The sequence below is a fragment of the Hemitrygon akajei genome, chromosome 1, assembly GCF_048418815.1.
Source record: "Hemitrygon akajei chromosome 1, sHemAka1.3, whole genome shotgun sequence".
Taxonomy (NCBI): domain Eukaryota; kingdom Metazoa; phylum Chordata; class Chondrichthyes; order Myliobatiformes; family Dasyatidae; genus Hemitrygon; species Hemitrygon akajei.
Window position 1 is genome coordinate 658,427 of NC_133124.1, and position 144,179 is coordinate 802,605.

The following is a 144,179-nucleotide window of genomic DNA, read 5'->3' on the forward strand; positions in this document are numbered from 1 at the left end:
TTTATATCAATAATCTGAAATTATAATGTGGTTAACTGGATCATCAAATTTGTAAATGATACAATGATTGGGTGTGGAGGACTATGGTCCAGGTTCAGGCTGATGGGAGTATGCAGTTTAGATGGTTCAGCACAGACTATATGGGCTGAAGGGCTTGTTTCTGTGATGTACTTTTATATGACTATAACTTTACAGGGAGGGGTTACGAGGTGTGCAAGACAAGGCAGGTCCAACGAAAAGTTACACAAGATCCAATAATCAGAAATGACGGGGCAATTGAAAAAAATGGATGAAAGAAAAAAATGTGGCGGCTGAAAATCCAAAATAAAAATTTTAAATTGTTTCTAACGACTCTCAGTTTGACCTAATCACAGTTGCTTCCGTTGGCAAGAAGCAGTTCTCGGTAGTAAAGGCATAAAGTTTCCACACCTTGCATTAGAACAATTACACCACCGTCACGTTTATCTAGAGGTAACGCCAGAAAATTGTGGAATAAGCCGTAGCCATAACTGTTGCATAAAATCGGCGTGGTCAGCATAAAGCGCAGGGAGTGGAGCGTCAGTGTCAGTGAAATTAAGGGATTCACCTGACTGGCTGCTTGTCGGCCGCTAATTGATAAATGCACGGTTCTTGGAGAACCAAGGTAGGGAAGGTTGTTCTGTGTAAGGGTCAGGCTGATGGGGGTTTCTAAAACGAATGATATTTGTTTTCTCTCTAGTCTTTGGTTTAAATAAGGAGTTTGAAGTACGTGGTGTGTTTGCTGTTTCAAAACCACGACCAGAATTGCTCCTAGGTGTTTATATTTAAAATAAACCTATTTCTTATTGTGTGGAAGTGTGTTTAGTAATGGGTTTGGAAGTTCTCTGTTTTGAAGTTCTTTTTTTTTTCAGTTGGAGCTCCGATGAATCTGCCACTGATCCCAGATAGTTGGATTTTAACTTTAATTGTCTGCTTGTCACGAGTCGCTATGAATTCTTCACCAAACTACCAAAGGACGGAAGATGGCCACCCGCCCAATCAGAACCGCTCTTTCTTCTTCCAGCCACTGCCGCCACCACAGATGTTTGTACCTCCCGTGTCTCATTTCATGCACCCTCCCGCCTTCCATCCGTACTTCTACCCGACTGTAGGTGAGTAGATTTGCCGTCGCATACATTTTTGAGAGGAGAAATGTGTATTCGGATATAACTGTGAGATGGCAGATGTGTGGTTGGTTATGATGCACCATCAATAACTCACTCTGAGACGTAAGAAGTGAGATATCGGCTTTTATTGATTGGAAGAATGAACACAACATCCTGGAGAATGAGGGCCGGCCTCAGGCCTCATTCGCCTTTATACAGGGGTTTGTGGGAGGAGCCACAGGAGCAGTCAGCAGGGGTCTGTTGGGAGCAACCCACTCTGGTATATGTAGTTCACCACAGGTTAAAACACCAGTGACACGAGAAGCTACAGGCGCTGGTGTCTTGAGTACAAAACAACACTCAGTGGGTCGACCAGCGTCTGTGGAGGCAAGGGGGGTGGTCAACTGCATTGAGACTCGGTCCCGATACGGTTGAACATCCCTCTGCCATCACAGATGCTGTTCGGCCCGCTGAGTTCCTACAGCGGTTAATTTCATTTGTCACTTTAGTCGCTTGATTTACGCGTTTATTTTAATTGTTGCAGTGGATTCGTAATCAACGGGTTAATTGTATAAACCCCGCTTTGTCTGGGTTCTGTTCAACCTTTAACCTGCGTTCAGTCACTGGTAGTTGAGGGAGGGTGCAGCAGGTGAAGGGCTCTGAGCTCAGTGTCTGGAACCGACCCTCTTACTCATGAGGACCAGTGTGCTGTCATGTAAACAGTCGAAAGGGAGTGGTCGTAGCTTTGTCATTTGTTTAACTGGAAGGCAATCTGGTATTTATTGGGTCATGCCCAGTGACACATTGTGCTGTCTATCTTTTAAATGTTGATGTAGGCTGGCTGCCTCTGCATCAGGGTCCCTCATTGTCATATGCACTGACAGGGGTGGCAGTAGAGCAGATAGAATATGGCACAGGAATGGGTCCTTCTGCCCACAAGGTTGTGCTGATCCAATTAAATAATAATCAAATGGCTAACTAAACCCCTTTGTCTCACAACATTCATATTGTTCCATTTTCCTCACATCCATGTGCTTATCTAAATGTCTCTTAAAAGCCCTAATGTATCTAACTTTACCACTAACCCTGGCAGCACATTCCAGGCACTCAGTTTAAAAAATATATATAATTGCCCCTCACAACTGTTTTGAACTTGCATCTCTGACCTTAAATAAATGCCCTCTAGCATTGGCCATTTCAACCCTGGGAAGAAGGTATTGTCTGTCTTGTCTATCTATGCCTCAATCTTATAAACCTCTATTACATTAGGGTCATTTTGGAAACTCCTAGATAGGCCCATGGATGAGGGTTGTGTGGGAGGGAGGGGTTAGATTGATCTTGGAATAGGTTTAAGATTGACACAACATTGTGCAGAGAGCCTGTATTGTGCTGTTAGGTTTGATGTTCTAAGTTCAAATAGTTTTTCTGAGCCCATTTGCACCACTTACCTGTAGATCTTATCAAGATACATTTGTGGGATGGCTGGATCTTTCTGAAACATCAGCAGATTCCATTCAGAGTCTAGTACCATCTGGATTTGGAAATGTGCTGCCTGCACAGAAATAAGCCCTTCAACCCATCTAGTCTGGACAATGTTGGGGTGGATGGTGAGAATATTTACTGAAACATTTAAAACCTGAGATGAGTTTGAGGGAGTAACAGGGTGAACAGTTAAGATTCTGTTCTCACCAAGAACATGGTAGTGATGTTAAATGTGTGGAGGCATGTACTTGGACAACATCTAAATCTGGGACACTACTTGAATTATCAAAGCAGGTGAGACAATGGGACCCAGTGTAATGAATAAAATTAAGCACAGTTAGCATAATTATGGTGTCTTCTACAAGGTTGTTTTTTGTGCTTATGACACTATTACTTGACCAACATCTAGTGATGGGTAATAAACGCTAATTTTGGTGACATCCACATCCCAAAATTAATCAAGTAGTGGCCAGACTAGTTCTTCATTAAGGGGATGCAATACTGATTTACATTTTTCCATTGTCGCATCTGTTTGACATTGGAACTTGCCTCCTTTTGTTACCATTTTGTTTGACTTTCTGATTTGTTTGAGTTTAATGTTTGTCAGGTGCTGGCCATAAACATTACCCTTATGTGAAGGAATGACTCCTTTAAAATTGTCATTTTCAGTTCCCAAAATGCTAGGTAGAATTGTTGTGTGTGGATTAAGAACCTTGCAATTTGTTTGTAGGGATCAATTGTTGGTTATATGAAAGTAATTTTTGTCTCTTTTTCCTGTTAGAAATTGGTGGTAGTTTGTATTACCCTGTGTGTCCCATGCCATTCCCAAGAAGCTATGGCCCACAGTCACCAATGACTCACACGAATTTAAGGAGACCCTATTTTAATTCTTTTGTCGCTCGACCGGCGTTTTATCACTCTGCCCGATTCCGGCACTATCCCTTCCGAAGAAATGTGACTAATTCAGAAGTCCAAACAGACACAAGTGAAACCAATCCAATCCAACCCAAAAGGACTGATGTGGTTACTGAAACTATGGCATGTAGCAGTCAAGCAGCTGTAATAAGGCACCAGCAGCCCCCTGGTACTGAATTGGCCTCCAACCCTGTTGAGATCCTCCAAGAAAGAGGCCTGCACCAAGGATTACAAGGAGAGTCTAATGAGACAGAAGAAACAGCTGTTACAACCAAGAGTACCAAAACAGGTGGCTATGCTTTACAAAAGGAAAAGATAAGGATAGAGTGCAGTGAAGGAGCACCTTCAATCAATGTGTGGAGGTCATTTGAAGCTACTGTTCCCTTGTATAACACACCTAATAAAAAGGTAGAAGATGGTATTCAATGTGAAGTTTGGTCTGTTAGTGCCTGTGATAGTGGGGTGCCTTTTTATGGCCCATTTGAAGCTGACAAAATAATCAAGAAAACTGAAGTTCCAGAAGAATGTACTCTTCCAAGCAAGTCACAAAGAATTTTGCAGGATTCAAACAAATTTCCAGAAACAGGGTTTGAAACTAGAACAAATGAGGCTTTGTGCTGCCCAGGCAGGCTTGACAAAGTGGACAGCCTGCTCAGCAAAAACAATAAAAGCTGCAAGTTTCCAGCAAATGAGTTTGTGCCTGAGGTGTCTGAAAAGTCTCCATTGCATAGGAGCCCAAGTGGACTTGTTCATCAACATGGAATGGAAGAGAAGAATGCAACTAATAAAGAAAATGAGCATATTAGTTCAATAGAGCCATTAAATGAAGAAAAGGTGTGTGAGCTATTGAAAAGTGATGTTTCCCTTGAGTCAGCTGAAGAATATATACCTTCTGCAAGTGTCCTGGCATGGCTACAAGACCAAGCAAGAAGCCGTTACTGGAAAAGTGGTCTTCCTCAAACATTACAACATCAGCCAGGAGATCCCAGTGGATCTTTTGAAGAGATCTCCTCAAAGGATGAGGAATCGTCACTTGATTTCTTCGATGTCATGCACGGAAAAAGGCAGGTGTCATACTCTCACTTGATGTGCAATCCCTATTCTTCATCCTTCTGCCCAGCATCCTCTGCCTACAGTGAAGACATTGGCAATAAAGGGAATCAATGCCTTTCTGAGAGAAAGCAATTTTGCAGTGGTTGCAGAAAAGAACTTCTAAAAGGAAAAGGCGCAAAGCATGTTTGCAGAAATAACTCTGCTACTTGGAATTTGAGTAGTGATGCCTTGTCTGAGAAAGAGGATTTGAAAAAGGACCATTTAACTCATGGGACTTCAGTATCCAATGTATGGCGACGGTGTCGCAGGATTTCCAAAGAATCACTCAGAACAAGCAGAAACAAAAAATCTCGTTACTCTTCAGATTCCATAGAGGTAATGATATTTTAGCAATTAGTGAAACACTGTGGGGCAGCAAATAGCTTTAATTTTAGTTGATTACTTCAACTGTTTCTAGATGGGAAAGTTCAGCAATAATTTGGGTAAATTATTGGAATACATTCAGAGGGATCAGAGAGAATGTTAATTTAAGTTTCTAAATGGTTATGGATAAGAAAACTAAGGATTGGGGAAAAGTTAATGCTGATAGCATTGGGCAGGAACTGGAGCAGTAGTTTGGAGGCAGCTTTTACCAGGTAAATTGAACATGCGAACCATTTAAAAACCAGTGGGCCAATGCAGGAACAATGTCTTCCTGTGAGGACAATGAGATGGCAAAGTTCTAGCATCTTTTATGTTAAAAATGTAGTCAAGAAAAGCAAAGCTAGTTTTGGTGATCTAGAATCGGGAGAGAAGTGAAGCAAGGTATTGGGAAGGCTAAAAGGAGACAATTCTTACTTGGAAAGTAAGAATTACAGGCATTTTATACTTGAAAAGGCAAAGGGTAGGTCTACCAGAGGACAGAATGTACCTACCAAAAATAGAAGGCCTAGATAGAATGGACATGGCGAAGCTATTTCCTGTGGGGGGTGGGGGAAAAAGTCTAGAATTAGAGGCCATAGCCTCAGAATATAGGAATGTCCATTTAGAACAGAAATGAGGAAGAATTTCTTTACTCAGAGGTGGTGAATCTGGAATTCATTGCCACTGACAGCTGTGGCGGCCAAGGTATTAGGTATATTTAAAGTAGAGGTTGATGGTTTCTTGATTAGTAAGGATGTCAAAATTGATGGGGGTTAAGTCTTGTAACTCCAAAACATTAAAAAAAACTAATTGAAAGAAAAGCCTGGAGTTAGGAATGACATGTACTTCATTTTACTTCAGTGAGGCACGTGTATGACGTGCAGGTGTGAAGTATACCATTCACATATCTTTACAGACAACCTATTATGAATTATGTAAACAACAAATGTTTATATTTACAATATTACTCTAATATTACTGAAATATTAAATACACAATGGTGAAAGCTGGAGAATTTGGTTGAGACTAGTTTTGAGGGTGCAGGTGCTTTCATAGCTTCAGTTCTGAATATTGCTTGCTTTATTTGCATGATTTGTTTTTTAACATTGGGTGTTTGAGCATTTTTTTAAATGGGTTTCTTTGTTTTGACTGCCTGTATAAATACTTGGATAATAAATGTCCTTGAACTTTTGAACTTTGAGCAGGGGAAAAATTAGGCATGATCAAATGGTTGAGCAGACTCAATTGGCTGAATGGCCTAATTCTGCTTATGTACATTATCATGTGCCTGGAGCCAGACAGCAAGATGTTAATGAGCACTTTGCATTAGCATTTATCAAGGAGAAGGATATTGAGGATACTGAGGTCAGGAAAGGGATGCTCGTGCTCCATAGAATGATGATAGCAAAACGAGATGGTATTGTTTAGTTGTCTCCAAGGCCAGTGAGCTTTGCATCAGTGGTAGGAAAATGAAGAATCGGAGTGAAGGATGTATTTGGATGTCAAAGTATGGGTTTGAGGGATAGCCTAAATGTCTTCCAAACTTGTGTTTTTGAGGAAATGACAAAAGAAAGAAAGGCAGCACTTGAGACAAACATCGAAAACATAGAAAACCTACAGCACAATCAATACAGGCCCTTCAGCTCACACTGAACATGTATATACTTCAGAAATTACCCAGGGTTACCCATAGCCCTCTATTTTTCTAAGCTCCATGTACCTCTCCAAGAGTCTCTTAAAAGATCAGATCCTATCCTATCCACCTCCATCATCATCTCTGGCAGCCCATTCCACACACTCACCACTCAATGCATTTAAAAAAAAACTTACTCTTGACATCTCCGCTGTTCCTACCAAGCACCTTAAAACTGCCCTCTCGTGTTAGCCATTTCAGCCCTAGGGAAAAAGCCTGTGACTATCCACATGATCAATACCTCTCATCTTGTACACCTCTATCAGGTTACCTTTCATCCTCTGTTGTTCCAAGAAAAAAGGCTGAGTTCAATCAACCTATTCTCATAAGGCATGCTTCCCAATCCAGGAAACATCCTTGTAAACCTCCTCTGCATCCTTTCTATGGCTTCCACATCCTTCCTGTAGTGAGGTGACCAGAACTGAGCACAGTACTCCAAATGGGGTCTGACCAGGGTCCTATATAGCTGCAACATTACCTCTCATGATTGAAGGCCAATGCACCATATCCCTTCTTAACCACAGAGTCAACCTGCACAGCAGCTTTGAGTGTCCTATGGACTTGGATCCCAAGATCCCTCTGATCCTCCATACTGCCAAGAGTCTTATCATTAATACTATATTCTGCCATCATATTTGATCTACCAAAATGCACCACTTCACACTTATCTGGGTTGAACTCCATCTGCCACTTCTCCGCCCAGTTTTGCATCCTACCAATGTCCTGCTGTAACTTCTGACAGACCTCTACACTATCCACAACATCCAATCTTTGTCATCAGAAAATTTATGAACCCATCCCTCTACTTCCTCATCCAGGTCATTTATAAAAATCATGAACATTGATTGGCCTGCTGAATACTTCCAGCAGAAGGATGGATAAGTCCCCGGGGCCTGACGGAATATTCTCCAGGCTGCTCCACGAGGCAAGGGAAGAGATTGCTGAATGTCTGGCTAGGATCTTTATGTCCTTGTTGTCCACAGGAATGGTACCAGAGGATTGGAGGGAGGCGAATGTTGTCCCCTAGTTCAAAAAAGGTAGTAGGGATAGTCCAGGTGATTACAGACCAGTGAGCCTTGCGTCTGTGGTGGGAAAGCTGTTGGAAAAGATTCTTAGAGATAGGATCTATGGGCATTTAGAGAATCATGGTCTGATCTGGGACAGTCAGCATGGCTTTGTGAAGGGCAGATCATGCCTAACAAGCCTGATAGAGTTCTTTGAGGAGGTGACCAGGCATATAGATGAGGGTAGTGCAGTGGATGTGATCTACATGGATTTTAGTAAGGATGAACAGCAAAAAAAAATTATCTTCAAAAAAAATCTTTTTTTGATATTAACACTTATGGGACAAAAAAAAATATTAAGCATGTATGCGGATAAAAAAATTTATAAAAAAATTGACAAAAAAATTACCTTCTTCCAGAGGGCTAGAATTAGGAATGGAAAGGCGATTTCTTTTGTTAGGGGGCTAAGGATAGGGATAATTCGTATTATTCCGTATCCCCGCCCTCGTACCTTTTGCATCATGATTTAGCAAGAACAATTAGACAAAAAGCTTTTTAGTCTAACTTCCCGAAACCAAACGAGCTACTTCGGAGCAGCATACCAGAGCCTTGACAAGGTTCCACATAGTAGGCTTATTCAGAAAGTCAGAAGGCATGGGATCCAGGGAAGTTTGGCCAGGTGGATTCAGAATTGGCTTGCCTGCAGAAGGCAGAGGGTCATGGTGGAGGGAGTTCATTCAGATTGGAGGGTTGTGACTAGTGGCATCCCACATGGATCTGTTCTGGGACCTCTACTTTTTGTGATTTTTATTAATGACCTGGATGTGGGGGTAGAAGGGTGGGTTGGCAAGTTTGCAGATGACACAAAGGTTGGTGGTGTTGTAGATAGTGTAGAGGATTGTCGAAGATTGCAGAGAGACATTGATAGGATGCAGAAGTGGGCTGAGAAGTGGCAGATGGAGTTCAACCCGGAGAAGTGTGAGGTGGTACACTTTGGAAGGACAAACTCCAAGGCAGAGTACAAAGTAAATGGCAGGATACTTGGTAGTGTGGAGGAGCAGAGGGATCTGGGGGTACATGTCCACAGATCCCTGAAAGTTGCCTCACAGGTAGATAGGGTAGTTAAGAAAGCTTATGGGGTGTTAGCTTTCATAAGTCGAGGGATAGAGTTTAAGAGACGCAATGTAATGATGCAGTTGTATAAAACTCTATTTAGGCCACACTTGGAGTACTGTGTCCAGTTCTGGTTGCCTCAGTATAGGAAGGATGTGGAAGCATTGGAAAGGGTACAGAGGAGATTTACCAGGATGCTGCCTGGTTTAGAGAGTATGGATTATGATCAGAGATTAAGGGAGCTAGGGCTTTACTCTTTGGAGAAGAGGAGGATGAGAGGAGACATGATAGAGGTGTACAAGATATTAAGAGGAATAGATGGAGTGGACAGCCAGCGCCTCTTCCCCAGGGCACCACTGCTCAGTACAAGAGGACATGGCTTTAAGGTAAGGGGAGGGAAGTTCAAGGGGGATATTAGAGGAAGGTTTTTCACTCTGAGTGGTTGGTGCGTGGAATGCACTGCCTGAGTCAGTGGTGGAGGCACCTCAAAAAATTCCAGTAGGTTGGTGAGGCAGGATCTTCCCTTCATGAAACCATGCTGGCTTGGGCTTGTCTTGCAATGCACCTGGAGGTATTTCTTAACTTCGTCCTTGAGGATCGACTCCAATAACTTTCCAACTACCGATGTCAGACTTATAGGTCTGTAATTTTCTTCTTTGCTGCCTCCCTCCTTTCTTAAACAGCGGAACTACATCTGCAACCTTCCAGTCCTCTGGAACCATGCCAGAGTCTATTGATTCCTTTGAAGATCATTTCCAATACCTCCACAATCTCCAAAGCCAGCTCCTTCAGAACCCATGGGTGCATCTCATCCAGTCCGGGAGACTTATCTATCCTGAGTCCATTTAGCTTCCCAATCTAGCAATCTTGACTGTACCTAATTCTATTCCCTAAGACCTCTGGCTATCAGGTATGTTGCTAATGTCTTCCACTGTGAAGACTGATGCAAAATACTCATTTAGTTCTTCTGCCATCTCTTTGTTATCCATTATAATTTCTCCAGCATCATTTTCAATTGGTTCTATATCTACCTGTGTCACTCTTTTACTCTTCATATTTAAAAAAAAACAACTCTTGGTATCCATTATGTTAATTGCCAACTTCCTTTCATAATTCATCTTTTCTTTCCTAATGACTTTCTTAGTTTCCTTTTTAAGTTTTTAAAAGTCGTTCAGTCCTCAATTTTCCCACTAATTTTTGCTTCCTTGTACATCGTTTCTTTTGCTTTTATTTTAGCCTTAACCTCTCTCGTTAGGCACATTTGTGCTGTTTTTCCATTCATGATTTTTTTTTCTTGGAGTATATTTTTCCTGCATTTATTTCTTGTAGGAATTTCATCCAATTCTGCTCTACCATCCCTCCATCTAGCTTACTTTTCCAATCAACTTGGGCCAGTTCCTCTCTCATACCACTAATTTCCTTTGTTCCACTGAAATATCGATACACCTGATACCAGCATCTCCTTTTCAAATTTGAAACTGAACTCAATCATATTATGATCACTACTTTTAAGGGGTTCCATTACCTCTAGCTCCCTAATCACCTCAGGTTCATTACACAGCACTCAATCCAAAACAGCTGATCCCCGGTGGGCTTATGGACTAGCTGCTCCAAATAGCCATCCCGTAAGCATTCTACAAACTCCCTCTCCTGAGATCCAGTACCTTCCTGACTTCCCCAATCCACTTTCACATTAAAATCTCCCATAATTATCTTGACATTATCCTTTTTGACACGCTTTTTCTATTTCCAGCCGTAACTTGTAGTCCACATCCTGGCTGCTGTTTGGAGGCCTGTATATAACTGCTATTAGTGTCTTTTTACCCTTCCATTTCTTAACTTGACCAATAAGATTTCTACCTCTTCTGATCCCATGTCCCTTCTTTCTAGTGATTTGATATCATTGCTTACCATCATGGCCACGCCACTCCCTTTACCTACTTTCCTATCTTTCCTATACACTGTGTATCCTTGGACGTTCAGCTCCCAATCACATCCATTATTTAGCCATGACTCTGTGATGGCCACAATGTCATATCTTTTAACCTGTAGCTGTACAACAAGGTCATCCACTTTATTTTTAATGTTGCGTGCATTTAAGTACAGTACATTTAGATCAGTATCTGTTATCAATTTTGCTATATTTCTATCGCACAGCAAATTACCCTGTCTATTCACCTGCCTGTCCTTGCTATCTTTGCTGCACAGTATCTTTGACTTATTTCTATTTTCCTCTTCCTTGACCTTAACAACCTGGTTGCCTTCCTCTTACCAACTTAGTTTAAACCCTCCCTAACAGCTATATTTAAACAATCCCGCCAAGATATTAGTACCTTTTGAGTCATGGCTGCAGAAAAGGAGGAAGTCATGAAGTGATTATCTACTGAGTCATTATGGGTGGAAGTCAGAAATGGGAAGGGGACAATAACTCTATTGGGTATTTTTTTTTATATAGACCCCCTCGCCACTATTAACAGGGACTTTGAGGAGCCAACTGGGGAGGCAGATTCTGGAACTGTTCAATAATACTAGGGTTGTTATGATGGAAAATTTTAACTTTCTTAATATTGACTGGCACCTCTGTGGAGCAATGGGTTTAGATAGGGTGGAGTTTATTAGGTGTGTTCAGTAAGGCTTCCCAATGCAATATGTAGATAGGCCGACTGCACTTGATCTGGTATTGGGAAATAAACCTGATTCAGATGTCATTCTCTCAGTGGAAGAGCATTTTGGAGGTGGTGATCACAACTCTGTCTCTTTTACCATAGAGAGGGATAGGAGCAGACAATTTGGGAAAACATTTAACTGGGGTAGGGGTAAATATGATGCTATCAGGCAGGAACTTGGGAGCAGATATTCTAGGGAAATACATGGCATAAATGTGGCAAATGTTCAGGGAACACTTGCATGGCATTCTGTATAGGTATATTTAATTGAGGCACGGAAAGAATGGTAGGGTAAAATAAAACCATGGTGTACAAAGAATGTAGAACATCTAGTTAAGAAAAGAAAAGCTTATGAAAGGTTCAAGAAATTAGGTACTGTTGGAGCTCTAGAAAATTACAAGGTTGCCAGGAAGGAGCTGATGAATGAAATTAGAGTCAGAAGGAGCCATGAAGGCCTTGGTGAGCTGGATTAAGGAAACCCCCAAGGCATTCTGCAAGTATGTGAAGGGTAAGAGGATGAGCAGTGTGAGAATAGGACCAATCAGGTGTGACAGTGGAAATGTGTGCATGTAGCAGAGGTACTTAATACTTCAGTGTTCACCAGGGAAAAAGACCTTGGCAATTGTGGGGATGACTTGCAGTGGACTGAAATGCTTGAGCATATAAACATTTAAGGGGATGTGCTGGAGCTTTTGAAAAACATTGTTGAATAAGTCACCAGGACTGGAGGAGATATACCCCAGGCTACAGTAGGAAGTGAGGGAGGAGATTGTTGAGCCTTTAGTGATAAACTTTGCATCAATAGGGATGGGAGGAGTACCAGAGGATTGGAAGGTTGCAAATGTTGTTTCCTTGTTCAAGAAAGGGTGTAGGGATACCCAGGAAATTGTAGACCAGTGAGTCCTGTTTCAGTGGTGGGAAAGTTGTTGAAAATCCTGAGAGGCAGAATTTGAGCATTTGGTGAGACATAATCTGAATAGGGATAGTCAGGATGGCTTTGTCCAAGGGTAGGTTGTTCCTTACGAGCTTGATTGAATTATTTGAGACACCAGACACTAGACTCTAGAATACTACAGCACAGACAGGCCTTTCAGCCCTCGATGTTGTGCTGACCCATATAATCCTTATTTTAAAAAGTACTAAACCCACACTACCCCATAACCCTCCATTTTTCTTTCATCCATATGCCTGTCCAAGAGGCTCTTAAATACCCCTAATGTTTTAACTTCCACCACCATCCCTGGCAAGTCATTCCAGGCACTCACAACCTTGTGTAAAAACAAACAAACAAACTTACCCCTGACGTCTCCCCTAAACTTCCCTCCCTTAATGCCCTCGGGTGTTTGTTATTGGTGCCCTGGGAAATGGGTACTGACTATCCACCCTATCTATTCCTCTCATAATCTTGTAGACCTCTATCAAGTCCCCTCTCATTCTTCTATGCTCCAAAGAGAAAAGTCCCAGCTCTGCTAACCTTGCTTCATATGACTTGTTCTCCAAACCAGGCAACATCCTGGTAAATCTCCTCTGCATCCTCTCCATAGCTTCCACATCCTTCCTATAATGAGGTGACCAGAATTGAACACAATACTCTAAGTGTGGTCTCACCAGAGATTTGTAGAGTTGAAACATGACCTCTCTACTCTTGAACTCAATACCCCTATTAATGAAGCCTAGCATCCCACAGGCCTTCTTAACTACCCTATCAACCTGTGCAGCGACCTGAGGGATGTATGGATTTGAAACCCAAGGTCCCTTTGTTCATCCACACACTTAGGTAACTGACCATTAATCTTGTACTCAGTCTTCTGGTTTGTCCTTCCAAAATGCATGACCTCACACTTATCTGGATTGAACTCCATCTGCCATTTTTCTGCCCAACTCTGCAGCCTGTCTATATCCTCTTGTAACCTTCAACAACCTGCAGCTCCATCCACAACTCCTCCAATCTTTGTGTCATCGCAAATTTACTCACCCATCCTTCCATCTCTACATCCAGGTAATTTATAAAAATCACAAATAGCAGGGGTTCCAGGACAGATCCTTGCACACTCCACTAGTCACCGACCTCCAGGCAGAATACTTTCCTTCCACAACTACCTTCTGCTTTCTTCTTTTAAGCCAATTTTTTATCCAAACAGCCAAGGTTCCACTTATCCCATGCCTCATGACTTTCTGGATGAGTCTCTCATGAGGGACCTTGTCAAATGCTTTACTAAAGTCCATGTAGACCACATCCACTGCCCTACCCTCATCAATTTCTTTTGTTACCTCTTCAAAAAACTCAATCAGGCTCGTGAGGCATGATCTTCCCTTCACAAAGCCATGTTGACTATCCATGAGTAGACTGTACTTCTCCAAATGCTCGTAGATCCTATCCTTAAGAATCCTTTCCAGTAGTTTGCTTACCACTGACGTAAGACTCACCGGTCTATAGTTCCTAGGTTTCTCCCTATTACCTTTTTTAAACAAGGGAACTACATTTGCCATTCTCCAGTCCTCCGGCACTTCCCCTGCAGCCAAAGAGGATTCAAAGATCATAGCTTATGCTCCAGCAATCTCTCCTCTGAATTACCACAACAACCTGGGGTGTGTCATATCTGGCCCTAGGGATTTATCAATCTTGATGTTTTTAAGAAGATCCAGCACTACTACTTCCCTAATCTCCACATTGTCCAGCACACAGGCCTGCTCTATTTCGACCTCACCCTGATCAAGATCCTTTTCACTGGTGAATACTGAAGCAAAGTATTCATTTAGGACCTCCCCAACCTCCTTCGCTTCCAGGCACATGTTGCCCTCTTTATCCTTTAGCCGTCCCACCTTCGATCTCGTCATCCTCCTGTTCTTCACAGATGCGTAGAACGCCTTGGGGTTCTTCTTAATCCTACATGCCAAGGCCTTCTCATGCCCCCTTCGAGCTCTCCTAAGTCCTTTCTTTAGCTCCTTCCTGGCTACCCTATATTTCTCATAAGCCCCTCCTACTTCCTGCTTCTTATATCTAACATACGCTTCCTTTTTCCTCTTGATGAGTTGACTCACATGTTTCGTCAGCCACGGTTCACTTTTCCTACCTTTTTTTCCCTTGTCTCAGTGGAACAAACCTATCCTGAACCCAGCATGTGGTCCCTAAACTTCCTCCACATTACTTCTGTGCTTTCCCCTTTGAACATCTGTTTCCAATTTACTCTCGCTAGTTCCTGCCTCATCCTTTCATAGTTTGCCCTTCTCCAGTTAAGCACTTTCCCATTTTGTCTGCTTTTATCCTTTTCCATAGCTATGCTGAAGCTAAGGGAGTTGTGGTCACTCTGACCAAAATGCTCCCCCAACAAGAGGTCTGCCACCTGACCAGGTACATTAACAGAACTAGATCCAGTATAGCCTCTCCTCTTGTTGGCCGGTCCACGTACTGTGTTAGGAATCCTTCTTGAACACACCTGACAAACCCAGGCCCATCTATTCCCCTTGCACTCAGAAGGTGCCAGTCGATATGAGTGAAGTTGAAATCGCCCATAACTACAACCCCGTATTTCCTGCACCATTCTAAAATCTGCCTACTTATCTGCTCCTCGGTGTCCCAAGGGCTATTTGGGGGCATATAGACTACTCCCAGCGCAGTGATCAATCCCTTCCTATTTCTGCCTTCCACCCACACAGACTCAGTGAGCACTCACTCTGCAGTGTCCTCCCTTTCTATAGCCGTGATACTATCCCCAACCAGTAATGCTGTTTCCATCCCCCACCTCCCATCCTATTCCTTTTAAAACACCTAAACCCCGGTACCTGCATCAGCCAATCCTGCCCTTCCTCCAGATAAGTTTCAGTAACATCATAGTTCCAAGTACTGAGCCATGCTGAGTTCATCCCCTTTATTCCTCATACTCCTAGCATTGAAATAGACACATTTCAACCCCTCTAACTGGCTACATTTATGTTTTGTCCCCTGCCTGTCCTTCCTCACCAACTCAGAACACATAGCATCATGCCCTTGTCCTTCTACCCTAATCTCTGCACTCGCATTCTGATTCCAACCCCCCTGCCAAACTAGTTTAAGCCCTGCACAACAGTTCTAGCAAACCTGCCTGGCAGGATATTGGTCCCTTTCCAGTTCAGGTGCAGCCTGTCCTTTTTGTACAGGTCAGACCTTCCCCATAAGAGATCTCAATGATCCAGAAATCTGAACCCCTGCATCAACTCTTCAGCCACGCATTCATCTGCCATAACTTCCTGCTCATGCCGTCTCTGTTTCGTGGCACAGGCAGTAATCCCGAGGTTACCACCCTTGAGGTCCTGCTTTTTAACTTCCCTAACTCCCTATATTCCTCCTTCAGGACCTCATCCCTACTCCTATCTATTGGTCCCCACATGGATCACGACATCTGGCTGCTCACCCTCTCTCCTGAGAATACCAAGAACTCAATCAGAGGTATTGTGAACCCTGGCACCATGGGGGCAACAGACCATCCAGGATTGACGGCCCTGTAGCTCAGAAGGGTAGGGATAGAAGAAAGAGGACCATAGTAATAGGGGACTCGATAGTCAGGGGTTCAGACAGGCGGTTCTGTGGAGGTGATCGGGAGTCCCGGATGGTAGTTTGCCTCCCTGGTGCCAGGGTCCGGGACGTTTCTGATCGCGTCCAAGATATCCTGAAGTGGGAGGGTGAGGAGCCAGAGGTCGTGGTACATGTAGGTACCAATGACATAGGTAGGAAAGGGGAAGAGGTCCTGAAACGAGAGTATAGGGAGTTAGGAAGGCAGTTAAGAAGAAGGACCGCAAAGGTAGTAATCTCGGGATTACTGCCTGTACCACGCGACAGTGAGAGTAGGAATGGAATTAGGTGGAGGATGAATGCGTGGTTGAGGGATTGGAGCAGGGGGCAGGGATTCAAGTTTCTGGATCATTGGGACCTCTTCTGGGGCAGGCGTGACCTGTTCAAGAAGGACGGGTTACACTTGAATCCTGGGGGGACCAATATCCTAGCGGGGAGGTTTGCTAGGGCTACGGGGCAGACTTTAAACTAGTAAGATGGGGGGGCGGAAATCAATTTGAGGAAACTATGGGAGAGGAGGTTAGTTCACCAGTAGAGCAAGTAAGTAGACCGTGTGTGAGGGAGGACAGGCAGGTGATGGAGGAGGGATGCGCTCAGCCCGAAGTTGTAGGGGAGAAGAAAGAAAAGGATAATAAATTTGAATGCATTGCTAGGGATGAAAAGAGAGGAGGAGGTGGAGAGTATCTTAAATGTATCTATTTTAATGCTAGGAGCATTGTAAGAAAGGTGGATGAGCTTAAAGTGTGGATTGATACATGGAATTATGATGTTGTAGCTATTAGTGAAACATGGTTGCAGGAAGGGTGTGATTGGCAACTAAATATTCCTGGATTTAGTTGCTTCAGGTGTGATAGAGTAGGAGGGGCCAGAGGAGGAGGTGTTGCATTGCTTGTCCGAGAAAATCTTATGGCGGTGCTTTGGAAGGATAGATTACAGAGCTCCTCTAGGGAGGCTATTTGGGTGGAATTGAGGAATGGGAAAGGTGTAGTAACACTGATAGGAGTGTATTATAGGCCACCTAATGGGGAGCGTGAGTTGGAAGAGCAAATGTGTAAGGAGATAGCAGATATTTGTAGTAAACACAAGGTGGTGATTGTGGGAGATTTTAATTTTCCACACATAGATTGGGAAGCTCATTCTGTAAAAGGGCTGGATGGTTTAGAGTTTGTGAAATGTGTGCAGGATAGCTTTTTGCAACAATACATAGAAGTACCGACTAGAGATGGGGCAGTGTTGGATCTCCTGTTAGGGAATGCGATAGGTCAGCTGACAGATGTATGTGTTGGGGAGCACTTCGGGTCCAGTGATCACAATAGCATTACCTTCAATATAATTATGGAGAAGGACAGGACTGGACCTAGAGTTGAGATTTTTGATTGGAGAAAGGCTAACTTTGAGGAGATGCGCAGGGATTTAGAGAGAGTGGAATGGGTCAAGTTGTTTTATGGGAAGGATGTAATAGAGAAATGGAGGTCATTTAAGGGTGAAATTATGAGGGTACAGAATCTTTATGTTCCTGTTCGGTTGAAAGGAAAGATTAAAGGTTTGAAAGCGCCATGGTTTTCAAGGGATATTAGAAACTTGGTTCGAAAAAAGAGGGATGTCTACAATAGATATAGGCAGCATGGAGTAAAGGAATTGCTCGAGGAATATAAAGAATGTAAAAGGAAACTTAAGAAAGAGATTAGAAAAGCTAAAAGAAGTTACGAGTTTGGTTTGGCAAATAAGGTGGAAGTAAATCCGAAAGGCTTCTACAGTTATATTAAAAGCAAGAGGATAGTGAGGGATAAAATTGGTCCCTTAGAGAATCAGGGTGGTCAGCTATGTGTGGAGCCGAGGGAGATGGGAGAGATTTTGAACGATTTCTTCTCTTCGGTATTCACTAAGGAGAAGGATATCGAATGGTGTAAGGTGTGGGAAACAAGTAAGGAAGTTATGGAACCTATGACAATTAAAGAGGTGGAAGTACTGGCGCTTTTAAGAAATTTAAAAGTGGATAAATCTCCGGGTCCTGACCGGATATTCCCCAGGACCTTGAGGGAAGTTTGTGTAGAGATAGCAGGAGCTCTGACGGAGATCTTTCAGATGTCATTAGAAACAGGGATTGTGCCGGAGGATTGGCGTATTGCTCATGTGGTTCCATTGTTTAAAAAGGGTTCTAGAAGTAAGCCTGGCAATTATAGACCTGTCAGTTTGACATCAGTGGTGGGTAAATTAATGGAAAGTATTCTTAGAGATAGTATTTATAATTATCTGGATAGACAGGATCTGATTAGGAGTAGCCAGCATGGATTTGTGCGTGGAAGGTCATGTTTGACAAACCTTATTGAATTTTTTGAAGTAGTTACGAGGAATGTTGACGAGGGTAAGGCAGTGGATGTAGTCTATATGGACTTCAGCAAGGCCTTTGACAAAGTTCCACATGGAAGGTTAGTTAAGAAGGTTCAGTCGTTAGGTATTAGTGCTGGAGTAATAAAATGGATTCAACAGTGGCTAGATGGGAGATGCCAGAGAGTAGTGGTGGATAATTGTTTATCGGGATGGAGGCCGGTGACTAGCGGGGTGCCTCAGGGATCTGTTTTGGGCCCAATGTTGTTTGTAATATACATAAATGATCTGGATGATGGGGTGGTAAATTGGATTAGTAAGTATGCTGATGATACTAAGGTAGGAGGTGTTGTGGATAATGAGGTGGGTTTTCAAAGCTTGCAGGGAGATTTATGCCGGTTAGAAGAATGGGCTGAACGTTGGCAGATGGAGTTTAATGCTGAGAAGTGTGAGGTTCTACATTTTGGCAGGAATAATCCAAATAGAACATACAGGGTAAATGGTAGGGCATTGAGGAATGCAGTGGAACAGAGAGATCTAGGAATAACAGTGCATAGTTCCCTGAAGGTGGAGTCTCATGTAGATAGGGTGGTGAAGAAGGCTTTTGGAACGCTGGCCTTTATAAATCAGAGCATTGAGTACAGAAGTTGGGATGTAATGTTAAAATTGTACAAGGCATTGGTAAGGCCAAATTTGGAATATTGTGTACAGTTCTGGTCACCGAATTATAGGAAAGATATCAATAAATTAGAGAGAGTGCAGAGACGATTTACTAGGATGTTACCAGGGTTTCAGCACTTAAGTTACAGAGAAAGGTTGAACAAGTTAGGTCTCTATTCATTGGAGCGTAGAAGGTTGAGGGGGGATTTGATCGAGGTATTTAAAATGTTGAGAGGGATAGATAGAGTTGACGTGAATAGGCTGTTTCCATTGAGAGTAGGGGAGATTCAAACGAGAGGACATGATTTGAGAGTTAGGGGGCAAAAGTTTAAGGGAAACACGAGGGGGTATTTCTTTACTCAGAGAGTGATAGCTGTGTGGAATGAGCTTCCTGTAGAAGTAGTAGAGGCCAGATCAGTTGTGTCATTTAAGGTAAAATTGGATAGGTATATGGATAGGAAAGGAGTGGAGGGTTATGGGCTGAGTGCGGGTAGGTGGGACTAGGTGAGATTAAGAGTTCGGCACGGACTAGGAGGGCCGGAATGGCCTGTTTCCGTGCTGTGATTGTTATATGGTTATATGGTTGTTATAGGATTCTCGAGCTCTCCCACAGAACCTCTTATCTGTCCCCCTAACTATTGAATCCCCCATCACTACTGCACTCCTCTTTTCCCTCCTTCCTTTCTGAACTGAGGGTCCAGTCTCGGTGCCAGAAATGCGACCACCACAACTTGTCCCTGGTAGGTCGTCCCCACCAACTGTATCCAAAACGGTATACTTATTGTTGATGGGAACAGCCACAGGGGTGCTCTGCTCTTTCTGTCTACTCCCCTGCCTCTCCTGACAGTCACCGTTACCTGTCTCCTGACTTTTAGGGGTGACTGTCTCCCTGAAACTCTGATCTATTACTGCCTCTGCCTCCAGAATTATCTGCAGTTCATCCAGCTCCAGTTCCCTAACTTGGTTTGACAGAAGCTGCAGCTGGATGCACCTTTTGCAGGTGTAGTCATCGGGGACAATTGTGCTCACCCTGAATTCCCACTTCCTACAATTGAGGATGTAACAAAACACATTGAAGTGGATGTGTGTATGAATTTCAGTAAGGCATTTGATAAGGTTCTCCATGCAAGGCTCATTCGGAAAGTAAGGAGGCATGTGATCCAAGGAGACCTTGCTTTGTGGATCCAGAATTGGCTTGACCACAGAAGGCAAAGGGTGGTTGTGGATTGTTCATATTGTGCATAGAGGTTGGTGACCAGTGGTGTTCTGCAGGGATCTATTCTTTGTTTTTTTTTAATATAAATGACCTGAGTGAAGAAGTAGAGGCTGGGTGAGTAAGTTTGCTGATGACAAAAGTGGGGGGTGTTGTGGATAGTCTGGAGGGTTGTCTGAGGTTACAGCGGGTCAACAATATGATGCAGAACTGGGCTGATGAGTGGCAGATGGAGTTCAAACCAAATAAGTGTGAAGTGGCTCATTTTGGTAGGTATAATTTGAAGACAGACTATAATAATGGTAAGACTCTTGACAGTGACCACACTGGACATATCAGGAAGATCTTGGGGTCCATGTCCATAGGACACTCAAAGATTCTGCGCAGGTTGACAGTGTTGTTAAGTAGGCGTATGGTGTGTTGGCATTCATCAACTGTGGGATTGAGTTGAAGAACCATGAGGTAATGTTACAGATGTATAAGACCTCATTTGGAGTACTACTCAGTTCTGGTCATCTCACTAGAGGAAGGATGTGGATACTATGGAAAGTGTGCAGAGGAGATTTACAAGGATGTTGTCTGGATTGGAGAGCAAGCCAAATGTGAATGGTTTGATTGAACTTAGCCTTTTCTCCTTGGAGCAACAGAGGATGAAGGGTGACCTGATAGAGGTGTATACATAGAAACCTACAGCACAATACAGGCCCTTCGGCCCAAAGTTGTGCCGAGCATGTCCCTACCTTAGAAATTACTAAGCTTACCCAAGTCCTCTATTTTACTAAGCTCCATGTACCTATCCAAAAGCCTCTTAAAAGACCCTATCGTATCCACCTGCACTACAGTTGACGGCAGCCCATTCCACACACTCACCATTCTCGGAGTTTAAAAAAAAAACTTACCCCTGACATCTCCTCTGTACCTACTCCCCAGCACTTTAAACTTGTGTCCTCCAGTGGCAACCATTTCAGCCCTGGGAGAAAGCCTCTGACTATCCACACGATCAACACCTCTCATCATCTTGTACACCTCTATCAGGTCCTTCGCTCCAAGGAGAAAAGGCTGAGTTCATTCAACCTATCTTCATAAGGCATGTTCCCCAATCCAGGCAACATCGTTGTAAATTTCCTGTGCACCCTTTCTATGGCTTCCACATACTTCCTGTAGTGAGGCGACCAGAACTGAGCACAGTACTCCAAATGGGGTCTGGCCAGGGTCTTGTATAGCTGCAACATTACCTCTCGGCTCCTAAATTCAATTCCATGATTGATGAAGGCCAATACACCATACACCTTCTTAACCACAGAGTCAACTTATGCAGCTGCTTTGAGCATCCTATGGACTTGGACCCCAAGATCCCTCTGATCCTCCACACTTCCAAGAGTCTTACCATTAATGCTATATTCTGCCATCATATTTGACCTACCAAAATGAACCACTTCACACTTAACTGGGTTGAACTCCATCTGCCACTTCTCAGCCCAGTTTTGCATCCTATCAATGTCCCAATGTAACCTCTGACAGCCCTCCACACTATCCACAACACCCCCAACCTTTGTATCATCAGCAAACTTTCTAACCCATCTGTCCACTTCCTCATCCAGGTCATTTATAAAAATTACGAAGAGTAAGGGTCCCAGAACAGATCCCTGAGGCACTTCCACTGGTGACTGACCTTCATGCAGAATATGATAGGCTTTTTTCCAGGCCTGAAATGGTTAACATGAGGGGGTGTAGTTTTAAGATGCTTTGAAGCAGCTGCAGAGGGTTTTGCAGGGTCAAGTTTGTGCAGAGTGGTGGGTGCATGGAATGTACTGCTGGCGATGGAGATGGATACAATAGGAAGAGCCTCTTTAGAGGGCTATGTGGTAGGGCAATTCTAGGCATTTTATTGTGTAGGTTACATGGTTGGTGAAATATTGTAGGCTGAAGGGCCTGTTCTGTGCTGTAGATTTCTATGTTCTTCATTCGAGCTTTTCACTTTTCATCCTTAACCACTGAATTTTAGTTCTAGTCCCACCCAACCTCTGGGAGGCAGGGGAGGGAAGCCTGCTTGTATCTACTCCCATCTGTACTCATCATAATTTTGTATACTTCTATCAAATCTCCTCTCAGTACTCTGCATTCCAAAGAATAAATCTGAACCTATTCAATCTTTCGTAATGACTCTTGTCCTTCAGATCTGGCAACATCTTTCTGAAAATTTTGTGCTTTTTCAATGTCACTTACATCTTTCCTGTAGGTAGATGCTGCATACAATACTCCAAATCAGGCCTCACTAATGTCTATGCAACTTCAACATAACATCCAATCTTCCGCACTCAATACTTGGTTTATAAGGCCAATGTGCCGAAAGATTTCTTTATGACCCTATCTGTCTGTGACACCACTTCCAATGAATCATGGGCCTCTATTCCCCGATCCCTTTGTTTTACCACATACCTCAGTGCCCTACCATTTAAATTCTACCCTGTTTGGTTCTAATGAAGTGCAAGACCTTACGCTTGTCTGCATTAAATATTCCAACTGCCATTTTTCAGCCCATTATATCTTGCTGGTCCAGATCCTGCTGAAGTATCAGAAGTCTGGCTAGGGAAATACTTTGTATCCAGTGACCACAATGCTAATAGTTTCAAAGTAACTATGCAAAGAGATAGGTCTGGTGTGCAGGTTAAAATTCTAAATTAGTGGAACACTAATTTTGATGGTATCAGAAATGATCTGACAAGTGTAGATTAGGACAGGCTGTTTTCTGGCAAAGATGTACTTAGAAAATGGGAGGCCTTCAAAAGTGAAACATTGAGAGTACAAAGCTTGTACATGTGTGCCTGTTAGAATAAATGGTAAAGATAACAAGTGTAGGAAACATTATTTTTCAAGAGATATTGAGGCCCTCGTTAAGAGAAAAAAAGAGGTGCATTGTCAGTATAGGCATTTAGGAGCAAATGAGGTGCATGTGGAGTACAAGATGTACAAGAGAACACTCAAAAGAAATCTGGAAGGCTAAAAGAAAGCATGAGGTAGCTTTACGCAGACAAGGTGAAGGAGAATCCTAAGGGATTCTTCAGGTAACAGACACAAAATGCTGGAGGAACTCAGCTGGCTTGGCAGCATCTATGGAAAAGAGTAAACCGGACATTTCAGGTGGAGTCACTTCTTCAGGACTGGTGTAGGCCTGGCCTCTGCCTGAAACATTGACAGTTTACTCTATACCAGTGATTCTCGAATTTTTGGCCACGGCCCCCTTAGAAGCTCTTCTAAGGTTCCAGGGCCCCCCTTTCAAACAGGGGTACAACACGAACAGATAGGCAGAAATTCATTTATTATCGAACACCAAGAAAACTTGAACATTCTGACACACTTGTCAAGACTTAAGAAAAAGACTATGAAATTAAACATCTATCAGGCCTAATGCGATCCTTGAGCTTGGTGCTTTTCTGTAAGTTTCATGATATCGGGCTCCAAATTAGATGATGACAGAGGTCACCTCTTGTTGTGATAGCAATTCTGTTCCTGAATTTTGTCAAGGAAACTAACTTGCAGAATCCGCTGTCAACCAAATATGTTGAGGAAAGGCAATAAAAAAAAAAGTGAGGCTGTGTGGGAGGAGCTTAAGCAATGAATTTACTAGGTGCACCAAATTCAAACAGTGTTGGAAAGATATTATAAATAGGAGGGAAACTATTGACTCCAATGAAGGTTGCTGCTTGGGTATTTCATTGGATCAGTTACCAGGGCCCCCATTAACACTTGAGGCTCCCCTTCTCACTTTTCAGTCGGTGTCCCCCTTCAAATTGGCCAGCGCCCCCACTGAGAATGGCTGCCCTATGCCATTGCTGTCTGGCCTGCTGAGTTCCTTGAGCATTTTGTGTGTTGCTTGGATTTCCAGTATCTGCAGATTTTCACATCTTGATTCTACAGGTACGTTGAAAGCGAAATGATTGCTAGGGACAAAATGGTCCTCTGGAACACCAGAATTATAATCCATTTGTGGAGCCAAAACAAATGGTGGAGATCTTAAATGCATTCTTTGCAGCTGTATTTGCGTGGGTGACCCACAATTTATAGAAGTGAGGCAAAGTGGCATCAACTTCAGATTGGAGGAGGACGAGGTGTTTGCTATCCTGAGGCAAATCAAGGTGGATAAATTCCCAGGGCTTAACAAGGTGTTCCCCAAGACCCTATGAGAAGAAAGTGCAGAAATTATTGGGCCTTAGCAGAGATATTTAAAACATCTTTGACAATAGAGATGCCAGAGAATTGGAGGATTGCCAATGTTGTTCTGCTGTTTAAGAAAGGCTCTAAACATAAACTAGGAAATTATTGGCTCGTGAGTCTGATATTAGTTATGGGAAAGTTATTGAAAATATTCTAAGGGACCAGATATACAGTACCCCCAACTATTTGTTCACAAAGCATTCTTCCACTCTTCAAGAATGGAGGAAGGCAACAAAAAAGAAATTATAAACCTGTTAGTCTGACCTCAATGGTTGGAAAAATGTTAGTCAATTGTTGAGGATGAGGCTATGGAGTATTTGGTGACACAGGACAAGGTAGGACAAAGTCAGCATGGCTTCCTTCAAGGAAAATCCTGCCTGATGAACTTGTTGGAATTCTGAGGAGACTGCAAGTAGGATAGATAAAGGGGATGCAGTTAGTGGATGGTGTATATTTGGACTTTCAGAAGGCCTTTGACAAGGTGCCACAAACACGAGGAATAAAAGGATCCTTTTCTGGTTCTGCAGCAGTTGGTGGAGGGGCAGGTCATGTTGAGGAAACAGGTAGGCTGCAGAAAGACTTGGTCAGATTTGGTGAATGGGCAAGAAAGTGGAAAATGAAATACAATGTTGGAAAATGCATGGTCATATGATTTGGTAGTAGAAATAAATGTGCAGACTCTCTTCTAAATGGAAGAGGGGGGATATCCAAAAGTCTGAGATGCAAATAGACTTGGGGGTCCTTGTGAAGAACACCCTAAAGGTTAACTTGCAGGTAGAGTTGGTGGTGAAGAAGGGAACTGTAATATCAGCATTCATTTTAAGAGGTCTAGTATACAAGAGCAAGGATGTGTTGCTGAAGCTTTATAAGCCACTGTTGAGCTCTTATCTTGAGTATTGTGAACAGTTTTGAACTCCTTAAAGAAAAGATGTATTGGCATTGGAGAGGGTCCACAGGTGGTTCACAAAGATGATTCCAGGAATGAAAAGGTTGTCATGAGGCTCTGGGTCTATACTCACTGGAATTTAGAAGGATAAAGGGGGGAGGGATCTCATTGAAACCTTTCAAATGTTGAAAACCCTAGACAGATGTGGGAAGGATTGCTTCCCATGGTGGGGGAGTCTAGGACAAGAGGGCACAGCCACAGGACAGAGGGGCACCCACTTAAAACAGGGATGTGGAAACATTTCTTAGCCAGGGGGTGTTGAATTTGTGGAATTTATTCCCACAGACAGTTGTGGAGGCCAGGTCGTTGGGTGTATTTAAGGCAGAGATTGATAGGTTTTTGATTAGACATGGCATCAGACGAAGAAGGACGGGGAATGGGGTTGAGGAGCGGGGGAAAAGGATCATGCATGTTTGAATGGTGGAGCAAACTTGTTGGGTCAAGTGGCCTAATTCTGCCCCTATGTCTTGTGGTCTTGTAGTCCAACTGAGAATTTTTATTTGTGAATCATGTGTTCCTTTTCATAATGGAGCCCAAATTGTTAAGCATGACAAACTAAATTCAAAACTGAAATGCAGCAGTTTAAAAAATATTCATCTCTTTGCTCAGTACTTAGTTGAACAACCTCCTGTAGCTATTGTAGCCAGTAGTGTTTTTGGATAAGTGTCTGTTAACTTTGCACAATATGATGGACAAGATTTGCTCATTTCTCCTTGTGAAATTGTTGAAAATGTACCAGGTTAGTTGAGGAGCAGTGGTGGACAGCAATATTGAGATCTTGCAGAGATGTTCAATTGGGTTGAGGTCAAAACTCTGACTGGGCCACTAAAGGACATCAGTCTTTCTTCATTTGAAGCCATTCCATGGTTGCTGTGGTAGTGTGCTTTGTCCATTGTCCTGCTGAAAGACAAACTTCCTCCCCATTTAAGCTTTCTTGCAGAGGCTGGCAGGTTTTTATCCAGGATGTCTGTATTTAGTAGCATTGTATTTCCTATCACTCCTGACCAGATTTCTAGTCGCTGCTGCTCTGGGAATTCCCATAGCATGATGATATCTCCGCCATACTTGACAGTAGGGCTGGTGTTACTTGGCTGATCAGTTTTAGATTTATGAACATATGCCACTAGTTTTGGGGCCAAAATGTTCCAATTTCATCTCATCTGACCACAAGTCCTTCTTCCACAACTTTACAGTACAATCTAAGTAACACTGAAGTTTTTATGGGCAAGGATGTCTTTTTTTTAAAAAAAGCTGGGGGCTTCTTCCTTGCTACTCTTCCATAAATGCCTTTTTGTGTAAGGCCTTTGAGCCTGTGGAGCCATGAAATTCATCTCAAGTTGCAGCCACTGACTTCTGCAGCTCACCACAGTAGCCTCCCTTACAAGTGCCATTCTTTGGCGACTAAATTTAGAGGAGTGGCCTGACCTAGGCAGCGTAGCTCTGTTTCATATTTTTTTCCACATTTTCACAATGGATTGCACTCTGGGGTATATTCAGTGGCTTTGAGATGGTCTTGTACCCATCCCCAGATTTGTGTTTCTTTATGATCATTTCCTTAACTTGCCTTGAATGCCTTTTTTGTCTTAATTTTGTTGAAAATCTATCATGCTGTTGGACCATGTAGAGAGGGGAGGTATTTATTTAGGTGATCCTCCAATTTTCTATGTCAACGTATTGGGTGAGTTCTAAGCTAACTACAGTAATGCACCATAAGCAAGTTAGCATAGTAATTACAAAAGGGATGAATACTTCCTCAGGTTCACAAATTTATTTTTAAATTTTTATTAAATTGACAGATTTTGGAATTTTTCTTTTGATTTGAGTGCATTATATTTGACATTTGTCAATTGGCTCCACACCTCCTTCAATATATTTTAAATTTAGTAAATTGGAGAAAGAAATGTGAAAACTAGTTGTGGGGGCTGAATACTTTTTCAAAGCATGATAAGTATTGGGATATACAAGGACTGTAAGGATAGTCAGCATGACTTTAATTGAAATCTGACCGACAAATCTCTATAACTCTGGCTCAGGTTGGTGACATGTTATAACAGCCCTCAGTTTGTCTAGTTGAAAAACAGTCTGCAACTTTGCTATTTCTGGAACTGCATGATGGGTCTTCAGATTAGTTTCTCCATCCAAACTTGCTGCAGTGACATAACGTGTCCCATTTGCTCGTTCAGATGACAGCAACACTAAATCTGTTGGAAAAGTTTGATCTTTTTCTATTTTGACAATATCACCAACCCTTATGTTTTGTGATCTTGTCTGGACAAGTCTACCACTCTGAATTACATACACAGGGATGTTATTTACTTTATTGTCTGCTTTATGCTGTAACCAATCTTCATAACCCTGTTTAATTGCAGTTGCTGTAATTACAAAGAACAATGGCAGCCCACTGGTGAAGGGACTTGGAGTATCTATCATTAATTATACAAGAAAGTAGAAATTGGCTATTCTTCTGAATTGTTCAAATAAACTTTTAGTGATAAAATTCCAAACTGTACTTGGATGATATTATCCTGTTGTCTGGAAACTTCTGGTGGACAAAATGAACGTGCTGAGTGAAGTGATTGGAAACATATATTGTCCTTGTGGGACTCTGATGTGGTGGGTCATATCCTAGCTACTGCTGTATCCCGCAAATCATGGCTCCACATAAAGCCGGTGGGAGACACCATCCTGCCGACCAACTCCACCAGTTTTACTTTCCTCGATGACGAGGTGGGTAGTGCACTTTAACCCATGAATACAGCTTGTAGGATACTTGGAAGTATGGAGGAGCAGAGGGATCTGGGGGTGCACGTCCACAGATCCCTGAAAGTTGCCTCACAGGTAGATAGGGTAGTTAAGAAAGTTTATAGGATGTTAGCTTTCATAAGTCAAGGGATGGAATTTAAGAGACGCGATGTAATGATGCAGCTCTATAAAACTCTGGTTAGGCCACACTTGGAGTACTGTGTTCAGTTCTGGTTGCCTCACTTTTGGAAGGATGTGGAAACATTGGAAAGGGTACAGAGGAGATTTACCAGGATACTGCCTGGTTTAGAGAGTATGGATTATGATCAGAGATTAAGGGAGCTAGGGCTTTACTCTTTGGAGAGGAGGAGGATGAGAGGAGACATGATAGAAGTGTATAAGATATTAAGAGGAATAGACAGAGTGGACAGTCAGCGCCTCTTCCCCAGGGCACCACCACTCAGTGCAAGAGAACATGGCTTTGAGGTAAGGGGAGGGAAGTTCAAGGGGGATATTAGAGGAAGGTTTTTCACTCCGAGAGTGGTTGGTGCGTGGAATGCACTGCCTGAGTCAGTGGTGGAGGCAGATACACTAGTGAAATTTAAGAGACTACTAGACAGGTACTTAAGGTGGGGTGGGGGGGGGGTTATATGGGAGGCAGAGTTTAAGGTTTGGCACAACATTATGGGCTGAAGGGCCTGTACTGTGCTGTATTGTTCTATGACTTAGTGCGTGGTAGGTCATGCCCAATCAATTTTGTAGAGTTTGTTCTTTAAGTTTTTTGGGAAGTTACCAGGAAAGTGGTTGAAGGAAAGGCAGTGCTATTGTCTACATTGACTTTAGTGAGGCTTTGGACAAGTCCACATGGGAGGTTGGTCAAGAAGTTTCAGTTGCTCAGTGTTCAAAATGAGGTAGTAAGTTGGATTAGACTTTGGCTTTGTGGGAGAAGCCAGAGAGTGGTGGTAGAGGTATTTGTCTCTGATTGGCAGCCTGTGACGAGTGATGTGCCACAGGGATTGGTGCTGGGTCCTTTGTTTGTGATCTATGTCAATGATCTGGATGATAATATGGTTAACTGGATCAGCAAATTTGAGGATGACGACAAGATTGGGGGTGTAGTGTACAGTGAGGAAGGCTATACGGACTTGCAGAGGGATCTGCATGAGCTGGAAAAATAGCAGATGAAATTTAATGCAATCAAGTGTGAAGTTCTGCACTATAGTATGTCTGGCACAGTGAATAGTAGGGATTGAGTGGTAGAACAACGAAATTTGTGAATGCAGGTGAATAATTGGTCACGGGTAGATGTTGTTGTAAAGAAAGCTTTTGGAAAATTGGCCTTCATAAATCAATATTGAGTACAGAAAATGGGATGCTATTTTGAGGTTGTATAAGATGTTGTTGAGACCTAATTTGGAGTATTGTGTGCAGTTTTGGCCACTTACCCACAGGAAAGTTGTAAACATGGTTGAAAGAGTACAGAGAAAATTTACAAGGATGTTGCCAGGTCTGGAGGACTCGAGTTATAAGGAAAGATTGAATAGGTTCGGACTGTATTCTTTAGAACTTGGAAAGAGAGGAGATTTGATAGGTGTACAAAATTGAGGGGGATATATTGAGTAAATGCAAGCAACCTTTTTCCACTGAGGTTGGGTGGGACTACCGCTAGACGTCATGAGCTAGCGGTGAAAGGAGAACATTTTAAGGGGAACATGTGGCTCAGAAAGGTAGGGAAGAGGAAGGCAGTAGTGATAGAGGACTCTATAGTTAGGGGGTCTGTGGATGCAGGAAGGAAACTCGGATGGTAGATGGCCTCCGAGGTGCCAGGGTCTGGGATGTTTCAGATCGTGTCCAAGGTGGGAAAGCTGTTGGAAAAGATTCTTAGAGATAGAATCTATGGGCATTTAGAGAATCATGGTCTGATCAGGGACAGTCAGCATGGCTTTGTGAAGGGCAGATCATGCCTAACAAGCCTGATAGAGTTCTTTGAGGAGGTGACCAGGCATATAGATGAGGGTAGTGCAGTGGATGTGATCTACATGGATTTTAGTAAGGCATTTGACAAGGTACCACATGGTAGGCTTATTCAGAAAGTCAGAAGGCATGGGATCCATGGAGGTTTGGCCAGGTGGATTCAGAATTGGCTTGCCTGCAGAAAGCAGAGTGTCGTGGTGGAGGGAGTACATTCGGATTGTAGGGTTGTAACCAGTGGTGTCCCACAAGGATCTGTACTGGGACTGTTACTTTTTGTGATTTTTTTTTTTTTTTAACGACCTGGATGTGGGGGTAGAAAGGTGGGGTGGCAAGTTTGCAGACGACACAAAGGTTGGTGGTGTTGTGGATAGTGTTGAGGATTGTTGAAGATTGCAGAGAGACATTGATAGAAGTGGCAGATGGAGTTCAACCCAGAGAAGTGTGAAGTGGTACACTTTGGAAGGACTAACTCCAAGGCAGAGTACAAAGTAAATGGCAGGATACTTGGGAGTGTGGAGGAGCAGAGGGATCTGGGGGTACATGTCTACAGATCCCTGAAAGTTGCCTCACAGGTAGATATGGTAGTTAAGAAAGCTTATGGGGTGTTAGCTTTCATAAGTTGAGGGATAGTTTAAGAGTCAAGGGTAATGATGCAGCTCTACAAAACTCTAGTTAGGCCACACTTGGAGTACTGTGTCCAGTTCTGGTCACCTCACTATAGGAAGGATGTGGAAGCATTGGAAACGTTACAGAGGAGATTTACCAGGATGCTGCCTGGTTTAGAGAGTATGCATTATGATCAGAGATTCAGGGAGCTAGGGCTTTACTCTCTGGAGAGAAGGAGGATGAGAGGAGACATGATAGAGGTATACAAGATATTAAGAGGAATAGATAGTGGACAGCTAGTGCCTCTTCCTCAATACAAGAGGACATGGCTTTAAGGTAAGGGCAGGGAAGTTCAAGGGGGATATTAGAGGAAGGTTTTTCACTCAGAGTGGTTGGTGCGTGGAATGCACTGCCTGAGTCAGTGGTGGAGGCAGACACACTAGTGAAGTTTAAGAGACTACTAGACAGGTACATGGAGGAATTTAAGATGGGGGGGGGGGGGTTATATGGGAGGCAGGGTTTAAAGTTTCGCACAACAATGTGGGCCAAAGGGCCTGTACTGTGCTGTATTGTTCTATGTTATATCCTGCAGTGGGAGGGAGAACAGCTAGAGGTCGTGGTGCATATTGGCACCAATGACATAGGTAGGATAAGGGAAGAGGTCTTGAAAAAAGACTACAGGGAGTTAGGAAGGAAGTTGAGAAGCAGGACCGCAAAGGTAATAATCTCAGGATTACTGCCTGTGTCACCTGACAGTGAGAATAGGAATAGAATGAGGTGGAGGATAAATGTGTGGCTGAGGGATTGGAGCAGGGGGCAGGGATTCAAGTTTCTGGATCATTGGGACCTCTTTATCGATATAGGTAGAGCTGCATAACACTAAGGGGCAGAAAACGCTGGTGGAAGTTGTGTACAGGTCACCTAACAGTAGTAGTGAGGTTGGGGATGGCATTAAACAGGAAATTAGAAATGTGTGCAATAAAGGAACAGTAGTTATAATGGGTGACTTCAATCTACATATAGATTGGGTGAACCAAATTGGTAAGGGTGTTGAGGAAGAGGATTTCTTGGAATGTATGCGGGATGGTTTTCTGAACCAACATGTCGAGGAACCAACTAGAGAGCCCGCCATTCTAGATTGGGTATTGAGCAATGAGGAAGGGTTAGTTAGCAATCTTGTCATGCAAGGCCCCTTGGGTAAGAGTGACCATAATATGGTGGAATTCTTCATTAAGATGGAGAGTGACATAGTTAATTCAGAAACAAAGGTTCTGAACTTAAAGAAGGGTAACTTTGAAGGTATGAAAAGTGAATTAGCTAAGATAGACTGGCAAATGATACTTAAAGGGTTGACGGTGGATATGCAATGGCAAGCATTTAAAGATCACATAGATGAACTACACCAATTGTTCATCCCATTTTGGCAAAAGAATAAACCAGGGAAGGTAGTGCACCCGTGGCTGACAAGGGAAATGAGGGATAGTATCAAGTCCAAAGAAGAAACATATAAATTTGCAAAAAAAAAGCGGCACAGCTGAGGACTGGGAGAAATTCAGAGACCAGCAGAGGAGGACAAAGGGCTTAATTAGGAAAGGGAAAAAAGATTATGAGAGAAAGCTGGCAGGGAACATAAAAACTGACTGTAAAAGCTTTTATAGATACGTGAAAAGAAAAAGATTGGTCAAGACAAATGTAGGTCCTTTACAGTCAGAAACAGGTGAATTGATCATAGGGAACAAGGACATGGCAGACCAATTGAATAACTACTTTGGTTCTGTCTTCACTAAAGAGGACATAAGTAATCTCCCGGAAATAGTAAGGGACCAATGGACTAGTGAGATGGAGGAACTGAGGGAAATACATGTTAGTAGGGAAGTGGTGTTAGGTAAATTGAAGGGATTAAAGGCAGATAAATCCCCAGGGCCAGATGGTCTGCATCCCAGAGTGCTTAAGGAAGTAGCCCAAGAAATAGTGGATGCATTAGTGATAATTTTTCAAAACCCCTTAGATTCTGGATTAGTTCCTGAGGATTGGAGGGTGGCTAATGTAACCCCACCTTTTAAAAAAGGAGGGGGAGAGAAACTGGGGAATTATAGACCGGATAGTCTGACATCGGTGGTGGGGAAAATGCTATCAAAGATGTGATAACAGCACATTTGGAAAGAGGTGAAATCATCGGACAAAGTCAGCATGGATTTGTGAAAGGAAAATCATGTCTGACGAATCTTATAGAATTTTTTGAAGATGTAACTAGTAGAGTGGATAGGGGAGAGCCAGTGGATGTGGTATATTTAGATTTTCAAAAGGCTTTTGACAAGGTCCCACACAGGAGATTAGTGTGCAAACTTAAAGCACACGGTATTGGGGGTATGGTATTGATGTGGATAGAGAATTGGTTGGCAGACAGGAAGCAAAGAGTGGGAGTAAACGGGACCTTTTCAGAACGGCAGGCAGTGACTAGTGGGGTACCGCAAGGCTCAGTGCTGGCACCCCAGTTGTTTACAATATATGTTAATAATTTAGACGAGGGAATTAAATGCAGCATCTCCAAGTCTGCGGATGACACGAAGCTGGGCGGCGGTGTTAGCTGTGAGGAGGATGCAGGGTGACTTGGATAGGTTAGGTGAGTGGGCAAATTCATGGCAGATGCAATTTAATGTGGATAAATGTGAGGTTATCCACTTTGGTTGCAAGAACAGGAAAACAGATTATTATCTGAATGATGGCCGATTAGGAAAAGGGGAGATGCATTGAGGCCTGGGTGTCATTGTACACCAGTCATTGAAGGTGGGCATGCAGGTACAGCAGGCGGTGAAAAAGGCAAATGGTATGTTGGCATTCATAGCAAAAGGATTTGAGTACAGGAGCAGGGAGGTTCTACTGCAGTTGTACAAGGCCTTGGTGAGACCACACCTGGAATATTGTGTGCAGTTTTGGTCCCCTAATCTGGGGAAAGATATTCTTGCCATAGAGGGAGTACAGAGAAGGTTCACCAGATTGATTCCTGGGATGGCAGAACTTTCATATGAAGAAAGACTGGATCGACTAGGCTTACACTCACTGGAATTTAGAAGATTGAGGGGGCATCTTATTGAAACATATAAAATTCTAACGGGATTGGACAGGCTGGATGTAGGAAGATTGTTTCCGATGTTGGGGAAGTCCAGAACGAGGGGTCACAGTTTAAGGATAAAGGGGGAAGCCTTTTAGGACCGAGATGAGGAAAAACTTCTTCACACAGAGAGTGGTGAATCTGTGGAATTCTCTGCCACAGGAAACAGTTGAGGCCGGTTCATTGGCTATATTTAAGAGGAAGTTAGATATGGCCCTTGTGGCTAAAGGGATCAGGGGGTATGGAAAGAAAGCATGTACATGGTTCTGAGTTGGATGATCAGCCATGATCATACTGAATGGCAGTGCAAGCTCGAAGGGCCAAATGGCCTACTCCTGCACCTATTTTCTATGTTTCTGTTTCTATGTTTCGGGGCAGGTGTGACCTGTACTAAAAGGACAGGTTGCACTTAAATCCCAGGGTGACCAATATCCTGGTGGGGAGGTTTGCTAAGTCAACTGGGGAGAGGTTAAACTAGAATTATTGGGGAATGGGTACCAAACTGAAGAGACTGGGAAAGAGGACGTTGGCTCACAAATAGAGAAAGCTGTAGACAGTGCGAGAGGGAGGATTGGCAGGTGATAGAGAAGGGACGTGCTCAGACTAAAGGTTTGAGATGTGTTTATTTTAATGTAAGGAGTGTTGTGAACAAAGTGGGTGAGCTTAGAGCATGGATCAGTTCTTGGAACTATGATGTGGTGGCCATTACAGAGACTTGAATGGCTCAGGAACAGGACTGGTTACTTCAAGTGCCGGGTTTTAGATGTTTCAGAAAAGACAGGCAGTGAGGCAAAAGAGGTGGGGGTGTGACATTGTTGATCAGAGATAGTGTCACGGATGCAGAAAAGGTTGACACTATGGAGAGATTGTCTACTGAGTCTCTGTGGGTGGAGGTTAGGAACAAGAAGGGGTCAATAACTTTACTGGGTGTTATTTATAGACTGCCCAATAGTAACAGGGATATTGAGGAGCAGATAGGGAAACAGATCCTGGAAAGGTGTAGTAATAAGAGTTGTAGTGATGGGAGATTTTAATTTCCCAAATATCGATTGGCATCTCCCTAGAGCAAGGGGTTTAGATGGGGTGGAGTTTCTTAGGTGTGTTCAGGAAGGTTTCTTGACACAATATGTAGATAAGCCTACAAGAGGAGAGGCTGTACTTGATTTGGTATTGGGAAATGAACCTAGTCAGGTGTCAGATCTCTCAGTGGAAGAGCAATTTGGAGATGGTGATCATAATTCTATCTCCTTTACAATAGCATTGAATAGAGATAGGAACAGACAAGTTAGAAAAGCATTTAATTGGAGTAAGGGGAATTATGAGGCTACCAGGCAGGAAATTGGAGGCTTAAATTGGAAACAGATGTTCTCAGGGGCAAGTATGGAAGAAATGTGGCAAATATTCAGGGGATATTTATGTAGAGTTCTGTATAGGTACATTCCAATAAGACAGGGAAGATATGGTAAGGTACAGGAACCGTGGTGTACAAAGGCTGTGATAAATCTAGTCAAGAAGAAAAAAACTTACGAAAGGTTCAGGGAGCTAGGTAATGTTAGAGATCTAGAACATTATAAGGCTAATAGGAAGGAGCTTAAGAAGGAAATTAGGAGAGCCAGAAGGGGCCATGAGAAGGCCTTGGTGGGCAGGATTAAGGAAAACCCCAAGGCATTCTTCAAGTATGTGAAGAGCAAGAGGATAAGACGTGAAAGAATATGGGACCTATCAAGTGTGACAGTGGGAATGTGTGTATGGAACCGGAGGAAATAGCAGAGGTACTTAATGAATACTTCAGTATTCACTATGGAAAAGGATCTTAGTGATTGTAGTGATGACTTACAGTAGACTGAAAAGCTTGAGCATGTAGATATTAAGAAAGAGGATGTGCTGGAGGTTTTGGAAAGCATCAAATTGGATAAGTTGCCTGGACCCGATGAGATGTACCCCAGGCTACTGTGGAAGGCAAGGGAGGAGATTGCTGAGCCTCTGGTGATGATCTTTGCATCATCAATGGAGACGGGAGAGGTTCCCGAGGATTGGTGGGTTGCTGATGTTGTTCCTTTATTGAAGACTGAGTAGAGATAGCCCAGGAAATTATAGACCAGTGAGTCTTATGTCAGTGGTTGGGAAGTTGATGGAGAAGATCCTGAGATGCAGGATTTATGAACATTTGGAGAGGTATAATATGATTAGGAGTAGTCAGCATGGCTTTCTCAAAGGCAGGTCGTGTCTTATGAACCTGATTGATTTTTTTTTGAGGATGTGACTAAACACACTGAAGGAAGAGCAGTAGATGTTGTGTATATAGATTTTAGCAAGGCATTTGATAAGGTACCCCATGCAAGGCTTATTGAGAATGTAAGGAGGCATGGGATCCAAGGGGACATTGCTTTGTGGATCCAGAACTGGCTTGCCCACAGAAGACAGAGTGGGTGTAGATGGGTCAAATTCTGCATGGCGGTCAGTCATCAGTGGAGTGCCTCAGATCTGTTTTGGGACCTTTACTCTTCATGATTGTTATAAATGACCTGGATGAGGAAGTGGAGGGATGTGTTAGTAAGTTTGCTGATGACACAAACGTTGGAGGTGTTTTGGATAGTGTTGGAGGGCTGTCAGAGGTTATATCAGGACATTGATAGGATGCAATACTGGGCTGGGAAGTGGCAGATGGAGTTCAGCCCAGATAAGTGTGAGGTGGTTTGTTTTGGTAGGTCAAATATGGTAGAATATAGTATTAACATAAGACTCTTGGCAGTGTGGAGGATTAGAGGGATCTTGGGGTCTGATTCCACAGGACACTCTAAGCAGCTGTGCAGGTTGACTCTGTGGTTAAGAAGGTCTACAGCATATTGGCCTTCATCAATCATGGAGTTGAATGTAGGAGCTGAGAGGTAATGTTGCAGCTATCTCGGATCGTGGTCAGACCACGCTTGGAGTACTGTGCTCAGTTCTGGTCGCCTCAGTACAGGAAGGATGTGAAGGCCATATAAAGAGTGCAGAGGAGATTTACAAGGATGTTGCCTGGATTGGGGAGCATGCCGTATGAGAACAGGTTGAGTGAACTCGGCCTTTTCTCCTTGGAGCGAAGGAGGATGAGAGGTGACCTGATGGAGGTATATGATGAGAGGCATTGATCATGTGGATAGTCAGAGGCTTTTTTGCAGAGCTGAAATGGCTGCCACAAGAGGACACAGGTTTAGGGTGCAGGGGAGTAGGTACAGAGGAGATGTCAAGGATAAGTGTGTACAGTTCTGGTCACTGAATTATAGGAAAGATGTCAACAAAATAGAGTACAGAGAAGATTTACTAGAATGTTACCTGGGTTTCAGCACTTAAGTTACAGGGAAAGATTGAACAAGTTAGGTCTTTATTCTTTAGAGCGTAGAAGGTTGAGGGGGGATTTGATAGAGGTATTTAAAATTGAGGGGGATAGATATGATGTGGATAGGCTTTTTCCATTGAGAGTAGGGGAGATTCAAACAAGAGGACATGAGTTGAGATTTAGGCGGCAAAAGTTTAAGGGTAACGTGAAGGGGAATTTCTTTACTCAGTGGTAGCTGTGTGGAATGAGCTTCCAGTAGAAGTGGTAGAGGCAGGTTCGGTATTGTCATTTAAAGCAAAATTGGATAGGTATATGGACAGGAAAGGAATGGAGGGTTATGGGCTGAGTGTGGGTCAGTGGGATTAGGTTGAGAGTAAGTGTTTGGCACGGACTAGAAGGGCCGAGGTGGCCTGTTTCCATGCTGTAATTGTTATATGGTTGTATGGTAAGTTTTTTTTACTTGGATTGGTGAGTGCGTGGAATGGGCTGTTGGCAACAGTGTTGGAGGCCGATACGATAGGGTCTTTTAAGAGGCTTTTAGATAGGTACATGGAGCTTAGTAAAATGGAGGGCTCTCGTAGGCCTAGTATTTTCTGAGGTAGAGAAATGTTCGGTACAACTTTGTGGGCCGAAGGGCCTGTATTGTGCTGTGGATTTTCTGTTTCTGTGTAATATGAGGGGAGAACTTCAGAGGGCTGAGTGCAGAATGAGCTGCCAACACTGGTGAACCATGTGAGATCAATTTCAACATTTTAACACAAGTTTAGATAGGTACATGGATCGTGGAGATATGGAGGGCTGTAATTCAGGTGTAGGTTGTTCAGTAGGCAGCTTAAATGATTTTGGCTTGTGCTAGTTGTGCGAAAGGGACTGTTTCTGTGCTGTTTTTCTGACACTTGACTTTGTCTCATCTACCTTTCCTACCATACTACTTGCATTCTTGCAGCTCAGGATGTTAATTACACCATGCTCAACGTTATTAATCCTTTGGGTTCCTGACTTTGACGTCTTAACAACTGTTTCCAACTTTTCCACTATCTGCTCTGGCACTCTGGTTCTCATCCCACTGCAACTCTAGTTTACCACTCCTCACCACCCCTAACATCTTGCAAACTTCCATTTTATTTTAGCATATACTAAGTATGAACTCTTTCCTTACAGTCATAGAACACTACAGCACAGAAATAGGCCCTTCAGGCTGTGTAATCTGTACCAAACAGTTATTCTGTGTAGTCCTGTTGATCTGCACCTGGCCCATAGCCCTCATACCCCTCCCATCCATGTACTTATCCAAATTTCTTGAATATTGCAATTGAACCTGCATCTATCATTTCTCATGCAGCTCATTCCACTCACCACCCTTGGTGAAGAAGTCCTCATGCAGGTTTCACTTAAACATTTCACCTTTTGCCCTTAACTCTAATGGTTCCAGGATTGAATGGCTTGTCATATGAAGACTGTTTGATGGCTCTGGGCCTGTATTCACTAGAATTCAGAAGAATGAGGGGTAACCTTATTGAAACATCAAATGGTGAAAGGCCTTGATAGAGTGGATGTAGAGAGGATGTTTCCTGTGGTGGGAGAGTCTAAGACCAGAGGACACAGCCTCAGAATAGAGGCATCCTTTTAGAATAAAATGAGAGTTTTTCTTTAGCCAGCGAGTGGCAAATTTTGAATTATTTGTCACAGGTAGCTGTGGAAGCCATGTCTTTACTTATATTTAAGGCAGAGGTTGATGGATTCTTTATTGGTCAGGGCATGAAGGGATATGGGGACAAGGCAGAAGATTGGGACTGCGGAAAATTGGATTAGCCATGATGAAATATCAGAGCAGACTCAATGGGCCAAATGGCCTAATTCTGATCCTTTATGTTATGGTCTTAATCTATGATCTTTTGTACTACACTCATTCAACCTCAATGGAGGGAAAAGCCTGCTTTCATTTACCCTATCTCCGCCCCTCATAATTTTGTATACCTCTACCCAATCTGCTTTCTGGCCTGTGCTCTACAGACTGAAGTCCTAACCTATTCAACCTTTTTCTATTACTGAGGTCCTCAAGTCCTGGCAGCATTCATGTAGCTTTTCTCTGCATTCTTTCAATCTTGTTTACATCCTCCTGTACATAAGTGATAAGAACTGTGCACAATTCTCCAAATTTGACCTGACTGATATCTTGTACAACTTCGAATAACATCCCAGCTCCTGTGCTATATACTCCTTTAGGAAGGGCAACATGTCAAAAGCTCTCTTTATGACCCTATTTGCCTGTGATGGCCAGTTTCAAGGAATTGTAGACCTTTATTTGCAGATTCCTCTGTCCTATACATTCTTAATGCCTGTCTTCCCTTTGCTCTACCACACTCCCCAGTGCCCTACTTCTCACTGTCAGTCCTGCCTCACACTTGAACTCCATCTGTCATTCTTTGGCCCGTTTTTCCAGCTGGCTCTGATTCCGCTACAAGTTTTGAAGCTTTGACAGTCTTTGTCACTGTCCACTACACCCCCAATCTTGGTGTCATCTGCAAATTTGCTGATCCAAATTTACCATATCATCATCCAAATAACATTGATCCCCCTCTTCACACCTCTCCACTCAGAGAGGCAGCATCTACTGCCACTCTCTGGCTTCTCCCACAAAGCCAATATTGAAATCATTTACTACCGGAATGCCAATCCACCAAACCTTCTTGACTAATGTCCCATGCATAATTTTGTCAAAGGCTTTGCCACAGTTCATTTAGAAAATATTCACTACCTTTTCATCACCTTTGCTTAAAAAAAAATCAAAGAAAATAAAGGTCTACAAGATTATGAGAGGCATAGATAGGATGGACAGTCTGTTTCCCAGGGCACCAATAGCATACACCAGAGGGCATATGTACAAATTAAGGGAGGGAAGTTTAGGGGAGATGTCAGGGGTAAGTGTTTTTTACACAGAGGGTTGTGAGTGCCTGGAATGACTTGCCAGGGACGGTGGTGGAGGCTAAAACATTAGGGGTATTTAAGAGCCTTTTGGAGAGGCACATGGATGAAAGAAGAATAGAGGGTTATGGGGTAGTGTGGGTTTAGTACTCTTTTTAAGGATTATATAGGTCGGCACAACATGGAGGGCTGAAGGGCCTGTACTGTGCTGTAGTGTTCTATGGTTCTAATAAAATCCTTGAACAATTTTAAGACTAGTTAGATATGACATAGCATGCACAAAGCCAAGTTTACTATCCTTAATAACACAAAATGCTGGAGGAAATAGCAGGCCAGGCAGCATCTATGGAAAAAAGTACAGTTGATGCTTCAGGCCGAGATCCTTCAGTGGGACTGGAGGAAAAAAGATGAGTCAGTTAGAGTGAGGCCTATCTCTAATCTGGCTCTGTTCTATCCAAATGCTTGTGATCCCTTGGAATACCTACCAATAACTTATCCACTATTGGGATTGAGTTCACTGGCTGATAGTTTTCCAGTTTATTCTTAGAGCTTTTCTTGAACAACAGAACAATTATCAGCTAACCTACAATCCTCTGGCACCTCACCCGTGGCTAAAGGTGTTTCAGATATGTCTGCTAGGGCCCCTTCTATTTCTGCACTTGCCTCCCACAAGGTCTGAGGGATCACCTTGTCAGGCCCTGGGGATATCTCCACCCTAATATGACTCAAGAAAGCAAGCACCTCTTGCTTTGTAATCCTTGACTAGTGTGGTAGCCCTGGCAACATCCCCAGTACACTTGCCATTATAATGGTAGAATTCACCAAAGTTAGCTGAATAAAGACTGTTCAAAGTTCCTTTCATTAAAACAGGAAGCAAGGATGTTGAGAGGCCGCAATAAAGGAAAGGACAGGAATGAAAAATGTTTGACACTGAGAGATAGCCCAAATTCCAAACTCACTCTCTGAAAGAGTGGAGGAGTTAGAAAGCCTTGTCTCTCATGGGCTTGTATGCATTCTTGAAGAGCCTTGAAACCAAGTGTTACAATAGACAGTAGGTGCAGGAGTAGGCCATTCAGCCCTCCTAGCCAGCACTGCCATTCAATGTGATCATGGCTGATCATACACAATCAGTACCCCGTTCCTGCCCTCTCCCCATATCCCTTGACCCTGCTATCTATAAGAGCTCTATCTAATTCTCTCTTGAATGCATCCAGAGACTTGGCCTCCACTGCCTTCTGGGGCAGAGCATTGTTATAACAAACAATGTTATCAGATGGGCTAGCTTCACCGAATCGTTGTTGTATATTTCATAGTCACAGGCTATTTTGGCCAGATTCCATGATGGTAATATCTATCTATGCTCATCATATTTGCTTGTATCCCTCTACCTTCCCTCTTCTTTCATGTTTGTACTACCTGTCCAAATGACTTTTAAACATTGCATTTGACTGCATTACCTCATGGCTTATTCCAGATATTCCTAGCCCATTGTGGGACTACTTGCCCCTTAATCTCCTTTACATTTCTCCCTCGTGTCCTCCAGTTCTTGCCTGTCCCTGGGAGTAGAGTGGGGTGGGGGAAGAGATTCTATCCATTGTTTCAATGCCACTGAATTTTATACAATTGTATAACCTACATTCTAGTGAGAATAAATGTGAGCTGTTGAATCTCTCCTTGTAACTAATTCTCCCAATTCCCGGCAACATTGTGATGTATCTCTTCCACACTTTCTTGCTCCCCTTCCTGTATTGTGGAACTAGAACTGATGTGTATACTAACCTTTAAAGGGGCATGATATCCCAATTCTATACTCAATGCCTCAGCTGATGAAGGCAGTCATGTAAGCTGCCTTTTTCACTACCCCACCCACCTGTGTTGTCACTTTCCGGGAACTCTGGACTAGTACCTCAAAGTTTCCTTTTACATCTGTGTTCCTAAGGTCTGCTATTTATTCTGACCCAATGGAGTTTGAATTCTCAGTGCTTTATGCTACTTGTCTGGATTAAACAAAATTTGTCACTGCTCTGCCAATATTTTTCCAGCTGATCTTTATCCCAGTATTTTTAAAGAACCAACTTTTCTGTTTATAACTTCAATAATTTTTGCCATCTTCAGACTTGCTAAACTTGACCTCTGCATTCTTAACCATGTCTTTCTATAAAAGGTCCCATCACAGATCCCTGCAATACCATAGTTGGGAAAAGATACTCCTACGCTCTGCCTCCTATCCCTCGGATAATCTTGGATCCAGTTTGCTGACGCATCTTGGATAGTTGGGTTATGCCTTCTGGCACAACTTGTGATATTTTTTCAATTCCAACCAGGTTTCAGAGGAGCATGATGATTCCAGGACAAGAATTCCAGGAAAAGTAAAGGCTAGACTTTTGCATAAGAAAATTCGGGGATCATCAAAGATCTCTGCACTTCAGATCTCAAATCGGTTGCAGCAAGAAAAACTAAGGGCAAAGAGAAGACAAGAGATGTCTAAATATCTCATTCACCAACGAGAGCAAGCTAAAGAGGGAGCTGAACACCAGGAGTGCCAAAAATCTGGACAAATCTCAAGACTAGAAAGAAAACACAAAGTAGGAAAAAGATACAAATGTGCAAGAGAAACAATGAATGGTAAGGATTCATTGTACTATTGAACTGGATGGTTTTAAAAAAAAAGTTTACTGGATCTATTTGTCTCAACTAAACATGATGTCCCTTGTGTCCAAGAATCTGTTCAACTTGTCATGCTTGATCTAACAAAGAGCTTTGACTCAGTTTAGAACTCCAGCCCTGCTATTTTCCCCACCCGTGTTTCTGTTGTTCCTATTTTTTTTAAAAAAACTACTGAAGTTGCACCTGTTACATTTGCCTATGATGCTGGTTCTTTAGCCAAATGGTTCAAATCTGCATTTACTGACTTTTCATACCTTTTGCCATTGGGGCCTGATTCTTTACACCTGAAATCCTCCTTGAACATCTGTAAAGATTTCTATTACTCTTGCAGTAGATAGAGAGGAACAGATGGACGTTATTTACTTGGATTTCCAGAAGGTGTTTGATAAGGTGCCGCATTAGAGACTTGTCCATAAGATAAGCATGCATGGAGTTGGGGGTTATGTATTGGCATGAATAGAGGATTAGTTAATTAATAGAAAGCAGAGTTGGGATACACGAGTGTTACTGTAATTTGCAATTAGTGGTGGGAAGTATGTCGCAGGGGTCGGTGCTGGGCCCAAACTGTTCACGATATACATTAACGATCTGGAAGAAGGGACCGAGTGTAGTGCATCTAAATTTGCTGATACTAAATTAAGTGGAAAAGCAAATTGTGCAGAAGATAGTCTGCAGAGAGATATAGATAGGTTAAGTGAGTGGGCAACAGTCTGGCAGATGAATGTTGGTAAATGTGAGGTCATCCACTTTGAAAGGAAAATTGAAAGAGCAGATTATTGTTTAAATGCTATATAAAAAAAATGCAGCATGCTGCTGTGCAGAGGAACTTGGAAGTGCTTGTGCATGAATCACAAATGGTTTGTAGGTACAGCAAATTATCAAGGAGGCAAACAAAATGTTGGCCTTCATTGCTAGTGGGATTGAATTTAAGAGCAGGGAAGTTATGCTGCTACTGTAGGGTACTGGTGAGGCTGAACCTGGAGTACTGTATGCAGTTCTGGACTCATTACTTGAAGGATATACTAGCTTTGGAGGTGCTGTGGAGGAGGTTCACCAAGTTGATTCCAGAGATGAGGGGGTTAGATGAGAGATTGAGTTGCCTGGGAATGTACTCACTGGAGTTCAGAAGTATGAAGGGAGATCTTATAGAAACATATAAACATTATGAAAAGGATAGATAAGATAGAGGCAGGAAAGCTGTTTCCACTGGTAGGTGAGACTAGAACCAGGGGACATATTCTCAAGATTCGGGAGAGTAGATTTAGGACGGAGATGAAGAGGAACTACTTTTCCCAGAGGGTAGTGAATCTGTGGAATTCACAGCCCAATGAAGCAGTGGAGGCTATCTCAATAAATGTATTTAAGATGAGGCTGGATAGACTTTTTGCATGGTTGGGAAATTGAGGGTTGTGGGGAAAAAGGCCAGTAGGTGGAGATGAGTCCATGGCCAGATCAGTTGTGATCTTACTGAATGGCAGAGCAGTCTGAAGGGGCCAGATGACCTATTCCTATTTCTATTTCTTGTGTTCTTGTATCTCTGCTTTCACATCACCAACTTTGTCTCCGTATCTGAAGATTCCCAAAGTTGTTCCATTTTAATTCAAAGTATTTGGTATCTTTAAATGTTAACTATTGCAATAATTGTCCTAAAGCAAGTTTTGTATTGTCCTATTACCTTCAGATTTGTGTACATATTCTAGTCCTTTTCATGTATTCACTTTCATTTTTGTAAGAATGAGAAATTGCAGTAACTTCATACTGATGCTCCACACTGTCGTTGATGGCACTGTACTACTGGCACAACATGGTTTCAGTGTAAATCACTTAATGTGAGGCAACCATCTACCACCATTCTTGGGCTTCTCCCACAAAGCAAATGTTTAATCTAATTTACTACCTCATCTTGAATGCCGAGCGACTGAACCTCAATCAACCCCATGCGGGACCTTGTCAAATGCTTTGCTAAATTCCATGTAGACAACATCCACTGCCCTGCCTTCATCAACTTTCCTGGTAACTTCCTTAGAATGCTCTAAGATTGGTTAGACATGACCTACCATGCACGAAGCCATGTTGACTATCCTTAATCAGCCCATGTCTATCCAAATACTCGTATCCAATCCCTTAATACCTTCCAATAGCTTTCCCACTACTGATGTCAGATTTGCAGCCTATAATTTTCTGGTTTGTTTAGAGCCTTTCTTAAACAGTGAAACAATGATGGCTATCCAATGCTCTGGTACCTCTCCTGTGCTAAGGATGATTTAAATATCCCTGCTAGAGTCCAGGCAGTTTTGTTACTTACCTCGTGTAAGGTCCAAGGGACCACCTTGTCAGGACCTGGGGATTTATTGACCTTGATTTCCCTCAGGACAGCAAACACCTCTTCCTCGATAATCTGTGCAGGGTCCATAAAGTTGATGCCACTTTGCTTCACTTTTATGGACTGTCCATCTTCTGAGTAAATACAGATACAAAAATTTTTTTTAAAGATCTCTTCCCATTTCTTTTGGCATCACACATGGATTACCAATCTGATCTTCAAAAAGCCCAGTTTTGTCCCTTCCTAACATTTCTCTTTTTGCAGAGTATGACCACTTGTTATCTTTACTACTTATTCTGACAGGCACATGCAATTTTTGTACTCTCAAAAATTTCACTTTTGAAGGCCACCCATTTCCCAAGTACACCTTAGCCAACAAACAGCCTGTCCCAGTCCACCCTTGCCAGATCATTTCTTAGAGCATCAAAATTGACCTTCCTCCAATTTGAAATTTCAACCTGCAGATTAGTCCTTTCTTTTCCAGTTTTACTTTTAAACAAATGGTACTGTGGTCACTTGATGCAAAGTGTTCCCCTACACAAACTTCTGTCCCCTGCCCTGTCTCATTCCCTGATAGCAGTTCAAGTATCACACTTCCTTTGAGACTTCTATGTACTAAGGAGCAATCTTTCCTGAACACATTTGACACAAACTATCCCAACTAGTCCTTTTACAGTATAGGAGTCTGTCAATATGTGAAAGGTTAAAATCACCTACTATAATAACCTTGTGTTTCTTGCAATAGTCTGCAATCTCTCTACTAATTTGTTCCTCTAAATCCCTTTGGCTGTTGGATGGTCTGTAATATAGCCTATTTAACGTGGTCGTACATTTACGCGCATAACACTTCACTAGACGAGTTCTCCAGTCTGTCCAGACGGTACTGCTGTGACATTTTCCCTGACTAATAATTCCATTCCTCTCATGTAATCCCTTCAGTTCTGTCATGTCTAACATAACAGAACCCCTGGATAATGAGCTGCCAGTCCTGTCCCTTCTGCAACAAAGTCTCACAGACAGCTACAGCATCATAATTCCAGGTGTTCATCCATGCCCTGAGCTCATCAGCTTTCCTATGATATTTGTATTGAAATATATACAGCTCAGGACGTGATTTGCATCATACTCAACCTTTTGATTCCTGACTGAGGTCTTATCTACATCTGTCTCCAGCCTCTTCACTAACTGTTCTGGCATTCTGGTTCCCATCCCCCTGTAACTCCAGTTTAAACCCCATTGTGCAGCATGAGTAAACCTTCCCACTAGGATATTAGTCCCCTTCCAGTTTAGGTGCAAACTGTCTCTTCTGTACAAGTCCCACCTTCCCTGGAATATCAGAAATAACCCAAATAGCCCAATAACCCAAAAATCTCCTCCCTCCTACACCAATCCCTTAGCCATGTGTTAAACTATATAATCTTCCTATTTTTGGCCTCACTGGCTGTTCACTCTCCACTTAATGCTGAGGACTCAATCTGAGATTTTGGTGCCAGAGACCTGACCCCTGTGACTTTCCCCAACAGTATCCAAAGTGATGTACCTGTTGTTGAGGGGGATGGCCATAGGGGTACTCTGCACTGGCTGTTTAATACCTTTCTCCTTCCTGACTGTCACCCAGTTTCCTGGGTTCTGCACCTTGGGTGCAACTACCTCTCTGTATGTCCTATCTGTCACCCTTCAACATCCTGAAAGATCTGGTGTTCATCCAACTCAACAGTGTTGGAAACTGCAGCTTGATGCAGGTGATGTTGTCAGGGACACAGGAGGTCAGCCTGCTTTCCCACATCCTGCAAGCTATTCAGCTATCCTGTCTGGCATCTCTACTGTTCTAACTGAGCCAAATGTAAGGGGGGGGGAAGGGGGGGGGGGGTGGAGGGAGGCCTGTGACTAGTGTACTGCTGCAGAGATTGGTGCTGGGCCTGTTTGTCATCTGTATCAATGATTTGGAATGTAAGACCATTAGACATGGGAGCAGATTTGGGCCATTCAACCCATTGAGTCTGCTCCGTCATTCCATCATGGCTCATCCCAGATCCCACTCAACCCCATACACCTGCCTTCCCACCATTTCCTTTGATGCCAAGACAGATCAGGAAACAATCAACATTTACGTTAAATATAAAACCATAAGATTGGGAACAGAATTAGGCCATTTGTTCCATCGAATCTGCTCTGCCATTCAATCACATCTGATCCTTGTTTCCTCTCCTCCTCAACTCCAGTTCCCACCCTTCTCCCTGTAACCTTTGATACCATGTCCAATCAAGAACCTATCAATCTCTGTCTTAAATATACCCAATGACCTGGCCTCCACAGCTGCCTGTGGGAATAAATTCCACAAATTCAATACCCCTGGCTTAGAAATGTTTCCACATCCCTGTTTTAAATGGGTGCTCCTCTATCCTGTGGCTGAGTCCTCTAGTACTAGACTCCCCCACCATGGGAAGCATCCTTCCCACATCTACTGTCTAGGGTTTTCAATATTCAAAAGGTTTCAATTAGATCCCACCCTCATCATACTAAATTCCAGACGCATAGCCATCAAATATTACTCATATGACAACCCTTTCATTCCTGGAATCACCTTTGTGAACCACCTCTGGGGTCTCTCCAATGCCAGTACATCTTTTCTTTGAGGAGTTCAAAACTGTTCACAATACTCAAGATGAGGGCTCAACAGTGGCTTATAAAGCCTCAGAATCACATCCTTGCTCTTTTATACTAGACCTCTTAAAATGAATGCTAACATTGCATTTGCCTTCCTCACCACTGATTCAACCTACAAGATAATCTTCAGGATATTCTGCCCTTTCATTCCTGGAATCATTCTGTCAACTTCCTCTGGACCCTCTCCAATACCACCACATCTCTTCTAATATGAGGAGCCCAAACTGTTAACAATACTTAAGCTGAGGCCTCACCAGTGCCTTATAAACCCTCAGCATCTCATCCCTGCTCTTGTATTCTAGACCAGTTGAAATGAATGTTAACATTACATTTGCCTTCCTCACCACTGACTTGACCTGCAAGTTAACCCTCAATGTATGCTGCACACAGGCTCTCAAGTCCCATTGCATCTCAGATTTTTGGTTTTCTTCCCCGTTTAGAAATAGTCTGCACATTTATTTCTACTATAAAAATGCATAGAAACATAGAAAACCTTCAGCACAATACAGGCCCTTCGGCCCTCAAAGTTGTGCCGAACATGTCCCTATCTTAGAAATTTACTAGGCTTACCCATAGCCCTCTATTTTTCTAAGCTCCATGTACCTATGTAAGAGTCTCTTGAAAGACCCCATTGTATCTGCCTCCACCACTGTTGCCGGCAGCCCATTCCATGCACTCCCCACTCTGAGTAAAAAAAACTTACCCCTGACATCTCCTCTGTACCTACTCCCCAGCACCTTAAACCTGTACCCTCTTGTGGCAGCCATTTCAGCCCTCCGAAAAAGCCTCTGATTATCCACACGATTAATGCCTCTCATCATCTTATACACCTCTATCAGATCACCTCTCATCCTTTGTTGCTCCAAGGAGAAAAGGCCAAGCTCACTCAACCTATTTTCATAAGGCATGCTCCCTAATCCAGGCAAGATCCTTGTAAATCTCCTCTGCACCCTTTCTATGGCTTCCATATCCTTTCTGAGGCAACCAGAACTGAGCACAGTACTCCAAGTGGAGTCTGACCAGGGTCCTATGTAGCTGCAACATACCTCTCGACTCCTAAATTCAATTCCATGATGAATGAAGGCCAATACACCATATGCCTTCTTAACCACAGCATCAACCTGCACAGCTGCTTTGAGCATCCTATGGACTTGGACCCCAAGATCCCTCTGATCCTCCACATTGCCAAGAGTCTTACCATTAATACTATATTCTGCTATCATATTTGACCTACCAAAATGAACCACCTCACACTTATCTGGGTTGAACTCCATTTGCCACTTCTCAGCCCAGTTTTCCATTCTATCAATGTCCAGCTGTAACCTCTGATAGCTCTCCATACTATTCACAACACCTCCAACAAACTTACTAACCTGTTCCTCCACTTCCTCATCCAGGTCATTTATGAAAATCATGAAGAGTAAGGGTCCCAGAAAAGATCCCTGAGGCACACCACTGATCACCGACCTCCATGCAGAATATAACCCTTCTACAACTTCTCTTTGCCTTCTGTGGGCAAGCCAGTTCTGGATCCATAAAGCAATGTCTCCTTGTATCTCATGCCTCCTTACTTTCTCAATAAGTCTTGCATGGGGTACCTTATAAAATGCCTTGCTGAAATCCATATATGCTATATCTACTGCTTTTCTTTCATCAATGTGTTTAGTCACATCCTCAAAAAATTCAATCAAGCTCGTAAGGTATGACCTGCCCTTGACAAAGCCATGCTGACTATTCCTAATCATATTATACCTCTCCAAATCTTCATAAATCCTGCCTCTCAGATCTTCTCCATCAACTTACCAACCACTGAAGCAAGAATGGCTATGTTTTTGTCAACATTGTGTTTAGTTTCCCACTTTCTTGCCCATTCTCCTAATCTGTGCAAGCCCTTCTGCATCCTATGTGATTCCTCAACACTACCTGCCCCTCCACCATTCTTTGTATCATCTGCAAACTCGATAGCAAAGCCATCTATTTCATTATATAAATCATTTATATGTAGCATAAAAGGAAGTGGTCCCAACACCAACCCCTGCGGAACACCACTAGTCACTGGCAGCCAACCAAGATCCTTTTATTTCCACTTGCTGCCTTCCACCAATCAGCCAATGCTCTAACAATGCTAGTAACTTCCCTGTAATGCCACGGGCTCTTAACTTGGTAAGCAGACTTAAGTGTGGCACCTTGTCAAAGGCCTTCTGAAAGTCCAAATATAAAACATCCACTGCATCCCCTTTGTCTATCCTTCTTGTAATCTCCTCAAACAATTCCAACAGGCTTGTCAGGCATGATTTTCCCTGAAGGAAACCATGCTTACTTTGTACTATCTTGTCCTGTGTCATCAAGTACTCTGTAACCTTGTCCTTAACAGTTGACTCTTAACATCTTCCCAACAACTGAGGTCAGGTTAATTGGTTTATAACTTCCTTTCTACTGTCTTCCTGCTTTCTTAGAGTGGAGTAACACTTGCAATTTTCCAGTCCTCTGGCACCATGCCAGAGCACAATTTTTTTTGAAAAATCATTTCTAATGTCGCCACAATCTTTAACTCCACCTCTTTCTGAACTCTTGTGTGCAGTTCATCTGGTCCGGGTGACTTGTGTACTTTTGGGTCTTTCAGCTGTTTGAGCACTTTCTCCCTTGTAATTGTAACTGCACCCACTTCTCTTCCTTCACACTACAACATCCACCACTCTGCTGGTACCTTCCACAATGAAGAATGATGCAAAATACTCATTTAGTTCATCAGCCATCTCCTTGTCCCTTGTTACTATTTCACCTGCCTCATTTTCTAGTGGTCATGTATCCACTCATTTCTTTTTTAACATACTTGAAAAAACTTTTACTTCTGATATTATTTGCCAGCTTGCTTTCATATTTCATCTTTTCCCTTCAATGATTGTATTATTTTACTATTTGAGTATTTCTTCATATTTGGAATACACATGTCCTGCACCTTCCTCATTTTTCCCAGAAACACATGCCATTGCTGCTCTGCTGACATCCCTGCCAGAAGTTCCTTCCAAATTACTTTGGTCAACTCTTCTCTCATGCTACTATAATTTCCCTTACTCCACTGAAATGCTGCTATGTCTCTTGAGATCCATTACCAACCTGAGAGGCATTTATGAACATTTGGAGAGGCATAACATGATTAGGAATAGTCCATAGAACTATAGAACACTACAGCACAGAAAACAGGCCATTCAACCCTTCTAGTCTGTGCTGAAACTTTATTCCACTAGCCTCATGGACCTGCACCCAGTTCATAACCCTCCAGACTTCTCCCATCCATGTATCTATCCAATTTATTCTTAAAACTTAAGAGTGAGCCTGCATTTGCCACATCAGATGGCAGCTCATTCCACACTCCCACCACTCTGAGTTGAAGAAGTTCCCTCTAATGTTCCCCCTAAACCTTTCCCCTTTCACCCTAAAGCCATGTTCTCTCGTATTTATCTCTCCTAAGTGGAAAGAGCCTACTCGCATTTACTGTCTATACCCCTCATCATTTTGTAAACCTCTATCAAATCTCCCCTCATTCTTCTACGCTCCATGGAGTAAAGTCCTAACCTGTTCAATCTTTCCCTGTAACTCAACTCCTGAAGACCCGGCAACATCTTAGTAAATCTTCTCTACACTCTCAATCTTACTGATATCCTTCCTATAGTTAGGTGACCAGACCTGTGCACAATACTCAAAATTTGGCCTCACCAATATCTTGTATAACCTTACCATAACATCCTAACTCCTGTACTCAATACTTTGATTTATGAATGCCAGGATGCCAAAAGCCACCTTTACAATCCTGTCTACCTGTGATGCCACTTTCAGGGAATTGTGTATCTGAACTCCCAGATCCCTTTGTTCCTGCACACTCCTCAGTGCCCTACCATTTACTGTGCATGTCCTATCTTGATTTGTCCTTCCAAAATGCAACACCTCACACTTGTCTGCATTAAATTCCATCTGCCAGTTGGTCCAGATCCCTCTGCAAGCTTTGAAAGCCATCCTCGCTGTTCACAATGCCTCCAATCTTAATGTCATCAGCAAACTTGCTGATCCAATTTACCACATTATCATCTAGATCATTGATAGAGACAACAAACAACAATGGTCCCAGCACAGATCCCTGAGGCACACCACTAGTCACAGGCCTCCAGTCTGAGATGCAATCATCCACTACCACTCTCTTGTCTTCTCCCACAGAGCCAATTTCAAATCCAGTTTACAACTCTCCATGGATAGCTAGTGTCTGAACCTTCTGAACTAACTTCCCATGTGGGACCTTGTCAAATGCCTTATACTAAAGTCCATGTAGGCAACATCCACAGCCTTTCCTTCATCTACTTTCTTGATAACCTCCTTGGAAAAACTCTACAAGATTCATTGAATATGATCTACCACGCACAAAGCCATGCTGACTATCCTTAATCAGCACTCGGCTGTCCAAATACTTGTATATCCATTCTCTCAGACCACCTTCCAATAATTTACCTACTACTGATGTCAGGCTCACTGGCCTGTAATTACCTAGTTTACTTTTGGAGCTTTTTTAAACAACGGAACAACATGAGGTACCCTCAATCCTCCGACACCATGCCCGTGGTTAAGGATATTTTACATATTTCTGCCAGGGGCCCCTGCAATTTCTCCACTTGTCTCTCTCAAGGTCCAAGGAAATATCATGTCAGGCCCGTGGGATTTATCTACCTTTATTCGCTGTAAGGCAGCAAGCACCTCCTCCTCTTTAATCTCCACATGTTCCATGACACTTCTGCTTGTTTCCCTTCCTTCCATGTCTGCTATGCCAGTTTCCTGAGTAGATACTGATGTTAGCCCGGTTTTGTCAAAGGCAGGTCATGCCTTATGAGCCTGATTGAATATTTTGAAGATGTGACTAAACACATTGAAGGTAGAACAGTAGATGTAGTGCATATGGATTTCAGCAAGGCACTTGATAAGGTAAGCAATGCAAGGGTTATTGAGAAAGTCAAGAGGCATTGGATTGAAAGGGACCTTGCTTTGTGGATCCAGAACTGGCTTGCCCACAGAAGGTAAAGAGTGGTTGTAGACAGGTCATATTCTGCCTGGAGGCTGGTGACCAGAGGTGTGCCTCAGGGATCTGTTCTGGGATCCCTACTCTTCATGATTTTTGTAAATGACCTGGATGAGGAAGTAGGGGGATGGGTGAGTAAATTTGCTGATGACACAAAGGTTGGGGGTGTTGTGGATAGTGTGGAGGGCTGTCAGATATTACAATGGAACATTGATAGAATGCAAAACTGGACTGAGAAGTGGCAGATGGAGTTCAACCCAGATAAGTGTGAAGTGGTTCATTTTGGTAGGTCAAATATGATGGCAGAATATAGCATTAATGGTACTGTGGCAGTGTGGAAGATCAGAGGGATCTTGGGGTCTGAGTCCTTAGGACACTCAAAGCTACTGCGTTGACTGTGGTTAAGAAAGCATATGGTGCCTGTGAGATTGAGTTCAGGAGCCAAGAGGTAATGTTACAGCTATATGGGACCCTGGTCAGGCCCCACTTGAACTACTGTGTTTTCAGTTCTGGTCACCTCACTACAGGAAGGATGTGGAAACTGTAGAAAGGGTGTGGAGGAGATTTACAAAGATGTTGCCTGGATTGGGGAGCATGCCTTATGAGAATAGGTTGAGTGAACTCAACCTTTTCTCCTTGGAGTGGTGGAGGATGAGAGGTGACCTGATGGAGATGTACAAGATAATGAGAGGCATTGATCGTGTAGATAGTCAGAGACTTTTTCCAAGGGCTGAAATGGCTAGAACGAGAGGGCACAGTTTGAAAGTGCTTGGAAATGGGTACAGAGGAGATGTCAGGGTAAGTTTTTTTTACTCAGTGGTGAGTGTGTGGGATGGGCTGCCGGCAATGGTGGTGGAGGTGGATACGATAGGGTCTTTTAAGAAACTCTTGGATAGGTACATGAGCTTAGAAAAATAGAGGGCTATGGGTAAACCAAGGTAATTTCTGAAGTACATGTTCGGCACAGCTTCATGGGCCAAAGTGCTGTATTGTGCTGTAGGTTTTCTATGTTTCTAGTGTGTGTGTGTGTGTATATATATTTTATTTCCAGCCAACATCAGGAGACTAAAAGGTTTTGCTACTTAGATATATCTTGAGGTGCGATAGGAGGGAGGTGGGGAGTGGATCTTCTTTCTGTGGTCTGTGCACTTCCTGTAACTAATAAAGTGACCACTGAGTGTAAATTAATTGTTTTCTGCTGCTGCAGCACATCCTCTTCAGGTTTGACGTGCTGTGTGTTCACAGGTGCTCTTCTGCATACCACTGTTATAACACGTGGTTACTTGAGTTACTGTTGCCTTCCTATCAGCTTGAACCAGTCTGACCATTCTGTTCCATTTTCTTTCATTAAAAAGACCTCTTTGCCCACAGCACTACTGCTCACTAGATTTTCTTTTGTACTCTGCACCATTCTCTTTCCTTTCTGCACCACAGACCCATGCTAACCTTATTTATATACCCTCAGACTTGGCCTCCTCTGCAGTCTATTGTAGAGCATTCCACAGATTCACTATCCTGGCAAAAAAATCCTCCTTGCCTCTGTTTTAAAAGGACTCCCCTGAATTTTATAGCTGTGCTTTTTTAGTTCTGGATAACCCCATCATAGGAAATGTCTTCCTCATGTCCACCCTATCTTGTTGCAAGATTCAGTAGGTTTCAATGAGATCTCCCTGCATTCTTCTAAATTCCGGTGCATACAGGCCCAAAGCTGCTAAATGCTCCTTGTATGTTAACACCTTCATTACCAGACTCATTCTAGTGAACCTCCTCTGGACCCTCTCCAATGCCAACACAACCTTTCTGAGATATGGGGCCCAAAACTTCACAATAAGTGCAGACTGACTAGTGTCTTATAAAGGCTTATTATTGCATCTTCGCTTTTGTATTCCCCTCAAAAATAAATGCCAACTTTGCATTTGCCTTCTTTACCATAGCCTCAACCTGCAAATTAACTTTCTGGAAGTCTTGCACAAGACCCTGAAGTCCCTCTGCACCTCTGTTTCAACTTTCTCTCCATTTAGATAATAATCCGCACTATTGTTCCTTTTACCAAAATGAATTATACATTTCCTAACACTGTATGCCATCTGCCACTTTTTGCCCATTCTTCTACTTTGTCCAAGTCATGCTGCAATCACATTGCTTCTTTGGCACCACCCCTCCTTCCACCTATCTTTGTATCATTTGCAAACTTTACCACAAAGCTATCAATTCTATTATCTAAATCATTGACAAATAATGTGAAAAGTATTGGTCCCAATACTGACCTCTGAGGAACACCTCTAGTCACTGGCAGCCAGCCAGAAAAGGACCCTTTTATTTCCACTCGCTGCCTCCTGCCTGTCAGCCATTCTGCTATCCATGTCAATATCTTTCCTGTAACACCATCGAATTTTATCTTGTTAAGCAGCCTCATGTGGCACCTTATCAAATGCCTTCTGAAAGTCCAAGTAAATGACATCTACTACCTCTCCTTTGTCCACCGTACTTGGTATTTCCTTGAAGAACTCTAAGATTTGTCAGGCAAGATGTCCCTTTACAGAAACCATGTTGACTTTGACTTATTTATCATTAGTCTCCAAGAACACAAACTTCATCCTTAATAATAGACTCCAACACTTTCCCAATCACTGAGGTTAGGTTAACTGGTCTATAATTTCCTTTCTTCTGCCTTCCTCCCTTCATAAATAGTGATGTTTGCAATCTTCATACCCATGGTATTATAGGAAAGTTACTAACATGGTTAGGTGTTGGCTGATTGGTAGGAGGCAGCGAGTGGGAATAAAAGGATCCTTTTCTGGTTGATGCCAGTGACTAGTGGTGCTCCGCAGGAGTCAGTGTTGGGACTACTTTATATGCTATATATAAATGATTTAGATGATGGAACAGATGGCTTTGTTGCCAAGTTTGCAGATGATGTGAATATTGGAGGGGTAGGTAGTGTTGAGGAAAGAGGTAGGATGCAGAAGGACTTCGACGAATTAGGAAAATGGGCAAGAAAGTGGCAAATTAAATACAATGTTGACAAATGCATGTTCATAGATAGATAGATAGATACTTTATTCATCCCCGTGGGGAAATTCAACTTTTTTCCAATGTCCCATACACTTGTTGTAGCAAAACTAACCACATACAATACTTAACTCAGCAAAAAATATGATATGCATCCAAATCACTATCTCAAAAAGCACTAATAATAGCTTTTAAAAAGTTATTAAGTCCTGGCGGTAGAATTGTAAAGCCTAATGGCATTGGGGAGTATTGACCTCTTCATCCTGTCTGAGGAGCATTGCATCGACAGTAACCTGTCGCTGAAACTGCTTCTCTGTCTCTGGATGGTGTTATGTAGAGGATGTTCAGAGTTTTCCATAATTGACCGTAGCCTACTCAGCGCCCTTCGCTCAGCAACCGATGTTAAACTCTCCAGTACTTTGCCCACGACAGAGCCCGCCTTCCTTACCAGCTTATTAAGACGTGAGGCATCCCTCTTCTTAATGCTTCCTCCCCAACACGCCACCACAAAGAAGAGGGCGCTCTCCACAACTGACCTATAGAACATCTTCAGCATCTCACTACAGACATTGAATGACGCCAACCTTCTAAGGAAGTACAGTCGACTCTGTGCCTTCCTGCACAAGGCATCTGTGTTGGCAGTCCAGTCTAGCTTCTCGTCTAACTGTACTCCCAGATACTTGTAGGTCTTAACCTGCTCCACACATTCTCCATTAATGATCACTGGCTCCATATGAGGCCTAGATCTCCTAAAGTCCACCACCATCTCCTTGGTCTTGGTGATATTGAGACGCAGGTAGTTTGAGTTGCACCATATCACAAAGTCCTGTATTAGTTTCCTATACTCCTCCTCCTGTCCGTTCCTGACACACCCCACTATGGCCGTGTCATCAGCGAACTTCTGCACATGGCAGGACTCCGAGTTATATTGGAAGTCTGATGTGTACAGGGTGAACAGGACCGGAGAGAGTACGGTTCCCTGCGGCGCTCCTGTGCTGCTGACCACCGTGTCAGACCTACAGTCTCCCAACCGCACATACTGAGGTCTATCTGTCAAGTAGTCCACTATCCAATCCACTATGTGAGAGTCTACTCCCATCTCCGTTAGTTTGTGCCTTAAGATCTTGGGCTGGATGGTGTTAAAGGCACTAGAGAAGTCAAGGAATGTAATCCTCACAGCACAACTGACCCCATCTAGGTGAGAGAGTGATTTGTGCAGCAAATACGTGATAGCATCCTCCACTCCCACCTTCTCCTTATACGCAAACTGAAGAGGATCCTGGGCGTGCCTGGTTTGTGGCCTCAGATTCTGTATTATCAGCCGCTCCATGGTCTTCATCACGTGCGACTGGTAGTGGAAATAAATGTGTGGACTATTTTCTAAATGGGGAGGAAATCTAGGAATCTGAGATGCAGAGGGATTTGGGAATCTTTATGCAGAACACCCCGAAGGTTAACTTGCAGGTAGAGTTGTTGGTGAGGAAGGTAAATGCCACGTTAGCATTCATATCAAGAGGTCTAGAATACAAAAGCAGGGATGTGATGTTGAGGCTTTACAAGGCACTAGTGAGGCCTCACCTTGAGTATTGTGAACCGTTTTAGGCCCCTCATCTAAGAAAAGATGTACTGGTATCGGAGAGGTCCAGAGGAGGTTCACAAGCATGATTCCAGGAATGGAAGGGTTATCATATGAGGAAAGTTTGTTGGGTCTGTACTCACTGGAATTCAAAAGGATGGGGGGGGGGGGGGCGGGTGTGGAATCTCACTGAAACCTTTTGAATGTTGAAAGGCCCAGACAGTAAAGACAATGGAAAGGAAGTTTCCCATGGTGGGAGGGTCTCGGACAAGAGGGCACAGCCTCAGGATAGAGGGGTGTTCATTTAAAACATGCGGAGAAATTTCTTTAGCCAGAGGGTGGTGAATTTGTGGAATTTGTTGCCACATACAGTGGTGGAGGCCAGGTTGTTGAGTTATTTAAGGCAGAGATTGATAGGTTCTTGATTGGACATGGCATCAAAGGTTATGGGGAGAAGGCTGGGAACTTGGGTTGAGAAGGAGATAAATACAGATCATCCATGATTGAATGGCGGAGCAGACTCGATGGGTCAGATGGGCTAACTTTGCTCCTATGTAATTTTATTTCTGCCTTGGGGGGGGGGGGGGGGATTACCTCCTTGTAGCTCCTGTCTATCACTGCTTCACTTTCCCTAACAAGCTGATGGTCTTTGAGCTGCAGCTTCAGTTCCCTAATACAGTCTCTAAGGAGTTGCATCTTGATGCAGCTGTGGTCATTGTGGAGGCTGCAAGTCTCCTGGAAATCCCACATCTGACACCCAGAACAGAAAAGGCTCTGCAGTCATACCCCCTGTTCTCTGAAGAATTAAATAAGAAAAAAATGTGTATCAGTCAGTAACCCTCTGAAGGCAGGAGAAAGGTCTAATTTTAATGGTAGCATTAAAAGGGAAATAAGCCTCTGAAAGAGAAGTTGAAGAACCAAGTTGTATTCAGGGAAATGGGTCTAGCTGGTTTGCTCTTGCATTCTATAGGCCCAGCAATAACATGGCATAACAGTTGCTCCACAAGTTCTGCAATAATAAAACCCATTTAGAAATCGCATTAGATTTGGACAAAACTGAATATTCAAATTGCACTTGTAAGGTTCATGTTTTACAATGATAATTGCCTACGCTTGTAAGTTATTCTGCCCATAGAAGGGCAAGAGCTACATGTATCACTAGCTTCCCAAGTTTCAAATTAGTGAGGACTAATCAGGTCTACTTAGCAATGACTTTATGAATATTTTCAATACTGATTCATTCATCTCTCAATCTGGTGTTAAAGTAAAAAATGCAAGTGAAGATTCTGTGGATGAATATTGGAATAAAGTTGGTGCGAAACCCAAGTCAGCTACTCAGTCACTTGATGATGCAGAGTACGGTAAGAAGACATTTACATTTTAATATGGCTTATAGATTTAGTTTATGCATGGCCTAATTTAAGTTGATTTTGCATTTTTAGGTGACTAAATTCATTGTTGATCTCAGAGATAATCCAATTAGAACAGCAGCAGCTGATACTGGGATAGTAGTGAAAAATGCTAGTGAAATGTGGCTTATACTCCTAAGTAAGCAAGTCGAGCTGGATTTCAAAGGCCTTGGCTGCTTGTATTTCAATACTGTGTGGTTCTTGTTGACTTGGTCTCCTGCTGTTCGTAGAGAGAACTGCAACATGACTAAGCTTCAATAGCTATGCATATTGATAACTTCAGCCCTGGTGAAAACAGACCAGATAATCACAAGTGTGGTAGAAGTACTAGAGCAGAAAATGGACTTCAGACTTGAAGCATCAACTCCACACCACTGTTTAGATAAGTCCATGGTCAATTGCTTTGAGCTATAATGTCATTTGCCATTTAAGGAAATTGGCATGCTTCTTAGCATCCTTGACTGAATTCCAGCTAAATGCTGATTGATTCCATTGGCTGGAAAACCTGCAGACTTGGTATGACAATGCAAAAGCTGTGGAGTGTATTGGCTGGTGTACTGCAAGATAACCTACATTGACATTTTAAGAATAATTTTTGGACCTGATAGATGGTTGAATTCTACCCACCAGGGAGATTTCTGCCTCTGTTCATCCCAGCAGCTGGAGCCACTGTATTTGGATTCTCCCCTGCAGATTAACAAGCCAGGCCTGCTTATGAATTTGTTTGGAATGGAGAGCTTTACATGGAAAGCATTAATATAGAACATAGAAATCTGCAGCACGTTACAGGCCCTTTGGCCCACAATATTGTGCTGACCATGCAGCCTACTCTAGAAACTGCCTTGAATTTCCCTAGAGGGTAGCTTTCTATTTTTCCAAACTCAGTGTACCTCTCTGAGAGGCTCTTAAAAGACCCTGTTGTATCCATTTCCTCCACCACCGCCGCCGGCAATGCATTCCACGCACCCACCACTCTGTGGGTAAACTTGCTCCTGACATCTCATCGGTATCTATGATCTGATTAGGACAACAAAGTACGGATATTGAAGTACGGATTCAGAACAAGAAGGCTGTGAGTGAACGGCTGATTTCGGGAGCCAAGGCTATTTTTACTCCACAGGGTAAAAGAGAGGCAAGTCTGTGCACGCGTGTGACGTCAGCCAGTAGAACGTGAAAGGTTTAAAAAGAAGACTGCCATGTACAGCGGGCAGCAGAGTGATGGGGCTTTGGCGGTAACGGGACGAGCCAAGGTAGATTCAACTGTGTTAATTGCGGAAAGGAAGTAGAATGTGTGAGGCCTGTTTTCTGTGCTCGGTGTCAGATGTGGGGGGTCCTGGAGTCTCCCAACCTCCCGGACGGCCATATCTGCACCCAGTGTGCCATTGCCGCTCCTAACGGACCAAGCTAGGGAACTGGAGATGCAGCTTGATGACCTTTGCTTGGTCAGGGAAAATGAGGTGATAGAAAGGAGTTGCAGGCAGGTGGTCACACTGGGGCCATGGGAGGCAGACAAGTGGGTCACAGGAGGGGGAAGGGGAAGAGTCAGGTACTAGAGAGTACCCTTGTGGCTTTACCCCTTGACAATTAGTACTCCTGTTTGAGTACTGTTGGGGGGGAATGGCCTACCTGGGGGAAGTAACAGTGACTGTGCCTCTGGCACAGAGTCTGGCCCTGTGGCTCAGAAGAGTAGGGAAAGGAAGAGGAGGGCAGTACTGATAGGGGACTCTATAGTTAGGGGGTCAGACAGGTGATTCTGTGGACGCAGGAAAGAAACTCTGATGGTAGTTTGCCTCCCAGGTGCCAGGGTCTGGAATGTTTCAGATCGCATCCAAGATATCCTGCAGTGGGAGGGAGAACAGCCAGATGTTGTAGTACATATTGGTACCAATGATATAGGTAGGAAAAGGGAAGAGGTCCTGAAAACAGATTACAGGGAGTTAGGAAGGAAGTTGAGAAGCAGGACCGCAAAAATAGTAATCTTGGGATTACTGCCTGTGCCACGTGACATTGAGTATAGGAATAGAGTGAGGTGGAGGATAAATGCGTGGCTGAGGGATTGGAGCAGAGGGCAGGGATTCAGATTTCTGGATCATTGGAACCTCTTTTGGGGCAGGTGTGACCTGTATAAAAAGGACGGGTTGCACTTGAATCCCGGGGGACCAATATCCTGGCAGGGAGGTTTGCTAAGGCTACTGGGGAGAGTTTAAACTAGAATTGTTGGGGGTTGAGAACCAAACTGAAGAGACTGGGGAAGAAGCAGCTAGCTCACAAATAGAGAAAGCCAGGAAACAGTGTGTGAGGGAGGGTAGGCAGGTGATAGAGAAGGGACGTGCTCAGACTGAAGGTATGAGATGTGTCTATTTTAACAAGGAGTGTTGTGAACAAAGCAGATGAGCTTGGAGCGTGGATCAGTTCTTGGAGCTATGACATGGTGGCCATTACAGAGACTTGGATGGCTCAGGGACAGGAATGATTACTTCAAATAGTGGGTTTTAGATGTTTCAGAAAGGACAGGGAGGGAGGCAAAAGAGGTGGAGACATGGCACTGTTGATCAGAGATAGTGTCACAGCTGCAGAAAAGGAGAATGTCATGGAGGGATTATCTATGGTGTCTCTGTGGCTGGAGTTTAGGAACAGGAAGGGGTCAATAACTTTGCTGTGTTTTTTTATAGGCAGCCCAAGAGTAACATGGATATCGAGGAGCAGACAGGGTAACAGATCCTGGAAAAGTGTAATAATAACAGAGTTGTCGAGATGAGAGATGTTAATTTCCCAAATATCGATTGGCATCTCCCTAGAGCAAGGGGTTTAGATGGGGTGGAGTTTGTTATGAGTGTTCAGGAAGGTTTCTTGACACAATATGTAGATAGGCCTACGAGAGGCTGTACTTGATTTGGTATTGGGAAATGAGCCTGGTCAGGTGTCAGATCTCTCAGTGGGAGAGCATTTTGGAGATAGTGATCATAATTCTATCTCCTTTACAATGGCATTGGAAAGAGATAGGAACAGACAAGCTAGAAAAGCATTTAATCAGAGTAAGGGGAATTATGAGGCTATCAGGCAGGAACTGGGAAGCTTAAATTGAGAACAGATGTTCTCAGGGAAAAGTATGGAAGAAATGTGGCAAATATTCAGGGGATATTTATGTAGAGTTCTGTATAGGTACATTCCAGTGAGACAGGGAAGTTATGGTAGGGTACAGGAACAGTGGTGTACAAAGGCTATAATAAATCTAGTCAAGAAGAAAAGAAAAGCTTACAAAAGCTTCAGAGAACTAGGTAATGTTAGAGATCTAGAAGATTACAAGGCTAACTAGAAGGAGCTTGAGGAAATTAGGAGAGCCAGAAGGGATCAAGAGAAGGCCTTGGTGGGCAGGATTAAGGAAAAACCCAAGGCCTTCTACAAGTATGTGAAGAGCAAGAGGATAAGACGTGAAAGAGTAAGACCTATCAAGTGTGACGGTGGGAAAGTGTATGGAACTGGAGGAAATAGCAAGGGTACTTAATGAATACTTCAGTATTCACTATGGAAAAGGATCTTGGTGATTGTAGTGATGACTTGCAGCAGACTGAAAAGCTTGAGCATGTAGATTTTAAGAAAGAGGATGTGCTGGAGCTTTTGGAAAGCCTCAAGTTGGATAAGTAACTGGGACCAAATGCGATGTACCCCAGGCAGTTTATCGTTTTGGATGCTGTTGAGGGGGATGACCTGACGGGATGGCCATGGAAATCGGGTCTCTGGCACTGAGCCTGGTGCTGTTTTGCAGGAAGGAAGGAGGGAGAAAAGGAATGCGGTAGTCATAGGGGATTCCATAGTCAGGGGAACAGACAAGGAGATTCTGTGAGCCTGACACAGATACCCGCATGGTGTGCTGCCCCCCAGGTTCCAGGGTACAGGATGTCTCGGATTGGGTCCAGAATATTCTGAAGGGAGAGGGCGAGCAGCCAGCTGTCTTGGTACATGTTGGTACCAATGACATAGATGGGAAAAGGGAGGAGGTCCTGAAGAGAGATTTCCAGGAGTAAGGAAGGAAGCTGAGAAGCAGGACCTCCAGGGTAGTAATCTCAGGATTGTTACCTGTGCCACGAGCTAGTGAGGGCAATAATAGAAGGATCAGGCAGATGAATGTGTGGCTGAGAGACGGGGGCAGGGCTTCAGATTCTTCGATCATTGGGATCGCTTCTAGGTGAATTATGACCTGTTCAAAAAGGATGGGTTACACATGAACCCAAAGGGGACCAATATCCTGGCGGGAAGGTTTAATAGAGCTGTTAGGGAGGGTTTAAACTAATTTGGCAGGGGGATGGGAACCGGAATGATAGAGCAGAGGAGGGGGAAAACAGAAATAAATCTAAGATAGTGAGCAGTAAAGATGTCAGGGAGGACAGGCAGGTGATGGGGCAAATTTGCAGCCATTGGGATGAGATGCAGTGCAGTAAAGTTGCAGTGCAATCATAGCAAAAGATACCAAATACTGGACTTAATCTGTTATATTTAAATGCACACAGCCTAAGGAATAAGGTGGATGATCTTGTCATACAGCTACAGATTGGCAGGTATGATATTGTGGCCATCACTGATATGTGGCTAAAAGATGCACGTCCCTGGGAGCTGAATGTCCAAGGATACATGGTGTATTGGAAGGATAGGCAGGTAGGCAGAGGGGGTGGCGTGTCTTTATTGGTAAGAAATAATATTAAGTCTTTAGAAAGAGGTGACATAGGATTAGAAGGTGCAGAATCTTTATGGGTTGAGCTAAGAAATTGCAGGGGTAAAAGGACCCTGATGGCAGTTATATACAGGCCTCCTAACAGCTGCAGTAATGTGGACTACAAATTACAACAGGAAACGCTTGCCGGAAGGGCAGTGTTATGATAATTGTGGGGGATTTTAACATGCGAGTGGATTGGGAAAATCAGGTCGGCACTGGATCTCAAGAGAGAATTTGTAGAATGTCTACGAGATGGCTTTTCAGTACAGCTTGTTGTTAAGCCCACTAGGGGATTGCTTGTACTGGATTGGGTATTGTGTAATGAACCAGAGGTGATTAGAGAGATTGAGGTAAAGGAAACCTTGGGAGGCAGTGATCATAACATGATTGAGTTCACGCTGAAATTTGAGAAAGAGAATAGATGAGGGTAGTGCAGTGGATGTGATCTACATGGATTTTAGTAAGGCATTTGATAAGGTTCCACACGGTAGGCTTCTTCAGAAAGTCAGAAGGCATGGGATCCAGGGAAGTTTGGCCAGGTGGATTCAGAATTGGCTTGCCTGCAGAAGGCAGAGGGTCGTGGTGGAGGGAGTACATTCAGATTGGAGGGTTGTGATTAGTGGTGTCCCACAAGGATCTGTTCTGGGACCTCTACTTTTTGTGATTTTTATTAACGACTTGGATGTGGGGGTAGAAGGGTGGGTTGGCAAGTTTGCAGATGACACAAAGGTTGGTGGTATTGTAGATAGTGTAGAGGATTGTCGAAGATTGCAGAGAGACATTGATAGGGTGCAGAAGTGAGCTGAGAAGTGGCAGATGGAGTTCAACCTGGAGAAGTGTGAGGTGGTACACTTTGGAAGGACAAACTCCAAGGCAGAGTACAAAGTAAATGGCAGGATACTTGGGAGTGTGGAGGAGCAGATAGATCTGGGGGTACATGTCCACAGATCCCTGAAAGTTGCCTCACAGGTAGATAGGGTAGTTAAGAAAGCTTATGGGGTGTTAGCTTTCATAAGTCGAGGGATAGAGTTTAAGAGACGCGATGTACTGATGCAGCTCTATAAAACTCTATTTAGGCCACATTTGGAGTACTGTGTCCAGTTCTGGTTGCCTCAGTATAGGAAGGATGTGGAAGCATTGGAAAGGGTACAGAGGAGATTTACCAGGATGCTGCCTGGTTTAGAGAGTGTGGATTATGATCAGAGATTAAGGGAGCTAGGGCTTTACTTTTTGGAGAGGAGGAGGATGAGAGGAGACATGATAGAGGTGTACAAGATATTAAGAGGAATAGACAGAGTGGACAGCCAGCGCCTCTTCCCCAGGGCACCACTGCTCAGTACAAGAGGACATGGCTTTAAGGTAAGGGGAGGGAAGTTCAAGGGGAATATTAGAGGAAGGTTTTTCACTCAGAGTGGTTGGTGCGTGGAATGCAATGCCTGAGTCAGTGGTGGAAGCAGATACACTAGTGAAGTTTAAGAGACTACTAGGCAGGTATATGGAGGAATTTAAGGTGAGGGGTTATATGTGAGGCAGGGTTTGAGGGTTGGCACAACATTGTGGGCTGAAGGGCCTGCAATGTGCTGTACTATTCTATGTTTAACTATGAAAGGAAGCTAGCAAATAATAATCAAAGAGGATACTAAAAGTTTTTCAAGTATATAAAGAGTAAAAGACCGGTGAGGGTAGATATAGGACCGATAGAATATGATGCTGGAGAAATTGTAACAGGAGGTAAGGAGATGGCGGAGGAGCTGAATGAGTATTTTTGCATCAGTCTTCACTGAGGAAGACATCAGCAGTATACCAGACACTCAAGGGTGTCAGGGAAGAGAAGTGTGCACAGTCACAATTACGACAGAGAAAGTACTTGGGAAGCTGAAGAGTCTAAGGGTAGATAAATCTCCCGGACCAGATGGAATGCAGCCTCGTGTTCTGAAGGAAGTAGCAGTGGAGATTGCGGAGGCATTAGCAATGATCTTTCAAAAGTCAATAGATTGTCATGGTTCCGGAGGACTGGAAGATTGCAAATGTCACTCTGCTATTTAAGAAGGGGGCAAGGAAGCAGAAAGGAAATTATAGACGTGCTAGCTTGACATTGGTGGTTGGGAAGTTGTTGGAGTTGATCATCAAGGATGAGGTTACAGAGTACCTGGAGGCAAATGACAAGACAGGCAGAACTCAGCATGGTTTGCTTAAAGGAAAATCCTGCCTGACAAATCGATTGCGATTTTTTTTTTTTGAGGAAATTACAAGTAGGCTAGACAAGGGAGATGCAGTGGATATTATCTTTGGATTTTCAGAAAACCTTTGACAAAGTGCTGCACATGAGGCTGCTAAACAAGATGAGAGCCCATGGAATTACGGGACAGTTACTTACGTGGATAGAAAGTTGGCTGATTCGCAGGAAACAGAGTGGGAATAAAGGGATCCCATTCTGGTTGGCTGCCGGTTACCAGTGGTGTTCCACAGGAGTCCGTGTTGGGGCTGCTTTTTACGTTGTATATCAATGATTTGGATTATGGAATAGATGGCTTTGTGGCTAAGTTTGCTGTTGAAACAAAGATAGGTGGAGGGGCCAGTAGTGCTGAGGAAACAGTCTGCAGAGAGACTTGGATAGATTGGTGGAATAGGCAAAGAAGTGGCAAATGAAATGCAATGTTGGAGAGTGTATGGTCATGCACTTTGGTGGAAGGAATAAACGGGCAGACTATTATTTAAATTGGGAGAGAATTCAAAGTTCTGAGATGCAACGGAACTTGGGAGTCCTCGTGCAGGATACCCTTAAGGTTAACCTCCAGGTTGAGTCAGTGGTGAAGAAGGCGAATGCAATGTTGGCATTCATTTCTAGAGGAATAGAGTATTGGAGTAGGGATGTGATGTTGAGGCTCTACAAGGCACTGTTAAGACCTCACTTGGAGTACTGTATGCAGTTTGGGCTCCTTATTTAAGAAAGGATGTGCTGACATTGGAGAGGGTTCAGAGAAGACTCACTAGAATGATTCCAGGAATGAAAGGGTTAACATATGAGGAACGTTTGAACGCTCTTGGACTGTACTCGGAGTTTAGAAGGATGAGGGGGGGACCTCGTAGAAACATTTCGAAAGTTGAAAGGCATGGACAGAGTGGATGTGGCAAAGTTGCTTCCCGTGGTGGGAAAGTCTAGTATGAGAGGGCATGACTTGAGGATTGAAGGGTGCCCATTCAGAACAGAGATGCGAAGAATTTTTTTTAGCCAGAGGGTGGTGAATCCGTAGAATTTGTTGCCACAGGTGGCAGTGGAGGTCAAGTCATTGGGTGTATTTAAGGCAGAGTTTGATAGGTATCTGAGTAGTCAGGGAATCAAAGGTTATGGTGAGAAAGCAGGGGAGTGGGAATAAATGGGAGAATGGATCAGCTCATGATAAAATGGTGGAGCAGACTCAATGGGCCGAATGTTCTTTGTCTTATGGTCTACTCAGTGGTGAGTGCGTGGAATGGGCTGCTGGCAACGGTGATGGAGGCAGATATGATAGGGTCTTTTTAAGAGACTTTTGGAATGGTGCCTGGAGCTTAAAAAAATAGAGGGCTATGGGTAAGCCTAGTAGTTTCTAAGCTAGGGACATGTTCCGCACAACTTTATGTGCTGAAGGGCCTGTATTGTGCTGTAGGTTTTCTATGTTTCTGTTTTCTCCTGAAAGTTTAATATAATTTAATGATGGACTCAAAATTCAGTTTTGTTGGTGTTTGCAGCTGTTTGGAGAGGATGTTGGGTCAAATATTTGACACCATGCTATACCAGCAAGTGTGTATTAGCACTTTAACTGCACTTTGAATAGATACTTTATTGATCCCCAAAGAAATTCATGTCACAGTAGCATTACAAATGCACAGATAGACAAATATTAGAAGAGAAGTAAGAAAGAGTGAAAAATATAAGTAAACTTAAAATAAGATGCACAAGATTTCCAAGTTCACACTGATAATATGGTAGTGCAAGAATTTCCATAATATTATGCAGTAATGGGTGCACTGTCCAGTTAAGAAGTAATGGTTGTATTGCACAGGGTATGTTAAACAGCTAAACAGATTAATCAGAGGTAATACATTTAATGGGAGGGTGTCATCAACTATATGTTGAATTATTACACAGCTTAATAGGGTAAGAATGACCTTGTATAGTGCTCTTTGAAGTAGTACAGTTATCTTTATCTATTACTGATGGTGCTCCTCTGTTTCGCCAAGGTGGTAGGGCAGATGGTGAGAAATGACCTAAATTGCCAGGGTTTTCTGGAGGGTCCTTTGCTGTAACACAGCCCCCTATAACAGACCCAGCCTTTCTAATCAGTTTATTGAATGTGTTGGCATCACTGAGTTGATGCCATTGCCCCACCACACCATCGCATAGAAGATTGTACTGGCAACAACAGACTGGTAAAGTATGTGAAGGAGAGGCCTGCATTCTCCAAAGGACACCAGTCTTTTCAGGAAGTAGAGGTGACTTTGGCCCTTGTGCACAGGCTCTATGTTGGTGCTCCTCTCAAGTGGAGTGTTAGGGGATGTGAGGAGGTGATAGACAGGAGTTGCAGGGAGGTAGTCACCCTCAGGCTACTAGAGACAGATAAATGGGTGACTGTCAAGAGAAGAAATGGAAAACATCAGATAGCAGAGGGCTACCACTCCTGTGGTAGTCTCCCTTCACATTTTGAGTACTATTGGTGGGGGTGGAGAGAAGGACAACTTACCTGGGGGAAACAACAACAGCTGTGCCTCTGGCACTGAGTCTGGCCCAGTGGCTCAAAAGAGAAGGAACTGAAGAGGGATAGCAACAGTAATAAGGGACTCTATAGTCAAAGGGACAGATCGGTGATTCTGTGGATGCAAAAAGGAAACACGGAGGTAGTTTGCCTCCCAGGTGCTGGGGTCGGCGATGTTTCTGAACGCATCCACAATATCCTGTAAAGGGAGAGTAAGCAGACAGTAATGTTACATTGATGCCAATGACATGGGTAGAAAAAGGAGGTCCTTTTTTAAAAAAAAAAAAATACAGGGAGTTAGGAAGGAAGTTGAGAAGCAGGACCTCGAGGGTAGTAATCTTGGGATTGCTGACTAGGCCACGTAACAGTGAGGATAGGAATAGAATGAGGTGGCAGATAAATGTGGCAGAAGCATTGGAGCAGGGGGCAGGGATTCAGATTTCTGGATAATTGGGACCTCTTCTGGGGTAGGTGTGACCAATATCACCAAGACAAAGGAGATGGTGGTGGACTTTAGGAGATCTAGGCCTCATATGGAGCCAGTGATCATTAATGGAGAATGTGTGGAGCAGGTTAAGACCTACAAGTATCTGGGAGTACAGTTAGATGAGAAGCTAGACTGGACTGCCAACACAGATGCCTTGTGCAGGAAGGCACAGAGTCGACTGTACTTCCTTAGAAGGTTGGCGTCATTCAATGTCTGTAGTGAGATGCTGAAGATGTTCTATAGGTCAGTTGTGGAGAGCACCCTCTTCTTTGTGGTGGCGTGTTGGGGAGGAAGCATTAAGAAGAGGGACGCCTCACGTCTTAATAAGCTGGTAAGGAAGGCGGGCTCTGTTGTGGGCAAAGGACTGGAGAGTTTAACATCGGTAGCTGAGCGAAGGGCGCTGAGTAGGCTACGGTCAATTATGGATAACTCTGAACATCCTCTACATAGCACCATCCAGAGACAGAGAAGCAGTTTCAGCGACAGGTTACTATCGATGCAATGCTCCTCAGAGAGGATGAAGAGGTCAATACTTCCCAATGCCATTAGGCTTTACAATTCTACCACCAGGACTTAAGAACTTTTTAAAAGCTATTATTAATGCTTTTTGAGATAGTGATTTAGATGCATATCTTATTTTTAACTGAGTTAAGTATTGTATGTAATTAGTTTTGCTACAACAAGTGTATGGGACATTGGAAAAAAGTTGAATTTCCCCATGGGGATGAATAAAGTATCTATCTATCTATCTAAAAAGGGATGGGTTGCACTTGAAGCAGAGGAGGACCAATTTTCTTGTGGGCAGTTTTACTAGAGCTGTTGGGAGTGGTTTAAACCAATATGGCGGTGGGGCATGGTACTAAAAGGCAAAATTCAAAAGGGTGAAGAATGCAGGACTGAATGTGGTGTATTGAAATACAGGTAGTATTCAGAATGAGGTGGAGGAACGTGATGCGAATAGAGATTGATCAGTATGATGTGGGCATCACTGAGTTGTGGCTGAGAAGATCATAGTTGGGAGCTGAACATCAAAGGGTATATCAAATGGACAAGCAGGAAGGGAAGGCAGTGGTGTGGTTCTGTTGGTAAGAGATGGAATTGCATCTTTAGAAAGAGGTGACATAGGGTCAGAGAATGTTGAATCTTTGTGGGTAGAGTTCAGAAACTAGGGGTTTTTAAGAAAAGTTATGGGAATTGTAGGCTTTCAAATAGTAGCCAAAATGGGGGTTGAGATTGCAAAGGGAGCCGGAAAAGGCATGTACTAAAGGTAATGGCACAATTGTAATTGGTGCCTTCAGTATGCAAGGGGATTGGGAATATCAGGTTGGTGTCAGATCACGAGAGGGAATTTGTTGAATAGCTATGAGGCGGCTTTTTAGAGCAGCTTGTGCTTAAGCCTACTCGGGAAAGAGCTATCTTAGATTGGGTTTCTGTAATCCAGATTTTGTAAGGAAGCTTAAATGAAAAGGAACTCTTAGGAGGCAATGATCGTAATGATTGAATTTATACTGCAATTTGAAAGGGAGAAGCAGAAGTCACATGTATCAGTAGCGCAATGGAATAAGGGGAATTACAGAGACACGAGCTTGCCCAGGTGGACTGAAGGAGGATACTCGTGAGGATGACAGTAGAGCAGAGGTGGCTGAATTTCCTGGGGATAGTTCACAAGGCACAGGATAGATATTCCCCACACAAGTATTTCTTAATTGGTAGGGGTAAGCAACTGTGGCTGATGGGGGAAATTAAGGACTGTATAAAAGCCAAGGAAAGGGCATATAATAGAGCAAAAGTGGGAAATTGGATGATTTAGAATTGTTAAAAATCCAACAAAAGGCAACTAAAGCCATAAGAAGGGAAAAGATGAAATGAGGGCAGACTAGCCAATTATATAAAGCAGGATACCAAAAGGTTTTTCAGTTATATAAAGACTAAAAGAGAGGTGAAAGTTGATATTGGACCATTGGAAAATGATCCTGGTGAGGTAGTATTGTGGGAGAGAAAAAGCAGATGAACTTAATGGGTACTTTGCTTTTGTCTTTGTGGAAGACACTAGTGATGTGCCAGAGGTCCCTGAGTGTCAGGGAGCAGGTGTGAGCGTCATTGCTATTACAAAAGAAAAAGAACTAGGCAAACTAAATGGTTTTAAGGTGGATAAGTCACCTGGACCAGAAGAACTACATCCCAGAGGCCTGAGAGGTTGCTGAAGCGATGCATTGGTTATGATCTTTCATGAATCACTTGATTCTAACATGGTTCTGGAGAACTGGAAAATTGCAAATGTCACTCCTTTTTAAGAAGGGAGGAAGGTAAAAGAAAGGAAATTAGCCCAACCTTCTGTGGTTGGGTGAGTATTTGAGTCCATTATTAGAAATTAAGTTTTGGGGTACTTGGAGACTGATGATAAAATAAGTCAAAGGCAGCATGGTTTCTCTAAAGGGGAATCTTGCCTGACAAATCAGTTAGTTCTTTGAGGAAGTAACAAATAGGGTGGACAAAGGAGTAATGGTGGATGTCATTTACTTGGATTTTCAGAAGGCATTTGATAAGGTGCCACACATGACAATGCTTAAAATAAAATCCTATGGCGTTACAGGAAAGATACTGGCATGGATAGCAGAATGGCTCACAGGCAGGAGGCAGCAAGTTGGAATAAAGATTCCCTTTTCTGGTTGGCTGCCAGTGTCTGGTGATGTTTCTCAGGGGTTAGCATCGGGACTGATACTTTTCAGTTTGTAAATGATTTAGATAATGGAATTGATGGCTTTGCAGTCGATCCAGTCTTTCTTCATATGAAAGTCCTGCCATCCCAGGAATCAATCTGGTGAACCTTCTTTGTACTCCCTCTATGGCAAGAATGTCTTTCCTCAGATTAGGGGACCAAAACTGCACACAATACTCTAGGTGCGGTCTCACCAAGGCCTTGTACAACTGCAGTAGAACCTCCCTGCTCCTGTACTCAAATCCTTTTGCTATGAATGCCAACATACCATTTGCCTTTTTCACCACCTGCTGTACCTGCATGCCCACCTTCAATGACTGGTGTACAATGATACCCAGGTCTCGTTGCACCTCCCCTTTTCCTATTCGGCCACCATTCAGATAATAATTTGTTTTCCTGTTCTTGCAACCAAAGTGGATAACCTCACATTTATCCACATTAAATTGCATCTGCCATGAAATTGCCCACTCACCTAACCTATCCAAGTCACCCTGCATCCTCCTCACAGCTAACACCGCCACCCAGCTTCGTATCATCCACAAACTTGCAGATGCTGCATTTAATTCCCTCGTCTAAATCATTAACATATATTGTAAACAACTGGGGTCCCAGCACTGAGCCTTGCGGTACCCCACTAGTCACTGCCTGCCATTCTGAAAAGGTCCTGTTTACTCCCACACTTTGCTTCCTGTCTGCCAACTAATTCTCTATCCATATCAATACCATAACCCCAATACCGTGTGCTTTAAGTTTGCACACTAATCTCCTGTGTGGGACCTTGTCAAAAGCCTTTTGAAAATCTAAATATACCACATCCACTGGCTCTCCCCTATCCACTCTACTAGTTACATCTTCAAAAAATTCTGTAAGATTCGTCAGACATGATTTTCCTTTCACAAATCCATGCTGACTTTGTCCGATGATTTCACCTCTTTCCAAATGTGCTGTTATCACATCTTTGATAACCAACTCTAGCATTTTCCCCACCATCGATGTCAGACTAACCGGTCTATAATTCCCCGGTTTTCCTCTCCCTCCTTTTTTAAAGTGGGGTTACATTAGCCACCCTCCAATCCTCAGGAACTAATCCAGAATTTAAGGAGTTTTGAAAAATTATCACTAACGCATCCACTATTTCTTGGGCTACTTCCTTAAGCACTCTGGGATGCAGACCATCTGGCCCTGGGGATTTATCTGCCTTTAATCCCTTCAATTTACCTAACACCACTTCCCTACTAACATGTATTTCCCTCAGTTCCTCCATCTCACTAGAACCTTGGTCCCTTATTATTTCCGGAAGATTATTTATGTCGTCCTCAGTGAAGACAGAACTAAAGTAGTTATTCAATTGGTCTGCCATGTCTTTGTTCACTATGATCAATTCACCTGTTTCTGACTGTAAGGGACCTACATTTGTCTTGACCAATCTTTTTCTTTTCACATATCTATAAAAGCTTTTACAGTCAGTTTTTATGTTCCCTGCTAGCTTTCTCTCATAATCTTTTTTCCCTTTCCTAATTAAGCCCTTTGTCCTCCTCTGCTGGTCTCTGAATTTCTCCCAGTCCTCAGGTGTGCTGCTTTTTTTTTTGCTAATTTATATGTTTCTTCTTTGATACTATCCCTAATTTCCCTTGTCAGCTATGGGTGCACTACCTTCCCTGGTTTATTCTTTTGCCAAACTGGGATGAACAATTGTTATAGTTCATCTATACGATCTTTAAATGCTTGCCATTGCATATCCACCATCAACCCTTTAAGTATCATTTGCCAGTCTATCTTAGCTAATTCACGTCTCATACCTTCAAAGTTACCCTTCTTTAAGTTCAGAACCTTATTTGATAAAGACCTCCACCAGGGCCCTGTATTCATCCTTCTGTCCTCCTTTTATACACACAATTGTTGCTGACTTGGAGAATTTCTACAAATGACATGATTTTGTGTTGTACCTAAAGTCTGAGATGAACAGGAAGTGAGCCAATACAGTCCCCTCTGGGGCTCCAGTGCTGCCTATAGTGAACTCTGGCACATAGTTCTGAAGCTGCACAAATTGTGGTCTGCCAGTCAGGTAGTTGGGAAGTGCAACTTGCATTGAACAGAGGTTTCCCCCCAGCAATGAGGGCAGTATGGTATTGAAAGCACTTGAGAAATCCAAAAGCATGAACATAATTTCTACCCTGCTTATCCAAATGGGAGTAGTCTCTGGTGGCCCTTCCTAGATGTAGGTGCTAAACCTGGTTTGAAACTTGACATCATTTTGGCATCTTTTAGTATTTGAAACTATATTGCCAAAGTTGCAGTGCTGGTCCTCAGTTGGCTCTATTGACTCTGATCAGAAACAAGTTTATCACTTTCTTGTGATGTGAAACTTGATTTATTGATTTTTAAACTTTGGTAGTGCGATCACTTGAGTATGATGTTCTCCTCAGGTGTTGCTATTAATGGGCACTCAGGTGGCTGTAGAAGCCAATCTGGGATCCATATCCTGGTGCAGTATTGGAAAGAGTAGATGGTGGCTCTGGTTTGTGGTTGGGTCTTTTGGTTGTTCAGTCTCTTCTTTCACAGCTGGCCTTGGCATTTTGCAGAATAGCAGAAAATTTATAGAACAGAATATTGACAAGGAGCAAACACGAGAAAACCTGCAGATGCTGGAAATTCAAACAACACACACAAAATGCTGGTGGAACACAGCAGGCCAGGCAGCATCTATATAAGGAGAAGCACTGTCGACGTTTCGGGCTGAGACCCTTCGTCAGGACTAACTGAAAGGATAGATAGTAAGAGATTTGAAAGTAGAGGGGGAAGGGGCCCTTCAACTTTTTGATATCATTTCACATTCCCCCCCCCCCCACTACTTTCAAATCTCTTACTATCTTTCCTTTCAGTTAGTCCTGATGAAGGGTCTCGGCCTGAAACGTCGACAGTGCTTCTCCTTATAGATGCTGCCTGGCTTGCTGTGTTCCACCAGCATTTTGTGTGTTTTGTTTGAATTTCCAGCATCTGCAGATTTTCTCGTGTTTGCTCTTTAAATTCACTACTGCGAAGCCTCTGCCAGTGATGCCTACACTGAAGAAGTTTAAATCTTCTCTTCAACGGGAGTTCAGTGAAACCCTCTGTCGCTGCTCCCCATTTATAATTCCTTCGGCCCTTCAACTTTTTGATATCATTGACAAGGGTGATGCTGGGACTTGGGACCTGAGTTGTAGAGTAAATTTGAATGAGATTCTGCAAATGCTGGAAATTCAGAGCAACACACGCAAAATGCTGGAGGAACTCAGCAGTTCAGGCAGCATCTATATAAATAATCAGTCAGTTTCAGGCTAAGACACTTCAGGACTGATGGGAGTGCAGTGGGACCCTGTCACTGCTCCTCCACTGCACCCCCATGATCTCTGCCACCCTCTGACTGTTCGGCCATGTCCTCTCCCAGACTCGCTACTCCAGTCCTGACCTGCTTTCCTCCAGCATTTTGTGTTATATAGGGAAAGGTTGAATAAGGTAGGACTTTAGTTCAGGTTTAATTATCATTCAGCCATACATGAATACCCATGAATATAGCTGAATGAAAGTGTTCCACTGGGGGTAAAGTATAAAACACAGTACAAAAAGTCATACACAGCACAAAAGATAGCAAGTAAACAGTCACATATATTCCAAGTCCAAGCAACATATCCTGTAAATTGATGGTGCATGACATTATTCAGAGCAAACAGTTCTTGGCAGTCTGCATGTATGCAAACCAGCTTGTCATTTCACTGATCAAACACTGGATGGTAGTACTGATGGGAGTGGTCAGCACCCCTCCCATCTTCCTCCCCCACCCCCTAAACAATATGGATGCCACCTTGCAGTCTCTGGAATCACCTTTCTTGGACTGCAGCAATAAGCAAGCCTACAGTGAGGCCTAGTCCTCACTACAAGCAAGGCCATGCAGCTCCTCTGTGTCTCACCAATAAACCAAGGGGAATGGACTTGCAGCATCTTACATTACGAATGTGCAACAGGGTCTTACGATCACAAGCAAGCTATCCAGGATAACCTATTGCTGTTAGATGATCCACTGGATTCGCACACCGACTTCAATGCAATTTTGTAGTAGGCAGTAACAGGGTTCACACTGACCAGCTCTTCTGCCAATGAGCAGTTCACTGATGGGGTAGACCTGCAATACCTGAAGTTCTTAATGCCCAGCATTGTCTTGCAATCATAATGATCTGTTAAACAGATAAAAACACCTTTGGTTGGCCCCCAAGAAGTCGCTGTGTCCAAACGTGTTGCCATCTTACTGGAAGACTTTATTCCTGTAGCATAGGAGAATGAAAGGAGATTGAATATATGCTGAGAAAACTGAAGGATTCAAAGATTCACAAAATTGATTCTGGAAATGGAAGGGGCATCATATGAGGAGTGCTTGATAGCTGTGCCTCAACTCACTGGGATTCAGAAGAATTGGGGGGAGGGAGTGAACTACCGGTAATTGAAACATGCCAAATAGTACAAGCCCTTGATAGTGGTTCTGGAGAGGGTGTTTCCGTGGTGGGAGAGTCAAAGACCAGAGGGCACAACCTCAGAATAGAGCAATCTCCATTTAGAATGGAGATAAGGAGGAATTTTTTCAGCTAAAGAGTGGTGAATCTGGAATTTGTTGCCACAGGTGGCTGTGGAGGCAAAGTCGTAGGGTATATTTAAGGCAGAGGTTGATGGATCTTGATTAGTCAGGGTATGAAGGGATATGGGGAGAAGGCAGGAGACTGGGGCTCAGAAAGGAAAATGGATCAGCCATGTTGAAAAGAAGGAGCAGACACATAGAACATGTTAACTTGATGGACCAAATGGCCTAATTCTGCTCCTAAAACTTAGGGAGACTTTAATGAAGTATCAAAGAATTCTATCCTCAGTTCATGCTTTTCCCCTTAAAACAGTATGTCATTAACACGAGGAAATCTGCAGATGCTGGAAATTCAAGCAGCACACACAAAATGCTGGTGGAACGCAGCAGGCCAGGCAGCATCTATAGGAAGAAGCACTGTTGAGGGAAGGGTCTCGGCCCGAAAGGTTGACAGTGCTTCTTCCTATAGCTGCTGCCTGGCCTGCTGTGTTCCACCAGCATTTTGTGTGTGTTGCATGTCATGACACATTTAATTTATTACAATTGGGTGCCTTCACTCATTTACACCTTGCAACTCTAAATCTGAACTTGCACAAAGTTGACTGTGGCTCTACCTCTGGGATCTGCGTTTGACTTTTGACAAGGTAATAATAATGACTTAATTTTTGGTTAAAATCCTGGAACTCTGTGCCACACCAGTGTTCTTTTATTTTTAAAAACTGCCACTTTTTTTTGATAGGAGAGGTTTAGAAATGGGTTTATTATCACTGACATATGATGTGAAATTTGTTTTGTGGCAGTATTGGACTGTAATACATAAAACTGTATACAAAAATATAAATGATACAAAGAGCAAAATATGAGGTGATGTTCATAGACCATTTGGTAATCTGATGGCAGAAGCTGTTCCTAAATTGTTGACTGCAAATAGAAGTAGATTGGATGGGTTTCTTGATCAGTATGATTCAGTTGGGCAAAAGGCCTTTTTCTGTGCTCTAACTTTGTAACTTGGGATAGTTAATTAAACAATGACACAGCATGTGAGTTCACCATACTTCTATTTTAAGTAGTGCCCATTTAGCATCATGCAGGTGACAGTTGAAGTTGTACATTGATGTATTTTATTTCTGCACAGAGAAAATGGAAGAAGTCAAGTCCAGCTGCAAATCAGTCCCTCGGAAGAGAGCTGCTCCGAAACTGGATGAAATGGATTTCTGGGATTTATCAGATTTACACGGACTTCAAGGTGATCACTAGTGACCTACCATTAAATGTGCAAGTGTCACAATTCAAGGGGATAATGATCATGATTTGATATACCAAGTGATTTTGTAATTGAGAATGTGCCCAAGTACTTGTCAAAGTACAAATACCTTGACATATCAATTACTTCAACCCATCATTGGAAACTTTTTTAAAAAAAAAAAAAAAAAGCTGAATCTTAGTGAAAATGCTGAACTATAATGTTTAACACTTTGGACCTTGACTTTCTTTCCTTGTATTTTAGGAAATGTACTGAGGAGAGGGAGGACTAAAAGTGCCAAAAAGGTTGCACCTTTATACCAGGTCAACAAACAGCACTCGGATACAATTAAAAAATACTCCAATTATTGGAAATGTCTTCACAATGTGGAGTGATGAAACACTTACAAATAAACTGGTGCAAAAGCAGTACATACTGTCCTGGTTGTTCTGTATTACATTTCTAGCCTTTAAAATTTTATATTCAAAATTAAAATGTGTAAATCTGAGTTTATAGAATCTTGCGTCACAGAAACAGTTTCCATCTCTTGGGATCCAGCAACAACTTGATTTTTCCAAAATTACCTGCATATTGAAATCCCCCATGACTATTGTAAAATTGCACTTTTGGCATGCATTTTCCATCCCCCATTGTAATTTGTAGGCCTCATCCTCCTACTGTTTGGGGGTCTGTATACAACTCACATCAGGGTCTTTTTACCCTTGCAGTTCCTTAGCTCTACCCACAACAGTTCTCCACCTTTTGATCCTATGTCAGCTTTCTAATAATTTGATTTCCTTTTTAAAAATGGAGCCACCCCATCCTATCTGCCAGTCATTTTGATACAATGTATATCCTTGGGTGATTAAGCTCCCAGCTACCATACTCTTTCAGCCATGCTTCAGTGATCTCCACAACATCATACATGCCGATCTGTAACTATGCCTTAAGTTACACAGAAGCTTAAAATCTACACCCCATTACAGGGCCTTCAGTTCACAATGTTGTGCTGACCATGTAACCATCTCAAAGCTGCCTAGAATTTCCCTACTGCCTTGCCCTTTATATTTCTAAGCTCTATTTACCTATCGAAGGGTTTTTTTTAAAAAAAGAGACTATCATATCTGCTTCCACAACTGCCACTGGCAGCCCATTCCATGCACCCACCACTCTGTGTGATAACCTTACCCCTGACATCCCCTTTGTACCTACTTCCAAGCACCTTAAAAATATGCCCCCTCATGTTAGCTATTTCAGCCCTAGGGGAGAAAAGCCTCTATCTACATGATCAATGATTCTCATCATCTTGTAAACCTCTCATCCTCCATCGCTCCAAAGAGAAAAGGTCAAGTACACTCAACCTACTCTCATACTCTCCTTGTAAATCTCCTCTACTCTCTATATAGCACTGTGGTGAACTACATATACCTGTCTGGACTGCTCCTGTGGCTCCTCCCACAGACCCCTGCTGACAGCTCCTGTGGCTCCTCCCACAGACCCCTGCTGACTGCTTCTGTGGCTCCTCCCACAGACCCCTGTATAAAGGCGATTGAGGCCTGAGCCCGGCCTCATTCTCCAGGATGTAGTGTTGTTCATTTTTCCAGTCAATAAAAGCCGATATCTCGCTTCTTACGTCTCAGAGTGAGTTATTGATGGTGCATCAAGCACCCACATCCTTCCTGCAATGAGGTGACCAGAACTGAACAAAGTGCTCTAAGTGGGATCTAACTAAGGTCTTGTACAGCTGTAACATTATCTCATGGCTCTTGAACTCAATCCCATGGTTGATGAAGACCAACACTGTCAATTTGCACAGCAGCTTTGAGTGTCCTTTGGATATGGGCCCCAAGATCTTGCTGATCTTCCACACTATCTTGCCATTAATATTATATTCTGTCTTCAATTATGACCTATGGAAATGAACCATTTCACACTTGTATGGGTTGAACTCCATTTACCATTTCTCAGCCTAGTTCTGCATCCTACTGATGTTGCACTATAACCTCTGACAACTCTCCAGACTATTCACAACAATCCCACTTTTGTATTATCAAACTTACTAACCCACCCTTCTACTTCCTCATCCAGGTCATTTATAAAAATCACAGAAGAGTGGTCCCAGAACAGATCCCTGTGGAACACCACTGGTCATCGTCCACTATGCAGAATACGAACCATCCACAACCACCCTTTGCCTTCTGTGGGCAAGCCAATTCTGGATCCACAAAGCAAGGTCTCCTTGGATCCCATGCCTCATTACTTTCTGAATGAGCCTTACATAGGAAACTTTATTAAATGTCTTACTGAAATCCATATACACTACACCTACTGCTCTCCCTTAATGTGTTTTGTTATATCTTCAAATAATTCAATTAGGTTTGTAAGGCATAACCTGCCCTTGACAAGGCCATGCTGACTATCCCTAATCAGATTGTCTCTCCAAATGCTCATAAATCCTGCTTCTCAGATCTGCAACAATTTGCCTACCACTGAAGTCAGACTCGCTAGTCTATAACTTCCTGGGTTATATCTACTCCTTTCTTGAACAAGGGAGCAATGTTTGTAAACTTCCAATCCTCTAGTGGTACTCCTGTCCCTATAGATGATGCAAAGATCATCGCCAGAGGCTCTGCAATCTCTTCCCTTGCTTCTCACAGTAGCCTGGGGCATATCTCATTTGGTCCTGGCAGCTATTCATACTTAATACCTTTCAAAGGCTCCAGTATATCCTCTGTCTTGAAGTCCATACACTCAGGCATTTCAGTCCACTTTAAGTCATCCCGACAATTGCCAAGGTGCTCTTCACTGGTGAAAACTGAAGCAAAGAATTCATTAAGTACCTCAGTTACCTCCTTCAGCTCCATGCACATGTTTCCACTTTCACTCCTGATTGGTCCTATTGTCACATGGCTCACTCTCTTGCTCTTCAAATACTTGGAGAATACCTTGGGGATTTTCCTTAATCCTGCTCACCAAGGCCTTTTCATGGCCCTATCTCTCTCTCCTAATATCATTCTTGAGCTCCTTCCTGGCACCCTTGTAATGTTCTAGAGCAGTGGTCCCCAACCACCGGGCCGCAAAGCATATGCTACCGGGCCACGAGGAAACGATATGATTTGGCGGTATGAAGTGATATGAGTGCTTTGCGGCCTGGTGGTTGGGGACCACTGTTCTAGAGCTCTAACAGTACCTAATTTCTTAAACTTTTCGTAAGCTTTTCTTCTTAACTAGATTTTCTACATCCTTTATATCCCATGGTTCTTTTATCCCATCAAACTTTATGTGTCTCAATGAACATTTGTCACATTTCTGCCATGCATTTCCCTGAGAATATCTGCTCCCAATTTATGTACCCAAGTTCCTGCCTAACATTTCCCCTTAGCCCAATTCAGAATCAGGTTTATAATCACTGGCATGTAGTGTGAAATTTGTTACCTTAGCAGCAGCAGTTCAGTGCTATACATTCTCTAGCAGAGAAAAGAAATAATAAATAAAATAAAATAATAAATAAGTAAATCAATTACATATTTTGAAGAGATTAAAAAAAACCTGCAAAAACAGAAATACTGTATATTTAAAGAAAAAGTGAGGTAGTGTCCAAAGATTTAATGTCCATTTTGGAATAGACAATAGGTGCAGGAGTAGGCCATTTGGCCCTTCAAGCCAGCACAGTCATTCAATGTGATCATGGCTGATCATCCACAATCAGTACCCCGTTCCTGCCTTTTCCCCATATTCCTTGACTTCGCTATCTTTAAGAGCGCTATCTAACTCTTTCTTGAAAGCATCCAGAGAATTGGCCTCCACTGCCTTCTGAGGCAGAGCATTCCATAGATCCACAACTCTCTGGGTGAAAAAGTTTTTCCTGAACTCTGTGTTGGGGAGCACTTCAGGTCCAGTGATCACAATAGCATTAGCTTCAATGTAATTATGGAGAAGGACAGGACTGGACCTAGAGTTGAGATTTTTGATTGGAGAAAGGCTAACTTTGAGGAGATGCGCAGGGATTTAGAGAGAGTGGATTGGGTCAAGTTGTTTTATGGGAAGGATGTAATAGAGAAATGGAGGTCATTTAAGGGTGAAATTATGAGGGTACAGAATCTTTTTGTTCCTGTTCGGTTGAAAGGAAAGGTTAAAGGTTTGAAAGCGCCATGGTTTTCAAGGGATATTAGAAACTTGGTTCGAAAAAAGAGGGATGTCTACAATAGATATAGGCAGCATGGAGTAAAGGAATTGCTCGAGGAATATAAAGAATGTAAAAGGAAACTTAAGAAAGAGATTAGAAAAGCTAAAAGAAGTTACGAGTTTGGTTTGGCAAATAAGGTGGAAGTAAATCCAAAAGGCTTCTACAGTTATATTAAAAGCAAGAGGATAGTGAGGGATAAAATTGGTCCCTTAGAGAATCAGGTTGGTCAGCTATGTGTGGAGCCGAGGGAGATGGGAGAGATTTTGAACGATTTCTTCTCTTCGGTATTCACTAAGGAGAAGGATATTGAATGGTGTAAGGTGTGGGAAACAAGTAAGGAAGTTATGGAACCTATGACAATTAAAGAGGTGGAAGTACTGGCGCTTTTAAGAAATTTAAAAGTGGATAAATCTCCGGGTCCTGACCGGATATTCCCCAGGACCTTGAGGGAAGTTTGTGTCGAGATAGCAGGAGCTCTGACGGAGATCTTTCCGATGTCATTAGAAACGGGGATTGTGCCGGAGGATTGGCGTATTGCTCATGTGGTTCCATTGTTCAAAAAGGGTTCTAGAAGTAAGCCTGGCAATTATAGACCTGTCAGTTTGACATCAGTGGTGGGTAAATTAATGGAAAGTATTCTTAGAGATAGTATTTATAATTATCTGGCTGGACAGGATCTGATTAGGAGTAGCCAGCATGGATTTGTGCGTGGAAGGTCATGTTTGACAAACCTTATTGAATTTTTTGAAGTAGTTACGAAGAATGTTGATGAGGGTAAGGCAGTGGATGTAGTCTATATGGACTTCAGCAAGGCCTTTGACAAAGTTCCACATGGAAGGTTAGTTAAGAAGGTTCAGTCGTTAGGTATTAATGCTGGAGTAATAAAATGGATTCAACAGTGGCTAGATGGGAGATGCCAGAGAGTAGTGGTGGATAATTGTTTATCGGGATGGAGGCCGGTGACTAGCGGGGTGCCTCAGGGATCTGTTTTGGGCCCAATGTTGTTTGTAATATACATAAATGATCTGGATGATGGGGTGGTAAATTGGATTAGTAAGTATGCTGATGATACTAAGGTAGGAGGTGTTGTGGATAATGAGGTGGGTTTTCAAAGCTTGCAGGGAGATTTATGCCGGTTAGAAGAATGGGCTGAACGTTGGCAGATGGAGTTTAATGCTGAGAAGTGTGAGGTTCTACATTTTGGCAGGAATAATCCAAATAGAACATACAGGGTAAATGGTAGGGCATTGAGGAATGCAGTGGAACAGAGAGATCTAGGAATAACAGTGCATAGTTCCCTGAAGGTGGAGTCTCATATGGATAGGGTGGTGAAGAAGGCTTTTGGAACGCTGGCCTTTATAAATCAGAGCATTGAGTACAGAAGTTGGGATGTAATGTTAAAATTGTACAAGGCATTGGTAAGGCCAAATTTGGAATATTGTGTACAGTTCTGGTCACCGAATTATAGGAAAGATATCAATAAATTAGAGAGAGTGCAGAGACGATTTACTAGGATGTTACCTGGGTTTCAGCACTTAAGTTACAGAGAAAGGTTGAACAAGTTAGGTCTCTATTCATTGGAGCGTAGAAGGTTGAGGGGGGATTTGATCGAGGTATTTAAAATGTTGAGAGGGATAGATAGAGTTGACGTGAATAGGCTGTTTCCATTGAGAGTAGGGGAGATTCAAACGAGAGGACATGATTTGAGAGTTAGGGGGCAAAAGTTTAAGGGAAACACGAGGGGGTATTTCTTTACTCAGAGAGTGATAGCTGTGTGGAATGAGCTTCCTGTAGAAGTAGTAGAGGCCAGTTCAGTTGTGTCATTTAAGGTAAAATTGGATAGGTATATGGACAGGAAAGGAGTGGAGGGTTATGGGCTGAGTGCGGGTAGGTGGGACTAGGTGAGATTAAGAGTTCGGCATGGACTAGGAGGGCCGGAATGGCCTGTTTCCGTGCTGTGATTGTTATATGGTTATAAATAGCCTACCCCTTATTCTTAAACTGTGGCCTCTGGTTCTGGACTCACCCAACATCGGGAACATGTTTCCTGCCTCTAGTGTGTCCAATCCCTTCATAATCTTATATGTTGCAATCAGATCCCCTCTCATCCTTCTAAATTCCAATGTATACAAACCCAGCCGCTCCAGTCTTTCAACATATGACAGTCCCGCAATCCCGGGAATTAACCTCATGTACCTATGCTGCACTCCCTCAATAGCAAAAATGTCCTTCCTCAAATTTGGAGACCAAAACTGAACACAGTACTCCAGGTGTGGTCTCACTAGGGCTCTGTACAACTACAGAAGGACCTCTTTGCTCCTATACTCAACTCCCTTTGTTATGAAGGCCAACATGCCATTAGCTTTCTTCACTGCCTGCTGTACCTGCATGCTTACTTTCAGTGACTGATGTGCAAGAACACCTAGATCTCGTTGTACTTCCCCTTTTTCTAACCTGACACCATTCAGATAGTAATCTGCCTTCCTGTTCTTGTTACCAAAGTGGATAACCTCACATTTATCCATGTTAAACTGCATCTGCCCACTTACCCAACCTGTCCAAGTCACCCTGCATTCTCCCAACATCCTCCTCATATTTCACACTGCCACCCAGCTTTGTGTCATCTGCAAATTTGCTAATGTTACTTTTAATCCCTTCATCTAAACCATTAATGTATATTGTAAATAGCTGAGGTCCCAGCACAGAGCCTTGCAGTACCCCACTAGTTTCTGTCCGCATTCTGAAGAAGATCCGTTAATCCCTACTCTTTGTTTTCTGTCTGCCAACCAATTTTCTATCCATGTTAGTACCCTATCCCCAATACCATGTGCTCTAATTTTGCCCACTAATCTTCTATGTGGGAGCTTATATCAAAGGCTTTCTGAAAGTCCAGGTACACTACATCCACTGGCTCTCCCTTGTCCATTTTCATAGTTACATCCTCAAAAAATTCCAGAAGATTAGTCAAGCATGATTTCCCCTTTGTAAATCCATGCTGAATCGGACCGATCCTGTTACTGCTATCCAAATGTGCCACTATTTCACCTTTTATAATTGACTCCAGCATCTTCCCCACTACTGATGTCAGGCTAACTGGTCTATAATTTCCTGTTTTCTCTCTCCCTCCTTTCTTAAAAAGTGGGATAGCATTAGAATTGGATGGTGGAGGGGAAGAAGCTGTTCTTGAATCGATGAGTGTGTGCCTTCAAGCTTCCGTATCTCCTACCTGATGGCAATAGTGAGAAAAGGGAATGCTACTACTACTAGTATGTCGACTCAGGCCTAGGGGGCCGGTGTCGGGCAATGCCTTACAAGGTACGAAATGAAAGACTGTGTGGCGCGCCACTCCTCACACAGATAGTAGTTGGCCGTTGTCTCACAAGGAGTTCATCTGCCCTTTGACAGGTTTTGTTTTTAGTCCTGCTGGGTGCCTACACACCCTCCTCCCTGGTTAACCAAAGTGCACCAGGAGGTGTGTCGGTTGAGTCGCCAACAACCCGACCCGAGACAGGTAGTACTGGACTACATGGTACCAGTAGCAAGGCAAGGCCTTGATCTGACAGTGCTGGAGATCCTTAATAATAGACCCTGCATCTCTGAGACACTACTTCCGAAAGATATCCTGGTTACAGTACTTTGTAGCCGCTGTCTTGCCTTCTTTATAAATACATTGATATGTTGGGACCAGGTTAGATCCTCAGAGATCTTGACACCCAGGAACCTGAAACTGCTCATTCTCTCCACTTCTGATCCCTCTATGAGGATTGGTATGTGTTCCTTCGTCTTAGCCTTCCTGAAGTCCACAATCAGCTCTTTCATCTTACTGATGTTGAGTGCCAGGTTGTTGCTGTGGCACCACTCCACTAGTTGGCATATCTCACTCCTGTATGCCCTCTCATCACCACCTGAGATTCTACCAACAGTGGTTGTATCTTTAACAAACTTTTAAATGTTTTCCAAAATTTTCTGCTCCTATCCCTCTTCAATGCTATGGTAAGGGAGATAGAGCTGTAATCACTACCTCCAAAATACTCTCCCACTGAGAGATCTGACACCTGACCAGGTTCATTTCTCAATACCAATTCTCAAGTACAGCCTCTCCTCTGGTTGGTGTATCTACATATTGCATCAGGAAACCTTCCTGAATACACCTAACAAATACTTCCCTATCTAAACCCCCTGCTCTAAGGATTTGCCAGTCAATATTAGGAAAGTTAAAATCAATCATCACAAGAACCCCATTATTATTGCATCATTCCAGAATCTGCCTCCTTACCTGCTCCTTGATGTTTCTGTTACAATTGGGGGTTCTATAAAAAACACCCAGTAGAATTATTGCCCCCTTCCTGTTTCTGACTTCCACCCACAATGACTCAGTAGACAATCCATTCATGACTTCCTCCTTTTCTGCAGCCTTCATCTACTTTATTCCATATATTGTATGCATTCAAATATAACACCATTTTTTATTTTTGTCTGCCTTTTACATTGCAGCTCATCCCATTGACTGTAATTTAGCCCTATCATCAGCCCCTCTTGGTAGCAGTCTTACTACGCACAGCTTCTGGTTGTAAATCAGCTATTCCATGCTCAGCCTTATCACTCTGGTTTCCATCCCCCTGCCAAATTAGTTTAAACTCTCTGGAACAGCTCCAGCAAACCTGCCCACAATGATACTGGTCCCCCTCAGGTTCAGGTGTAACTCGTCCCTTTTGTACAGGTCATGCATTTCTTAGAGATCCCAATGCACCAATTCCTCAGCCACACATTCATCTGCTAAATTATTGTGGCAAGTTGCCATATTCCTCTTAAACACCAGTATAATTGAATCCTGCTTGAAGCGGTTGGGTAGCTAAGACTGCTGAAGCACGAGACTAAAGATCTCAGTGAACACTCCAACCAGTTAATCAGTACAGGTTTTTCATAGTCGACTGGGTACCCCATCTGGGCCATGTGGTTTCATCCTCCTGCAGGCTGCTCACACATCAACCTCAGATTGAAATCACAGGATCATCGGGGGCTGTGAGAGTTCATGATGTTTCCTCTGTTTTGATGATCAAAGTGAGCACAGAAGGTAGAGACCTAATCTGGAAGCAAAGCCTTGTTGTCACCTATGTGTCAAGTGCTCCCGGTATGGCCTTCAATATATTGGTGAGCTGCGTCCGGTGCTCCCGGTGTGGCCTTCTACATATTGGTGCGACCCGATGCAGACTGGGAGACCGTTTCGCTGAACACTTACGCTCTGTCCGCCAGAGAAAGCAGGATCTTCCAGTGGCCACACATTTTAATTCCACATCCCATTCCCATTCTGATATGTCAATCAATGACATATCAATCTACTGTCAAGGTGAAGCCACACTCAGGTTGGAGGAACAACACCTTATATTCCGTCTGGGTAGCCTCCAACCTGCTGGCATGAACATTGATTTCTCTAACTTCCATTAATGCCCCCCCCCTTCCCTATCCCTTATTTATTTATCCATTTTTCCCTTGTTTTTCTCTCTCTGTCCCTCTCACTATCACTCCCTGCCTGCTCTCCATCTTCCTCTGGTGCTCCCCTCCCCCTTTCTTTCTCCCTAAGCCTCCCGTCCCATGATCCTTACCCTTCTCCAGCTCTGTGTACCTTTTGCCAATCAACTTTCCAGCTTTTAGCTTCATCCCTCCCCCTTCTGTCTTCTCCTATCATTTCGGATCTCCCCTTCCCCCTCCCACTTTCAAATCTCTTCGTATCTCTTCTTTCAATTAGTTCTGATGAAGGGTCTCAGCCCGAAACGTCGACAGTGCTTCTCCCTATAGATGCTGCCTGGCCTGCTGTGTTCCACCAGCATTTTGTGTGTGTTGCTTGAATTTCCAGCATCTGCAGATTTTCTCATGTTTGTCATTTATGTTGCTTGATTCAACTTTATAGGAGGTGATTGTATTCAAGCCCTGCCACAAATGTGGAGTATCCTTCATTGATTCAAGTTAAGCCATGAGATGGCTTTCTGTAGACTTTACCTTGAGCTCTTGTAACTTTCTTGTTCACCAGACTTGAATACCTCTGATCTGCCATCAGCATATTGTGGATCTCATGGTTGATCCAGGGCTTTTGATTGGGGAAGACTCTGAATGTTTTTATGGGGATACACTCATCTACAACTGATTTTATGAAGTCCATAACAACCATGGTATATTTCTAAATCCCTATACTCCCTGTGCAGAACCTTTTCCCCCTTTCTAGCTGTATCATTGCTATCAATGTCAACCACAATCTCTGGCTGAATATTCACCCCCTTGAATATTCTGAGACCTTGTACCTGGGAGGCAACACAGCATCACTGCATCTCTTTCACAGCCATAGAATCTGCCGTCCACTCTCCTAACTATCAAGTCTTCTCTGCAGACTGGAAAATTGAGTTATACAGGATTGATACCACCCTTCTGGCCCAACTTATCAATGCCGACAAAGTTTCCGATCTGAACTATTCCCAATTGCCTGTGTTTGGTCCATATCCCTCCAAACATAACTGTCTTTATGTTATCATTGTATGCACTTCCTAACATTTCAATTGGGGACTCATTCCACATGACCACTACCTTCGCTTTGTTACCTTAAACCAATATACTCTAGATTTAGACCCCCTAGCCTGTTCCATCTGATCTTGGCCTCTAATAATTTTATAGCCTCTGCTTTCCTCCCTCCCAGGGAAAACAGCTGTAGCTATCCAGTATCTCCTTCTCACTCAAGGCCTTCAGTCTCAGTATCATCTATGTTGAGGATTCATCCTACTGTTTTGCTCAAAACAATCCATAGTAAAAACCACAGCGAGCAAGTAAAATTCAGACCCAATTCCTGGTCCTATTTACTATACAGTGGACTCCAGGGGTCCGTGTGTGTCAGGGAGCAGGAGTGACTACCATTGTTATTACAAAGGAAAAATTGCTAGACAAACATTGATAGGATGCAGAAGTGGGCTGAGAAGTGACAGATGGAGTTCAACCCGGAGAAGTGTGAGGTGGTACACTTTGGAAGGACAAACTCCAAGGCAGAGTACAAAGTAAATGGCAGGATTCTTGGTAGTGTGGAGGAGCAAAGGGATCTGGGGGTACATGTCCACAGATCCCTGAAAGTTGCCTCACAGGTAGATAGGGTAGTTAAGAAAGCTTATGGGGTGTTAGCTTTCATAAGTTGAGGGATAGAGTTTAAGAGTCACAAGGTAATAATGCAGCTCTATAAAACTCTGGTTAGGCCACACTTGGAGTACTGTGTCCAGTTCTGGTCGCCTCACTATAGGAAGAATGTAGAAGCATTGGAAAGGGTACAGAGGAGTTTTACCAGGATGCTGCCTGATTTAGAGAGTATGGATTATGATCAGAGATTAAGGGAGCTAGGACTTTACTCTCCGGAGAGAAGGAGGATGAGAGGAAACATGATAGAGGTGTACAAGATATTAAGAGGAATAGATAGAGTGGACAGCCAGTGCCTCTTCCCCAGGGCACCACTGCTCAATACAAGAGGACATGGCTTTAAGGTAAGGGGTGGGAAGTTCAAGGGGGATATTAGAACCAGAGAACATTACAGCACAGAAACAGGCCCTTCGGCCCTTCTTGGCTGTGCTGAACCATTTTTTCTGCCTGGTCCCACTGACCTGCACCTGGATCATATCCCTCCATACCATTCTCATCCATGTACCTGTCCAAGTTTTTCTTAAATGTTAAAAGTGAGCCTGCATTGACCACTTCATCTGGCAGCTCATTCCATACTCCCACCACTCTCTGTGTGAAGAAGCTCCCCCTAATGTTCCCTTTAAACTTTTCCCCCTTCACCCTGAACCCATGTGCTCTGGTTTTTTTCTCCCCTAGCCTCAGTGGAAAAAGCCTGCTTGCATTCACTCTGTCTATACCTATGATAATTTTATTTAACTCTATCAAATCTCCCCTCATTCTTCTACGCTCCAGGGAATAAAGTCCTAACCTATTCAACTTTTCTCTGTAACTCAGCTTCTCAAGTCCCGGCAACATCCTTGTAAACCCTCTCTGTAATCTTTCAACTTTATTAATATCCTTCCTGTAATTAGGTGACCAAAACTGCACACAATACTCCAAATTCGGCCTCACCAATGTCTTATACAACCTCACCATAACATTCCAACTCTTATACTCAATACTTTGATTTATAAAGGCCAATATACCAAAAGCTCTCTTTACTACCTTATCTACCTGTGACGCCACTTTTAGGGAGATATGTATCTGTATTCCCAGATCCCTCTGTTCTACTGCACTCCTCAATGTCCTACCATTTACCTTGTATGTTCTACCTTGATTTGTCCTTCCAAAGTGCAATACCTCACACTTGTCTGCATTAAACTCCATCTGCCATTTGTCAGCCCATTTTTCCAGCTGGTCCAAATCCCTCTGCAAGCTTTGAAAACCTTCCTCACTGTCCACTACACCTCCAGTCTTTGTATCATCAGCAAATTTGCTGATCCAGTTTACCACATTATCATCCAGATCATTGATATAGATGACAAATAACAATGGACCCAGCACTGATCCCTGTGGCACAGCACTAGTCACAGGCCTCCACTGTGACTCTAACCCATCTAGACCTTTAACAGTATGGGAGTCCCAATCAATATGTGGAAAATTAAAATCCCCTACAATCACAACTTTATGATTCCTGTGGTTGTCTGCTATCTCTCTGCAGATTTGCTCCTCCAATTCTCGCTGACTATTGGGTGGTCTATAATATAACCCCATTAATGTGGTCATACCTTTCTTGTTTCTCAGCTCCACCCATATGGCTTTGGTAGACAAGCCCTCTAATCTGTCCTGCTTGAGCATTTCTGTAATATTTTCCCTACTCGCAATGCCAACCCCCCCCCCCCCCACCCTTCATCCCTCTGCCTCTATCATGCCTGAAACATCTGAACCCTGGAACTTTAAGCTGCCAGTCCTGCCCCTCCTGTAGCCAAGTTTCACTAATGACTATAATGTCATAATTCCATGTGTCAATCCACGCCCTCAGCTCATCTGCCTTTCCCACAATACTCCTCACATTGAAATAGTCACATCTCAGTAGATTATTACCAGCACACACAACCCTTCTATTTCTGACTTTGCATGAACTTTTAACATCATTTATTTTCACCCTTGCTCCACTATCTGCTCTGTCACTCTGGTTCCCATCCCCTTGCAAATGTAGTTTAAACCCTCCCCAATAGCACTAACAAACCTCCCTGCAAGGATATTGGTCCCCCTGTAGTTCAGGTGTAACCCGTCTCTCTTGTACAGGTCCCACCTGCCCCAGAAAAGGTCCCAATGATCCTGAAAACTGAAACCCTGCCCCCTACACCAGTTCCTCAGCCACGTGTTCATCCATCAGAGCATCCTACTCTTAGCCTCACTGGTATGTGGCACAGGTAGCAATCCTGAGATTACCACCCTTGAGGTCCTGCTTTTTAACTTCTTACCAAGCTCTCTATACTCACTCTTCAGGACCTCCTCATTCTTTCATCCTATGTCATTGGTACCGATGTGTACCATGAACATCTGGCTGATCACCCTCTCACTTCAGAATGCTGCGCACACGATCAGAGACATCCTTGACCCTGGCACCCAGGAGGCAACAAACCATCTGGGATTCTCTGTCATGACCACAGTACAGAGGAGATTTACTAGAATGTTACCTGGGTTTCAGCACCCAAGTTACAGAGAAAGGTTGAACAAGTTAGGTCTTTATTCTTTGGAGCATAAAAGGTTGAGGGGGGACTTGATAGAGGTATTTAAAATTATGAGGGGGATAGATAGAGTTGACGTGGATAGGCTCTTTCCATTGAGAGTAGGAGAGATTCAAACAAGAGGACATGAGTTGAGAGTTAAGGGGAAAAGTTTAGGGGTAACACAAGGGGGAACTTTGACTCAGACAGTGGTAGCTGTGTGGAATGAGCTTCCGGTAGAAGTGGTTTGATTTTGTCATTTAAAAAAAAATTGGATAGGTATATGGACAGGAAAGGAATGGAGGGTTATGGGCTGAGTGCAGGTAGGTGGGACTAGGTGAGAGTAAGTGTTTGGCATGGACTAGAAGGGCCAAGATGGACTGTTTCCGTGCTGTAATTGTTATATAGTTACATGGTTTTTGTGGGCTGAAGGACCTGTACTGTTCTGTACTATTCTGTATGTTCTATATATAAACTCAAATGTCTTAAGGTGCATAAGTCACCTGGGCCAGATGGACTTCATCACAGAGACCTGAGAGTAGTTGTTGAAGAGATAATGGATGCATTGGTCATGATCTTTGAAGAACCACTTGATTCTGGTATGGTCCTGGAGGACTGGAAGATTGCAAATGTCACTCCACTCTTTAAGAAGGCAAAAGAAAGGAAACTGTAGACCAGTTAATCTAAACTCAGTGGTTGGGAAAGTGTTGGAGTCTATTATTAAGGATGACGTTTCCAGGTACTTGGAGACTAATTATAAAATAAGTCGAAGTCGACATGGTTTCTGTAAAGGGAAATCTTGCCTGACAAATCTGTTAGAGTTCTTCGAGGAAGTAACAAGCAAAGTGGACAAAGGAGAGACAGTGGATGTCATTTTCTTGGATTTTCAGAAGGCATTTGATAAGGTGTCACACATGAGGCTGCTTAACAAGATAAAATCCTATGGTGTTACAGGAAGATACTGGCATGGATAGCGGAATGGCTGACAGGCAGGAGGCAATGAGGGAATAAAAGGATTCTTTTCTGGTTGGCTCTGGGTAACTAGTGGTGTTCCTTGGGGTCAGTATTGGACCTGCTTCTTTTCACATTGTTTGTCAATGATTTAGATAATGGAATTGATAGCTTTGTGGCAAAATTGTGTATTATACGGATAAGTGGAGAGGTAGGTAGTGCTGAGGAAATAATGCGATTGCAGAAGGACTTAGACAAATTGGAAGAATGGGAGTTCTCGTGTAAAACTTCCAGAAGGGTAATTTACAGGTTGAATCTGTGGTAAAGAAGGCAAATGCAATTTTAGCATTCATTTCAAGGGGAATAGAATAGAAAATCAATGAGATGATGCTGAGCCTTGATAAGACAATAGTCAGACTGCACTTAGAATATTGTCAACAGTTTCGGGCCCAATATCTCAGAAGAGATGTGTTGTCATTGGAGAGAGTCCAGAGGAGGTACACGAGGATGATTCTGGTAATGAAGGGGTTAACACATGAGGTGTGTTTGGCAGCTTTGGGCTTGTACTCACTGGAATTTAGAAGAATGCAGGGGGATCTCATTGAAACCTACCGAGTGTTGAAAGGACTAGATAGGGTACATATGGAGAGGATGTTTCCTTCGGTGGGGTTATCATGAACTAGAGGGTACAGCCTCAAAATTGAGGAGTGACCATTTAGAACAGAGGTAAAGAAGATATTTTTTAGCCAGATAGTGTTAAATCTGTGGAATGCTCTACCACAAACTGTGGTGGAGGCCAAGTCCATGGGTGTATTTAAGGCGGAAGTTGATCATTTCCTGATCGGTAAGGGCATCAAAAGATAAGGTGAGAAGGCATGTGTATGGGGTTGAGTGGGATCCGGGATCAGCCATGATGGAATGGCGGAGCAAACTCAATGGGCTGAATGGCCTAATTCTGCTCCTATGTCTTGTGGTCTTATGGACTCTGGTGAAAAATAACTCTGTCTCTGTTGTGTTATATGAAGTGCTGAAGTTGCTTTGCAGCCTGAAACAGAAAGGCAAAACATTGTCAATAATCAGAGAAAAAATACTTTTATATGTTGACTAAAATAAATTTAATCATCAACAAAGCATAACCAGAAAGAGGCACCAGGAAAATTTATAGTGTGATGTCAACTCAGCAATGAAGGAATGGCAGGGCAGACTCAATGAGCCAAATGATCCAGTTCTGCTCTGTTGTCTGATGGTCTAACTATGGCCACAAAATGTAAGCCATAGTGGCATAACGAGGAAGCAGATTTCATCTGTCGGTTTCAAAACAGTTTCTGTGTATTAGAAAACAAAACACAGCTCTATAGAAACATAGAAAACCTACAGCACAGTATCAGATATATGATTTTAGATTTTGTAAGCATGATATTTTTATATATTTCCAGCTAAAATGCAAAAATTAGCAGGTTGTTTTTAATACAACTATTTAACCTGACCAAAACAGTATTTTAGCTCTTGTTAAAACCAATGGACATATTTAGAATGCTTATTTCCTCTGGTCTCGACTGCAGCAAAAAAAAAAGGAAGTCCCCCTTTAGCTGGTGACATACTATATTTTGCACTTGTGGGGCTGTTGTCAACGGGCAAGTACAAAGTTCACCTTTCAGCTTTGATCACAAGCCTCAAGGTAAGGCAAAGTGTTTAATGTAAAGTTTAATTCAAATGGAGATGGAAAGAGAACAAAGAAAATAAGCAGTAATTTCCTCAAAGCTGTCTTTCTTTAAAATTATTTTACTTATTGTATTTTTGACTTTCTCATATTTCGACTTTGAGGTAGGAGTTCCAGGATTCCTTTTGGGGAGTTAAACCTGATCAGGACATACACAGTAATCGGCAGCCCCCTTGAGAGTGTTATAGAAACCGAGACAATACAGGATTTGTCATATACTGAATGCGGATTTTGAAGTTGGTTAACTCTTCTTCGATCTGTGCCAGTCACTCTTTATTTCAATTTAAAATTGTACATCGTTACTATTTGACAAAGGAGGGACTGTCTAAGATGTTTCCTAATGTTGATAGTGTGATAGATGTAAAACTGAGACAGCCACATTAACACAAATGTTTTGGTCGTGTTCTGTATTGAAACATTTTTGGAAGTTTATTTTCTCTACAATTTCTAAAGTCTTAAGAATTAATTTACAACCTAATAAATTGACAGTTTTATTTGGTATATTCCCTCAACATATTCATGGTATTGCTCCATCAGACCAACATGTAATTGCATTTGTTACATTATTGGCCAGAAGGGCTATTTTGTTGAAATGGAAAGATGCTTCTGCTCCTACTTTGATACAATGGTTCTCTCAGGTGATGCTATGTCTTAGTTTGGAGAAAATCAGAAGTCGAACTTTTGATTCTTGATTTGATTTTGAGAAAAGGTGGGGTTCACTCGCCCGCTACTATCATCTGATTTGAGTTAATTAATATGGTTTCCTTTCGATTTTTCTTTAAATGGATTTGAGTTGGCGGATTGATGTTTTTCTTTTATGGAAGCTTGTATGATTATATAGCTCCAGGGTTGTGTATAGCTCCAGGGTTGTGTTCCCAATGGGTTTTTTTTCAGTTAGTAGAGTTTTTTTCCTTAGTTAGTAGGGGTTCTTTTTTTTCTTTCAAACAAATACTCTTAACACTTTGTTTTTTCTTCTTATTATTGATATATTGCTTAGCTTTGTTAATCATTTAGTTGCTAATTTAATTCCTCATTGTGCATAATAACATATTGACTTAATGTATTTTTGTTGATCTTCAATAATAATTAATAAAAAATATTTTAAAATGAAGGATTTGTCATATATGTCCAAGTCAGGATGGTTATCAGTCAGACACTCCTAGCATTGCTTTACAGACATACATAAGCTAACTAACATATATATATAGTTATATATATTGTATTTTTTTATTATTGTGGTGGGCACGTTGTTGGAAAAGATCCTGAGAAGCAGGATTTATGAACATTTGGAGAGACATAATCTGATTAGGGATAGTCAACATGACTTTGTCAAGAGCAAGTTCTGTCTGAAGAGTCCGATTGAATTCCTTGAATATGGAACAAAACACAATGATGAAGGTAGAGCAGTGACTGTAATGTTTATGGATTTCAGTAAGGCATTTGATAAGGTTTCCCATGCTAGGCTCCTTCAGAAAGTAAGGAGGTTTGGGATCCAAGGAGACCTTGCTTTGTGGATCCAGAATTGGCTTGCCCACAGAAGGCAGAGGGTGGTTGTAGAGGTTCATATTCTGCATGGAGGTCGGTGACCAGTGGTGTTCCACAGGGATCTCCTCTTTGGGATTTTTATAAATGACCTGGATGAAGAAATAGAAGAGTAGAAGTAGGTCTGCTGATGACACAAAGGTTGGGGGTGTTGTGAATGGTTTGGAGGGCTGTCAGAGGTTACAGCGGGACATCAATAGGATGCAGAACTGGGCTGAGAAGTGGCGGATTGACTTCAACCCACGTAAGTGTGAAGTGGTTCATTTTGGTAGGTCCAATTTGAAGACATAATATAATATAAATGGTAAGACTCTTGGCAGTGTGGAAGATCTTGGAGTCCATAAGACACTCAAAGCTGCTGCACAGTTTGACAGTGTTGTTAAGAAGGCGTATGGTGTGTTGGCATTTATCAACTGTGAGGTTGAGTTCAGCAGCTGCGAGGTAATGTTACAGCTATATAAGACCTTAGTTAAACCCCACTTGGAGTACTGTGTTCGGTTCTGGTCATCTCACTACAGGAAGGATGTGGATACAATAGAGAGAGTGCAGAGAAGATTTACAAAGATGTTGTCTGGATTGGAGAGCATACCTAATGAGAATAGGTTGAGTGAACTTGGCCTTTTCTCTTTGGAGCAACGGAGGATGAGAAGTGACCTGATATAGGTGTATAAGATGATGAGGGGCATTGATCGTATAGATAGCCAGAGGCTTTTTCTCAGGTCTGAATTGGCTATCACAGTGGGCATAGGTTTAAGGTGCTTGGAACTAGGTACCAAGGGGATGTCAGAGTTTTCCACAGAGAGAATGGTGGGTGTGTGGAATGCACTGCTGGCAGCAGTGCTGGAAGTGGATGCAAAAAGATCTTTTAAAAGCCTTTTAGATAGATACATGGAGCTTAGAAAAATAGAGGGCTATGCAGTAAATAAAATCTAGGCAGTTTCTAGAGTAGGTTACATGGTCGACACGATATTGTGGGCCGAGGGAGGGGCCAGTAATGTGCTGTAGATGTTTATGTTCCATGCTTATTGCGTTCTTTTTCTGATTGAAAGCTGCCAGTATGGTCATCTGTGGTGTTTTTGACCGTGGTGATCATATGATTGTTTTATTTTGTGCTGCATCAGGTTTGGAGCAACAAATAATTTGTCTTCTTTTCACTTGCTAACTGGAAATTACACTAAACAACCTTGAATCTTAAGATGTGACTTTTCCAATTCTATAGCCACTATATTCTCTTCATAAGTGTAACATAGTTAATCCCTTTAAGTATAGTTTATACAGTAGGTAAAAATGGGACTGCAATAATCAATGAAAGCAGTTTATTTGAGGGATTCTATTGTCATCTAATGCGCTATCTCAAAATGGTAAGGATTGATACTCTGTTTTCTCTGGCTCCTGTCCACTCCTGGATAGGAGAACACAATATGTCTGAAGTGAGCTTTCTGTGTCCAGACCAAGCTGTTTTGGGTCAAGGTCCATAATCTCTGTATTACAAAAAAAGCTGCATTCTTTCAGTACATCAAACACAGAGGCAAAAGGAGTGTGGCCATAATTGTACAGAGGTATTTTTGGTACATTGGGGGAGATAAAAATTCCACCATGGACAGTCCCAAGCCCGGCTGTGAATGGAGGCAAGTTGGGCACGAGGCTGACAACCCTATCCCTTAAAGAGTGTGGCAGATATAGATAGATAGATAGATAGATAGATAGATAGATAGATAGATAGATAGATACTTTATTCATCCCCATGGGGAAATTCAACTTTTTTTTCCAATGTCCCATACACTTGTTGTAGCAAAACTAATAACATACAATACTTAACTCAGTAAAAAAATATGATATGCATCTAAATCACTATCTCAAACAGCATTAATAATAGCTTTTAAAAAGTTCTTAAGTCCTGGCGGTTGAATTGTAAAGCCTAATGGCATTGGGGAGTATTGACCTCTTCATCCTGTCAGAGGAGCATTGCATCGATAGTAACCTGTCGCTGAAACTGCTTCTCTGTCTCTGGATGGTGCTATGTAGAGGATGTTCAGAGTTTTCCATAATTGACCGTAGCCTACTCAGCGCCCTTCGCTCAGCTACCGATGTTAAACTCTCCAGTACTTTGCCCACGACAGAGCCCGCCTTCCTTACCAGCTTATTAAGACGTGAGGCGTCCCTCTTCTTAATGCTTCCTCCCCAAAACGCCACCACAAAGAAGAGGGCGCTCTCCACAACTGACCTATAGAACATCTTCAGCATCTCACTACAGACATTGAATGACGCCAACCTTCTAAGGAAGTACAGTCGACTCTGTGCCTTCCTGCACAAGGCATCTGTGTTGGCAGTCCAGTCTAGCTTCTCGTCTAACTGTACTCCCAGATACTTGTAGGTCTTAACCTGCTCCACACATTCTCCATTAATGATCACTGGCTCCATATGAGGCCTAGATCTCCTAAAGTCCACCACCATCTCCTTGGTCTTGGTGATATTGAGACGCAGGTAGTTTGAGTTGCACCATATCACAAAGTCCTGTATCAGTTTCCTATACTCCTCCTCCTGTCCATTCCTGACACACCCCACTATGGCCGTGTCATCAGCGAACTTCTGCACATGGCAGGACTCCGAGTTATATTGGAAGTCTGATGTGTACAGGGTGAACAGGACCGGAGAGAGTACGGTTCCCTGCGGCGCTCCTGTGCTGCTGACCACCGTGTCAGACCTACAGTCTCCCAACCGCACATACTGAGGTCTATCTGTCAAGTAGTCCACTATCCAATCCACCATGTGAGAGTCTACTCCCATCTCCGTTAGTTTGTGCCTTAAGATCTTGGGCTGGATGGTGTTAAAGGCACTAGAGAAGTCAAGGAATGTAATCCTCACAGCACAACTGGCCCCATCTAGGTGAGAGAGTGATTTGTGCAGCAAATACATGATAGCATCCTCCACTCCCACCTTCTCCTTATACGCAAACTGAAGAGGATCCTGGGCGTGCCTGGTTTGTGGCCTCAGATTCTGTATTATCAGCCGCTCCATGGTCTTCATCACGTGCGACGTCAAGGCAACAGGTCTGAAGTCATTCAACTCCTTTGGTTGCCTAGAAAAATAGACTATGTGCTAGGGAAATTCTAGGCAGTTTCTAGAATAGATTACATGGTCAGCACAACATTGTGTGCTGAAGAGCCTGTAATGTGCTGTAGATTTCTATGTTCTATGTATATGAAACAAGCTGCCTGAGCTGGTGATACATAGAACATAGAACATAGAATAGTACAGCACATTACAGGCCCTTCGGCCCACAATGTTGTGCCGACCTTCAAACCCTGCCTCCCATATAACCCCCCTACTTAAATTCCTCCATATACCTGTCTAGTAGTCTCTTAAACTTCACTAGTGTATCTGCCTCCACCACTGACTCAGGCAGTGCATTCCACGCACCAACCACTCAGAGTGAAAAACCTTCCTCTAATATCCCCCTTGAACTTCCCTCCCCTTACCTTAAAGCCATGTCCTCTTGTACTGAGCAGTGGTGCCCTGGGGAAGAGGCGCTGGCTGTCCACTCTGTCTATTCCTCTTAATATCTTGTACACCTCTATCATGTCTCCTCTCATCCTCCTTCTCTCCAAAGAGTAAAGACCTAGCTCCCTTAATCTCCGATCATAATCCTTGCTCTCTAAACCAGGCAGCATCCTGGTAAATCTCCTCTGTACCCTTTCCAATGCTTCCACATTCTTCCTATAGTGAGGTGACCAGAACTGGACACAGTACTCCAAGTGTGGCCTAACTAGAGTTTTATACAGCTGCATCATTACATCGCAACTCTTTATCCCTCGACTTATGAAAGCTAACACCCCATAAGCTTTCTTAACTACCCTTTCTACCTGTGAGGCAACTTTCAGGGATCTGTGGGCATGTATCCCCAGATCCCTCTGCTCCTCCACACTACCAAGTATCCTGCCATTTACTTTGTACTCTGCCTTGGAGTTTGTCCTTCCAAAGTGTACCACCTCACACTTCTCCAGGTTGAACTCCATCTGCCACTTCTCAGCCCACTTCTGCATCCTATCAATGTCTCTCTGCAATCTTCAACAATCCTCTACACTATCTACAACACCACCAACCTTTGTGTCGTCTGCAAACTTGCCAACCCACCCTTCTACCCCCACAACCAGGTCGTTAATAAAAATCACAAAAAGTAGAGGTCCCAGAACAGATCCTTGGGGGACACCACTAGTCACAACCCTCCAATCTGAATGTACTCCCTCCACCATGACCCTCTGCCTTCTGCAGACAAGCCAATTCTGAATCCACCTGGCCAAACTTCCCTGGATCCCATGCCTTTTGACTTTCTGAATAAGCCTACCATGTGGAACCTTGTCAAATGATAGAGGTTGATTGCATCAACAATTGGTAGAGATTATTACTATTCTCAACCATAATAGCACTATAGTTCAGTAACAGCAGCAAGATTAAACCCAGTGACATTCTTTGTGAATTCTAATCTAGAACAAAAAATATAGAAGATAGAACAGTCCAGCATAGGAGCAGGACTTTTGTCCACAATGTTATTCTCTCAGATATTGTCTTTCTGCTATTTAATTTTGACTCCAGCTCCTCAGACTCCATTAGCTGAATCTTATTCACAGTTCTACCTCAGTTAATTCATACACTTAGTGATCACTTTATCAGGTTCACCTGTAAACGTGCTCATTAATGCAAATATCTAATAAGTCAATCATGCAACACAATCATAAAATCATGCAGATATGGTCAAGGAATTCACTTGTTGATCAGACAAAAAGTCAGGATGGGGAAGAGTGTGATGTAACTTACTTTGATTGTGGAATGATTTTTGGTGCCAGATGGAGTGGTTTGAGTTTCTCAGAAACTGCTGATCTCCTGGAATTTTCATGCACAAAAGACTCTCAAATTTATAGAGAATGGTGCAGAATACAAAAAAAAACATCCAAACTAGACAAAGAGGGCAGAGCCATGGTTTACAAAGCCCAGGTATGAAGTATCATGGAATATGCCTGCTTATCATGGATGAATGGCTCACAGGGTGTCCTCAGCCAGCTTGATTCCATTCAAAGAAAGGCTCTCAGGATTATAGGTGTAGATGAAGCCACAGATCGTGAGAAGCTAGCCATCAGTAGCTTATACCACAGATGACAGGTTACTTTAACTACTCTGCTATACAAAATGCACACCAGCCACAGCCCTGCAGACCTTCGTGCCATGCTGCCATCATCTTACGAGAGACGGCTCACCACACGATCAAGTTTATCTATGCCTGCTCACGCTGTTTCAATGCCTGATGCAAGAGTCTACACACTCGATAGAAGCTTCCTTTACTGTGCTATCAGAATTTGGAACAGCCTTCCAGATGCTGTGGTTGGAAACATCTGCGACGATGGGGTCCAAGCCTTCAAGAGAAGAGTGCACAAACACCAATCATCTCTGGGAGGGGAGTCACATGCTTCTTCATAAGCTATCATGAAGGGGACCAGGATGGCAATGCTTGGTTGTTGGTAGGTAGGGTTAATACTGACTTTCAAGAGCACTTGTGAGTTGTGTTCCGGCTGGAATTAGTTGTTAAACTGCCGGATAACAGTGCAGAAAGAACAGGTGCTGTTTTCTCCCGGTAGGGATTAGTTTTTACTTCCAAGTGCTCCTGCCATGTTTTGTCACCCTGCAACCTTATCCTTCAATCTCTTTGAATTATAGAGGTCAGCATGTGTATAAATGTCTCTCTCCAGCTGACTTCATCATGATCATCATGACTCCAGTATTTTTACTATTTTTTAATGTTTCTTAATTGTATGTATGATTTTTTTTGTATTCTATCGCTGAGCAGCAGAGAACCATCTGATTGGCCTATCAGAGTTCCCTTTGGGAACTAGTTGACTTGATCAGCATTTCTGATCTGGCTATTGTTCACGATTGCATTTAATTAAAAAAAAACAGTAGTTCTGAGGGCAAAAATGTCTTTTTAATGAAAGAAAATGGAACAGAATGGTCAGACTGGTTCAAGCTGACAGGAAGGCAACAGTAACTCAAGTAACCACGTGTTATAACAGTGGTATGCAGAAGAGCACCTGTGAACACACAGCACGTCAAACCTGAAGAGGATGTGCTGCAGCAGCAGAAAACAATGAATTTACACTCAGTGGTCACTTTATTAGTTACAGGAAGTGCACAGACCACAGAAAGAAGATCCACTCCCCACCTCCCTCCTATCGCACCTCAAGATATATCTAAGTAGCAAAACCTTTTAGTCTCCTGGTGTTGGCTGGAAATAAAATATATATACACACACACACACTAGAAACATAGAAAACCTACAGCACAATACAGCACTTTGGCCCATGAAGCTGTGCCGAACATGTACTTTAGAAATTACCTAGGGTTATCCATAGCCCTCTATTTTTCTAAGCTCATGTACCTATCCAAGAGTTTCTTAAAAGACCCTATCGTATCCACCTCCACCACCATTGTCGGCAGCCCATCCCACACACTCACCACTGAGTAAAAAACTTACCCTGAGATCTCCTCTGTACCTACTCCCCAGAACCTTAAAACTGTGCCCTCTTGAATTAGCCATTTCAGACTAGGAAAAAGCCTCTGACTATATAACCATATAACTATCCTCTGATGGAGGATATGATGACGAGAGGCATTGATCGTGTGGATAACCAGAGGCTTTTTCCCAGGGCTGAAATGGCTAGCACGAGACGGCATAGTTTTAAGGTGCTTGGAAGTAGGTACAGAGGAGATGTCAGGGGTAAGTTTTTTACGCACAGAGTGGTGAGTGTGAGGAATGGGCTGCCGGCGATGGTGGTGGAGGAGGAAACGATACGGTCTTTTAAGAGACTCCTGGATAGGTACATGGAGCTTAGAAAAATAGAGGGCTACATGTAACCCTGGGTAATCTCTAAGGTAAGGACATGTTCGGCACAGCATTGTGGGCTGAAAGGCCTGTTTTGTGCTGTAGGTTTTCTATGTTTCTGTGTTCTATGTTTTTATGTATTTTTTTACCCTTGCAATTTCTTAAATCCACACACTTAGTTTCAACTTTCTCTGATCCTATGTAATCTCTTTCTAAAGATGTAATGCTGTCTCTTTCCAAAAGAGCCACTCCACTGCCTATCCTTTCGATACAAAGTATATCTGATGTTAAGCTCCCAACTATGGCCTTCTTTCAGCCACAACTCGGTGATGCCCACAACGTCATACCGACCAATCTCTAATTGTGCCATGAGTTCATCCACCTTATTCCACATGCTATGTGCATTTAAATACAGCACCTCAGTCCTACTGTTTGGAGGCCTATCTATGATTCCCATAATTTTTTTTTAACCTTGCAGTTCCTATGCATGTTTGTGTGCATGTGTCTGTATATATCTGTGTGTGCATGTGTGTATGTGTGTGTGTGCACGCGTGTCTGAGAAAGCACAACTTTTGAGTTATAAGGCGGAAATGCTATAAGCAGTACAGCCTGCACAAGGGAGTTCTGAAGGGAAAGGTCCCTACAGAATACTGAAAGAGGAAGGATATATCTGGTGGTGAAAGAGGAAGGATGTGTCTTTTTAAAGGTGTCTAAATTAAAGAGAATAATTGGTTTTATGTAGAGGCTGGTGGAATGGAAGGAATGGATTGGGGAAATCTATTGTCATTCTGTCTAAGAGGAGAGGGGGTGAAAGCAGAAGCAGAGGAAATAGATAAGATATGGTCAAGTTCTTTGACAACAGCGGAGGGAAAAATGTCCCTGAAACATTTTCATTTAGATACATCCTCTCTCTCTATTCTACCTTTCACACAGCTTTATCAGTTTCAATTCTGAAGAAGGATCTTCAATCTGTGGTCTGCCTGCTGAGGAGTTCCAGCACTTTTTTTGTCTTTATTTTAGATTTCCAGCATCTAATTTTTTTTTAATTTTTCAATAAAATGTAGGATAGAGTTCTGCAAAGTGGGATAAGGTTGGAGTTATTTTTTTTGGCCAGGATACACATGATGGGACACATGGCCTTCCTCGTGTGCAAAAATCTTAGGCACAGGTAAAAACATTCTGTAAAGTGAAGATGCTTTCAAATATAATGAAATGAAAAGTTTCTAAAAATCAAAAAATCGTGATAAAGATCAGCAAGTGGGAAAAAACGATATCAAATCAATATTTGGTGTGACCACCCTTTGCTTTTAAAACCGTATCAATTCTCTGAAGTACACTGTCGTGCAGTTCTGAGAAAATTGGCTGGTAGGTTGATCCAAGCATCTTGGAGCTTATCAGAGTTCTGCAGAACTTGATGGCAGGTTGCATGCATCACTTGCACTAGAAACTCATTCCATACCCTCTCAACCATCTGAGTGAAGATGTTTCTCTTCATGCTCCCCTAAACTTTTCAAATTTCATCCTTAACCCATGACCTCTAGTTGCAGTATGACCCAACTTCAGTGGGAAAAGCCTGCTTGCATTTATCTGTTCTAATTTGTATATCTAATTTGTATTTGGCTTTACTAGAAGAGAGGTCAACCAGCAGGGCTGTAGCTGAGGCAGCAGAGACAGGATCATCATCGGTGTGGAACAAGTACGTCCAGAGGGGCAGATAGTTAGACAGTGTATCCATCTTTTGCAAACTCTTCAGTAGCTGCATAGTTACCTGAAGAGTAGACTATCTGTTGGATGGAAGCGACCAACAACTCTGATAGAGGCAGATGCCAAGTTGTTAAGCTCATCAGTGGGAGGCGGTGCTTTAGCACTGCTGGCCCACCACCTTGAGGGAGTCTTGATCATAAGCGGGCCAAAACTCCTGAAGACAGGTGGCAGATCAACTGATGATCCCACTGATGATAGCACAGGACAGTTAACATCTTAGTCCACGTGTATTTTCAATTCTACCTCAATCAAATCTCCCCTCAATCTTCTATGTTCCAAAGAATAATGTCCAAACCTGTTCAATCTTTCCTTGTAATTCAGGTCTTGCAGTCTTGGCAACATTCTTGTAAATTTTCTCTTTTCTTTTTCAATCTTTTTATTAGTATTAATAATATTATGAACAAAATACAATTGATATATTAATAAAGGGATTACAAACATACAAATTCCCATTACACATGAAAGAATACATAAGCAATGAATACAGTATAAATAAGTTTTCCCGAAACATGAACCATATAGTATATATATGACAAGATAAATCTAGATATTTCATAATATATAATATAAAAAAAGAAAAAAAAATATATGCAAAGTTGACTAACCTACTAATCTAGTATCTAAGGGGAAAAAAAGGAAGCAAAAAAAGAAAAAAAAAGAAAAACTAAAAAAGAGAGAGAAAAAAGGGCTGTTTATGATATCTCACAAGAATACATAAACATCAATGTCGTCAACTCTGATCCTCTCAACATAAATACGATTAAAGCTGGAAAAACCAATAAGCTTGGAACAGGGTTGTATTACATCATATGAAAATATTGAATAAATGGTCTCCATATCTTTTCAAATTTAATAGAAGTATCGAATACACCACTTCTAATTTTTTCTAAATTTAAACATAACATAGTTTGAGAAAGCCAATGAAATACAGTGGGAGGATTAATTTCCTTCCAATTCAACAAAATAGATCTTCTAGCCATCAAAGTGAGAAAAGCAATCATTCGACAGGCGGAAGGAGATAAATGAAGTGAGTCCATCATCGGTAAACCAAAAATTGCGGTAATAGGATGGGGTTGTAAATTGATGTTCAGTACCGCAGAGATAATATCAAAAATATCTTTCCAATATTTTTTCAAAAGCGGACATGACCAAAACATATGAGTTAAAGACGCGATTTCCAATTGACATCTGTCACAAATAGGGTTTATATAAGAATAAAAATGAGCTAATTTATCCTTTGACATATGGGCCCTATGTACAATCTTAAATTGTATTAATGAATGTTTGGCACATATAGATGATGTATTAACTAATTGAAGAATTCTATCCCAATTCTCAATAGGAATAATAAGATTGAGCTCTCTTTCCCAATCATTTTTGGTCTTATCAAGGGGCACTGAACGTATCTTCATAATTATATTATACAGTTTTGATATAAGCCCTTTTTGAAAAGGGTTTAATTCAAACAAACTCTCCAAAATATCTGAAGGCACAAAATTTGGAAACGTAGGAAGTACCGTACTTAAAAAATGCCTAACCTGTAAGTATCTAAAAAAATGAAATCTAGGCAAATTATATTTATTAGATAATTGCTCAAAAGACATAAAACAATTCGTTTTAAATATTCCTATTGTATCTAATTGTTTTTTCCACCCCTCAATTATAGATCAAGCTTTTTTGGCTTGGAAAACTAAGGGTTTATTAAGATTTTCTGATTTATTTTCGGACAATTGTAAATTTTCTCTGCAGTCTTTCAAATTTATTTACAGCGGGTAGGTAACCAAAAGTGCACACAATACTTCAAACTGGGCTTCACCAACATCTTGTAGAACTTCAACATAACTTTCCATTTCCTGTACTAACCAGGGGTGCAGTGCTAGCCGGAACGCACCCGGCACGCCTTTAAGAAAAAAGCCGAACTAAACAAGCTAATTAATTAGGTGCCATCCAGGGTGATTTGAGTATCTCAGAAACTGCTGATCTCCTGGGATTTTTACGCACAACAGACTCTGGAGTTTACAAAGAATGGTGCCAAAAACAAAAAACCATCCAGCGAGAGGCTGTTCTGTGAGCGAAAACATCTTGTTAAATCCACTCGCTGGATGTTTTTGCCTCTCTCCCTTCTTGAAGAATGGAGTGATATTTGCAATTTACCAGTCTTCCAGAACCATTCCAGAATCTAGTGATTTTGGAAAGATCATTACTAATGCCTCCATAACCTTCAGACTTGTCAGTTTTGTGAGAACATACCAAATGGCTGAAGTGAATCAGTTAAAGATGGACAAAGTGCCAGTGAGGATTTGGCAGAATAATGCATGGCTGAGAAGCTGGTGCATGAGGCAGGGCTTCAGGTTCTTGGATCATTGGGATCTCTTCTGCAGGGAGGTATGACCTGTTCAGAAGTGTCAGGTTGCACCTGAACTTGAGGGGAACCTATATTCAAATGAATAGGTTCGTTAGAGCAGTTGGGGAGGGTTTAAACTAATTTGGCAGGAGATGGGAACCGGAGTGAAGGGACTTGAGATAGGATGGATAGTAGAAATGCAAAGATGGCGTACTGTCAGCTATGGCAGTCAGATGATAAAACATAATTGCAGCCAGCAGGGTAAGTATCAGTACATTAAGGATGCAGAATCAAAAGGGATAGCAAATACTGTCCTCAAAGTATAGTATCTCAATGCACAGAGTATAAGAAATATTACAGATTGTCAGGTATGATATAGTGGCCATCACTGAATCGTGGTTAAAGGATGGTTGTAGTTTGGAGTTGAATGTCCAAGGTTACACATTATATCAGAGGGATAGGAAGGTAGGCAGAGGGGATGGTATGGCTCTACTGGTAAAGAATGGCATCAGATCAGTAAAAAGATGTGACATAAGATTGGAAGATGTTGAATTCTTGTGGGTTGAGTTAAGAAGCTGCAAGGGTAAAAGGACCTGGTTGGCAGTTATATATAGCAGCCAGGGTGTGGACCACAGATTCCAACAGGAAATAGATAAGGCATGTCAAAAGGGCAATGTTACGATAGTCTTGGGAAATTTCAACAAGCAGGTGGATTGGGAAACCCATATTGAAAATCAGGTTGGAAATGGATTTCAAGAGAATGAGTTTATTGAATGCCTATTAATTGATTTTTTAGAGCAGTTTGTCATTGAGCCTACTGGGGGATCAGCTATACTGGATTGGGTGTTATGTAATGAACTGGAGGTGATTAGGGAGCTTTAGGTAAAAGGTATATTTTGTGTATTGAGATATAACACTTTATTTGCTGTATTTGCTACCCTTTATGATTTTGCATTCCTAATGCACTGATATGCACCTTGCTAGCTGCAATTTTATCCTATGATCTGCCTGTCCTTCCTGACTGTCTGACTTGTACCATCCATCCTATCCTGAGTTCCTTCATTCCAGTTCCTACCCCCCCCCCCGTCAAATTAGATTTAAACCCTCCCCGACAGCTTTAACAAACCTGCCCGCAAGAATATTGGCCCCCTTGTGGTTCAGGTTCAACCTGTCCCTTTTCTACAGGTCATACCTCCCCCAGAAGAGATCCCAAAGATCCAATAATCTGAAGCCCCGCCCCCTGCACCAGTTTCTCAGCCACGCATTTATCTGCCAAGTCATCCTGTTCCTACCCTCACTGCCACATGGCATAGGTAGCAATCCAGAAATTACTACCCTGGAGGTCCTGTTTCTCAGTTTTCTGCTTAGCTCTCTAAATTCTCTCTTCAGGACCTCATTGCTTTTCCTTCCTATATCATTGGTACTAATAAGACATTTGCTGCTCTCCCTCCCTCTCTAAAATGCTGTGGACACAATCCAAGATGTCCCTGACCCTGGCACCTGGGAGGCAACATACCATCCGGGTGTCCCGTTCATGGCCATAGAATCTCCTGCCTGTTCCTGTGACTACTGAGTCTCCTATCACTACTGCTCCCTTCTTCTCCCTCTTTACCTTTTCATCACAGACCCATGCTCAGACCTATGCTCCATGGCATTCCCCTGGGAGGTTATTTCCCACAACCGTATCCAAAATGGTATTCTTATTGTTGAAGGGAATAGCCACACAGTGCTTTGCCCAAACTGCCTATTCACATTTCCAATTCTCCTGACAGTCACCTAACTACTCGTCTTCTGCAACTGCGGGGTGACTACTTTCCTGTAATTCTGATTGAATATCTCCTCACTCTCCTGTACAAGCTGAAGGTCATCCAGCTGTAACTCCAGATCCCAAACACTGTCTTAAAGGAACTGCAGTTGGATGTACTTCACACAGATCTAGTTCCCTGGGAGCACTGGATCTCCCAGGACTCCAACATCTGGCATGAGGAACACACAATGGTTATTTACTAAACTAAGTAGAGCACGAGAGAGAAAAAAAAGGGAACCTTAACAGAGAGTGGCATGTGAAATAGTATGTTGGCAAATGCATGGTCAAGCACTTTGATAGTAGAAATAAGTGCCCAGGCTATTTTCTAAATGGGGAGAAAATCCGAAAATCAGAGATGCAAAAGGACTTGGGAGTCCTTGTGCGGAACACCCTAAAGGTCAGCTTGCAGGTAGAATTGGTGGTGAGGAAGACAAATGCAATGTTTGCATTCATTTCGAGAGGCCTTGAATACCAGAGCATGATTTTGATGCTGAGACCATAAGGTCCATGAGACACGAGCGGGATTAGGCCATCTGGCCCATTGAGTCTGCTCCACCATTCAATCATGGCTGATCCTTTTTTCTATCTCCTCCTCAACCTCAGTACCTGGCCTTCTGCCTGTAACCTTTGATGCCATGTCCAATCAAGAACCTATCAATTTCAGCCTTAAATACACCAAGTGACCTGGCTTCCACAGATGTATGTGGCAACAAATTCCTCAAGTTCACCACCCTTTGACTAAAGAAATTTCTCTGCATCTCTGTTTTGAAAGGATGTTCCTCTAGGACAAGAGGGTACAGCCTCAGGATAGAGGGGTGGCCATTTAAAACAAAGATGCTGAGAAATGTGGTGAATTTGTGAAATTTATAACCACGGGTAATTTAAGCCAGAGCTTGATAGGTTTCTTGATTGGACACAGCATCAAAGGTACGGGGAAAAGTCTGGGGAGTGGGACTGAGGAGGGGAAAAGGATCAACCATGACTAAATGGCGGAGCAGACTCAATGGGCAAAATGGTCTAATTCTGTTCATAGAAACATAGAAAACCTACAGCACAATACAGGCCCTTTGGCCCACAATGCTGTGCTGAACATATACTTACTTTAGAAATTACCGAGGGTTAACCATAGCCCTCTATTTTTCTAAGCTCCTTGTACCTATCCAGGAGCCTCTTAAAAGACCCTATTGTATCTAAGAGAATCTTAAAAGACTTTATTGTATTCAGGAGCCTCTTAAAAGACCCGATTGTATCAGAAGACCCTATTGTATGCTGTATCCACAGTCGCCGGCAGCCCATTCCATGCACTCACCACTCTCTGAGTAAAAAACTTACCCCTGACCTCTGTACCTACTTCCAAGCACCCTAAAACTGTGCCCTCTCGAGTTCCTATGTCTTATGGTCTTAATATTTGCTCCCCTTGGGTTAAGGTGCAACCCATCGCTTTCGAACAGGTCATACCTTCCTCAGAAGAGATCCCATTGATCCAAGACCCTGAACCCCTGCCCCCTGCACCAGTTTCACAATCTCACATTAATTTTCCAAATCATCTTGTTTCTACCCTTACTGACGCGTGGTACGGGCAGCAATCCAGAAATTACTACCTGGGAGGTCCTGTTTCTCAGCTTTCTACCTAGATCTCTAAATCCTCTTTTCAGGACCGCTCTGCTTTTCCTTCCCATGTCATTGGTAACAATATGTACCAGGACATCTCTGCTCTGCCTCCCTCTCCAAAGTGTTGTGGATGTGATCCGAGATGTCCTGATCCTGGCATCTGGGAGGCAACATACAATTAACCATAAGATATAGGGCAGAAGTAGGCCATTCAGCCCATCGAAACTGCTCCGCATCCAATCATGGGCTGATCCAATTCATCCAGTCATCCCCACTCCCCTGCTTTCACCCCATACCCTTTGATACCCTGCCTAATCAAGAACCTATCTATCTCTGCCTTAAATTCACCCAACCACTTGGCCTCCATAGCCGCTCATGGCAACAAGTTCCACAATTTACCATCCTCTGACTAAAATAATTTCTCTGCATCTCAGTTCTAAAAGGACATCCTTCAATCCTGAAGTCATGCCCTCTTGTTTTAGAATCCCCTACCATGGGAAATAACGTTGCCATATCTAATCTGTTCAGGCCTTTTAACATTCGGAATGTTTCTATGAGATCCCCCCTCATTCTCCTGAACTCCAGGGAATACAGCCCAAGAGATGCCAGACGTTTTTTTATAAGGTAACCCTTTCATCCCTGGAATCATTCTCGTGAATCTTCTCTGAACCCTCTTCAATGTCAGTATATCCTTTCTAAGATAAAGAGCCCTAAACTGCATACAATACTCCAAGTGCGGTCTCACGAGTGCCTTACAGAGCCTCAACATCACATCCCTGCTCTTATATTCTACACCTCTGGAAATGAATGCCAACGTTGCATTTGCCTTCTTTATCACCAACTCAACCTGGGGGTTAACCTTTAGGGTATCTTGCACAAGGACTCCTAAGTCCCTTTGTACCTCTGTATTTTGAATTCTCTCCCCATCTAAATGATAGTCTGCTTGTTTATTTCTTCCACTAAAGTGCATGAGCATACACTTTCCAATATTGTATTTCGTTTGCCACTTCTTTGCCCATTCCCTTAAGCTATCTAAGTCTCTCTGTTTCCTCAGCATACCTGAGTGTCCCGTTCATGTCCACAGAATCTCCTGTCTGTTCCCCTGACTACTGAGTCCCCTATCACTACTGCTCCCTTCTTCACCCCCTTCCCTTCTGCAGTATGGACCTGTACTCCTACAAACTTTGTACTCTCAAAATTCACTTTTGAAGGCCTCCCGTAATGGCATTATAATCACATGATGCAAAGTGTTCCCCTACACAAACTTCTTTCACCTGTTATTTCACTCCCTAATAGAGATCAAGTATAACTCTCATGTTGGGACTTCTATTCTATGTACTGATTCTATTTCCTGAACACATTTGACAAACTCTATCCCACCTTGTTCTTTACAACATTGGAGTCCTAGTCAATATGTGGTAAGTTAAAATCACCTATCATAACCTTATGTTTCCTGCAACAGTCTGCAATCTCTCTACAAATTTTTTCCTTTAAATCCTGTGGACTGTTGGGTGGTCTAAAATATAGCCCCACTAACATGTTCATGCCTCTCTTATTCTTCAGTTCCACTCATAAAGCCTCACTATATGAGATTTTCCAGTGTGTCCTGACTGAGAACTACTGTGACATTTTCACTTAGTATTGTCACCCTTTACCCTTTAATCCCTCTTGCTCTGTTGCATCTAAAACAAAGGAACCCCAGAATTTTGAGCTTCCAGTCCCGCCGCTCTTGCAACCAAGTCTCACCAATGGCTACAATATCATAATTCCAGGTTACGATCCATGTTCTGAGCTCATCTGCCTTTCCTACAGGCATTCTTGCATTAAAATATACACAGCTCTGAACATTGATTGTACCATGCTCAACCATTTGATTCCTGACTTTGTCTGAGGTCTTAACAACATCTGTCTCCACAGCCTCTCTACTATCTGTTCTGGAACTCTGGTTCCTATCCTCCTGCAACTCCTGATTAGCCCCCACCCCCTGCATAGCACTTTGGAAACATTCCTGCTGGGATATTAGTCCCCTTCCAGCTCAGTTGCAAACTGTCCCTTTTGTACTGTACTGATCCCACCTTTCTTGGAAGAGAGCCCTATAACCTAAAACTCTGATGCCTTCCCTCCTGCACCAATTCCTTAGCCATGTGCTAAACTGTTTGATCTATTTCTGATCTCACCAGCACAATGCACGCATAGCAACCCTGGGATCATAATTCTGGAGGTCCAGTCCTTTAACTTAGCATCTAACTCCATGAACTCCTTTGCAGAACCTCATCACTCTTCCTACCTATGTCATCAGTACCTACATGGCCTCTGCCTACTCACCCTCCCACTTAAGAATGCTGTGGATTCTAACAGAGATGACCTGGATCCTGGCATCTGGAAGGCAACATACTATCCAGATATCTCATTCTTGTCCACAGAACCTCCTTTCTGTTATCCTACCTCCACAGTTCACCTCTTCTCTCTCCTTCCCTTGAGAGTCACTGAGTCAGACTCAGATCCAGAGACCTCACACCTGTGGCTTTCCTCTGCTAGGTCATCCCCACTCCTCCCAAACAGTATCTAAAAAGGTATATCTGTTGTTGAGGGGGATGGCCACAGTGGTACTCTGCACTGGCCGATAAACCCTTTTCCCCTTCCTGATTGTCACCTATTCCTAAGTCCATAAGACCAAATGACCATGAGATATAGAACATAGAACATAGAATAGTACAGCACATTACAGGCCCTTTGGCCCACAATGTTATGCCCACCCTCAAACCCTGCCTCCCATATAACCCCTCACCTTAAATTCCTCCATATACCTGTCTAGTAGTCTCTTAAACTTCATTAGTGTATCTGCCTCCACCACTGACTCAGGCAGTGCATTCCATGCACCAGCCACTCTCTGAGTGAAAAACCTTCCTCTAATATCCCCCTTAAACTTCCCTTCCCTTACCTTAAAGCCATGTCCTCTTGTACTGAGCAGTGGTGCCCTGGGGAAGAGGCGCTGGCTGTCCACTCTGTCTATTCCTCTTAATATCTTGTACACCTCTATCATGTCTCCTCTCATCCTCCTCTCCAAAGGGTAAAGCCCTAGCTCCCTTAATCTCTGATCACAATCCATACTCTCTAAACCAGGCAGCATCCTAGTAAATCTCCTCTGTACCCTTTCCAATGCTTCCACATCCTTCCCATAGTGAGGCAACCAGAACTGGACACAGTACTCCAAGTGTGGCCTAACTAGAGTTTTATACAGCTGCATCATTACATTGTATCTTCTTTTAAACTCTATCCCTCGACTTATGAAAGCTAACACCCCATAAGCTTTCTTAACTACCCTATCTACCTGTGAGGCAACTTTCAGGGATCTGTGGACATGTACCCCCAGATCCCTTTGCTCCTCCACACTACCAAGTATCCTGCCATTTACTTTGTACTCTGCCTTGGAGTTTGTCCTTCCAAAGTGTACCACCTCACACTTCTCTGGGTTGAACTCCATCTGCCACTTCTCAGACCACTTCTGCATCCTATCAATGTCTCTTTACAATCTTCGACAATCCTCTACACTATCTACAACACCACCAACCTTTGTATCATCTGCAGACTTGCCAACCCACCCTTCTACCCCCACAGGAGTAGGAGCAGAAGTAAGCTATTTGGCCCATTGAGTTTGCTCCACCATTCAATCATGGGCTGATCCAGTCATCCCCACTCTCCTGCTGCCTTCTCCCCATACCCAAGTTACAAGTTACAAGATGATAGTTACATCTAAGTCCTGCACCTTGGATGTAACTATCACTCTAAATGTCCTATTCATCATCCCCCTCAGACTCCTAGATGATCAAGAGTTCATCCATTTCCAGCTCCAACCCTCTAATGTGGAGTGTTAGAAGCCAAGTTAACAAACTTCATAACACATGCCGGTGATAATAAACCTGATTCTGATTCTTCAGCTGGATGCACTACCTGCAGGTGGTCATCAGGGACACTGGAGGTCTCCCGGTCTCCCCACATCCCGCAAGAAGAACATTCAGCTATATTGCCTGGCATCTCTACTGTTCTAACTGAGCAAATATAAGGAAGAAAACAATAAATAAACTGGGGAATAAAATCTACCTACAACTTTCTTGACTTCTGTCATTTAAGCCGCTCCTCACCGAAGCCTTGAAGATCTAAAGCCTCAAATATCTTCTTGAATGCTGTCTCCAATAAAGGCCGCCCCATAATGGCCGCTTTGCTTTCCCTGCCTTATTTTATTTATTCTTGCCATTGAATCCTGATTGCTGATTGGCCACTACTCAAACACCAAACTGCTGCAAATTGATGCCATATGTACTCATTCAATGAACCTGAGTGAGCTACGTCTTCTCTCACTTCTGATTGTTTGGCTGCTACTCAAACACCAAACTACCATGAATCGATGCCTTCTGTACTGAATTGGTGAACCTAAATGAGGTACATCTTGTCTACATTTTTGCTGAAGATAGTTCTTTATGACCATGGTCGTGTGTTTGATGCCAATGTCCTGCAGCAGAATAAAGTTGGGACTGATCAGATGCCTCTCTAATGGTATTATGTGATGGCTGAGAATCTGCTTCTACTTCAGCATTGAGGATTCCATTAATTTTGACCAGATCACCAACTTTATTTACCTAAATTTCCAAGATGGCGGCACGACGCAGCTTGCAGCGGCCACTCTGGAACTGATTATCTGTTATTTGTGAAGTGGGATGCCGTGCGCAATCATAATCGATTGAAAACAGACATGGGAGCACGGAGGAACATCGGGAAATCTCCAGGAAGACCTTCTTCATTGCTGCTGCTGCTGTGAGGTCTGGGACTCTGCTGGGAAGAACAGGCCCCCAGTCTTCGGGGTCGCGTTGCCGATGGCCGTTGGCGGGGCCATCTTAATACGCTTGGCAGAGGATGGTGCTTGGAGAAGTTGTGCCGGAGGGGATGGTCGGAGGCTCGGAGGTTCAATGGACTCGGAGTCCTTTCGATGGACTCAGGTCGCTTTCGGTGTGTGCTGCGTCTGTGAGGCTGGTTTTGACGGAGTTTTCATTGTGTGCTGCGTCTGCGAGGCTGAGTCGGGTGGCGATGTGGAAGTCCATAGCGGGGGTATTCCCTTCTGCTGCCGGCGTGGGATGGCGAGTATGTCGGGACCCTGGGGACTTGTGGAAACTGTGTGGTGATTTCTTTTGAACTTATAGTCCTTTAACATCTTTGGACTATTTTTACTGTGCCCATGGTCTTTTTTTTTTATCAATTATGCTACTGTTTGCACTGTTGTAACTATATGTTGTAACTATGTGGTTTTATGTAGGTCTTGTAGCTTTAGTTTTTGGTCTTGTTTGTCTGGTGGGATTGGAGCTCCTTTCCGGGGAACGCGCTAAGACTGTAGCGCAATATTAATACGCAGCAGCCTCTCCGGACTCTGGATTGGGGATTGCCAAACGTTATGTGGATTTTCTAGTGCAGTCTGTTTTGTTATATGCTTTTGTGATATCATTCTGGAGGAATATTGTCTCATTTTTTAACTGCATTGCATTTGTGGTTTATAAATGACAATAAACTGAATCTGAAATGCAGTTCCAAACCTGCAGAGAACCTCCATCATGCTTCACTGTTGGCTGCAGCACTCATCCATGAGGCGCTTTCAATCTCTTCTATGGACAAACTGCCACCTGTTGGAGCCAAAGATTTCAAATTTTGTCCAGAGTACTTGCTGCCAATTTTCAGCATCCCAGTCCTTGTACGTAGTTGAATCTCTGTTTCCACTTTGGCGGGATGGCTTTTTGGCAGCAACTCTTCCATGACTGTAGAGGGGCATCCTTGGGTTCCAAAGGTTTCTGCGAGTTCAGAGTCAATAGCAGTGTTGGCTTCTGATTTAGAAGAGATGTCAGCTTGATGTATCTCTCATTTGCTAAACTCATTTTCCTTGCCCGAGCACTGCATTTCTGGTCCTCATCCTTGTCCATTTCTTTGTGCTTCTTCAGAAGAGCTTGGAGAGCACATCTTGGAGCTCCCGTCTACTGCAAAATTTCTGCTTAGGAGAGATGTTGGTGATGCAGTTTGACCACTTTGTGTCTTGTTGCTATGCTCACTCTTGCCAAGGTGTAGGAACTGATGATTTGAAAGTTAAACTGTCACATCTCCCACAGCCTCAGCTTTTAGTTTGGTTGTCCTTCACCCAGTTTGATTCCTTCTACACCCATTCCTGTTTCAGTTAATCAGAAAAAGAATGGTTAGAAATCTAAAATTTGCTCTTTTCTACTGACACACTAATGCAGAAGACAAAAATATAAAATTTTAAGACAAAGTTTATATAAAAATCTAGGGTGCACGAGACTTCTGCAGTGCATAATGTGGCCAAAATTCCACATTACTCTATGGTCCATGCAAGATTCAATACAGCTGAAGTATAACTATCCTGCATTTTAGTTCTAGTAACTTGGTGGCCTTACTATCCTGCAGTGCATCTTTCGGTGAGTGGTGTAAATATATTCCTCTGTTCCTCTACCCACCTAACTTTGAAGACTCTAAGATTGAATAGCCAAAAGACCCAACCACTAATCACAGCCACTACTTGCTACTTGCACATGCTGCACCAGAATATGTAGATCCCTGATCAGCCTCTATAGCCACCTGAGGACCCACCAATAGACAACTCCTATGTTCCAGATGAGATCAATGCCTTCTATAATTGCTTTGACTGACAAACCATGGAGGAACCATCACAAATTCCCACAGCCCCTGATGATCTGGTGATTTCAGTCTTTGAGGCTGAGTGTGAGCAGCCTTCAGGAGGGTGAACCCATGAAAAGCATCTGGCCCAGTACTAAATACCTCACCATGTACTAAAGACCTGTGTTGATCAACTTGCTGGAGTGTTCACTGAGATCTTTAACCTTTGTTGGAGAAGATCCTGAGAGGCAGGATTATGAGCATTTGGAGAAACATTATCTGATTAGGGATAGTCAACATGGCTTTGTCAAAGGCAGGTCATGCCTTATGAGTCTAATTGAATTATTTGAGGATTTACCAAAACACATTGATAAAGGTAGAGCAGTGGAAGTAGTGTATATGAATTTCAGTAAGGTTCACCATGCAAGGCTCATTCAATAAGTAAGAAGGCATGGGATCCAAGGAGACCTTGCTTTGTGTATCCAGAGTTGGCTTGCCCATAGAAGGCAAAGGGTGGTTGTAGATGTTCATATTCTGCATGGAGGTTGGTGACCAGTGGTGTACCTCAGGGATCTGTTCTGGGGCTCCTCCACTTTGTGATTTTTATAATTGACCTTTTAACCTACTCTAAGATCAATCTAACTTTTTCCTCCTACGTAGCCCTCCATTTTTGGATCATCTAAATAAGACCATATAGTTGTCATATTTTTGAGCAGCCATGGCCCCATTAGTAATAGGCATGAATATACAATGATTAGTATTTAATGTGTTCCATTGTTTTAATGATTATATCTTAAATCTTTTCTTTCAGGTTTCAAAACCAACAAGGTTAATGCAGTTGACTACAAACAACTTATCTGTGAGTTCTGGTATAATGTTGTTTATTAGCTCCTTTTCAGTACATTTTCCAGAGATGTGTGGATAATTTCTTCATTTCTTTTGCAGAAAACTCTTCGCTTTTAATTACATACAAGTTACTTGTTCTTGAAGGATCTGCAGAATGGCTGATATAACAACAAATAATACATCATCCTCAAAAAACATGTGTGAATATTTGCAGAACTCTTCTCAGAGCATTTTAATCGCAATTTATGTGCTTGTGTTAATGGGAGGTTCTGCTGGTGCTTTCATGATGATATGGAAGATCAAAAATGATAAAAAGTCAGTGACATCTATTGCTGTCATCAATCTCATATCAGTGCACACAATCTTTATCTTAACTCTGCCTTTCCGCATCTCTTATTATGTTTTGGATAAATGGAAATTCAGCAAGATATTCTGTAAGGTAGTGAGTGCGATGATTCACGTCCACTTGTACCTGTGCTTTGTGTTTTATGTCATTATAGTTGTCATAAGGATGTCCTGTTTCTTTGGAGGAAAGAAGTCAATGCAATTTTACCAACCTTGGCACTCCAGTGCTGTCAGCCTGGCAATCTGGGCACTGGTACTTCTTGCCATCCTCCCATTGTTTTTCAAATTCTATGGTGCTTCAAAGGAGTATAACAAAACTGAATGCTTCCAGTTTCAAGAAGAATTTAGTGAAGATTTTGTAAAGACTGTGAACTATATTCTTATTACTGTTGTACTAACAACAATTTGTATCTTGCTTGCCATTCAGATGAGGATAATAATAAAATTAGCAGCTAAGCACACAAGGACCTTACACAAACGACAGGAATTTGGAGCACAGAAAAAAACATTGTTGATTTTATTTCTTATGATCACATGCTTTTTGCCCTACCTTGGCTACAGGTTGTACTACATTCAGCAAGACAAGCCTTGTTATATTATTAATGAAATATTCTTAGCTCTAACGACAATGAGCTGCTTCGATGGGCTCATCTTCTTTTTCACTGCACATTGAAAAATTAGTCTGGTCTAGTTTCAAATGAATGAGAATCAATTCTCAAGTACAATAAAGATGTTCAAAATTACTAATTGCAAAATGTTTTGGTTATTAAATTATGGACATTGTACATATAGTTTGAATTGTGGACAATAAGTGCTGTAGAAATGTGGTTGCTTAGTGTGCTTTGTAAATGTGATTATCTTTATAAAGTTAAGATATCTAAAATGATTGAAAATTGTTTGTGATTCTGTCATATACTTGCAGATGTGGGTATCATAGCAGTTACCATTACACTATTACAGCGCCAGTGACCAAGGTTCAATTCCTGCTAAAGGCTGTAAGGAGTTTTTACGTTCTTCCCATAACCACAGGGTGCTCTAGTTTCCTCTCACATTCCAAAGATGTATGTGTTAGCAGATTAATTTGTCACGTGAGTGTAATTAGATGGCAAAGGCTTGTTGGGCCAAAAGAGCCCATTATTGCGTTGTATCACTACATAAAATAAATAAAATATTTTAAATATGTAGGAGAGGGTGAACTGAGTTACATTCATGTTTCAAAATACAATCCATTTGGTATTGCTGATACAATAAACGCCGAATACTAGTAAGAGATTGTTCATTAGTATAGTGACCCGAACTGGATTTTGACCAAAGGTCTCCAAATGGACTGTGACCCGCAGAATGCCAAAGCAATTCACCATCTTTTCCATTTTGTGCCTATTCAGTACCTTTAAAATTTTGGGTAAATTATATTTATTAGATAGCTGTTCAAAGGACATAATGTTATCATCCAAAAACAGATCACGAAAACATGTTATACCTTTTGTTTTCCATAAAAGAAAAACTTGATCTATAGATGAAGGCCGAAAGAAGTAGTTAGATATTATAGGACATGACAGCATAAACTTATTCAAGCCAAAAAATTTACAAAATTGAAACCAAATTCGTAATGTATATTTGACTATGGGATTAGTTATCTGTTTATTCATTTTGAATAAGGAAAAAGGAAGTGAAGATCCTAAGATTGAAATCAGTGAAAAATCATGCACAGATTTACATTCCAAATTTACCCATTGTGGGCAAGCAGCTATAGTCGATTCTTGTGTCCAGAATATTAAATACCGTATATTAACTGCCCAATAATAAAATCTTAAGTTTGGTAGAGCCAAGCCACCCTCCTTCTTAGGCTTCTGTAAATATTTTTTGCCTAGTCTAGGATTTTTGTTCTGCCACAAATAAGAAGATATTTTAGAGTCAACAATATCAAAAACAGATTTAGGAATAAAAATTGGTAATGCTTGAAATAAATATAAAAATTTAGGTAGTATCATCATCTTAATAGCATTAACTCTGCCTACCAATGACAAAGATAGTGGAGACCACCTAATAGCAAGTTGCTTAATTTGGTCAATTAAAGGTAGAAAATTAATTTTAAATAAATCTTTATGTTTTTTAGTAATTTTTATACCTAAATAAGTAAAATAATCTGTAACAATTCTATATGGTAAATGATTATAAATTGGAACATGCATATTTAATGGAAATAGTTCACTCTTATTAAAATTCAATTTATAACCAGAAAAGTTACTAAATTGAGCGAGCAAAGAAGAAATAGCAGGAATAGATCTTTCAGGGTCAGATATATATATAATAACAAATCATCCGCATATAATGATACCTTATACGTCGTCTCCCCACGGGTAATACCAAGAATATTGGGTGATTCACGAATAGCTATAGCCAAGGGTTCTAAAGCAATGTCAAATAGTAAAGGACTTAAAGGACAACCTTGCCTTGTACCACGAAATAGCTGAAAAAAAGGGGATCTTTGATTATTGGTAAAAACCAAAGCTAAGGGTTTATGGTATATTAATTTAATCCATGATATAAATTTTGAACTAAAATTAAAATGTTGCATTGTATTAAATAAATATGGCCATTCGACTCTATCAAATGCTTTTTCGGCATCTAAAGAAATGACACATTCTGGTATTTTAGATGAAGAGGTATAAATAATATTAATTAATTTTCTAATGTTAAAAGATGAATAGCGATTTTTAATAAATCCAGTCTGATCTTCAGAAATAATTCGAGGTAATATATTTTCTAATCTAATAGCCAAAATTTTACTAAAAATCTTAAAATCCGTATTCAACAAGGATATAGGCCGATAGGATGCGCATTCAGTAGGGTCTTTATCTTTTTTAAGAATTAAAGAAATAGAAGCTTCATAAAAAGATTGTGGTAATTTGCCTATACTTAATGCATCTTTAAAAATTTTACAAAGCCAAGGAGAAAGTATGGAAGAAAAAGATTTTTAAAATTCTGTAGAGAAACCATCTGGACCAGAAGCTTTACCCGAATTCATTGAAAAAATAGCCTTTTCTATTTCAGACTCCGTAATAGGTGTATCCAAAAATACACTATCCTCAACAGTTACTTTTGGAATATTCAATTTCCTTAAAAATTCATTTATTATAGAAGAGTCCTTAGTACATTCTGATTGATATAAGGAATTATAAAAATCTTGAAAGGCTTTATTTATCTCTTTGTGATCGATTGTCAAAGTACCATCTTGTTTACGAATCCTAGTAATCTGTCGTTTATCTGAAACAATTTTCAATTGGTTAGCTAGTAATTTACCAGACTTATCTCCATATATATAGAATTGGGCTTTTGATTTAATTAACTGACTTTCAATCGAGGAGGATAATAATAAGCTATGCTCCATTTGAAGTTCCACTCTTTCTTTATAAAGTTCTTTGCTAGGGGTCATTGAATAAATCTTGTCAATTGCTTTGATTTTATCAACTAGTGTTAATATTTTAGAATTAGTTCGTTTCCTAACTCCAGCAGAATATGAAATAATCTGTCCACGAATATATGCTTTAAAAGTATCCCATAAAATTCCACTAGAGATCTCTGCTGTAGAATTTGTTGAGAAAAACAAATCAATTTGCTGTTTAATAAAGTTAACAAAGTCAGAATCCTGCAATAAAACAGGATTGAACCTCCAACCTTTAGCATTAATATATGAATCCGTTATCTTAATAGATAACTTCAAAGGTGCATGATCAGATATGGTAATAGTCATATTTACAATCAATAACATCTGTAAGTAAATGGTGATCAATGAAAAAGTAATCAATTCTTGAGTAATTATGATAAACATGGGAAAAGTATGAAAACTCTTTGTCATTAGGGTGTAGAAAATGCCAAATTTCACAAATAGCTGAATCAATCATAAAAGAGTTAATGAGAGAAGCCGATTTATTCGGAAGAGTTTGGGTGGGCTTGGATCTATCCATCAAAGGGTTTAAACAACAGTTAAAATCCCACCCATTATCGATCTATATTGATTCAAATTATGAAAGGATGTAAATAAACATTTAAAAAATTCAGGACAATCAGTATTTTGAGCATAAACATTAACTAAAACAACTTTTTGATTAGAAAGTAGACCAGTTATAAGCAAAAATCTACCTTGTGGATCTGAAATTGTTTCATGATGTATAAAAGAAGTTGATGAATCTATAAAAATGGAAACACCTCTTACTTTGGCTTGCGAATTTGAGTGATACTGTTGACCCTTCCAAAACCTAAACAAACGTTGACTATCCACCTTCCTTACATGAGTCTCTTGCACAAAAATAACATTGGCATTCATTCTATGGAATACTTTGAATGTTTTTTTCTGTTTGATCGGATGATTTAAACCATTAGTATTCCAAGAAACAAAGTTAATAGTCCTATCCATATTGACAATATTTATTACAGTTAACACATAAGTTTGAAAAAAAAGTGAACTCATGAACCCAGAAGAAGGAAGTAAGTTCAAGGAGAAACCGGAAGTCACGGCACTGCGACCATTTTTGTAGTTTCATATAAGCCCATGAAATAAAACTAAGCAAAAAAGCTCCAGCACATCCTGTTCCTTAATATCTACATGCTCAAGCTTTTCAGTCCACTGTAAGTCATCTCTACAATCGCCAAGGTCCTTTTCAGTAGTGAATACCGAAGCAAAGTATTCATTAAGTATCTCTGCTATCTCCTCTGGTTCCATGCACACTTGATTGGCCCTATTCTCTCACATCCTATCCTCTTGCTCTTCACACACACCTGACAAACTCTACTCCATCTAAACCTCTTGCTCTAGGGACATGCCAATCTATATTTGGGAAATTAAAATCTCCCACCACAACAACCCTGTTATTATTACTCCTTTCCAGAATCTGTCTCCCTATCTTCTCCTCGGTGTCGCTGTTACTATTGGATGGTCTATAAAAAACACCCAGTAAAATTTTTGACCCCTTCCTGTTCCTAACTTCCACCCACAGAGACTCCGTAGACAATCCCTCCATGACTTCCTCCTTTTCTGCAGCCATGACACCATCTTTGATCAACAGTGTCACACCCCCACCTCTTTTTGCCTCCCTCCCTGTCTTTTCTGAAAGATCTAAAGCCTGGCACTCGAAGAAACCATTCCTGCCCCTGAGCCATCCAAGTCTCTGTAATGGCCACAACATCATAGCTCCAAGCACTGATCCATGCTCTAAGCTCATCCGCTTTGTTCATAATTCTCCTTGCATTAAAATGGACACATCTCAAACCATTGGTCTGAGCATGCCCCTTCTCTATCATCTGCCTGTCCTCTTTTTCGCATTGTCTCCAAGCTTTCTCTATTTGCTGATGATACTAAGCTGGGTGGCAGTGTGACATGTGATGAGGATGTTAGGAGAATTCAGGGTGACTTGGATAGGCTGGGTGAGTGGGCAGATACTTGGCAGATGACATTTAATGTGAATAAGTGTGAGGTTATCCACTTTGGGAGTAAGAACAGGAAGGCAGATTATTATCTGAACGGTGTAGAGTTAGGTAAGTAAGAAATACAAAGAGATCTAGGAGTCCTTGTTCATTGGTCACTGAAGGTGAATGAGCAAGTGCAGCAGGCAGTGAAGAAGGCTAATAGAATGTTGGCCTTTATTACAAAGGGAATTGAGTACAAGAGCAAGGAAATCCTCTTGCATTTGTACAGGGCCCTGGTGAGACCACACCTGGAGTATTGTGTACAGTTTTGGTCTCCAGGGTTAAGGAAGGACATCCTGGCTGTAGAGGAAGTGCAGTGTAGATTCACAAGGTTAATTCCTGGGATGTCTTACGCAGAGAGGTTAGAGAGACTGGGCTTGTACACGCTGGAATTAAGGAGATTGAGAGGTGATCTGATTGCAACATATAAGATTATTAAGGGATTGGACAAGATAGAAGCAGGAAATATGTTCCAGATGCTGGGAGAGTCCAGTACCAGAGGGCATGGTTTGAGAATAAGGGGTAGGTCATTTAGGACAGAGTTAAGGAAAAACTTCTCCCAGAGAGTTGTGGGGGTCTGGAATGCACTGCCTCGGAAGGCAGTGGAGGCCAATTCTCTGGATGCTTTCAAGAAGGAGCTAGATAGGTATCTTATGGATAGGGAAATCAAGGGATATGGGGACAAGGCAGGAACCAGGTATTGATAGTAGATGATCAGCCATGATCTCAAAATGGCGGTGCAGGCTCGAAGGGCTGAATGGTCTACTTCTGCACCTATTGTCTATTGTCTATTTGTGAGCCAACCACCTCTTCTGCTGTCTCTTCAGTTTGGTTCCCACCCCCCCAACAATTCTAGTTTAAACTCTCCCCAGCAGCCTTAGCAAACCTTCCCACCAGGATATTGGTCCCCCTGGGATTCAAGTGTAACCCACCCTTTTTGTACAGGTCACACTTGCCCCAAAAGAGTTCCTAATGATCCAGAAATCTGAATCCTTGTTCTCTGCTTCAATCCCTCAGCCACACATTTATCCTCCACCTCAATCTATTCCTCTACTCACTGTCACGTGGCACAGGCGGTTATCTTGAGATTACTACTTTTGTGGTCCTGCTTCTCAACTTCCTTCCTAATTCTCTGTAGTCTGTATTCTGTTTTCAGTTCTTCCTCCTTTTTTCTACCTATGTCGTTGGTACTAATAGGTACCACGACCTCTGGCTGTTCTCCTTCCCACTTCACGATATCGTGGATGCGATTAGAAACATCCAGACCCTGGCACCTGGGAGAAAAACTACCATCCGTGTTTCTTTTCTGCGTCCACAGAATCGCCTGTCTGACCCCGTAACTATAGAATCCCCTATAACTGCCGCCATCCTCTTCCTTTCCCTACCCTTCTGAGCCACAGGGCCAGATTCTGTGCCAGAGGCACGGCCACTGTTACTTCTCCCAGGTAGACCGTCTCCCTCAAATGTACTTAAACAGGAGTACTTATTGTAAAGGGGGACAGCCACAGGAGTACCCTCTAGTATCTGCCTCTTGCCCTTCCCTCTCCTGATTGTTATCCACTTATCTGTTTCCCCAGGCCCTGGTGTGACTACCTGCCTATAGCTCCTATCTATCACCTCCTCACTCTTCCTGACCAGACAAAGGTCATCGAGCTGCATCTCCAGTTCCCTAACGTGGTCTCTAAGGAGCTGCAGCTCGATGCACCTCAATAGCACCACCCCAGGGCACCACTGCTCAATACAAGAGGACATGGCTTTAAGGTAAGGGGTGGGAAGTTCAAGGGGGATAATAGAGGAAGGTTTTTTACTCAGAGAGTAGTTGGTGCATGGAATGCACTGCCTGAGTCAGTGGTGGAGGCAGATACACAAGTGAAATTTAAAAGACTACTAGACAGGTATATGGAGGAATTTAAGGAGGGGGGTTATATGAGAGGCAGGGTTTAAGGGTCGGCACAATGTTGTGGGATGAAAGGCCAGTACTGTGCTATACTATTCTATGTTCTATGTTCACCTGGTGCAGATGTGGCTGTCCAGGAGGCTGGGAGTCTCCCGGATTTCCCACATCTGACACCGAGCACAGAACACTGGCCTCACACACATACTTCCTGTCTGTATTCTACACGTAACCTACCTTGCCTTGACCCGGTATCACCTAAGCCCTGTTGAGCCAAAGCCTTACTACTCTGTCTCCCTGTACTCTGGTGGCCGCACTATAAAGCTGTCTCCTTTTAAACTCTTCTCGAGGTTCTACCTGGCTGACGTCCATGTGCTTGCACAGTCGTGCCCTGATCAAACCACTGAAGAAATAGCCGTCTCCTTTTAAACTCTTCTCACTTCTAAACTCTTCTCGCTGTTCTCACTGGCTGACGTCCACGCACGTGTGCAGTCGTGCCTTGTTCAAACCGTTGAAGAAATAAGGTTGTGTCAATCTTTTATCTTACCATCAATATCTTTTGTCTTTCCTTTCAAAGACCTTTCATACTTTCCACCCTCCATATTTCTTTACAAAGTTAGCAAATATTTGAGGGCTACTAGTCTGGTCTGTGCGCCTGCCTGTATAATCTTATTCTTTTAGACACAGTAATATCTGACATATGCTGAAATGCATGGGTTACATCAATTCCATTTTATGATCATTTATTCGCCAAGCATTAACAGAGACAAATGGGCCTAAATGTTACATAGCAACAGCTATGTAATAAAATAAGCTATGTAATAAAATAAGCTATGTAATAAAATATGTGAATAAAATAAGACCAGAAACACTTCCAGTTAGGCAGCATCTATGGAGAGAAATACAGGGTTAACTTACAAAAACTCTGTTTTTGATTTATTGAAGGGAATACTGAAAACTGAGAAGGAGAAAGGACCAAGGAAATGAACTATGAGGAATGGTGTGGCTGTATTGTAAAGGGATAATCTTTACGCTTGTCAAATGTCTCACAACCACTGTGGCCTTGAATGTAACAGATTTGGCTGTAAGAGCTTTGCTTACTATTAAGGGAATACACCATGAGAATGCATTACTGTGGGAAACCATGGTAAACACAAGGGTGCAACTCGTAAGACCATAAAACCGTAAGACATAGGAGCAGAATTAGGCCAGCAGGTTCATCGAGTCTGCTCTGCCATTTCATCATGGCTGATCCATTTTTCCTCTCAGTCCCAATCTCTTGCCTTTTCCCTGTATCCCTTCAGGCCCCGACCAATCAAGATTCTATCAACTTCTGCCTTAAATATACACCTTTGTACATACAGACTTGGCCTCCACAGCTGCCTATGGCAATAAATTCCACAGATTCACCACTCTCTGGCTAAAGAAATTCCTCCTCATCTCCATTCTAAAAGGATGCCCCTCTATTCTGAGGCTGTGTCCTCTGGTTTTAGACTCTCCCACCAGAGGAAACATCCTTTCCACGTCCACTGTAACAAGGCATTTCACCATTCGATAGGTTTCAATGAGGTCACCCCTCATTCCTTTGAATTCCAGTGAATACAGGCCAGAGTCATCAAACACTCTTCATATAACAAACCATTCAAACCTCCTTTCAACCTTCTCCAGTTTTGGTACATCCTTTCTAAGATAAGGGTCCCAAAACTGCTCAAAATACTCCGAGTGAGGCCTCGCCAGTGCTTTATGAGATCTCAACATTACATCCTTGATTTTATATTCTAGTCCTCTTAAAATGAATGCTAACATCGCATCACAGACTCAACTGCGAATTAACCTTCAGCGAATCCTGCACAAGGACTCTGAAGTCCCTTTGCAACTCAGTGTTTTGTATTTTCTTTCAAGTCAAGTCAAGTCACTTTTTATTGTTATTTTGACCATAACTGCTGGTACAGTACATAGTAAAAATGAGACAATGTTTTTTCAGGACTATGGTGTTACATGACACAGTATAAAAACTAGACTGAACTACATAAAAAATAACACAGAAAAAAGCTACACTAGACAACATACCTACCCAGGACTGCATAAAGTGCACAAAACAGAACAGGCATTACAATAAATAATAAACAAGACAATAGGGCAGTAAGGTGTCAGTCCAGGATCTGGGTATTGAGGAGTCTGATAGCTTGGGGGAAGAAACTGTTACATAGTCTGGTCGTGAGAGCCCGAATGCTTCAGTGCCTTTTCCCAGACAGCAGGAGGGAGAAGAGTATGTATGAGAGGTGTGTGGGGTCCTTCATAATGCTGTTTGCTTTGCAGATGCAGTGTGTAGTGTAAATGTCCGAAATGGTGGGAACAGAGACCCCGATAATCTTCTCAGCTGACCTCACTATCCGCTGCAGGGTCTTGTGATTCGAGATGGTGCAATTTCTGAATCAGGCTGTGATGCAGCTGCTCAGGATACTCTCAATATAACCCCTGTTGAATGTGATGGGGATGGAGGGTGGGAGTTGGACTTTCCTCAGCCTTCGCAGAAAGTAGAGACACTGCTGGGCTTTCTTTGCTATGGAGCTGGTGTTGAGGGACCAGGTGAGATTCTCTGCCAGGTGAACACCAAGAAATTTAGTGCTCTTAACAATCTCTACCGAGGAGCCATTGATGTTCAGCAGGGAGTGATCGCTCTGTTCCCTCCTGAAGTCAACAACCATCTCTTTCATTTCGTTCACATTCAGAGACAGGTTGTTGGCTCTGCACCAGTCCATTAGCCGCTGCACCTCCTCTCTGTAAGTTGACTCGTCATTCCATTTAGAAAATAGTCAACACTTAGATTTCTTCTAACTAAGTGCATGACCATACACTTCCTGACACTGTATTCCATCTGTCACTTCTTTGCCCATTCTCCTAACCTGTCTGTCTTTCTGTAGGCTCTCTACTCTCTCAAACTACCTGACCCTCCACATCCCATTATATAATCTGCAAACCTTGTAACAAAGCAAACAATTCCATCAAATCATTAACCTATAAAAAGGATTGGTCACAACAGAGATCCCTGTGGAACACCACTTGTCACCTGCAGTCAACCAGAAAGGTCTCCTTTTATTCTCACTCTTTGCCTTCTGCCAGTCAGCCACTCCCTTATGCATGCTAGAAGCTTCTCTGTAATACCATTGGGTCGTAGTTTGTTAAATAATCTTATGTGTGGCACCTTGTCAAAGGCCTTCTGAAAATCCAAATATACAATGTCAACCGATTCTCCTTTGTCCATCCTGCATGTCATTTCTTCAAAGAATTTGAACAGATTTGTCAGGTAAGATTTTCCCTTGAAGAAATCATGCTGACTATGGCCTATTTTATCACGTGCCTCCAAGAACCCCAAAACCACATCCTTAACAGTTGACTCCAACATCTTCCCAACCACTGAGGTCAGACTAACTGGCCTATAACTTTCCTGCTTCTGCCTTTCTCCCTCCTTGAATAGTGGAGCGACATTTGCAATCTTCCAGTCTTCCAGAACCATTCCATAAACTAATGATTCTTGAAAGATCATTACTAATGCCTCCACAATCTCTCCCACCACCTCTTTCAGAACCCTGGGGTTTACACGATCTGGTCCAGAAGACATCTACCTTCAGACCTTTCAGTTTCCCAAGAACCTTCTCACTAGTAATGGTAACTTCACACACTTCATGACCCCTGACCCCTGGAACTTCCACCACACTGCTAATATCTTCCACTGTGAAGACTGATACAAAATACTTATTCACTTCATCCACCATTTCATTGTTCCCCCATTACTACCTCTCAAGCATCATTTTCCAGCGGTCCAATATCCACTCTCACCTCTCCTTTACACTTTATGTATCCGAAGAAACGGTTGGTACCCTCTTTGATATTATTAGCTATTTTATGTTTGTATTCCTTCTTAATGACTTTTTAAGTTGCCTTCTATTGGTACTAGAAAGCTTCCCAATCCTCTAACCTCCCACTAATTTTTGCTCTACTATATGCCCTCTCTTTGGCTTTTATATTGGCTTTGTCTTCTCTTGTTAGTCATGATTGTCTTCTTGCCTTAAGAACACTTCCTCCTTTTTGGGATGTATATATCCTCTGCCTTCTGAATTCCTTCCAGAAATCCTAGCCATTGCTGCTCCGCTGTCATCTCTGCCAGTGTTCTTTTCTAATCAATTCTGTTCAACTTCTCTCTCATGCCTCTGTGATTCCATTTACTCTGCTGTAATACTGATACATCTGACTTTAGTTTCTTTTTCTCAAAATTCAGGGTGAATTTGATCATATTATGATTAAGTCAAGTCAAGTCACTTTTTATTATCATTTCGACCATAACTGCTGGTACAGTACACAGTAAAAACAAGACAACGTTTTTCAGGAACATGGTGCTACATGAAACAGTAGCACCATGAACTATACTGAACTACGTAAAAGTGACACAAAAAAAACTACACTGGACTACAGGCCTGCCCAGGACTGCATATAGTGCACAAAACAATGCAGGCATTACAATAAATAAACAAGACAATAGGCACAGTAATGCCTATTGTAATAGTAATAGGCAGTAAGTTGGTGTCATTCCTGACTCTGGGTATTGAGGAGTCTGATGGCTTGGGGGAAGAAACTGTTCGTGGGGTTTCTGGTTGTGAGAGCCCCAATACTTTGGTGCCTTTTCCAAGGTGGCAGGAGGGAGAAGAGTTTGTATGAGGGGTGCGTGGGGTCCTTCATAATGCTGTTTGCTTTGCAGATGCAGCGTGTAGTGTAAATGTCTGTAATGGCGGGAAGAGAGACCCTGATGATCTTCTCAGCTGACCTCACTATCTGCTGCAGGGTCTTGCGATCCGAGGTGGTGCTATTTCCAAACTAGGCAGTGATGCAGCTGATCAGGATGCTCTCAATACAACCTCCGTAGAATGTGATGAGGATGGGGAGTGGGAGTTGGACTTTCCTCAGCCTTCGCAGAAAGTAGAGACGCTGCTGGGCTTTCTTTGCTATGGAGCTGGTGTTGAGGGATCAGGTGAGATTCTCTGCCAGGTGAACACCATGAAATTTGGTGCTCTTAACAATCTCTACCGAGGAGCAGTTGATGTTCAGCGGGGAGTGGTCGCTCCGTACCCTCCTGAAGTCAACAACCATCTCTTTTGTTTTGTTCACATTAAGAGATAGGTTGTTGGCTCTGCACCAGTCCATTAGCCGCTGCACCTCCTCTCTGTAAGCTGACTCGTCGTTCTTGCTGATGAGACCCACCACGGTCGTGTCATTGGCGAACTTGATGATGTAGTTCGAGCTGTGTGTTGCAGCACAGTTGCAGGTCAGCAGAGTGAAAAGCTGTGGACTGAGCACACAGCCCTGGGGGACCCCTGTGCTCAGTGTGATGGTATTGGAGATGTTGCTTCCAATCCGGATTGACTGAGGTCTCCTAGTCAGAAAGTCTAGTATCCAGTTGCAGAGGGAGGTGTTCAGGCCCATTAGGCTCAGCTTTCCAATCAGTTTCTGAGGAATTATTGTGTTGAATGCTGAACTGAAGTCTGTGAACAACATTCGAACGTACGTATCTTTTTTGTCTAGGTGGGTTAGGAGCAGATGGAGGGTGATGGCAATGGTGTCATCTGTTGAACGGTTGGGACGGTACGCGAACTGTAGGGGTCCAGTGAGGGGGGCAGTAGGGTCTTGATGTGCCTCATGGCAAGCTTCATGATCACTTGTCCCGAAGGAATCTTTTACCTTAAGCTCTCTAATCAATTTCGGTTCATTATATAACAACTAATCTAGAATAACTGATCTCCTATTGGCTCAACCATGAGCTGCTCTAAAAAGCCATTTCATAGGCATTCTAGAAATTCCCCCTTTTGGAACCCAGCAGCAATCTGATATTCCCAATCTACCTGCATATTGTAATCCCCTATATTGTCCTTTTGGCATGCATTTTTGAACTCATGTTGTAATCTGTCGACCACAGTCTTACTATTGTTCGTGGGTCTTTATATAAATCCTGTCAGAGTCTTTTTACCTTGCAGTTCCTTAGCTCTATCCACAATGATTCAATACCTTCCGACCCTATATCACCTCTTTCTAATGATTTATAATGGCCAGCATACCAAAAGCTTTCTTCACCACCCTATCCACATGAGATTCCATCTTCAGGGAACTATGCACCATTATTCCTAGATCACTCTGTTCTACTGCATTCCTCAATGCCCTAACATTTACCATGTATATTCTATTTTGATTATTCCTACCAAAATGTAGCACCTCACACTTATCAGCATTAAACTCCATCTGCAATCTTTCAGCTCACTCTTCTAACTGGCCTAAATCTCTCTGCAAGCTTTGAAAACCTACTTCATTATCCACAATGCCACCTATCTTAGTATCATCTACACACTTACTAATCCAATTTACCACCCCATCATCCAGATCATTAATGTATATGACAAAAAACATTGGACCCAGTACAGATCCCTGAGGCACACCACTAGTCACTGGACTCCAACCTGACAAACAGTTATCCACCACTACTCTCTGGCATCTCCCATTCAGCTACTGTTGAATCCATTTTACTACTTCAATATTAATACCTAACGATTCAAACCTTCCTAACTAAGCTTCCGTGTGGAACCTTGTAAAACACCTTACTGAAGTCCACAGACAATATCCACTGCTTTACCCTTGTCAACTTTCCTAGTAATCTCTTCAAAAAATTCAATAAGATAAGATTTGTCAAACAAGACCTTCCACACACAAATCCATATTGACTGTTCCTAATGGTTACCTCAAGTGCTGGGTTTTAGATGTTTCAGAAAGGACAGGGAGGGAGGCAAAAGAGGTGGGGGCATGGCACTGTTGATACTAGATCTAGTATTAGGTAATGAACCGGGTCAGGTCACAGATCTGTCAGTGGGTGAGCATCTGGGGGACAGTGATCACCGCTCCCTGGCCTTTAGCATTATCATGGAAAAGGATAGAATCAGAGAGGACAGGAAAGTTTTTAATTGGGGAAGGGCAAATTATGAGGCTATAAGGCAAGAACTTGCGGGTGTGAATTGGGATGATGTTTTTGCAGGGAAATGTACTCTGGACATGTGGTCGATGTTTAGGGATATCTAGCAGGATGTTAGGGATAAATTTGTCCCGATGAGGAAGATAAAGAATGGTAGGGTGAAGTACCCATGGGTGACAAGTGAAGTGGAAAATCTAGTCAGGTGGAAGAAGGCAGCATACATGAGGTTTAGGAAGCAAGGATCAGATGGGTCTATTGAGGAATATAGGGTAGCAAGAAAGTATTCACCACTGAGAGGGAACTTGATGACGGTGAGGACAATATGAATGAAGTTGATATTCTGGAGCGTGTTGATATTAAGGGAGAAGAGGTATTGGAGTTGTTAAAATACATTAGGACGGATAAGTCCCCAGGGCCTGACAGAATATTCCCAAGGCTGCTCCACGAGGCTAGGGAAGAGATTGCTGAACCTCTGGCTAGGATCTTTATGTCCTTGTTGTCCATGGGAATGGTACCAGAGGATTGGAGGGAGGCGAATGTTGTCCCCTTGTTCAAAAAAGGTAGTAGGGATAGTCCGGGTAATTGGTAATTATAGACCAGTGAGCCTTACGTCTGTGGTGGGAAAGCTGTTGGAAAAGATTCTTAGAGATAGGATCTATGGGCATTTAGAGAATCATGGTCTGATCAGGGACAGTCAGCATGGCTTTGTGATGGGCAGATCGTGCCTAACAAGCCTGAAAGAGTTCTTTGAGGAGGTGACCAGGCATATAGATGAGGGTAGTGCAGTGGATGTGATCTACATGGATTTTAGTAAGGCATTTGACAAGGTTCCACACGGTAGGCTTATTCAGAAAGTCAGATGGCATGGGATCCAGGAAAGTTTGGCCAGGTGGATTCAGAATTGGATTGCCTGCAGAAGGCAGAGGGTTGTGGTGGAGGGAGTACATTCAGATTGGAGGGTTGTGACTAGTGGTGTCCCACAAGGATCTGTTCTGGGACCTCTACTTTTTGTGATTTTTATTAACGACCTGGATGTGGGGGTAGAAGGGTGGGTTGGCAAGTTTGCAGACGACACAAAGGTTGGTGGTGTTGTAGATAGTGTAGAGGATTGTTGAAGATTGCAGAGAGACATTGAGAGGATGCAGAAGTGGGCTGAGAAGTGGCAGATGGAGTTCAACCCGGAGAAGTGTGAGGTGGTACACTTTGAAAGGACAAACTCCAAGGCAGAGTACAAAGTAAATAGCAGGATACTTGGTAGCGTGGAGGAGCAGAGGGATCTGGGGGTACATGTCCACAGATCCCTGAAAGTTACCTCACAGGTAGATAGGGTAGTTAAGAAAGCTTATGGGGTGTTAGCTTTCATAAGTCGAGGGATAGAGTTTAAAAAAAGATGCAATATAATTATGCAGCTCTATAAAACTCTAGTTAGGCCACACTTGGTGTACTGTGTCCAGTTCTGGTCGCCTCACTATAGGAAGGATGTGGAAGAATTGGAAAGGGTACAGAGGAGATTTACGAGGATGCTGCCTGGTTTAGAGAGTATGGATTATGATCAGAGATTAAGGGAGCTAGGGCTTTACTCTTTGGAGAGAAGGAGGATGAGAGGAGACATGATAGAGATGTATAAGATATTAAGAGGAATAGACAGAGTGGACAGTCAGCGCCTCTTTCCCAGGGCCCAGGGCACCACCACTCAGTACAAGAGGACATGGCTTTGAGGTAAGGGGAGGGAAGTTCAAAGGGGATATTAGAAGAAGGTTTTTCACTCAGAGAGTGGTTGGTGCATGGAAAGCACTGCCTGAGTCAGTGGTGGAGGCAGATACACTAGTGAAGTTTAAGAGACTACTAGATAGGTATATGGAGGAATTTAAGGTGGGGGGTTATATGGAAGGCAGGGTTTGAGGGTCGGCTCAACATTGTGGGCCGAAGGGCCTGTAATGTGCTCTACTATTCTATGTTCTATCAGAGATAGTGTCACGGCTGCAGAAAAGGTGGACGTCATGGAGGGATTGTCTACGGAGTCTTTGTGGGTGGAGGTTAGGAACAGGAAGGGGTCAATAACTTTACTGGATGTTATTATAGGTCACCCAATAGCAACAGGGATATCGAGGAGCAGATAGGGAAACACATCCTTGAAAGGTGTAATAATAACAGAGTTGTGATGGGAAATTTTAATTTCCCAAATATAGATTGGCATCTCAATCTATATTTTTTCAGTCTTCAATCTACATATAGATTGGGTGAACCAAATTGGTAAGGGTGCTGAGGAAGAGGATTTCTTAGAATGTATGTGGGATGGTTTTCTGAACCAACATGTTGAGGAACCAACTAGAGAGCAGACCATTCTAGACTGGGTATTAAGCAATGAGGAAGGGTTAGTTAGCAATCTTGTCGTGCGAGGCCCCTTGGGTAAGAGTGACCATAATATGGTGGAATTCTTCATTAAGATGGAGAGTGACATAGTTAATTCAGAAACAAAGGTTCTGAACTTAAAGAAGGGTAACTTTAAAGGTACGAGGCACGAATTAGCTAAGATAGACTGGCAAATGATACTTAAAGGGTTGATGGTGGATATGCATTGGCTGGCATTTAAAGATCGCATGGATGAACTACAACAATTGTTCATCACAGTTTGGCAAAAGAATAAACCAGGGAAGGTAGTGCACCCATGGCTGACAAGGGAAATTAGGGATAGTATCAAGTCTAAAGAAGAAACATACAAATTAGCCAGAAAAAGTGGCACACCTGAGGACTGGGAGAAATTCAGAGTCCAGCAGAGGAGGACAAAGGACTTAATTAGGAAAGGGAAAAAAGATTATGAGAGAAAGCTGGCAGGGAACATAAAAACTGATTGTAAAAGCTTTTATAGATATGTGAAAAGAAAAAGATTGGTTAAGACAAATGTAGGTCCCTTACAGTCAAAAACAGGTGAATTGATCATGGGGAACAAGGACATGGCAGACTAATTGAATAACTACTTTGGTTCTGTCTTCACTAAGGAGGACATAAATAATCTTCTGGAAATAGTAAGGGACTGAGGGTCCAGTGAGATGGAGGAACTGAGGGAAATACATGTTAGTAGGGAAGTGGTGTTAGGTAAATTGAAGGGATTAAAGGCAGATAAATCCCCAGGGCTAGATGGTCTGCATCCCAGAGTGCTTAAGGAAGTAGCCCAAGAAATAGCGGATGCATTAGTGATAATTTTTCAAAACTCCTTAGATTCTGGATTAGTTCCTGAGGATTGGAGGGTGGCTAATGTAACCCCACTTTTTAAAAAAGGAGGGAGAGAAAAACTGGGGAATTATAGACCGGTTAGCCTGACATCGGTGGTGGGGAAAATGCTACAGTCGGTTATCAAAGATGTGATAACAGCACAAAGTGCTGAAATCATCAGACAAAGTCAGCATGGATTTGTGAAAGAAAAATCATGTCTGACGAATCTTATAGAAATTTTTGAAGATGTAGCTAGTAGAGTGGATAGGGGAGAGCCAGTGGATGTGGTATATTTAGATTTTCAAAAGGCTTTTGACAAGGTCCCACACAGGAGATTAGTGTACAAACTTAAAGCACACGGTACTGGGGGTATGGTATTGATGTGGATAGAGAATTGGTTGGCAGACAGGAAGTAGAGTGGGAATAAAAGGGACCTTTTCTGAATGGCAGGCAGTGACTAGTGGGGTACTGCAAGGCTCGGTGCTGGGAACCCAGTTGTTTACAATATATATTAATGATTTAGATGAGGGAATTAAATGCAGCATCTCCAAGTTTGCGGATGACACAAAGCTGGGCGGCAGTTTAGCTGTGAGGAGGATGCTAAGAGGATGCAGGGTGACTTGGATAGGTTAGGTGAGTGGGCAAATTCATGGCAGATGCAATTTAATGTGGATAAATGTGAGGTTATCCACTTTGGTTGCAAGAACGGGAAAACAGATTATTATCTGAATGGTGGCCGATTAGGAAAAGGGGAGGTGCAACAAGACCTGGGTGTCATTGTACACCAGTCATTGAAAGTGGGCATGCAGGTACAGCAGGTGGTGAAAAAGGCGAATGGTATGTTAGCATTCATAGCAAGAGGATTCAAGTACAAGAGCAGGGAGGTTCTACTGCAGCTGTACAAGGCCTTGGTGAGACCACAGCTGGAGTATTGTGTGCAGTTTTGGTCCCCTAATCTGAGGAAAGACATTCTTGCCATAGAGGGAGTACAAAAAAGGTTCACCAGATTGATTCCTGGGATGGCAGGACTTTCATATGAAGAAAGACTGGATCGACTAGGCTTATATTCACTGGAATTTAGAAGATTGACAGGGGATCTTATTGAAACGTATAAAATTCTAAAGGGATTGGACAGGCTAGATGCAGGAAGATTGTTCCCGATGTTGGGGAAGTCCAGAACGAGGGGTCATAGTTTAAGGATAATGGGGAAGCCTTTTAGGACCGAGATAAGGAAAAACTTCTTTACACAGAGAGTGGTGAATCTGTGGAATTCTCTGCCACAGGAAACAGTTGAGGCCGGTTCATTGATATAATTTAAGAGGGAGTTAGATATGGCCCTTGTGGCTAAAGGGATCAGGGGGTATGGAGAGAAAGCAGGTACAGGGTTCTGAGTTGGATGATCAGCCATGATCATACTGAATGGCGGTGCAGGCTCGAAGGGCTGAATGGCATATGCCTGCAACTATTTTCTACGTTTCTATGTATCTCCCTAGAGCAAGGGGTTTAGATGGGGTGGAGTTTGTTAGGTGTGTTCAGGAAGGTTTCTTGACACAATATGTAGATAAGCCTACAAGAGGAGAGGCTGTACTTGATTTGGTATTGGGAAATGAACCTGGTCAGTTGTCAGATATCTCAGTGGGAGAGCATTTTGGAGATAGTGATCATAATGCTCTCTCCTTTACAATAGCATTGGAGAGAGATAGGAACAGACAGGTTAGAAAAGTGTAGAATTGGAATAATGGGAATTATGAGGCTATCAGGCAGGAAATTGGAAGCTTGGGATCATCGGGGTCTCTCTTCCCACCATTACAGACATTTACACCATACACTGCATCCGGAAAGCTAACAGCATTGTGAAGGACCCAACACACCCCTCATATGAACTGTTTTCCCTCCTGCCATCTGGGAAAAGGTACCGAAGCATTCGGGCACTCACGACCAGACCGTCTAACAGTTTCTTCCCCCAATCCATTAGACTCCTCATTTCCTAGAGTCTCGTCTGACATTATATACACACACACACACACACACACACACACACACACACACACACACACACACACACACACACACACACACACACACACACACACACACACACACACACACACACACACACACACACACACACACCACCACCACCACCACCACCACCACCACCACCACCACCACCACTACTCCTTTGCAATTTTTGCTCATTTCTTTCTCAGTTGCTGCTAAAACATTGTTTACATTGTTTATGTTTACATTTACATTTACATCATTTATTATTATATTGTAATTTGCCCTTTACTGTGCCTATTGTCTTGTTTATTAATTATAGTACAATCTTGCACTGTTTTGTGCACTTTATGCAGCCCCGTGTAGGTCTGAAGTCTAATGTAGTTTTGTGTTGTTTCACATAGTCTAGTGTAGTTTTGTGTTGTTTCATGTAACACCATAGTCCTGGAGGAACGTCGTTTCGTTTTTACTGAGTACTGTACCAGCAGTTATGGTTGAAATGAGAATAAAAGTGACTTATAACCGTATAATCATATAACAATTACAGCACAGAAACAGGCCATCTTAGCCCTTCTAGTTCATGCAGAACACTTACTCTCACCTAGTCCCACTGACCTGCACTCAGCCTATAACCCTCCATTCCTTTCCTGTCCATATACCTATCCAATTTTACTTTAAATGACAATATTGAACCTGCCTCTACCACTTCTACTGGAAGCTCGTTCCACACTGCTACCACTCTGAGTAAAGAAATTCCCCCTCGTGTTACCCCTAAACTTTTGCCCCTTAACTCTCAACTCATGTCCTCTTGTTTGAATCTCCCCTACTCTCAATGGAAAAAGCCTATCCACGTCAACTCTATCTATCCCGTCATAATTTTAAATACCTCTTTCAAGTCCCCCCTCAACCTTCTACGCTCCAAAGAATAAAGACCTAACTTGTTCAACCTTTCCCTGTAACTTAGGTGCTGAAACCCAGGTAACATTCTAGTAAATCTCCTCTGTACTCTCTCTATTTTGTTGACATCTTTCCTATAATTCAGTGACCAGAACTGTACACAATACTCCAAACTTGGCCTTACCAATGCCTTTAACATTATATCGAACTCCTATACTCAATGCTCTGATTTATAAAGGCCAGCATACCAAAAGCTTTCTTCACCACCCTATCCACATGAGATTCCATCTTCAGGGAACTATGCACCATTATTCCTAGATCACTCTGTTCTACTGGACTTGACTTGACTTAAATTGAAAACAGATGTTCTCAGGGAAAAGTACGGAAGAAAAGTGGCAAACGTTCAGGGGATATTTGTATGGAGTTCTGCATAGGTATGTTCCAATGAGACAGGGAAGTTATGGTAGGGTACAGGAACCATGTTGTACAAAGGCTGTAATAAATCTAGTCAAGAAGAAAAGAAAAGCTTACAAAAGGTTCAGAGAGCTAGGTAATGTTGGAAATCTAGAAGATTATAAGGCTAATAGGAAGTAGCTTAAGAAGGAAATTAGGAGAGCCAGAAGGGGCCATGAGAAGGCCTTGGCAGGCAGGCTTAAGGAAAATTCCAAGGCATTCTACAAGTATATGAAAAGCAAGAGGATAAGACGTGAAAGAATAGGACCTATCAAATGTAACAGTGGGAAAGTATGCATGCTACCGGAGGAAATACCAGAGGTACTTAATGAATACTTTACTTCAGTATTCACTATGTAAAAGGATCTCGGTGATTATAGTGATGACTTGCAGCAGATTGAAAAGCTTGAGCATGTAGATGAAAGAAAGAAGATGTGCTGGAGGTTTTAGAAAGCATCAAGTTGGATAAGTCGCCGGGACTGGATGAGATGTACCCCTGGCTACTGTGGGAGGCGAGGGAGGAGATTGCTGAGCCTCTGGCGATGATCTTTGCATCAGCAATGGGGAAGAGACAAGTTCCGGAGGATTGGAGGGTTGCAGATGTTGTTCCTTTATTCAAGAAAGGGAGTAGAGATAGCCCAGGAAATTATAGACCAGTGAGTCTTACCTCAGTGGTTGGTAAGCTGATGGAGAAGATCCTGACAGGCAGGATTTATGAACATTTGGAGAGGTATAATATGATTAGGAATAGTCAGCATGGCTTTGTCAAGGGAAGGTCATGCCTTACGAGCCTGATCGAATTTTTTGAGGATGTGACTAAACACATTGATGAAGAAAAAGCAGTAGATGTAGTGTGTATGGATTTCAGCAAGGCATTTGATAAGGCACCCCATGCAAGGCTTTTTGAGAAAGTAAGGAGGTATGGGATCCAAGGGGAAATTGCTTTGTGGATCCAGAACTGGCTTGCCCACAGAAGGCAAAGAATGTTTGTAGATGGGTTATATTCTGCATGGAGGTTGGTCACCAGTGGAATGCCTCAGGGATCTGTTCTGGGACCCCTACTCTTTGTGATTTTTATAAATGATTTGGATAAGGAAGTGGAGGGATGGGTTAGTAAGTTTGCTGATGACACAAAGGTTCGAGGTGTTGTGGATAGTGTAGAGGGCTTTCAGAGGTTACAGCAGGACATTGATAGGATGCAAAACTGGGCTGAGAAGTGGCAGATGGAGTTCAACCCAGATAAGTTTTGTAGCCTGGATAAATGTACACACTCAGGACAACAAATACTTTTTCGGGTTTTTATTCCTGTATCAGTTTTAGATGTTTTAGTACTGGAAGAGGGTCTTAAAACAAAACAAACGAATTTACAATCAGTTCCTGCCGTTACAACAGAACATAGAATAGTACAGCACATTACAGGCCCTTCGGCCCACAACGTTGTGCCGACCCTCAAACCCTGCCTCCCATATAACCCCCCACCTTAAATTCCTCCATATACCTGTCTGGTAGTCTCTTAAACTTCACTAGTGTATCTGCCTCCACCACTCAGGCAGTGCATTCCACGCACCAACCACTCTCTGAGAGAAAAACCTTCCTCTATTATCCCCCTTGAACTTCCCTCCCTTTACCTTAAAGCCATGTCCTCTTGTACTGAGCAGTGGTGCACTGGGGAAGAGGCGCTGGCTGTCCACTCTGTCTATTCCTCTTAATATCTTGTACACCTCTATCAAGTCTCCTCTTATCCTCCTTCTCTCCAAAAGAGTAAAGCCCTAGCTCCCTTAATCTCTGATCATAATGCATACTCTCTAAACCAGGCAGCATCCTGGTAAATCTCCTCTGTACCCTTTCCAATGCTTCCACATTCTTCCTATAGTGAGGCGACCAGAACTGGACACAGTACTCCAAGTGTGGCCTAAACAGAGTTTTATAGAGCTGCATCTTTACATCGCGTTTCTTAAACTCTATCCCTCGACTTATGAAAGCTAACACCCCATAAGCTTTCTTAACTACCCTATCTACCTGTGAGGCAACTTTCAGGGATCTGTGGACATGTACCCCCAGATCCCTCAGCTCCTCCACACTACCAAGTTTCCTGCCATTTACTTTGTACTCTGCCTTGGAGTTTGTCCTTCCAAAGTGTACCACCTCACACTTCTCTGGGTTGAACTCCATCTGCCACTTCTCAGCCCACTTCTGCATCCTATCAATGTCTCTCTGCAATCTTCAACAATCCTCTACACTATCTACAACACCACCAACCTTTGTGTCTTCTGCAAACTTGCCAACCCACCCTTCTACCCCCACATCCAGGTCGTTAATAAAAATCACAAAAAGTAGAGGTTCCACACAGATCCTTGTGGGACACCACTAGTCACAATCCTCCAATCTGAATGTACTCCCTCCACCATGACCCTCTGCCTTCTGCAGGCAAGCCAATTCTGAATCCACCTGGCCAAACTTCCCTGGATCCCATGCCTTCTGACTTTCTGAATAAGCCTACTATGTGGAACCTTGTCAAATGCCTTACTAAAATCCATGTAGATCACATCCACTGCATTACCTTCATCTATATGCCTGGTCACCTCCTCAAAGAACTCTATCAGGCTTGTTAGACACGATCTGCCCTTCACAAAGCCATGCTGACTGTCCCTGATCAGACCATGATTCTCTAAATGCCCATAGATCCTATCTCTAAGAATCTTTTCCAACTGCTTTGTTCTTCACATAATTGAAGAATGCCTTGGGGTTTTCCTTTACCCTACTCACCAAGGCCTTCTCATGCCCCCTTCTTGCTCTTCTCAGCCCCTTCTTAAGCTCCTTCCTTGCTCAATAGACCCATCTGATCCTTGCTTCCTAAACCTCGTGTATGCTGCCTTCTTCCACCTGACTAGATTTTCCACTTCACGTGTCACCCATGGTTCCTTCACCCTACCATTATTTATCTTCCTCACCGGGACAAATTTATCCCTAACATCCTGCGAGATATCCCTAAACATCGACCACATGTCCATAGTACATTTCCCTGCAAAAACATCATCCCAATTCACACCCGCAAGTTCTAGCCTTATAGCCTCATAGTTTGCCCTTCCCCAATTAAAAATTTTCCTGTCCTCTCTGATTCTATCCTTTTCCATGATAATGCTAAAGGCCAGGGAGCGGTGATCACTGTCCCCCAGATGGTCACCCACTGGCAGATCTGTGACCTGACCCGGTTCGTTGCCCAATACTAGATCTAGTATGACATTCCTCCTAGTCGGCCTGTCAACACACTGTGACAGGAATCCATCCTGGACACACTTAACAAATTCTGCCCCATCTAAACCCTTGGAACTAATCAAGTGCCAATCAATATTAGGGAAGTTAAAGTCACCCATGATAAGAACCCTGTTATTTTTGCACCTTTCCAAAATCTGCCTCCCATCTGCTCCTCAGTATCTCGGCTGCTACAATCTCAGTTTAACCTTCGATCCACACCCTTGTGTATTGACGAATTGCATATGCAGTATAAAAATACATAAAGCAAACTGCACAAAACTAATACGGTAGTGGCAATTCTGAAAGAACACAATACAAACAACATTAGAATCCCACCAACTCTGTACCTTATACACAGCAGCGAAAATGTAAGCGAGTACATCTCATCTAAGACGTCTGCTCCCTTTTAGTACACACGTGCTTTACTTCCAAACAGAGAGTAAACATTGACGTTACCCTGTTACATTCACAATCAGTCATGATACAATAAAGTTAGACAAAAGGTACACTTTAGCACAACTTTTACAAGATATTGTCTGGTAGTTAAATTACAGGAAGACTGACTTACTTGGCCGGTAAGGAACTTTGCACAAGCCACACTATCCAGCAATGATGCTTTCACTCGTGAAAATCTAAAGCATCCACATGTAAAACATGTCAAATTACCAATATTCTTGATTTGCCAACAAACATAAACGAATTCACATGCATATTGTCAGTTAATACTCACCTTTCCTAACCATGCCCAGTATCTCTGGGAGGAACTTAATCCTAAAGCCCCACCAGCTTCTTCTGCAGAAAACAAAATGGTCTCCCCACTATCCTGCGCATGCGTAATAACTTCACCATTTCCACTTAAAGGCACAGACAACTATTCTAGCATTATCCAGATGGATGCCTAAGTACAGAAGGCGTATGGTGTATTGGCCTTCATCAATCGTGGAATTGAATTTAGGAGCTGAGAGGTAATGTTGTAGCTATATATGACCCTGGTCAAGCCCCACTTGGAGTACTGTGCTCAGTTCTGGTTGCCTCACTACAGGAAAGATGTGGAAGCCATAGAAAGGGAGCAGAGAATTACAAGGATGTTGCCTGGATTGGGGAGCATGCCTTATGAGAATGGATTGAGTGAACTCGACCTTTTCTCCTTGGAACGACGGAGGATGAGAGGTGACCTGATAGGCGTGTATAAGATGATGAGAGGCATCGATCGTGTGGATAGTCAGAGGCTTTTTCCCAGGGCTGAAATGGTTGCCACAAGAGGACACAGGTTTCAGGTGCTGGGGAGTAGGTACAGAGGAGATATCAGCAGTAAGTTTTTTATGCAGTGTTACGTAACCTCGTAACCAGGTAACTTACCAGCAAAGATAGCGGGATCAGCTGAGTCGGATGCTACTATTTTCAAACATTTTTATTTATAAAGGGGCACAAACGTATGGTTAATACAAAACATTCAGATCATATACATCGTCAAAACTCAATCCAAAACACAGGTATAGTAATAATCAAACAGAAATAAGCTCTACCATTGTCTAGGGGATAATACTGCGTCCAATTGAAATATAAAGAGTCACTCAGAAGTTTGCAGGCTTTTCCCTTTTGGGAACCACTGGGGTTTCACGTTGTGGAGAGAGAGAGATGGTTGAGAAAGGATAAACACTTGCCCATTGCCTTTACAGAGCAAATCCTTGGAATCAGGGGAGCAGGCTTCCCCGTTGTTAGTTAAAAGCGGTCTTCCGTTGGTTCCAGCCACAGATTCAAAATTCGGAATCTAACGCACGTGGCTTCCTTCAAAATGCCTTCCCGCTCCCACGGGAATCGGTATCGTGCTTCCTTGGTGTCTCCTTGGTGCGTCTGAGGGTTGTCCCCCCCCTCAGACCCTCCTTTATACTTCTTCACGGGATCGCAGGTGTCAATCAGGTTGCAGGTGATGCGATCTCTCTCTCAACCAGCCCACTTTGCCCGAGGGCTTTTCACGTGGTCTCCATGAGACAATAGTCAATGTCGCCTTTATTCTGCTTCTCGGGAGAACGTGGTCTTCCACACGTCTCCCTCTCTCTCTCCCATTTCCTGTGTCTATTCCGCACGTCTCTCCCCCTCTTGGGTCAGTTGACCCCCCCTTGACTAGGGCTCTTGCGATTCTCACAAAGGAGGGGGCCGAGGTCATAACACCTCCCCCCATAGCAGGTTTTTTACCAGCGGTTAAAAACAGGTTGGTACAGGACTTTTTTTTTTGAATCTACATACTACACAAGCTTTTCTCTTCACAGAGTACTACCGTTATACATTCAAGTCAGTATCTAAACAGGTAACAAGTACAGTGCCCCTTTCTTTAATACCTTAACCTCACTTGCCATACTAAAGTCTGGTAGCATCAAACT

The 144,179-nt window shown here is 42.7% G+C and overlaps 2 protein-coding genes across 4 annotated transcripts; both read left to right on the forward strand.

The window, feature by feature from the left end:
• Positions 1-396: 396 nt before the first annotated feature.
• On the forward strand, positions 397-77,794 carry buc (bucky ball). Of its 3 annotated transcripts, none has more exons than XM_073070471.1 (7): positions 397-471; positions 891-1,130; positions 3,388-4,949; positions 42,366-42,666; positions 58,614-58,709; positions 77,149-77,259; positions 77,521-77,794. In XM_073070471.1, the coding sequence occupies exons 2-7, from the start codon at positions 902-904 to the stop codon at positions 77,649-77,651; spliced, it is 2,430 nt and encodes an 809-aa protein (XP_072926572.1). In that variant the 5' UTR covers positions 397-471; positions 891-901; the 3' UTR covers positions 77,652-77,794. The 3 variants fall into 3 exon arrangements, with proteins under 3 accessions (XP_072926572.1, XP_072926486.1, XP_072926415.1); XM_073070385.1 differs by lacking the exon at positions 397-471 and adding an exon at positions 576-643; XM_073070314.1 differs by lacking the exon at positions 397-471 and adding an exon at positions 669-793.
• Positions 77,795-93,657: 15,863 nt separating this feature from the next.
• Positions 93,658-118,445, forward strand: gpr141 (G protein-coupled receptor 141). The gene is made up of 3 exons (XM_073049856.1): positions 93,658-93,769; positions 117,231-117,278; positions 117,365-118,445. The coding sequence occupies exon 3, from the start codon at positions 117,420-117,422 to the stop codon at positions 118,281-118,283; it is 864 nt and encodes a 287-aa protein (XP_072905957.1). The 5' UTR covers positions 93,658-93,769; positions 117,231-117,278; positions 117,365-117,419; the 3' UTR covers positions 118,284-118,445.
• Positions 118,446-144,179: the final 25,734 nt, after the last annotated feature.

Bases quoted from the DNA above. Each gene is read 5' to 3' on its own strand.
- gpr141 (XM_073049856.1), top strand. From the start codon at position 117,420: ATGGCTGATATAACAACAAATAATACATCATCCTCAAAAAACATGTGT.
- buc (XM_073070314.1), top strand. From the start codon at position 697: ATGATATTTGTTTTCTCTCTAGTCTTTGGTTTAAATAAGGAGTTTGAA. The intron at 794-890 runs GTGTTTATATTT...TTTTTTTTTCAG, and splicing joins ACGACCAGAATTGCTCCTAG to TTGGAGCTCCGATGAATCTG. The intron at 1,131-3,387 runs GTGAGTAGATTT...TTTTCCTGTTAG, and splicing joins GTACTTCTACCCGACTGTAG to AAATTGGTGGTAGTTTGTAT.